Raw genomic sequence first — 123,731 nt, 5'->3', positions numbered from 1 at the left:
GCCCAGCCCTCAACGGGGGGTGTCTCGGCTAATCCTGAAGGGAAGAGCGACCACACCGGAGCCACAGCTTCCCAAGCGAGCAGACTGGTTTTGCTGCAGGCGATGCCTGCCTCCCGAGAGCTGCGGAGCGCCGGGCACCGGGCGCAGCGTCCCCCCCGGGCAGGGCTGGGAGCACCTCGGGAGAGCGCCGGGACGGCAGGAGCCGAGGCTGCCTGCAGGAACACGGGCTCCAGCCCTGAGCATCTTGCGGGGATGATGTCACCGGGATGTGCCTGTTTCCAATCTCCAGCTGCTGGTAGGAGGCCCCATTACCAACCGTCTGAGCATTTCAGGCTGTTGGACTCGAGCAGGGCCAGCACCGTGAGTCTGGACAGAGCAGCATTGCAAGCAGGCCTTCAAAATAACTGAAAAACTGGTAATTGTGTCAATACCTGTGTTAAACGCATCAGGCAAGAAGAGCCTGTCAGGGCAGCCAAAGGTTTGTAAACAGCAACCGGCAGGTTGCCATAAAATGCCTCAGGAATGAAAAGTTGTATCTCAAAATAGGCCCTTCTGAAGTGGGACAGGCAGCAGCAGGGCTAAAAGCACAAACCGACCATCAGAGGAGCCTTGTGCTGAGACACACCACCACAGTATCCCACCACTGGGTCCAAGACAGAGGCCATCATTTCTCCTGTGGGAGATTTTGTCTCCTGCTGCCATCGCCTGAGGAACCCAGCACTGGTAGATGCTGAGCAAAGCACACACTGCTTTCTTACCGCAGTAGGCTCTGCTGGGAGGGCTACTTTGTAGCTACAAAAATTGTATTTTAGGCTTCCTTGAGTGAGTAGAAACTTACTAAATCACAGAGTTTAATTTGCTTCAGCTGCACTTCACCACTGTTCACAATTCTAAGACAGAGCATTTATGGAAAAGATTGTTAACATGAGGATAATGAATTTGTTACTGCCCTGAGAAGAATGCTGACATAAAATTTAAAAAGTGTGGTTCTTGTCTGTATTTGGTAACTCTGTTACTTCTTTTCAAAAGGATCAGTGAAGGATCCAAACAGAGGAGGAAGAGAAGGCAGGGATGAAGAAGCATTTGGAAACTTTTCTTCTATGAAACGTTTTGCTGAGAGTTGGCTTGCACCCATGAGCACCCCCAGGGACCTGTCTTTGCAGAACTAGACAGTGTTGCTATAGATGATGGTTTCAAGGTACTCAGACAAACTCTTGAACTGTAGCTTGACATTACATTCTGAGCACTTTTAGTGCTCCCTGTGGCAGAGCAAAACCACAGCAAACTGAGGATTTAAACCACTGATCTGACCTAAAAGCCTTGCACCCGCTCCTATCTGACAAAACTGGCGGGGTTTTGCTTGCAGAGTATGTGCTGGGTTACATCATGGCTGCTTGTGCTGCTGCTCTGAAACCTCAACACCCAACTCCTCCAGGAGCTTTTCTGTGAGTTTCTCAACATGCAGCCCCATGACAGCCAGGGCTGCAGAAGCTGCCTCTGCTCCAGGGCCTGCCTCATACCGGGAGGCCTGGCCACACTGCTTGAGACAGTGATTTTTCCCTGCAGCACATGGGTCTCTGCCATGTTTAAGGGCAGATTGCTTCAGCCTTTTGCTCAGATGAAGGATGGCATCAGTGTGGTGAAAGCCTCAGGCTCTCTGGTTGGTGCAACACAAGCCAGTGACCCGCTGGGGGGAGGTCAGATGGACAAAGGCTGACACAGACACCACTGCCCCCTTCACTACGATGGCAGCTCTCCCCCTGCAGCCCACATGGACCTCCAGGCTCCTTGCTCATCCCCCTCTCTCCTCCAGACTCCAGGCTGGCAGCCCACACTGCCAAAGCCACCCAAAGAGCATCTTTTATGGTCTAACCACAACTCGTGTATAGCAACAGTAATTTATTTAGCTCTGAGGCCTTCAGAGCAGTGAAGCCACACACCACCTGCCTCCTGTCCCCAGCCAGCCACTGCTCAGGAAAACGCACGTAACATGAAATGGGCTTGAAAACCAAACTACAGCTCCAGGTAGTGAGGTAGCACCTACCAAGTGATTTCCAGACAGCTTTTCCACTGGCCCTCTCTTGGCTGGTTCTCTCCTAGGAGAATGACACTGGGGGATCTGTGAGCAGGAAACAGCCACATGTCACTGGGGCTTATGTTACCTCTACCAGGATGTCAACGTAAGAAATGGTTCTGAACTTACCAATCAAATCAAAGGCATGATATGCAAAACTGGCTGCATGGCATCTGGAGCAGATTCTATCCTACCTGACAGATTCAGAAAGTTAACAATCAAGTTGCAATTTCAGGGAGGAAAACCTGGTACATCTGAAAGCCATCTACTCATGAGACATAGAACACCGTCGTACTACATTAAAACAAGTGTGGTGAGATTTCCCTCAGTACAAAAAGTAAATGAAGGCACACAAAGAACGAAGATGAAAAATTGGAAATAGTTTATTTGCTGCATAAGGAAACTTCTTGTAAATTACATATAAAGAAACTTGCTATGCTGTAGTATATAATTTTCAATATTCCACAAAGATAATTGTAATAAATATACAAACCAAAACAAAGTAGAAGACTAAATCCATCAGGCAACCTACAAAACGATTAATCAAGTTTTACACTTGGCAGCATTAGCATGCTAAAACCTTGTTCATTTTGAAGTGCTGCAGCAAAATTCTTTTCACATTTCTTTGGAGCATTTTCAAAACCATCTAACTGAAAAATACTGTTCAAAATTAGCAGGCATAAGTTAAACCACCCCAAAAAAGCAAAGGTGTGATTTTTCTTTATGCTTTTAAAATACATTTTAGTTTTACCAGGGTTAGGAATTATCTAAGTGCACTATGAGTTCAATCAGCCTGAGGCACTGCTGACTCTTGTCATATTACGAATTGATATAAACTTCATAGATTATATAGCTCTGCAAGATTTCTCTATTAGAGACATATCCACTAACAGGAATAAAACAAATACCATAGTGAAGCTGCAAGCTAGTTAGAACGGTTGCATCCTCAAGTGCAGTGTGTGCTTAGAAGCATTTTTCCATCTTTCATACTACACCACAGCAGACATTTTAATTTTACTTGAAATTCAAAAAGTGCTGATAAAGGCTTTACTGATTCCCCTAGCCTCCAGAAACAACATGCAGCAATTTCAACACCTCTTGCGGTTCCCTAGCTCTAATTTCTACATTTTCTTAAAACAGCAGGCTGAATTGCCTTGTATACCTCACTGCTCTGGACCACACTGACACAGACAGCTCTACTATTCCACACAGATCTTTCACAAACTCAAAACACTTCACTATGCTTCACTATTACTGAATACTTGGGGGTATAAAAAGAAACCCTCTAAAACACGATTACCTAAAAATATTTGTTAATAAGCTTAATGCAAACATTATGTAGAAAAAATGGTTTAGTTAGAAAAAATTCATTTAGAGGGCCAATAAAAATATACTGAAGAGAAGATCTTTACAAAAGTGAGGTTAGGAAGTATGAGGCATTGACATCACTGTAAACATCCTGTGTTCACTAGAATCCCTTGTCTAAAGTGTATGTTCTGGTTTTGTTCCTGAGCTTCATGGCCAACTCTTGCATAGATAGCTAAACCTTCCATAAAGGGTTGTTTGTACAGACCTTTCTGTTCTGCTTTGTACAGAACTTCAAAAAACTAAGGATTTTACCTTTTGAAATAGTTTCATTCCACTACCAGGCAGCTGAAGGAAACTATGAAACTTGGCATGATTTTTGTGTACTCAGTGCATTGGATTGGTTGGGACAGCTACCTTACGGTATATTAAACTTAAATAATATTACACTAACTCATGTAGGTATTTGATGTTCTGGTTTAGCATAAATATCTATTTCTGCTCACTGCTGCAAGGCTCACTTCTGGTCTGCCAAAGACTGCATGTGGCAAAATGTCACGTATCTGAGTGCTACAACATAAAACAACAAAGTTAATCCCCATATCAAGATGCAGCTTATAAACAGTACAGAAGACCTTATGGAGAATTTCCCATTCATCCAGGCAACATGAGTGCCTTCTAGATTAACCTCCCTCTGTTGGAGGAAGCTAGAAAGTACTTTCTGGGTAAACATGACACAGAGTGGTCTAAGTAAAAAGTCTAAAGAACATATTTGCATTTTGGATATGAAAAGCAGGCATCTGTTTACTTACTGCACACGCAAACGCACATACAAAGTGGTAGAGACAGACAAACAAATCCACCTCACAGCACAATAACATAAAAGCAGCAAATTGCCAATTTAAAATCTTATGTTAAGGCAAATAAGATACACACCCATAAAAGGATTAATAGAAATTAGCAGTTTTTCTTGGTTTTTTTTGTTTACTTCTTCTGTGATTGGCTTTTGCACATTGATAAAATTTGCTTCAGCACTTTCTGGACATCTTCATCCATTTGACCCTGGACAAGGGGAAAAAGATGAAAAGATGATTGAATCCAAGCATCCCTCTGCTCTTTAAGAGCATTTACAAACTATTTGTGAAGTATAGTGATTAGATCAGTTTCCCAAAGGGAAGCAGTGTTAAATTTGTGCTTAAGCAGTCATATCTTTTGGGTAGGATGACTTCAGATAAAACATCTAAAGATGTTTTGGGTAAAACATCTAAAGTTCTTACTAGATCTGCAGAAGAAACAGCTTTCATTAAAATATCAGCACTGTGTATCTGATAACATGCAACCATACCTGCACAGCATAGAGAAGATGCATCCTGTAAACTGAGACAATTTCTTGATGTTGTTTCTTTGTTTCCTAGAAATAGTTAAACAGAAAGTCACAGAGCATTCAGAACTATTGAATTCAGAGCTCCCCAACTAGATTTAGAGAGCTCCAGGGAATTACAGACCACAACCTTATGCACACATGTGAAACTAGCTCACACAGCACTGCGCTACCAACCATCCGAACCATCCGAAACATAATTTGCTCAGAAGTGTGGTCCACAGAAACACCGTAACTCTACCCACCCCAGTAAAAAGCTGGTGAGGTGACATCAGCTCTAAGAAGCACTGAGCTGCAAAGAAGTGGAATGAGCACATACTCTACTTCTGAGCTTATCAGCAACCAGAAGTGACGACAGTCAACAGTGTTCTGACAAATCAACTGTTAAGTGCAAATAAGCTCTTCCCTGAAGTCAGTGACCCATTTGCCAGCTAATGTCATCCCAGGGAAAAGGAGGTGCTTACAAAGGTTTTAAATCTTGAAAATCTTCACTTGCTTACTATGCATGTGAGCAAGGAAAGCCAGCCACCCTTTTCATGATCACGGGCTGCCACATCCCAGAAGCCATCCTTCCAAAGCTAGCCTACAAAAAGGAAAGAATGCTTCTGTTCTCTTTAAAACCTGCCCACTTTCCTAATGTCTTGCTCATCTTTGCACCTTACACTACCTTTTGCTAGTACTTAAGCAATGGGAGATGTCCTTTTGGATTTGGTGGACTGGGTTAAGAAACAGTCTGTGCCTTTACACTGGCAGGATGCAGATTCCAGCTCTCTGCCTACTCATTTTTCCCCACTGCAAGGGAATTTTCCTGGCCCATATGCTTATTGACTCTTCCTTCTGTCTGCTGGGGAAGGCAGGAAAGCAGACACCAGGTAAGCCACTTAGCACGTCAGGATAGGAATTCTCCTTTTCACCTTCAGCAATGAATTAAGTGTTATCTTGGACAGGCAAGCTCTTGGAAATAGTAATTTTGACTCAACATGCACAAATACAATTAAAAAAATTATATCTTTAAGCGGTTCAGAATTTGAGAGAATTGACTGTGCTCCCTATAAACAGATGAAATTGCTTGATTTGAAACTTCATGCCTTCAGTGACTACTTTCTTTGAGGAAGTCAAACTTATTTTAGTGTAAAAAACCAAAAGGACTTCAGCTGATTGATGTTCTTGAGAAAACACACAAATCCACTGCACACTAGACTTATTTTCAGAAATCAGGGTCTCAGCAGCAGGTCTGGTCACTACACTCCACTACAAGTACAGGAACTTTGCTCCACTATTGATCTGAGTAAAAAAGCTTTCTTTAATTAGACTGTTTCTAAAGACCAATTAGTGAGTTGCAGATTCCTAAACATTTCAAAGAAACAAGAGATATCATAGAATTTCTGGATGAAAGTTCCTTTGCTTGTACTCACTGATTGTGCTTCACATTAAATAAGGCACAGAGGAGAATGGCATGCATAGCTTCAAGGAACTGGAAGTGATGGTGGGTTCACAAACTATCACACTTACAGTCAGTTGGTTTTGCAACTGCTTCACTTGCTGTTGTAAGGCCTCCAGCTGCTGGCTTTGTCTTTTGGGGGCACTGGTCGAGTAGGAAAGCTGAGAAAGGCTGTTCAATGCCTCTTTTAATTTGCTAACTTCCTTGGACATTTCATTGATCTGGGGAGGCAAAAAATAGGTTTTCATGAAAAGCTGCAAGATACACTGTATTCTTATGGGTCTTATCTTGGAGTTATTTGTGACTTAAATTTAAGAAGTGGGGACAAACAAGATGCAAATAAACTCAACGGATAGAGACAGCATGTAAGTGAAAGGCTGCAATGCTCCTCTATCCTACCTCCTAGCCCAGTCAATTCAAAATGCATTCCTTGTTCTGAAAGCCAGTAGTTTTTAGCAATCAAAGATTGCATTTACCACCTTTAAAACACTTCTGCTGAACACAAAGACAGAAACATACCAAACACAGGCCAACTATTCACAGCTAGCAAAATACATAGCTTTTTAGAAACAAATTTGTAGTGGCAGACATGGTTGCTGCAGAGGAAAAATATTCAAGTTATGCTAAGGTTGGATCATACAGTAAAATCAGAACACTGTATTTTTTATTATTTCTGATCTTTTGTTTTCTTGTCTCCTCTGGAATCTCTTCCTGCTATAAATCCCAATTCAACTTCAGTTGCCTGAATAGTGCAAACCCAACATAAGCAGAACTTAAAAGAGGTAAAATGGAAGATGATGTGTATTTCCACAGGGAAGGGAAAACAACTGCAAGGTTAACCATACTGAAAACATCTTTGAGTTTGGTATCTGAATTTTCAGATGGGCAAATGCATTCAGAAGTTATTCCACTCTGTGACAGCCGACACAATATTGTCTATTAGCTCTCCCACAGGCCATCCAACATGCTTTGCAGTCTGAACTCATGCACTACCCCTCCACTGTAATGAATCACCAACCTTTTTATCTTTATCCTCTTCGAGTTTTGATGAGCTTTCAGAAGATCTTTTCATTTCAAGAAGATCTTCTTGAGCTTGATGGTACTTCTGATGAAGACCAGTCACCTCCCGTTCCTTTGCTTCAAGCAGGGTGTGCATGCCCTCTTTCTCTTCTTTCAAGTGCAAAACTTCATTTCTCAGTTGCATTGCATCTAAGGACACATTTTCCTTCTCTTGGATTACATCTCTCAGTTTGGATGACAGAACACTGACTTCACCCTCTAGTGATGACTGGAGCTTTTCATATGTAGCCTTGGGTACCATTGCTTCATTAATTGCAGCTTTTTCTTCCAGTAATTCCTTCTGTAAGTTTCTTACTTCACTTTCCTTGTTGGTAAGCAGTCCTTTGAGCTCATTTATTTCTTCCTCCATTTCCTTGACAGTATTTCTGAGTGCATTCATCACCTGATGGTGTTCAGTAATTGGCAAAGAGTTTTGTTTCTGAGCATCCAACAGTTGCTTTAGCTCTTCAGCTTCATCTAATACTTTTGTGTACTGGGATTTCATTTCTGATAACTCATTCTCTGCTTGGTATTTCAAAGAATTTGTTTCCTGCATCAGTTTCTCATGTTCGTCTCTAGGGATGTAGTCCAAAGCTATATCATCTAGAGTTTTTCTCTTCCTATAGTCTTCAAGCTCTGCTTGTGCTTCTCGGTACAACTGAGACAACTCACTAAGTTGACTGTTGAGCTCATCTATCATTTTGTGCATCGCATCTTTCATTTCTCCAGCTTCAGCACTAGATTCCAGCTGTGCCTGATGTGTCAGCTTGTCCTGTAGCCTTTTAATTTCCTCTTGCCCTTCTTTGTACCTCTCAATCAACAATGCCTTCTCTTGATTAATATTATCAATAAGTGAACAATATGAATTCTTCATTTCCTCACACTCTTCTGCAGACAATTTGCTTGCCACATTTTGCTCTCTTTCCTCAAACTTTTTCTGTAGCTCTCTCACTTTATCTTTTTGTCTTTCACTTTCCTCCAATGCTCTCTTCAGCTCTTGCTTAAGCATTTCAACTTCTCCACATGTAACTTTCAACCTACTCAGATCAGAACTGGTTTCTTCACTTTCAGAGGAAACAATACCCAATTTCATTTGCCTTTGTACATTCAAAACCTCTTTCACAGCTTCCTCATACCTGTTTTGAGTTTCTTGGAAACTCAGGTTAAGATCAGAACCATTTTCTGAAATGTCTGTGTTATTTAAATTATCTGTTTCTGGAACTCTAGACTGGACCTGAGCTTCTGTGTGCTTTCTTTTGGCTTCACAATTCTCTGATTTCCCCTGCACATCCATTAAGCCTCCCTGGAGGTACTTCATTTTTACTTCACTGGGGCTTGTCAGCTTTTCTTGAATGTGAGTGGCATGTAATGTAGACTTCAGGTCCTGAGCTGAGAACTCTTTTTGTCTATCTGCTGTTTGCTCAAACTCTGTTTGGGTCAAATCCACTTCTCTTGGTGTTCTTTCCTGTGGCAAAAAGAAACCCAAACAATTGCACAGTAAACCCAAGTACATAATTACCTTTTTTTTAGGACAGAGGAAATCTTGCCGCATCCTACAGAGACAGACAATTAAAGCACCATGGAAAAAAGTTTTAGAAAAATTCAAAACCCTGCTGCTCCCACTTATCCATATATAGCAAGTGAAGGCAGGAAGTGCCGAGATCCTCTGAAAGCCTATGGGCTAATCTCCATAAGCTAATAATCAAAGTTATGCAAACTAAAATTCTGCTAACACAACTGTTAACAACATCTTTTAGAATGTGGTTATCGTAACAAACAAAGTTATTCAGTAATTTATGGGAAAAGTGAGATCAAAACACTGATTTAATCCTTTGGAGCAGAGTGTTTTCATGATCTTAACAGCACCAAGCTTGCTAAACTATCTGCATAGTACATCTCTTTAAAATGGTAAGCAGCTCTTTGTTCTGCTAGCAGACTGAAAGAGCACTAGAACAGCACAAAAATAAGCCACCTGTAATTTGTCCTGCAGCTCCTTATTGTGCAATGTCAAAGAAGCAATTTTTGCTTGCATCAACAGAAGTAGGTCTTGCTGGTCAGCTTCAGAACTCATATCCAATAAACTATCAGCACCTTTGGAGGAAAAAAAAAATTCAAAAGCTTTCAAAAAGCTGAACTGCTAACTAATTTGTCATCCTAACCTTTCAAATTTAACAGTTTGTTCCCATGACTGCTAAGGGTAGTGAGCAAGCAAACTGTTCCCAGAAACTCTTTCCCAAAAATGTGTTAGATCACCCAATAGAAGCAGGTTTTGGTGGGCAGCTGGTAGAGAAATTACAAAACATCACTCCCAATACTTATCATGTATTACGTTAGAAATGGAAAGGCACAGAGGATTTCTGGCGAGTTTCCAACATTTCACATTACCTAAAACACCCAACGAAATATGAAAATTAGGATTAAACATTCTAGTATACCTCCTGTGCTGTCACTCAGTCTCTCTTTATTACCCCGAGGCAAGGAGCTGAATTCCTCCTGCTGAGACACCAAAATAAAATGTTTTCATAGAATACAGATACAAAGGTTCACCAAAGAGAAGTACGGACAAGAGAGATCTTGCTGGATAAAACCTGGCAAAGTGGGTTTCTTTTATTTCTGGTGTCTTTTTTGCATGTAGCCAATTGTAGCAAGTGGCCAGTATTTCAAAATTTGCTAGAGCCATTTAATTCCCATTGCTGAATTCTCATTAAGTATTAATGAAATACGGGCAACTAACTCCTAGAGATTTTGGAAGGCTGCAGCCTCTGCAATAAATAATAGCAATATATTGTCATGTATTAAAAAAAAACACTATAACATCATAAGATAAAGATCAAGATAAAGAACCAATTCCCTGATGTCTTTTGGTGAAAGGGTCTCTCTGCTTTTTGCATTGCGCAATGTCATGTACTTTGCTGGTAATGAGCTTTAACAACATTATTACTTACTTTCATAACTATATTCTTAATTGCTATCTAATTTATTACTAATTCTATTTATATACTGAGTAAATATTAGCATATTCCACACTGCCTTTATAAATTACATTGACACAGATTTAGGTTCCTTTTTGTTTCTAAAATTCAGTTAATTAATTCACAGGAGACTCTGCAAAGTAGTTTATTAAGCAAAGTAGATTTTTAAGATACTGTACTTTCCTTCCTTAAGATTCATACAAACAGAAAACTGATACCTTGCATGCTTGATCAGCAAAGAAAGCCTGCCCTTTTCCAGTCACAGGAGTTGAAGTTGATGAGTGTGGAGAGGACAAATCACTAAGCTGTAAAAAATATTTCATAAAGATGTATATGTATGTGTACATATAACCACCTAAGATGTGTACATACATGTATATATGAACACATACATATAAGCACTTTTCCCTGCACAAGTCAGAATTCTAAGTTAGTTTCAAAGGGCAGACCTACTCATTCAGTGCTCTTCTCAGTCAGAATTACATATGCATGTAGCTGTTATACAGGTAACATTCCTGTCTAATATAAAACCTGTTAAATTGAATTTTGAAATAATAAAAACCTATTTACATATTTTACTTTCATATGTATATATACATGTAAGAATATACTTAAAATACACATAATTATTTACTTATGAAAGTTGGAAAAACCAGGAAACCTTCAACTTTAGACAGAAGAAATTGTAAAGTTCATACAGTTGTACCTTAAGACCATGCTGTAATTCAAGCAAGTTTGCTTAGTTAACCTAACCAATATGTGCTTTCATGGTGTCATCCTAATGTCAGGAAAAGCACTCATGGTAAGACAGGCATATAAAGTAACACCCACATCATTCACAAAATGCTCAAAACACTTTTCATCCCCTGAAAGCATCTCAAAATTGGTCTTTTCTTTACCTGAATAGGACTGATAGGAGGAGGTGGGGCTTTGCGTTTTTTTGGAGTTCCACTTCTTTCTGAACTTAATTTAGAGCCTTGATCATGCTGAAAGTTTCACCAGCCAGAAAAGGTAGGTTTGTTAGTTTGGTTAGTAAAGTCTGAGCAAGTTGTTTAATTATAAAAAACCAATCAAACAAAAAACCAAACAAACACCAACATAACAGACAAAACCCCACATTAATATCAACTTTAGCAGCTCATGCAGTGCCTTATTTTTTTTTCTATGTAAAGACTACATCTCTACTAACACAAAGATATTAAACATGCCTGACAATAAGGTTCTGCCCCCTTGTAATCCATGCTTCAGTGAAAACAAACAAGATTTAGTGAAAAAGCAAAAGCTGACAATAGGTTTAGCACTAGTGATCTTAAATAATTCCATTCATACAGTCCAGTCATGCCATTCTTAATAGCTGCCATCTTTCCTCTCCATGAACTTCTGCCTAAGTTCCCTAAAAAACCCATCTCTCCACTCATACAAGGAATGAACAAGTGCATGGCACCCTTATCCACTTTCCAGACACCAGCAGGTCTGTTAAGGTCTACATGCACTCTAAGTTATGATACTGAATAAAAAAATGTAATCAACTCGGTAAATCTGTTTGGATTCTCACAGGTCGGGATCTCCAGTAAAACATAACCAGGGATAACCTTCAATTATAAGTTATGGCAACTAGGAAGTTTTCTAGATCATCTTTGCTACAGTTTGAAGAGACAGGGAGTCCAAAAGCCAAGCTTCTGTGTTACACCTGAGAAAAGTGGGGCGGGCATCTTCCCAGCACGTGTGCATATACACACTCACCCTCCCTTCCCTTTTCTCACTGATGGTGCTGGCTGCTGCTGAAGAGAGAAGCTAAGTCTAAAAGACATGTTCCTGAAACAGATTTTTTAAATAAGCAACAAGAACCTTTCACATTACAGAGTAGCCAATGGCAGCTGCATCTCACAGTGACATTAACTGCTGCTTCTAGTCACATCAATTACTGTTTTTTCTTAAGTTACAAGTCTACACAGCTTGAGTATTTTTAAAACCAAACAGACAAATACCTGCTTTGCTTTTGTCGGTGACTTTGTATCTGTGAAGCAGAAAAGAAGTGGAATTAAGTTATCTGCCACTCCTAGCCCTCTTCTCAACTCTACTTCCCACACCATAAATACTTGATTTAGTTCCTGAATTCCTGTCTGAAATCAGAGAAATATACTTTAACTTCCAATTCCACCTGAACCATATCCTTTCTCTGCTACTTTTTGAGTTTCATTTTGAAACAAAAGTAAAAGGATTGTGACAGTCCTTATTGTGCTGCAGTCTTGCACTATTTTTGAACATTAGCTTCCTACTTGAGAAATCTTAGTTTGACCATAAAAACCCTCCCTCTACTGAGGAGCTACATGTTCCACTTACTCTTTCACATAATAAAAAAGGATCTAGTCCACATGTTATGCAAACCTTAATGATGCTGCTACATCAGCTTACCTTTTCTTTCTCCAAAACACCTCTTTTTGCCCTGCTCAGTGCTTTATCCCATAATAAATATTACTGCCTACGGCAGAGACCACATTTTCCTGCTTTTGGGAAGCTTCAGCCAGACCATCCTGAAGATGGCTTTAAAAACTTTTCAGGCTACCTTATGAAGTAAATTTGCTCACTGCTAAACATACATACACATGGTCAGTTCACGAACTGACTAACTGCAGAGTGGCAGCTCTTACATACCCACATCCTGAGATAACTTTGATGATAGGAGGTTCTGGATCCCTGTATTCTCAGAAAGCTTGGAGTAATGCATAGCGTTCTGTCCAAAGACATCTACTAAGCTGACATCTGCACCTTTCCTAAGGAAGGCTTCCACCATGTTAAGGTTACCAGCTTCACAAGCCATCATCAAAGCAGTTCTGAACAAAACAAACAAAACACACAGAGTAAGTGTCAAGAGTGTTCACTTCAAGCAGCAGCTCATTTTTTTTTCAGGCAAAAAAGTGTGACAGTTATTGTGCAATAAAGTCCAAGATTTTATCAATGTGTATTGACACATCCATGTAACTGCCGTTTCTTCTTACAAATGCCTGCCCCTCCTCCTCTCCCCTGTACTCCTCAGCTGGACCTTCTGCGGAGACTTGGCATGCTTCGCACAGGTCTCCAAACATTTCTAAAAACTGATTTCTGAGGCTAAGAGGAGAAGCCATAGATGGAAATGGCTGCAGGATAAAGTCAAACTATCAAATCTTACTGCCACACTCCAATTACAGCACTGCAAGTGGTGGTACAACATGAAAGCATTTATTCCATTGCTGCTCTCCTTCACATGTTGCTTTTAAGACAAAATAGACAGATTTAAATTGAAAAGACAAACTTCGAAGCCCTTCAGTGAGACCAAGAGATGGGTTTGACCTCAAATCCTGATCTACTCTCACTTTAAAAAACGATAACAACAGCACAGAGCAGCTCAACAGTTCCAGATCTTACAGAATGGCAGCATACAGAAGGAGTGTCTTCCTAACACAGTTTATCTGTTTTCCTCAATTACTTGAAGGGGCCATATGAAATGTACAGAGTAGTTACAAATACACAGAAAATCTCCCCCTTTCAAGCATGCTTTAATATCGCTCTCCTGCTTGGGTATGATTCTGCCTTCTCAACATCAAAAAATGCCAAATAGGTTGGCCAAGTTCACTGGCAAACACATTGCTCAGTGCAGACATGAAACTGAAAAGTTACTAGTGATAATATTTGCTGGGTATTAAGACAATCATTTTACTGCTGAATTAAACACAAGCCCTGTAATGGGTGAGTCCTGGAGAAGTGATGGCTGCTGAAGTGCTGTGCTAAAAAGTAGTGCTGAGTGGCAACATGGAACACACCTCAAGAGTCACAGAGATGATTTTAGGTTTCCAAAATTACTCCCTTACTCTGGACAAGATAGGAAATTGGAGATGCAGTTTTCATCTCCCAATAAGGCTTCTCCTTTTTTCAGTAAAGAAACTTAACCACTTTTGTGAATACAAGATATAAGAGCAGTCACTTTCCTTACCTGAGGGGAACTGAGAAGTAAAATGGTATATTCCATGTGATACTATTTTCTTGCTTTTACACACAACACTAACTTAGAAAAGAAAATACAAAAGTGCAAGTCTGTCCTATTTATGACAGAAATGCTTTCATCCAATTAAACTAGGAATCCTAAACTTTGTTGATTCAGTAGTAAGACAGCAAGGGGAAGTCAGAGGTTCCAGACTGGGCAACAGCTCAGGTTCAAAGCACCGATGAGGCCATTCAAACCAACCAAGATGTCAAAGGGGTTTTCTTTAAACAACTTAAACAAAGAGTGCGCTAATAAACTTTGGACTGATAAAAAACAAGTTAGAGCCCAGTCTTATCCTCCCAGGTGCTGCTAAAGAACAATATGAGCATTGTACAATCAGCAAGACTGCAATCAGGTGTAAGTGCCAAGACTTCTCAAGCACCCTGCTTCACCTTCACCGTTTAACCGACCCTCTGTAAAACAGCCCATAATTTTCAAAGACTCTTGACCTTCATCAGTACCATCAAAACAAGTGCACTTTCCACCACATGGATGTTGCTTTTTAAAGTTTTCTGACACACATTCTTATCTATTAATGCAACAAATCTCTAAATGGCATCTTCTAAGATAACAGCATCTCCACTTTATAACTGTACCGTATTTTTCTCTTGCTTCTGGGGCTGCATTATGTAGAAAAAAGAACCCTCTACAGATGTCACTCCCAGGTAACACCTTCAGGACTTAAACTGGAGAAACTAACTCATGCCGAGAAGAAAGCAGCATTTAAAACTGGGACATGTACAAAGTGATGTGTGGGTAAGTGCTATGAATCAGATTCTTGCAGGAATTATTTAAAAATGGGATTTACTGCTCCTGTAGCCCAAGGGAAATCTTAAAGATCCATCTAGTTTTATAGCTGTGTAGTTCCTGTTTCACTTTTTCCTTCAGGCAGAATTCCATAAGCCTTCTCAACAACAAGGATATGTTGTCTAGTACAGAATGCATTATTTCACCTAACAACAACTATTTTGGGAAGGATTTGAGATGAAAGCTTAATCTGACAGTCAGCCTTGGAGAAGAACGAACATGTTACCTTCCATTTTTATCCCTTGTGTTGACATCTGCTCCATGATCCAGAAGGTACTTGCAGACCTCTGTATGACCATTTTGTATGGCAAGCAGCAGAGGTATGTTCCCATCCTAGGAATGCATTTAAAGAAACTGTGAACAATAATCCATCCACTTAAAAATATCACTCTGAGATTTCAAGGTCAGCTATGAACTTTACTTCTATACAGCACAAACAAAGGACCATGAGTACGTATTTCCTGTGTACCATCATGTAATCAGGTTTACTTTAACACCCTTCTTGACTGTGGGGGATGCAAACTGTTAGGAGTAGGAATGCTTTTTGCTGTTTGTAGCCCTTTTGCTGTTTGTTTAATGCTAGAACATTATGATTTTGGAATCACACAATATTTCTAAGTAGCTGCACAACAAAAATGGTAATTTTAACTAAGAACAAGGCAAAATTACAATGCTTCATATAAACACAGAATAACTTAGCTGGAAGACACCTTTAGAGATCATCCAGGGTTTCTCCCCATTTGCCCTCAGTACAAAGCTAGGCAAACTTCAAGCCACAGTACATTGCTCAGAGTCTTGTGCAGTCAGGTTTTAAGTATCACCAAAGCCAGAGACACCAGGACATCTCTGGGTGCCAGTTCCAGTGTCTGACCATGTTCATAGAGAGATTATTTTTCATTTTTAGTATCTAACTGGAATTTCCCCAGTTAGTTCCACTGCCCAAATTCTGACCATTCCTTGTCCTCATTTTATCATGCACCTTTGAGGCTGATCTGCCTTCCTCTTCCCTATGATGTATCTGAGGGCATTTTTAAGATACTCCTACAGTTTTCTCTTAAGACTAAACAAACCTTTTCTGGCTTTAAAATGCATCCACTGAAACAGAGGTCTAACCTCTGTGATAGGTTTTTATATTAAAAAGACCATATTACGAAGGAGATAGATCCAAGCCAAAAAGGAATAAGTTTAAATATATTTTTCCTTTTGTTTTTTTAAAATTTATTTTTTGTGTGCCTCATTTCTGTCAAGTGCCTTCCTTCATCATCAGAGGGTTTTCTATCAAGCAGTTGCATCATTCTCAGTAACAGACCTCATTATTCATAGACATTTCATAACAGTGAATGTAGTGTCCCTGGAACTTCAGACTACATCAGTACCTTTTTTTTTTTTCCCTTCAGGCTTATCATACTCTGGTTGGGCTTTGTGAGCATTTCATAGCACTTGGTCACATAATGGCCTTTTCCAAAGCCTCCTGGAGTCAGTGGGAAGACTTTTAATCATGTTTTGAATAGATGAGAATTTATTCTAGCTACTTGTACCAATGCCTCCATTTAACAAGCAGCAAATCCTACCACTACAGTATTGGACTGTGAAGTACTTCCTGAGCAAGCTGCAAAAGGAACTTCCTCCCCCAGGGAAATGCAAGAAGAAATATAAGCATAGTACTGCTTTGAACTGCTGAGATTGGCTGGAGTGGAGGGTGGTAAAAGCTCTGAAGTATCTGAAGTACACAGTGGCAGAAGAGGTACGTACCAAATCTTTGATGTTAATTGGACATTTGTGCTCACACAGAAGTTGCACTGCCTGAAGACAACCACATGCAGCTGAGAAAAAAAAAGACAAGTATGAATGTCCATTAAACCCCATTTTCAAAATTCATGTTCCATGCTTTCACTGCAGCATTACAGTGGAGTCCAAGTAAAACAGATGCAACTGTATTTCTCTGGTTTAAGAAGAAAGGAGAGAAAGGGTAAAAGGATTAACAGCAAGTTGTATTCAGAAATACAACCAATATTCACGGTCCAAATTAACATTAAAGACCAAAACATAAAATCAACGTAATCTTAAATATTACAATAGCTCTGCATGTGCAAGTGCAAGTGTGCATTTTAAGCTTGTGAACTCTAATCAACTGATATTCAGTATTCACAGTGTTTTCTAAAAACTACCTGAAATTTGTAAACCATCTGGAGGAGTCACTAGACTATCTAATCAGAACCTAAAAAGCTCTACCAGGCCAAAGAGCAAGGACTATCAAGCACAAGGAAATAGACAGCACAAGCTTTCAACAAAGAAGTTACCTGCATAATGTAAAGCTGTTTTCCCAGAATTGTCAGTGCTGTCTGCTGGACACTTACTCTGCAGAGTTCAATAAGAAGGGGAAAAAAACAATTAGAAAACCACTATGAAAACAGAATGTATGTTTGATGTTAAGGCCAAAGTAGTAAACATCTTGAGAGAAGTTTTATGAACTACTCTAGAAAAGAACTACTGAAGAAAGGCATAGCTTTCCCCTCTATTAGTCTGGTCACTCCTTTCTTTTTATCAGCTTATACTGAAGCCATAGGAAGTACTCACAGAACAGTAATATCTCTAAAAAAGCTATGATTTTGGAACAACTTAAATCAGGAAATGAAAAAGGAAGGAAATACTCTCCCTTGCCTCAGAAAAGGTTCTTCATTGTTGTGCTTTTTCTTTTTTTTAATTACAGTAAGAGGCACTTAGTCTTGCATTATTTCTGTCAAAGGCAATAAGGCTCCATTTGCATTTGTAGAAACAAATCCACTTTTATTTTGCGGTATTATAAGCCACCAGCTACTACTGATCCATCCAGACTTTGAAGTCTGGATAAATACTTTCATTCAAATTTCAAATATTTATCAAGACTTGTTTTGGTGCAGATGTCAGAAGAAAGAGAATCACAGAATCACGGACATCCAAGATCATCAAGTCCAACCATAAACCTAACACTGCCAAGTCCACCACTAAACCATGTCCTCACAGCTACAAGTCCTTTAAATCCCTCCAGGGATGGTGACTCCACCCCTTCTGTGGGCAGCCAGTTCCAGTGCCTGACAACCCTTTCAGGAAGAAATTCTTCCTCATATCCAATCTAAACCTCCCTGGGACAACTCAAGGCCATTTCTTCTTGTTCTATCACCTGTTACTTGGGAGAAGAGACCAACCCCCACCTCACAGGTACTTTTCCCCTCAACTCCTTTTCTCCAGACTAATCAACTCCAGTTCCCTCAGACACTCCTCATGAAACTTGTTCTCTAGATCCTTCCTCTTTTTCTTTGGACACAGTAAGATATAACCCTAAAACACCAGGCTTCTAATGAGCAAACATTAGAGTTCTTTATTTTCAAATGTAGCACTACCTCCAACACTTCTGTGATTTCCTAGGAAAACAGGATCACACAGATGACCATATTCTCTTAACAAAAATGTCAAAATTCTGCCTGTGTAAAATAATTATTTAGACTGTTTTAATTCAACTCCAGCTTGTCAAGATTGGACATTCCTCTCACACACAGTTTATATCACAAAGCTGGTTCACAGAATCAAGAAAGCAAACCAAAGAGCATGAATTATTGGTGAATATTACCAATGGCTTTACACTTACAAATGTAACAAACCTGCATGCTGTCATAAAATCAGTAAAGTATCAACAAAAGTATCAACCAAGTCTGTAGTTGTAGCTGGTACGTGAATGGGCAGCAGATACTTGGTACTAAACATGTACCTAGCTGCCGAGTTGCTCATGCTGCTGCGTGCGATACTGTCAGTGACAGCTTGATGTCACTGTTTATGTTGTAACTGAGTTCGCGTTGGAGGTATTTGCAATGAAATCTTGAAGAGGGGAAGCCTCAATGTTTAATGCTAATAACCCTTTCAAGGTGTAGAGGAACAGGGAAGTCAGCTTGCAATGAGTGTGGAGGGGGGAATCAGTGAAACTGAATACAGTATCGTCAGAGACATGGACAGCGCTCTGAGGTAACCAGGGAAAAGCAATTTCTAAGTTGGGATATGGGATCCAGTCTCTTTCTGTACCACTGCACTTGAACAGGGTTATTCTTGTTTCACCTGCAGTCTGAGACACAGTCTTACTGCTAACTCCAAACTCCTAAAAATCTGATCCTCTAATCACCTCCACAAAACTCATCTGGATGGCCAATGTCTCTCCTTACTTACCAATGCACATCTTCAGTCTCAACACCACAAGAATCTTCTCTTCATCTTCACTTTTGTTTTTCATATTATCTTTCCCCAGACTTTCAACTCCCTTTCTAACTTTCTAACCTGCCACTATCCTTAGCCTCATTTCATTGAGGATTCAATTATTTTCATATTTTAGCATCTAAATTACTTTGGTTTCTTCTCCCTTTGACTTTAAACTTGACAGACATTTTTATGGTCAACAACAGACAGAAGACATTCCAGAGGAACAATATAAAAATCTCCCTACAAATGAATAATCCTTTTCCCCCAGACCACTTAACCCATTTACTTCCTAAGCCACTCAACCACATAGACAAAACACAGGAAGTCAGACAGAGCTGCAACCTGCTTGAAACCCAACTCTACTGTGTCAGATGAGCTGCACATGGCAAACTACTTGTGGACCACTCAGGGAAGATACCACACTGTTTTCTGTCATCCATTCACATTGCCTAAAAGGTCTTTAAACACAAGCTACTCTCTTGATGGCACAGAGATAGGACAACAACAGGCTTGTAATGCAAATTATTAGCAGGAAACGCGTCAGTATCTACTGGAAACAACCTAGAAGAACAAGAGGTAAGCATCAAAAATTAAAACTAATTTAATTTTTACTTTACCTGAAGTAATCTCTTAATGCAGTCAGAGTGGCTGTTCTTTGCTGCCAGATGTAAAGCACTGTGCCCTAAATGAGTAAAAGCAAAGTAAATTAATTAATTCAATCACCCCAGAGCACAGGATTAAACTCTTTCATGACAAGTGCAAAATTCTGAACCATCCATCTTGTTCCTATCCTGACATATGAAAAGGATAGGGAAAATAAAATTAAAACCTACATCAAGCAGAATGCATTAATTACAGACTATGGTTCAGGCAGGTAGACATCTTAATGTCTACCTTTGTATAAAGGAATGACACAACGTGTCAGACTATACCTTGGCAGAAGTCTAGGATTAAGCAGTTATGTTTTGTTTCTTAAAAAGCAATTTTCCTGTAGTACTCAGCCTCCCCTGCAGAGACATTCCTGACAAGTGTCTTCATGACTTAATCAATTTGGCAAGGAAAAAGGGACCCAGTATCAAGAGCAAAACCAGCCAAGCTAACCAGTTACCACAACAACGAATTTGTATCATTCATGAAGTGCACAGAGGACTCGGAACACATGCCTACTTTGGTTTGCATCTCATAGGTTCCCTTCTGTTAATTTAACACCTGCAAGCTCATATCTAGCTATACAATACAGTGATTTACTGACTACGGATTTACGACTAAAGACTGCAGTGTCTCCTCTAGTTTCACCTTACAGAGCACCTGAAAAATTAAAGAGGTCAAGACAGCAAAAGAATAAATTATCCTTGTATCTAAGAAAAAAAGCAGCCAAGACGTAGTACTCAATACAGACAGAGCCACTTGTGACAGTAGAATCTCACTTTAAATAATATGACCATTACAGACAAGGCTTTCTTTAACAAACTCTCAGGTGAGAGCAGGCAACCTCTTATTACCAAACTAATAAATCCTGAGACAAGAGGAGGTATGAATTCTGAATAACAGTCTGTATCAGGTACATATATTATCTTATTATGTATAATCTGAATGCTTCTTGCAATATCACAGACACTTCCTTATAGAGGCAAATAATTTCCAGGTATGACACTCCCTCAGGCTGCCATCGGTGGCCAAGACAGAACCCATGAGCCCAACATTTACAGATCATTGCCAGAGAGACAGAATGGTGACAGCTCACTCAGGTGACTTGCCTGGCCAGAGAAAATGCTGGGCACAGTTTCCACAAATATGTCAACTCAAATCTATTAATAAGAGTTTGCCAGATCCAAATTCAGCTCCCATCATGCTTCTCGTGGAGTCCTAACTAAGGCATAGGCCCTTCTTGAGAGCTGAAACACCATAGGCAATAGCTCTCAGATCTGTTTCAGCCTGTATCAGCTCTTCTCACCATGGCATAATTCTGAGGAAATGCCTTACTGCAACTGTACAATTAATGGGGTTAATAGCTTGAATACATACAAAAGCAACAGCAAAGATCTTGATTTTACCTATAAAAAGCCTCAAATGAAGTTAACAAAAGGATGTGGGGGAGAGTTTTGTGTTTTGGCTTTTTAAAAATTTAAATATAAATAAAATTAAAATTGAGCAACAATTCTGCATCTGGAGTCCACAGTAAATGCTGACATTTACAGTATTAGGGCAAAAGTTCAAAGGCTTTAGAATCTGAATTCACTGTGCAGAAAAGCAAGTAGACCTAAACTTGCAAGTATTACAACTGCTTTTCCTACACAGTACGTGGGGAAAAGCAGTGTTGTCAGATCTGCAGTTGCACATCAAGAACTACATAGGCAAACTGTATCATGCTACATGTGTAGGTTCACACAGACATACCTGCACCATCTTGGGTTGTCACATCTGCACCATGTGTCACCATGATCCTAAGGCACTCTGCATGCCCTTTTGTGGCTGCCAGGTGAAAGCTGGAAGAGAGAATTTTCATGTCACTTTTTCTTTATTAAGACCTCTTTTCTCTTTTGTTCACAAACGGAGTGTTGGCAAGTTCTCTCCCCCCGTCCTTAGATTTTTTGGCATACTTCCACCACCTCCCAAGAAGATAATAGCTCTGAAAGTGAGAAGGCATGAAAAAAAGTTTTTGTAGTCATACATCTACACAAGCTGCTGTATCATTAACCCATGTATTGCACCTTATGTGCATTTAATCTCACACGATTTCTAAACAACCCTAGGATAATAATATATTCCCACAGAATGCCTGGGCTTGAGGAATTAATGAAGAAAACATTCACAATGACTTGACTTTGTTCTAGTCATTCTAGTCAGTCCTGATTTCCCCCTTTCAATGGACAAAATTTAGCTCCTTGAAGGTAATTCAGCTCCCAAATTAAACTAAATCAAGTTGTGCTTTTGCACTGTTCTTTACAGAGCGTATCTTTCTTCCATGTAGGCATGGAAAAAATACCCTCAGTGTTTGTGAATATCACCTGGAGAAATCAAAGCTACGGGATATTCATGAAAGTATACTAGAGATTTAATTTTTAAACTTTCAGGTTTCCTTTTCACCTTCAGCACCTGCTTGTTTGATCACTGGGAAATTGCAAAGGTTACCAACCACATCACGGCAGTACGCTCGTAACAGCATCAATTACCAAAGATAAAATTACAGAACAAAACAAAGAAGTTATACTGAATTCAAGCCTTTCTACAACTGAAGGTTCACGCTTGACATCCTTGGCACCTCATGATTCACAGAAGTAGTCCCATGCAAATGTTGTTGACTTAATTTTGCTGGGAAGCAAAAACAAAGGAAAAACTTTTTAAAAGAGAAGTTTATATCTTCCTGACACATATTGTGCCAACACTGGCAAGTCTCAAGACATGTACAGGCAGTACAGGCAGGACATACTGCTTCTCTGTGGGTCCTGCTAATATTAGCTTGACAAACAGAGCTGTATTTCAGTGGGACTATTGTAAAAGAAAAAAAAAAAAAAATCCAAGAGAAAACACTTCCAATTACTATTAAATAGTGTGTGAAAAGTTGGGACCTTAATCAGCATGGCCCAAAGTGAAAATGCCAGTAGTCACAGGACTTGTTCTTGTATCTTTTAAAGGAGGCATTCATTTTTAACATCATGCATCCCTGCAGTAAGGGGATTTCCCCCTGGAATCTACAGGGAATGCCACAAATCATGTAGCCACACCAGCTACCATATTTAGGAGTTTATATTTTGAACTACTTCCTTTAAATGTTAAAAGGAACACTGAAAAGTTCAGCCTGCTAACCAGAGAAAGTGGGAGAAACAGCCAGGAATGACACAGGGGTACTTCCAGCACATAGTTACCTGAACTGCAACATTTGTTTAAGCAGTAGACTTCTTTGAGGCCTTCTTGAAAACTCGGCAGAAAAAAAGAGCTACCAACAGGATTTGGAAAGGGCAGAGAATTACTCAACATAGGAGAGCTTCTGGAAGAGTGCTTTTTAAAGTATAGCAACTACCTCACCTCCTACAAGGAGTCCTTCCACACCAACTGCTGCTCATTGCAAATGGCAGACAAGGCAGCGCCTAAGCTCTGAAACATTCTCTACTATAAAAATAACCTGTGTGGTCATTCTCTTGCTTACTAGTGCCATGCACAAACTGAAGAGTTAACACTTCCAAGAGCATAAAAGGCACTGCTGCTGGCTGTTCTCTAGTAATTCAAAATCAAAACTTCACGTACTTGGTGACCAATGCAAAGTTGTGTAAACATGCTTCTTTAGGAGAAGAGGTTTCTCAGGCTCTGGGAAAACGGCTGGGGGAGGGACATCTGGGAGTTTGTCAAATTCCAACACCTCTAATTTAGCCAGCACAACATACCAGCAAATATCAAAACACGTTCAGATACATCTGTGTAGACACACGCTATAATCAAATTCACTTAAACATTAGGAAGGCTGTGAAGCATGCACTTGGCTCCCTTACATTTGACAATATTCATAAGAATAAATACCTGAATAATAACTCGGATAATCTGGGAGACTGAGGTTTTAGGGCAAAACTGTGTAGGATGGTGCCAAATGCAACATGAATACGCAAATGCAAAAGTTGTTTTTAGCAAATTCAGACTGCAAGGAAAGTATCAACAAGCAAAGAAAATCTTAACCCCTTTCAGGCTATGGAGCTATGAAGAAATCAGTCCCACCAATGCCAACAATTTCCACGGTTGCTCTCAACAAGTTGTCACACAGACAGATGGCTTTGTTTGATATGTCCAAAAATATTTTAAATTAAGAAAAGCCTGATTAAAAATATTGCTTCTCCCAGAATGACGGGATGAAAGAAACATCATCTATAAGCAGTACACGTGGTGTGAAAGATGAGAGAACGTGTATGAAGGATGTAAAGATGAGAAGCTAAATGTGGAGAGTCCAGTGAAAAGACAGAATAAGGTTTGACTCAGTCATTTATACAGTGACCTAAGCCAAACAGCATTGGGCTACTACAGCTCCCTCTCAATTGCTTGCTATGTTAATCCTCCCTACATCCTTCTATACTATCTCTCACATAACCCTGTAGGGAGACCTTTTTTCTTAATAATCTACAAGAATTGGGTGGGGATGGGGGACATGGCTAGTTAGCTTCTGGTTTAGTGAACTGAACTGGCTTGCCAGGAAACCAGCCCTGCCCAAGAGAGAGAAGAGAACGACAGGACCTACTACAGCCATATTTAAGCCCGACTACATACAGGCCTGGAGGAAAAACTTCCCCTTCAGGAGTAATTCTAACTGACTTTAAAGTTGATAGCCCTTGCTTTTAAAAACAAAAACAAAAACATGACTTTAGTCCCAGACACTAAGGGCTCCAGTATAGCAAGGAAGACTCCTGAAACAAATAAGCCTGCGGACACTCATTTCAGTAGAATAACTCTTCGCAAGCTACATAAACTTTCCTGAAGTATTTGAGGCAAGATCTGCAGGTTTCCAAACACTGAAGTTTGCACCATCTGGAAGCCTTAAGCACTGGTGCATTTTAACTTGCATCTTTCATGAATAAACTTCCCTTGATATGAAAGCAAACAACTTTTCCTCCCACTTCCTGGCTGTGCAATGACTTAGGCAAACAAAAACAAACATGTAAGGCTTGATTTGGAGCAAGGGCCACACTGACGGTCAGATTCTCATTCAGCCTAAAATCCCATTACAACACAGTTAATTTTCTCTTCACAATAGATAAGCCTGTTATTGCCACTTAAAACCACATCTTTATACCCTATTCTAACTGATTCAAGACAGATTGCTTCTATTGCTGTAAAATATTTCTGTTCTTCCTGTGGGGTGGAATGGTCTTTTAGTACTGTCTCCAGCACTTTCAGGGCAGCACAAGACCTGCTACCCTTCCCAGTGGTTTTCTCACTGTATCCAAAAATGAAGCAAGTGAGCATCTGAGACCAGAGACCCAGCTGCTAAGGTCAATTGGTTGACAAGGCTTTTTCCTGCTGGGAATGTACAGGTCTCACAACTAACTACTCAGTTCTTTAACAAGACAAAGTAAACAAATGTGTGCTTTGGGAGGAACACAAAGCCCAGTTGCAGTAAACAGGCTTTGAAAGTAAGAGCAAACACACAGCAAGATTTTGTCAGATTCAGGGTCAACTGGAGAACAGCTACAAGACTATCACCTCAGAGTCCTGTCAGGACCTCAAATTTCCTGTCCAGAAATGTTACTGAAATAACATTTTCAAATGCACTGACAGATGCTTTTTATGAATGCTTGGTGATTGAACAGAGCAGACAGCTGTGTATGGCATCCCTAAACTAGTTTTAAACAGCAGATTTCTTACAGATAACTGGTGAAGCACTTACAAATGTCCTGAACAAGCCCATCCTTTATTCAGGACAATGGACCTTTTCCACATTTTTGTTATAAAGTAATGCTAGCAAGGGAAGGGAGACTTCTTTAATCAGTGTAGGACAGAGCACAAGAGTTCAAATAAAGCTGGTCTTTGCTAATATGCTGAAAATTAGTCCTTCCAGAAATTATTTAAATGCCAGACAGTCTAACTCAAACAGAGAAGGGCTGTAATTTTTACTAATTAGCTGAAATAAAACATTTATTTACAAATTGTTTCACCACAAGTAGAAAAACAGAATTAATCCACATTTAGAGGTCAGACTTCTAAAACTGGGCTAACTGAGCTTGTTAAGGTGATGTTAGTAATCAGACATGGGGTCTGCCACATCCAGGTTCTCTGCTTAACCATTTGCACAGCTACATTCTGCAAAAGTAAGCACAATCCTCTTAAGGTTATTTTGACAGCTAGCTTAAAACAACTGGGTGGTGCATGTATCTAGGGAAAATGTCACAAAAGTAAGTAGAATGTGATAAAATAAGAAAAAAAAAAGTTTAATTAAAGACAGTAACCTGCTAACTAGGAAATTTTCCTCTGTGAAAAGAAAAACAGAAAAAAAAAAAAAAAAAGCTGAAAAACTACACCAAATCAGAGGACTCCATCTCTGTTTGGCAAGGTCACACTCCAGAGCTTTTTTAGGAGCGGAATTAGCATTTTCTGTAACACAGATTTTCTCCAGGGCCTGAAAGTAGTCTGACACATTACAAAATGTAAAGCAAAAAGAAAACCATGGTTGAATTATGGATGGTAAGTGACTATTGTATTTTATATTTTCTATTATTACAAACATGGAACAATGTCAAACTTATATGCAAGCATGTAACACTATTGTTCTCAGCCATCTTAATCTGAGTGCAAGAATGTTTGAAATACACTATAAACTCACATATATTCATTGTCAAGATTTATTCTGAGTAAAGACATCCCTCCCCAAGGCAGATAATTTTTCTTCATTTTCTAATGTACGTCAGCTCTTTGTTGACTTTTTAGAAGTCTGACTTGTCTGCCAAGAGTTTGATGATTTATAGTTTCCCCATAGACCCATACCTTCAAACAAACAAACAAGATTGATAAAATAAAGATACAGAGCTGCCTGGAGTCTTTGTACTGCTAACTAAAAAAAGACAGAAATGGAAGATATTCAACCTTTGCTGCTACCAGATCAGACAGGCAAGCAACTCGCCAGCTATCACAGTCAGAAAGACCCACCGATAATCTGGCCTGTTTTTCTACAAGGACTTGAGCTTTTGCACATTTTAGAGGCAGCTTTTAGATTACAGTGTCTATTATCCCTCAAAGCCTCAATTCCCACTGCAGCAACAACAACAAAAATGTATTTATATTAGATTATACCTGGCTTTTGATTGCTTTCCACAGCAGGCTGAGTGGCAGAAGTGATAGACTGCCCAAGGATAATGGGCCATAAGTACCACTACAGCAGCATGTTAGTATAGATGCACTTGAGCTGGGCTAGTGATCCAGTTGAAAGAACAGTTGAAAACCAAGGCTTCTTTCCACTGCTTCATCACATGATCACAGGTGCATGCATCTTGCCGGTGCAGAAGAGGAAATGGGATGTAGAACTGTACCCTAAACCTAAAAACTAAGATTAGACCATGAATGTTTTCCTGTGAATCTTTATCTTTCCCTGACGGCATAATCAAGAGACAGTCATTCATATGAGAACATACGTGTCTTAAGAACAGCCAGTCTTTTAATTATGGAGGAACCATACAGATGTTTAGCAAATCAGACTGTCTTAAAGGAAAATCAGACATCTGCTGGTACCGCTGTAATGCATACTTGTTCTTCAGCGGTTTTGTTGTGTTTTTTTGTTGTTGTTTTGGTTTGGTTTTGTTTCTTTTAAATAAAAGCAATAGCTTTGCACTGCACCCATTCCATCTCCTCCAAGAAGTAAATGTAATAAACGTGGTTTTTCATCAAATGCTGGCAGTCCGTGTCATGACTCTGTCACACAAATGTATGCAGCCACACAAGTGCAAAAATCAGCTTAGGAAAAACAGTTACAGGAAATACATTTTGTTTTGAAGCCAGAGCTGGCACTATTACAGGCTAAGAAAACAAAGTCTTCTGAGTTTTAAGACATTCAATCAATGAGTTTCTACTAAAATCTTCTGGAATGCCTGCAGGTCAAAAATTTTAAAAGTTTATATAGGCAGGCATGGGTTTACTATGAGCTGTGAGAGAATTTTTACCTCTCTCCTCCTTAGCAGCAGCCACTGCAAAGTGAAGCAATGCACACAGTCTGTGATTTCTATCTCCAATTGAAACACGAGATGGGATCTGCCCTCCCTCAGTATATGCAACTTCTATGTTAGCATATTTTCTGGAACAGCTTTCAAAAAAAAAAAAAAGTCAGACAGAAACATCAATGCAGTTTTTATATAAAGTTTCCAGTTTTGCCTCACAGCTTAAAAAGTCTTGTTTCAATCATACACACCTCAAGGTACAGGGCATTAATAAAAGGCAAGCCTGCTGAACGACTGCTTTTTAATAGGGAAGAAGCAATTGCATCATCCAACACAGGAGCTGGCAAGCTACAGACTCCTGATTTTAGCCTTCAAACCCAGCAAAAATATCCACCTAGCTGCTCTTCGGAGAGATTCCTGCGATCCCCACAAGCTTTGTATTTTTCATTCTCAGGTTGTTTTCCAGCAGTTCCATTTTCATACAGTTTTCTTTGGCAAACTATATTACCGCATTACCACAAACTCCAACTTCAAGTCTGAAATGTATAGACTTTTCTCCCATGTACCATTAATTGTAAATTTAAGTGCTCACAATACAGATTTATCGTATGAAGTTTCCTGCAGAGTGTCCATTTTTCAAGTCCCTCAATAATTAATGTCAGCAAATTGCAACACAGATTCTGCCAAGAGCAAGCTTCAGGGCACTGCTAGGTGTTGATGGAAAGTCTAAGCTTAGAAATAGGAACTTTTGGTTTTGGTGTCATAGGGTAGGAAAATGGATAAAGTATAAGAAACAATGACGTCTCAAAGAGCCTAGAAATGAGTGCAGTGTTGCCTGTGCCTCTAAAGCAAAGTTGAGAGAAGCAGGGAAGATTCCTCCTAATAGTTTCTTTAAAAACACACCTCACACCTAAAGTCCAAAGGTGTGCACAGTTAGCTTCTCAACACACACATCTTCTAGCAAAACATCTTTTCAGCATAAGGTAAAATCCCTCAGGATGCCACGGATGTGTCCAGACAAAAGGAACTTCCTTCCCAAGTAAAACCAATTAGCCATCCTCTGTGCTTTCTTGCAAGGCCAAAATAGAGTGCAAAGTTAAAATTAAGCTCAATAATGAGAGCCATGAGTAGTGTCTCCCTTGACCTTCATCCTTGCATACAACCTGCTTGGTTATTGCTGCCTATGGGCCAGCAAATGCAAAATGGAAAGGCATGAAATTAGAGCAAGGAAATCCCAAACCATGTTAGCATAACAAGAGGCCAGGAAAAGGCTGGTAAGGCTGAGAACAACTGAGTAAAAGTTAATCTAACAAAATATTTTTATTGCATGAAAATCCAGCAAGGCTGAAGAACTGCATATAGTGCTCTAAGAACCAAAGAGTGTGGATCTCCTTAGGCAATATTAGGAACACTGACAAAGGACAGCTCAGAGTTAAGTACTGTGTTTGGAGTTTCTGTGTCTTTTACACTTGTAACTTCAGAGTTTTTCAGATTTGAAGCAACTGAACTATTTGGATTATTTTCTGTTTGACTGAACTGTATAGTGAACTTCTTGCACTTCATAAGGGATTACAAATCAATTGAACTAATAAGTACTTTTAGTAATCAATCCATTAGTTACACATTCTTCAGAGACCACCGGCTAATACTGCCTCCTAACATTTGTTTTTATAAAGTCTCCAAAATTTATGGTAATATATTTTTATTTTGCATTCCAGAATAATTATACTAGTAAAGGTTTTAAGATTCCACATTTCTGAAGAGAAGTAGGGACTAAAACACAGACTCATGCAAGAAAAAAACCAGTTTCAGAGTTTTTCCAGTTAGTACTTTCCTATCACTGAATGCACCTGTAAAGCAGGTAGTAGAAAATACATATATGCCAAAGAAATAAGCAGCCATGACCATAGGCTACTGCCCAAGACCTCATTTGAAGGTAAAAAAAATGAAATAAATCCAATATGTGCAGTGCTTTGTTTTGGCCTGTGCCCTTTAGCTTCCTGGATTAGAGAACATTTTTTAGCCAGTAGCAGCCAGTTGTGTAATTAAAATCTATACATGCAGCTCTCTTGGTTGCATAAGTCTTTGAAAAACATGTAAAACCACTGCAGCCCATTACACAGATATAAATCTGAAAAACAACTGCAGCCTTAGCCCTTTCCCCTCCAGCCTTATAGAGCCTGGCTCTGGCCCGATCCCTGAGAACGCTTCCCTCACGCTCCCCTGCCAGCTCAGATAAGACCAGTGCAAGGAGCAGCCACGGCTTTCCTCACGTGGAAGTGGGGCACTGGGTTCTGCCTCCACGTGAGCCAAGCAGCAGCTGTTTCAAGCCAGGCATATAAAAACCTCCAACCATCTAGGCTATGCTCTGATCCAAGCAACTGACAAACATCTTGATACCCAGCCAGGTCTGGTAAAATCTGGGTATTTGGCAACTCTGCAAATGGAGCTGCTTTACAGGGAATTCCAGTGGCTGCCTGATGCTGCATTACAGATTTGGCTGATCGTACCCTTGAGCAGGAGTGGAATGGGCAGCTCAGAGGACACCCAAACGTGTACAGGAGCCCTTCAGAAGATGACTTGCTTTCTCCTGATGAGATGATAGCTGTACTAATAGATACTTAAATGCAATAGTTTAAGAGTAGCCATCCTATCAGCCTGTGTGAAAAAGCGATTATAAAACAGAAGACTCAAGTTGGCTCCTAGAAGAAATTACAGACTGTTTCCCCTTTGAACTACAGCTATCCTCTGAGGGAAGTCCTGTGCATGTAAGATGCAAAACCTGTTGGGCTGTTTCTTAACGATCAAAGAACTTTACATGAAATAGGGAGTTTCTTCAAGTGGAATTTATTTATTTTACAATACAGGAAATTACGGAAGACAGAAAAAAATGATTAAATATTATAAAATAAAAGTTAAATATTGCTCCTGTGTTATGGAGATAAGAGTATTTCCTCTCAATATACATTAACAATTAGCTCATATTGAATGTAATAGAAAGCTAATTAGCCCAATTTAGTATCCTGGCAGAGTATGGCTTCACCCAACTATGCCCACATGTTTCATTTACGTTTCTAAGTGTTATCTAAAGCAGAAACTAATTTTTCAGGAAACTGAATATCAACACCTTAACTGAATCATGTTCATAACAATGCTGCAGGGAGGAGGGGGAACAAAAGGAAACATTCAGGATTTGAACCTGAAAAGAACTTCTGAATGGCTTTGGAGAGACAAGAAACTTTTACACTCTCATCTCCCATGGAAATAAACTTTACAAGAAATTTTTGAATAAGAACCATATTTCAGCCATCTGCTGGCTAGAGATAAAATAGAGGTGGAGATTATTGTGGTCTTCCTTATTATTGTGACCATCTGGACCATCATAAATTAAATACTGTGATAAAAGTAAATGAAAAAATATTTTCTGGCAAGGATCATACCAGGTCACTGGAAAATCAATGCACTCCCTTCCTGAAGAGGTAACAGTCCTCAGGCACTAGACCTTTCTTGCAGCTCCTACCTTGGTACAATTTTCAACTGACAGTATGTTAGTACACTTTTCTACTTAAGTGTTTAGGCAATTTTAAGAGATGACACAGAGTCTGCACATAAAAAACACCTTCTAGAGCACAGTGTTAAGACTGACAACACCCAGCAGGTGCACAAGAAAATAATGTAGACTGCCTGAATTTCAAAGGCCTCCCAGAGGACCTGCAGCAAGTTGTAATCAAGAGAGGGAGACTAATACAATTCTTCTTCCATTTCACAGACAGTAGTATAACCTGACTTCTCCAGTTTTGAAAATCAGCTGCTTAACCCAATTTCTATGGTTTTCTTTCAATCTAGAACTATATGACAACTGTAGTAACACCATATTCTTCCAATACCTTCCTTTAAGAATAATACTATTACACACAAGAAAAGGTGATTATGTACTTTCTCAAAGGTAATTAAAATGTGCTTTATTTTTTTGAACAGTAATGTGCTTCATGCTACTTGCCCCACCTCCTTATACAATAAGACCCGAAAGAAAGTAAAGAAAAATTAATACTATGTACATCATAAAGGCCTTGGGGTTGGAATACACTCTAAAATTTATTTTTGGTTCAGCCTCCAAGGCATGAACATTCTGGTTCAAATGACAGTGAGATGGACTGAGAAGTGGCTACACAACAGAGCCCAGACAGTAGTGATTCACAGTCCAGCTGGAGATCTGTAACTAGTGGAGTTCCCCAGGGGCCGGTGGTGGGTCCAGTCTTGTTCAACATCTTCATCAGCAACCTGGATGAGGGAACAGAGTGTATCCTCAGCAAGTTTGTTGATGATATGAAGCTGGGAGGACTGGCTGATACACCTAAAGACTGCAACCACTGAGCAAGATTTGGACAGGCTGGAGAGCTGGGCAAAAAGGAATCTAATGAGGTTCAACAAGAGTAAGTGTAGAGTCCTGCACCTGTGGAATAACACCATGCATCCGTATATACTGGGAGCTGACCTGCTAGAAAGCAGCTCCATGGCGTCCTGGTGGCCCAAAAGTTATCCACGGGACAGCAGTGCTCTGTGGCCAAGGCGGCAAATGGTATCCTGGGTTGCATTAAGAATAGTGTGGCCAGCAGGTCAAGGGAGGTTCTTCTTCCCATCTACTCTGCCCTAGTGAGACCACATCTGGAGCATTGTGTCCAGTTCTGGGCTCCTCAGTTCAACAGGGACAGGGATTTATTTGAGAGAGTCCAATGAAGAGCTACAAGGATGATTAAGCACTGGAACATCTGTCTTGTGAGGAAAGGCTGAAAGACCTGGGGATGTTTAGTCTAGACAGGAGATTGAGAGGGGATCTTATTAATGTCTGTAAATATCTGAAGGGTGGGTGTCAAGAAGGAGGGCCAAGTCTCTTTTCAGTTGTGCCCTATGATAGGACAAGGGGCAATGGACACAAAGTGGAACACAGGAAGTTCCACCTCAACATGAGGAAAAACTTCTTTACTGTGAGGGTGACAAGAGCACTGGAACAGGCTGCCCAGAGAGATTGTGGAGTCTCCTTCTCTGGAGACTTTCACTACCCATCTGGATGTATTTCTTTGTAACCTGCCCTAAGTGGTCCTGCTTTGGCAGGGGGATCAGACTCGATCTTTCAAGGTCCCTTCTAACCCCTACCATGCTGTGATTGTGATTCTACTGACTTCTATAGACAATAGTTTTGTGAAGGAGTACTTCAAGAGTGCATTTGTGGAGGCTTCTAAAACTTTTTTGTACCATTTTCAGACTCAGTAAACAACAGCTGATTAAATTGCCTTTAAAAAAAATACAGAGACTATTGTTTCATTTAATAGCCATAAGCATTTAATTCTAGTTCAGTACCCTGCAGAAACATGCAAACATAGCAGTGAGGGCCTGGCACACAGACAAAATAACTTCAGGACAAGGAGTGGCTGTCATTTATACATTGTGAATCCTTTCCAAAATTTCATCTCCAACCCCCATCACACAGCCCCCTCTCCTCCCCGCCACCCCATCCCACCCCCAATCCCCTTCAATAATTGCAGTCCATTTGACCACTTTCTGTTGTGGAAAGTTCAGTACATGAATTAATCCTATCACCTCCTGGAAAAAGCTCTCTTTGAAAACCCTTTTCTTGTTAGTTTAAGTGGGATTTAAATGATCAAATTCCAAACTGGAAAGCACTGTTTTGTTGTTTAAGGAAGCTGGACAAAAAAAACCCTATCTGGCAGAATAAGACCACAACTGGCAGAGTCAGATTTCCAGATAGGCTCCATTACAAGTGTGCTTGGCAATAGTCTGTGCTGTGTAAGTGGGAGCAACAATGAGGTTGTGTCAACTTATGCCAAAGGTGGATTTGCTCCATGGCTTTAAAATTGATTTATTGTTTATAGAAAAGACTGAGGCAGAGGCAGAATGGTAGTGTGGAAAGTCAGGCAGGTCTTAAAAAAATTATTACTCTGATGATATTTTTAAATACTTTTAAAAAGAGGTACTGCTGGAGACTAGAACCTGTTGATGAAAAATTGTAAATACTACCTCATAAGAAATGTACTGGTACCTGGATTTAATTAAAGCATCTCTATTTTATTGAATGTGGGCAAAGAACAGGACCTACAAGACAAAGTCACAAGAGGATATAGGTGAAATTTAGGTGGCTATATCCAAAACTGAGCCAGAGCACATTGCATAAGGACTTGGTGGAATGATGCAAACAGTATCCAACAGGACAAATACAAAAAATCCTGGATTCTGGTCTCTGATCACTCAGTTCAACCATTTTATATTAAGAAGCCATTTAATTATACAACAGAAACTTGGAAAAAACCCTTTATGCATGGAAAATTAGAGTCCTCTCCACCACCTGTTTAAAATAATGTACTATATTACTATACTTCAAATAAAGATCTGGGCAGTATAGAGAAATCTTTCTGTAGGGCTGTTAACGAAAAAACATTAAAAAGAAAAGATCTTAAAAGAAATGTCACACCTTAAGGGAACAGACAATGACTGACCTAACAAACCTGTACTGCAACATGTAATTGTTTCTTCTTTTTCGCTTTAAAGCACATTCCAAAGTCTTTAATCACATTATGCACATTGTTATATAATTGAATCCATCATGTTCTTCGGGTTAGTCACCTCCACCCTAATTATGTAAACAAATGCATCAATATATACTCACAGGGATCAATACAGCTCTTAAAGACCTCCCTTTCTACATGATTCTACAAATCACTTCCTGAAATGTAACCAGTGAAATCTGAGCACTATGGTGACCAGCTATCCCAAAAAGACCTCTCCCAGACAGTGTTTTTCCAGGGTGTGCATCTCCCATGATACAAGTGAGGCAGCTGACAAACTAGTACCATGCTTCTCCAGGACACTAACAGACCTCAGTGCTGGGCTGCAGCAGTTTATGCCTCTAAGCAAGGTTTCTGAGAAGGGCAAAACAGCTAATTTAGGCACCCAGAACCACTGTGCAAGAAAGAAACCATATTATTACACTGCAAACATAGGAGAAACAAGCCTACTTACACAGAAATAATGGCTGTACTTCACTTGGTACACACTAAAAAAAAACTCTGAAGAGGGAGAAACGCAATCAGAACACTGCCTGTTATTATTAAGCCATACTGGACAAAATTTCGGGGTCATGATACTCTCTTGTAGCTATGGCTCTCCAGATCAGTGTCATTGTTCCTACACCTGTCAGTCTTCATCTTTCAAAACAAAGAAAGAAATAACCTGAAGAGGTATGCTAAATTTCCCAGTGCACTGGGAACAGGATTGGAGTTGACACACACTATTTCTGTATCACAACCACACACTATTTTCTTTGTTCTCTCTCAAGCTTTCCTTTAAACCAGTACACAGAAATACCTAAAAATGCAAATGACAATTAAATGAGCTTACAAAACAAGCAAAATAATTATTTATAGTATTAATTCACATTTCTTTCACAACCCTGTAAAGCTGAAAATTAATGCACAAGATCCCGAGATTTACAATAATCCTACTTCTTAGTGTTAAGGGGCTTGTGTGTACTCACTGATAATTTCAGTCTTCATTGGTTCACTTGCAACATAGGTGTTACACAGCTTAAGGATCTAGCTCTGAAGTTATGTTGACTGTAAAAACGTGAGATGCTAGACATAGCTGTAATTCAGAGGATTTGATGGAAGTCATGCTTTGAATATTATGTTCAAACAAAGACAACACACATATGCAACTTCTTAAAATTAAAAACATATTCAAGTGTGCAGAAAGACACTTGAAGTAATTATAGAACTTGGACTTATGCAGTAAGAAGTGGCAGGTCATTATGAATCATGGCCATCACTCAGGTTTCCTCAGATGCAGAACAGTATTAGAGCAGATGTAGGAAATGAAACAGACCAAGCAAGAAGCAGAGCGTGACGCAGTAAATGCAGTCCAGAAGTAATATATTAGAACTTACTCCTTGGTATAAACTGTCTTGCCCTGGCTCTACCATGATTAGAAACTGTTTTCCTTTCTCTCCATCTATCCAGAAGTTAATGAAGGCTTTAGCTCTGTCATGGGATGCCCATCTCTCATTTATCCATTTAATCATCTTTCTATGCCATAAGAAAGTTTAAGGATAGCAATCTCTTGGCTGTAATTTTCTTACTGGAATCTTTACTTTTTCACAATTCAGAATGGTCACAGAACAATAAGAGGAAGAACAGAAGAAAATGCTATCTATAAAATACATTGAAACTGCAAAGGAAGTCTCACTCACGCAAAACTTTCATTGCCAAACTTGAACCAAAACAAGGAAGAGTTGCATGAATCATTAGCATCTGCAAGATTTTAAAACCCTATCATCGCAGTTCCATGTCAAACTAACCCATTAGTAAGAAAAACTTACCCTCATTTCTATGTCATTAAACTAATACTCCTGGGGAAAAAAACAGCCCCAAAGATGAATGCCTTTTGGAGTGTTCAAACTGCAGTGTGCCATGAAATTCCTCAGTCCCAAAATACCCTGTCCTAAAATGGCCTAAATGTACCCAGCAATCCAGCTTCAAGTTACCTCAATGGGTTTTCTGATTCTGCAATGGAATTTTAGCTGCTGAATTATTAACACAGGCTACTAGAAAGAAGCTTTGCAAAATGTATCGTCCTTCAGATGAAAAAGAAAAATTAATGTTCTGGATGGTCTCCGGTTCTTAGTTTCTGTAAGTAGAACACTCATCCAAGGCTGGTTTTTTTCCCCTCTCAGCACTTAAATGACAAGTTTAACTTACGCAGTTTTGCCCTCACTATCTTGTTTGGTGGCACTGGCTCCCTTTTTACCCAGCAATGAAGCCACTTTCTCAGGATCGCCATTCTCCACCGCCTGCAGCAGCCGATCATCATTCTTATTCCACTCGTTCGTCTGCAGTAAAGAAAAAAAAGGGAGAAATATTAATAGTGCCAGCACTGTGCCCAGGCTCTCCTGAATGGTCCAGCACACATTTATCACCACTGAAAGCTGAAAACAAGGCCAACCTGAAGAAATGGCACAAAGAAAGCCAAACAGAAGTAAGTTGCAAGCTGTGTAGCATGTTTTCTCAACGGCTCAGTAGCTCTAGCCAGGGTCTAAGCAATTGCTGGAGAGGCCCTCTAACATGAAAAACTCTGCAGAAGAGCAGTGCAGGAAAAAATCCTTTTGTTCTCACTACTCTTTAAAACATTTTCCTTCATTTGTCTAGTCCTGGGTTTCTATTCTGGAGTTGCACTGGCCCCACGGGACCTTCATCGTGGATAAGCAATGAGGTGCCTCAGCTGATCCATACACCACCCTAAAAATACAGGCCTGCCAAAACTTTCCATATTTACTGCTCTTCCCAGCTCACACTTTGTAGACAACAAAAGGTTAAGAGACTGATCTGTGTAGACTCTCATGAGTTTTACTGAGTTTTTATCCCTTAAATTTGTCTTTAAAATAAAGCAATCAACCACTCAGATGGCACATCCCTACTGCTGCTGAAAGAAAAGATCACCACCCTGTATTTAAATCTTTCCAAACTTTATCCACTAAGCTCTTTTGCTCCTTCTCATCAGCTCAATTTGTGAAAGGACACTACTTCCTAAAGTGAGGCTTCCTCCAGCCCCTCTGAATTCTCAGGACATGGCCTCTTTCTTCTACAAGACCTCCAAGCCAGATCCAGGAAGACACTAAGAACAGAGAGGACAGTTAACCTTCTGCATTCTATGCGATTACAGCAATACAACCTCTGGAAAAGGAGTCAAACTTGCATCCATGCCTTCTAGTCCAGACTGATAACAGGGTTCAGCCTTCATGAGGTGCAATCTGGTGCAATGGAAAGCTGCATTTGGATTAGTGTTGGCACCCCACTATGCTGAGGAGAGTTATCTTCAACAGATTATTGCTTGCTCCGACATCAGTCAGCTTACATCCAAGGCGGACTGCCTATTCATTAGCACTCAATTTCTACACAACTTTCACACTGACAAAATTCATACTGAAACACTACTTGAGAAATACTCAACTTAAATAAATCAATCAATCAATCAATCACTTTGTCCTGATGCTTAAAACAGACTTTTTTGCCCCTAGCTGGACAAAAAAAATTGGTGTTTCTCTGTCAGGGTTTATGAGGAGTGTACAAGGTACACACTGATACAAACTAACTGCACAAGCTGTGCATATCCTGAAAATAAGAAAAGGGAAAAAGCATTCCAGGTTACCAGTTATTTAAAAACCAAATTAAAAAATCACTTGGGAGAGCACAGTCTGGGCAGGAGAGCAGACAAGAGTTGAAGGACCATCACCTGGAAATAAGAGTATGAAAGGCAACTCTGTTAAAGGAAGTGGCATGCTGAAGACAAAGAGCAACTGCAGTCTATTACGGCAGTGGTATGGTTGGTGGACAAATGCATACCAAGTAGATTATAGTCTTTTATTCTTATAGCACTGGAAAAAAACTTTTGAAAACCCTAGAGCACTAATTACATCATTCAAAAAAACTGTTTCCCCTAGCAATGTTTAGTTAGACTCCATGACAATAAGTGGTCAGCCAAGTAGCAGGCTCCACCTAAAATGAAACGTGTTGCATATTCTTCATTTGGGGAATTTCACGCTTTAAAGTGAGCCCATTATTAAAAGCAGATGTTAAAAAAATGTATCATACTTGTAAATAAAATCCTTTAAAGTTAATACTGTTTGACAGCATATTATGCCTTTTGTTTTGGAGTTTGACCTGTTTCTGTGGGTTTTATCATTCAGTCATATAAGATATTTAAACGTAGGACATTTTACGAATACCCATAAATCACCAAGTCTGGTAGCACAGAAGTACTGCATTTTATTTATTTTGGGTTTTTTTTAATATCTTGCACAAGAAAGAAGAAGATGGCTGGTAACATGATAATATACACACCTCCTCCCCCTGCCCCATCTAATCCGACACCAATCTGTAGTTTGAAAAAGAAATAGAACACCTAAATTGAGTTTTTCTCATGACCTGAAATAACCAGTTTACTCCTGAAACATGAAACAGAATAAGCTAGAGGAAAACGTTAAGAGTAAGGCTTGCTGAAAATTCTTGGTGGAATAGCATTCTGAAGAGCATTCAGCATTTTAGTAAAACAATGGCAACATCTTCAAGCAGATTCAGGAACATTTCTTCAGTGTTCAGCTATTAAACCAAAACATTATTGACATATAACCCAATCTCCAGTATTCTCATATAAGCAACCACGTACATTCATGCCAACCCCCAAATTTAAGAAAGAACAGAAATCAAGAGTCCATTTCCCCTTTGAGAAGTTGCTGTGGTAACTACATCCCTAACTATAACTACACTACCATTAACATCCCAGACCTATAATACAGCTGGGTCCCAAATTACACCTCAGTATCTAATGTGGAAACTGCACCTAGGAGATACGTAGATAATGAATGAGGAAGCCTGATGTTGCAGAATGATGCCACGTTCATGCTAACAGTAAAACATTTTATGACATATGGTATGAATCTCTTAGAAGAACAGATACTTTAAACTTTACTATAGTTTTCAACCACACCCTTTATGGTAAGAAAAAATATACACAAACACAATTTTAAGAGATTTAAGGATTACAACTTCATTACATACTAACTTGGGTATTTGTAACACAGAGTAGCAGTCAGGCTTTCAGTAAAATCTCTTTTATAGCACCAGAGCAACAGAAACTTCAGACTTCAGCAGCTAAGCAGGTACTTTTCATCAGCTATAAAGTCAGGGGGGTTGTTTTTTTGCTTCTTTTGTGTTAAGAGCGTTGCAAATACCAAAGTCAGCAAACTGAGTAATAAGCATGAGATGTGGTGGTATACATGTGGCATGCAAAGTAAAAAAACTGAGCAGCTGAGTGTAAAGGTAAACACATGCATGTAAGGAATTTGGAAAAATCTGATCTTGAAAAAGATGGCACATGGGGGGTTTCTTGATGTCCACCTACCCCACCCTCCTTCTGTAGGCCACATGCCAAACAGTTATCAACTGCCTTCTTTCAAACAATTAACATTCTGCAATAACAGCGGTTTATGAACACATGCAGAACTCAGCTGATGAAACATTTCAGCTTCATAGAACAGAATCAGTACTGCACTCAGAAGTTCTTCAGGTTGGGGCAATTTTTTTGTGGCAGGGTGAGAGTTGGTTAGTTGTTTGGGTTTTCTTAAAACATGCATATACGTTTTAGGTAGCAACAACGGGCAAGTAAAACTGATCAAAGCTCAAAAGTGCAAATTTTTGGATACACCAAGAAATTTTCAGTTATGCCTAATATCAGTCATTTCCTATGAACAGTAATATCCTTATGCAGGGGATCAGATAATCTGTCCTCCCTAATAAACCCTAACTGTAACAATCACCTACCATGCTGAAGAAAGGAAACATGAATACAACACAGTGACAGCTGAAAGGATGGTAAAGCCAAAATCCATACATCAGATGGCTTAGCAGAGGTGGGTTGAAATTTCTGGCTGAAATTTAACATCCCTATCAAGCATGCTCTTTAGTCTTAATTTTCATTTTTCAGATAGGTTAACTGTGCTTAATGGCCTCAGTCAGAAGACCCTCTCTTGTAAGAGTTAAATATTTTCCATATTTAAACACTTAAGAACTTGAGAAAGAAGCTGGCAGGAAGAGCTAGCCATGCTTCGGATGGAAAGCTACTCCTGCACAGGGCTCTGTCTGGTCAAGTTTAATGGAGGGAGGCAGAGGACAGGAGAAAACTGATTTACTTGATTTACACCTTGCACCTGATTAGTCATCAAAAATACCAAAATGCTCAAGCCAAATTCAGAGTGCTCAAAACACCTTCAATGATCACCACCAAGACAGGCTGAACTCTCAAAACTGCAGGTCCAGAATTGCCACAGACACACACTTCAGCAGTGGTTACTGACAGTAATGGTACTCACAGTGCTTGACCCTGAGTCTCCTCTAAAATTCCTCTATGCACAGGTTATTTCTTCTGCAAGCCTAGAGATAATTCTGTGATTGCAAAATACTAATAAAGCAGTTACTATACTCTTGGGGCTGATACTACTCACTAAAACATCCTTCATCATTTTGGATCACACACAGCATGTTGACAAATTGACAGACTGTTTCGAGTTCAAAGAGAAACCTTTATTTCAAAGCCTATTTTTTATAGTTAAAGCTTACGCTACCCATTTTGCACACTGTATTCTGTCTGCAAATGTACTTCATTCTAGAAGAGAAGGTTGAGAATTCAAAATAAGTTTAAAAAAGTTATGCGCTTTTTTCCCCCCCATCACCACCACATCAGAATAGTAAGCCTCAGCTGCCTTTTGAGATTAATAGTAAATGTCAAGCAACAAACAGCAATCTATAACGAGAGGTGATAGTTCTAATTAGCAGTTGTACACAGTGTTTTCCATGCACAAAGACCTGTGCAAACATTAACTGGACAACCACTTTGTTTCTTTATCTTTGGCATGCAGCCTACAGGAGATGATTTAAGTGACCTTGCATTGTTGCAAACCTACTGGAGACAGAGTTATGTTATCTCCACTGAAATCAGAACTGCAGAGAAGCTGAGTAGAAAATTGAAATTCCTGATAATTTCAAACTCAGCAACTCACTGTCTGAAAAGGAAAGGCATACTTAAAGACTGGCGTCACAAACATGGCAAAGACACTGCACACTACTGCATCACAAGGTCACCTACGACGGTCTGCATGTACTCGACTTCCCAAGAGAGCCTTAAAAACAAGAACGATCCTATTGTAGGGAATACATTCACTAGACAAAACATCCCTCAAAGCTAAAACAACAGAACATGGCTTTGCTCAGAAGAATGGCTTATCTAAAAACATTATTACCTAGGAATCAGTCATAAGTGAGGAAGTAGCTTACACCTTTCCTGCCCTCCATGCCCAATTTAGAGAAGGTATTTACCAGCAGCACACTTGAGTGGTGGGAGTGGAAAAATCTCCTTTGCAGATGGGCAAGATGTTGCTGAAGTTACCAGCAACAGCTTATCCAAATCTATGGCAGCAGTTTCCAGAACATTCAGTGCTTAGCAGGCACCAGAAACTGATGCCTCCCAGGTCTCTCTCAGTCGCTGTGGCTCTCTTTCCTGTACTTTTCAAAGTCTGCCCATAGCGCATTTGTAGCACCAGCGGCATTGCAAGCTGACCTCTTGCACTGCACTCCATTGAGGCAGCACCTTGAAGGCCATGGCCAAAAGATGCAATGCTCATTAACTTCACAAGTAATGCCTTGACCTCTTAAGTTTTAAAAAAATCAAAGCATGACAATGCCTTTTAAAGTAATTCAGTGATATTATCTAAATGTCACTAACTGTTACAACAGAAGCATTCTTCTCTAGCTTCACTTGGCCATCCATTTTCCCTATTTTAAGTGACTGACAGCTAAAAATATTAATTATATTTACATAAAAGAGATAAAACATTTGCAGCTCACGAACCTCATATGTGCGTTTCTTTAAAGGTGGAAACAGCAGCTGCAAAGCAAGTACCCTGTGAACATTCTACAAGCAGAAGTGTTAATCCATTGTTCTCCTTTTGCTTCTTGAGCTACTGTGCCTGGCTGGGGTAACCAGCCGCCCAAAGTGCACAAGGCTTGTTTGACACTGGAGACTGTATTTGTGTCACACCATGAATATCACTTGAACCGGACATAAAAAGCACCATGGGGAAGACAGGAAGCAGTTGGAGTGAATGAACAAAGAATGGTAACAAAAGACTAATGGTAGATTGTCAGTAAACCTTGATAATAACCTATTCATTGGGTAGCTTCTGTAGATAAAGAAGTGATTATTATCCAAGCAAACCATTTTTTCATGCTGAACCCCAGAATAACACAACTGAATAGCAAGTCACTCAGCAGGATGCTTCTATCAGCCAGTCAGGCTGCCCGGAAACTTTCCTGGCAAAAGGGGACTACAAGCTGTGAAATGAAAGGGTCTTTCACCAGCAGAGAAGGGTAAAGATGACCTGACTGAAACAGTCATCTCAGACTGCAAGTTTGGAGTGGGGGTGGGGAAATTGCAGAAAAAAAGTTAAGTGTGGTCCTTGCTTAAATAATGACTGGAATTTGCAGCAGGCTGTGCACTGTGGTCCAAGAACACTCAAGTGGGAAATGAAAATGGAAATAAATGCATTTAACAGTTTGCTGTTTGTGTTTCTTGTTAGTAACTTTCTTGGGCTGTTTGGGTTTCTTTGGTTGTTTTACAAACCTGTGTGTGTTCTCACAATTTCTGTCAGGTTTTAAATGCAGAGTAGCCATCAGATCAGCACAGGGAATCTGCACAGTAAATTAAGTATAGATAAGCAGTCTCTTCATAACTCATCTATGGGAGTAGGAAAGTGAAGAGGCTGAACCCAGAAATTTGTAAGGGTCCAAGAGAGCATGACACAATTCTAATCAGACCAAGGAATACAGCTGGCCCACATCTAGTGATCTTACAGGTATATGGTTGAGTTCTGTGTAACACACAGCACACCCATGTTCCTTATTGCATTCCCAAGTAAAAGCCATGATGGTTTTTTTTCTTCAGATACTATTTTAAAGCCTTTTAACAAAATAAAATAAATCAACCTTTGCATTTGAAGCACAGTGAGATTTCCTACTACCATGACATCTAGGTACATCAGGGCTTCTATTTTCTTTTAAGCAATTGTTGATATTTTCAAGCAACCAGTTTCACCCCAGTGGAGGCATAAAGTGATGAGCAAAAAGCTCACAACATGCAAAGCATTAGAACAAACTAACCAAAACTACACCTAAATCATTAGTAACATACAGCCAAGAGTCCAGCTACTGCCGATGGTTTATCACCTCACACATGACTAATACAGCAACTGGAGTTTTAGCTTTGCTTTCAGACAGCAAAGGATGTAGCTGTGACACCACACACAACTATTCTCAATGAGACAGAAGTAAAGCCAATAACTAATTGTGTATATTTGTATAAATGAGACAATGCTTATTTTAACACAGGAAAAAAACACAAGAGACATTTTAAAAACAAAAAGTGAAAACAATCCTCTTTGAAGTGACCATCTCCCATTGCTCTGCCTTTTATCATAGTTTTAAAGATCTGAGCTACAATGAACTCAGATGACTGTTCTCATCTTGAAATTACTCAGTAAATTTAAGTAATACTAAAGTACACCTAATGGACTACTGTTTACCACTGGACATGTGGGAGCTACTTCCTTCAAAACAGTCCATGGGCTGTCAGACAGACTTAAAAAACAACCCCACACTTCTCAAATGGATAGTCAAGGACACCCAAGAATTTTCAGATCTATCATAGGCTTAAAAATAAAAACATATAAATTAGAAAGTGCTCCTCAGCATGAGATGTATGGGAAGGACTGCTTTCTAACAATATTTTAAGACTGTAGAGCTGCTGAATCAACACATTTTAACTGTGTATCAAGGTCAAATTACAGTTCATATAAGGTCTTTCAAGGTCTCAAGATATCTGCTGTACAACCACTTCATGGTCAGTTGAGGAAAAGAGAGATCATCCGATTTAAAGTGGTATTGGCTGGACAATCTAATGTCACCTTTTATGGGGTAAGTATATTTCAGTGGTAAGCAGGCTGTAAGGTACAGGGACAATGCCAACTATGCAAGCAAAGTTTGTTTATTCAGCTATTTTGTTGACTATCCTGCATTCCTCATCATTGTGTTAAGACATAATGGTCTGTGAGGATCAGAGTGCGCCTAATGACCAGGGCATACATCTGACCTCTACAGCTACAGACAGTGACAGGAACAGCTTGTTGGCTCTCAGCATTCAATGCCATACACATACCACTTCCTTAATGGATTGCTGTTTCTTGGTATGAGTATCCAATTTGACTACATCTACCTAGATTTTTAGCAACACCCTCCAGTCTCATTTGATGAGTAAATTTAGTCAGAGAACACAGGTACTTGACAGATCTTCTTGCTTCCAGATGGACAAATGGGACATCCATCCTGCTGGAACCCAACCAACTGTAACATTACCTCACTTACTATGACTGGCACTTGGCAGACCCATGGCTCCACCTTTCCTCCTGTCTACTGCTATACCTCTTCACACACTGCTTCTCTAGCCATTTCTGCATAGTGAGCTGGTCTTCATTAAGTTTAGAACTGCTGCTCTTTTTTTCTCCCTCTTATTCTGCAAAGTAGAACCCAGACATAAAGGTTAATTATGAAGTCTGCAGAGAAGAAAAGAATTCAACATCAAGCTGAACTGCAGACAGTCCAAAATTACATTAACTGATCAGTGTTACTACAGCAGTAAGATGAATTCTTAAGGTACTAGCCACCATGGCATCTTATTTTTGTATTACAAATGTCTACGTGGTGTCACAGCTCACAATGAAAGTGGTTTCCTTTTTTTTTTTCCTCTACTAGAAAGTTAAAATAGATTACTTGGCAAAGCTCCACTCTCTTAATATTCTCCACAAGTGCCAGAAAACATCTTAAATGGTTGTTCTTAACACCACTTTGTGCTACATTTTTACCTACTAGAATGCCATTGTAGGAAGCAATACAATTGCAAAATTCATAACTAAGTATGTATTAAAATCTCGGAACTATTCAGAGTAGAAAAACAGTCTATTAATAGTTGAATTTCTCATTCTTGTAAAGGACAGATCCACTGGTACTGGGTTATAGCCTTCTATTCTAAAACCCATGACAAAGCCAAACAAAACACAGTGCATGCATGGAGAAAAATCCCTATTCCAAGAAATTCTTTTGCTTGGAGTCTTCAAAGGCTCAACTCAATCTCCAAAAGTACTTCATGACTACAAATGAAGGCAAAAAAATTTCACTATCTATTTGACGTTCTTGACGCCACTGACAGAAACGTATGTTTGTACCATGTATTGACCTCCTTGATCTACTATTTGTTAGTCTCCCAAATCAAGTATTAAAACAGCAAGTTAAGCTTAGCTGCTTTTATTTTCATGGATGCAATGAAGGATAATCCAAGAGTCATAGGGAAATTATACCTAAAATACATTTCCAGTTGGACTTAAAATTAGGAAAGCAAGCCAATTATTTTGCATGAAAAGAAAATCCACTTCAGCAGCCAGAGAAGAGCATGTGAGATTTCATACCACCACATCTTCCCACATTGTTTATCCTCCACATCACATGCACTGAGAATCAGACAAGTCTTTTGTGAGTCAGACTCTCTGTATGCGGAACATCAACTGCCCACATGTGGCAGGCATTAAGTAAAAGGAGAGAAAGAACAAGCAAGCGCTCACCCTGGGTCCTTCCCTTAAGCCTCATTTGCAGAAGGAGCTCTCTACAGGGCTGTAATTTCTCTGAGGGGATAAATAATAACATACATAGCCCTTACACAGGTTTTCTGTTTAGAAGGCACGGATGGCCTCAATTGTCATCTGATCAGTACCACAGCTGGCACACTATCCTCCAGGCAGCCTATGGAAACTCAGCAGCCCCAAGATACTGCTAGGGTTTAACTCTTGACTGTTCGAACAGTGATGGAGCTATCTGCTGCCTGAAACAACCATGGACCAGTCTACACATGAATGTAGACCTCCCAGTCTCAATTGAACATTCTTATCCATGTGTGATCTACTGGACAGCTAAGTGCTATTGCTACAGCGATTCCACTAGTGTGGATACCCTGCACTTCACCATATGTGCTAGGCTTATTCATACAAAATGAGAGAAGTCACAAACAGACTTTTAAAAATTAAAAATATTCACTTGGCTCCTGTTAATTAGTTCTGGGCTGGATTATATTTGCACGCCACAATCTTCATGTCACTCTTGTAAGAGGTACATGCTGCCATCAGTTTATCTGTTGTTGTCTTGATCCCACTCTGTGAGGAATACTGTTGCTGATGCATGGAGAAACCCTGCTTCAGGTTACCTAGAGCTTATCCTTCAACTTCTTCAGAACATCCATGCACATCTTCTATAATAGAGTTCGGCAAGTCAACAACCTCGAGATTTTCGCCTTCCCAGTGCAAAGCCACTGCAATTTTAAAATCTCCAATGAAAAGAAGCACAAAGCATAAAATCCTGAAGGGCAGTACCATGTTGAGAGTCTCTCTAGAGACATGGCACAGAACCCCATGCAAACAAAGTGGGCCTGCAGTGCTACCAGACATCATCTATCTTTCCCATCATCAGAAACAGCCATAACCTCTTTGTGAGGTTCCATGGAGGAGACATGAGAGGGAAGTGTCTAGCAATAATACGAATCTCATAAAATGTCTCCCTAAAGCCACCCTACTCCTTTGATGCTTACAAGTAGAGTGACCTGACAATTATCCCTAGATATTCACACTCTCTATCATGTTCAGTTTATACTATGTACATTTCAAAAGACTGAGACTGTACACCAAGGCTAGGATGGGTTCTATGAAACAACAACTATGAATGAATAACTGCTGACTTTAGACTGTTTACAGGAGCAAAGAACCACTCAGCATGAGGTGATTCCTTTTCAAAACTTGCTTTTCAGCAATTCATATGAAAAGGAGTGAGAGAGGAGAGCAAGGATTTGCAACACGTTCTAAGTCTTCAAGAAAGAAGAGATAACTAAGAGCTTTGTGAGTCACCACAAAAATGGAAACAATGTGGGTTTGCTGTTTTTTCGTTACTTTTAGGAATCCACATCCCATATTTTTGGGGTTTCCTTCCATCTCACAAGACAGTAAACCCAAAATAACATACAAGCACATTTTTTCATCCTGTAGCAGCATTTTTAACAGATTCAGTTAATAACTACAAAATATATATATAAATAATAAGCAGAAAATAGGGTAGCTTTCATTGCCAGAGACAGCAGAAGGTTTCCAAATTTTGTAGGTTAAAAAAGCCAATAAATTTAACAGTCTTTTGAAGATGCTAGTTTAATCCTTCCAAAACTGAAAAGAACAGATGACTCAACCATATGGCTAAGTTCCACTAAAATTCTGTCTTGTAATCATAAAATATGATGTAATGTAGTTTGGTCTCAGGAGAAGGAAAGGCGTTAGACATATGTGACATGCACAAGCATTCCCTGGATGCATATGGGTAGCTATTTTTAAAAAAGTATTACACAAATAAGCAGGGTTTCTTATAAGTCTCCAAAATAAATAATCTTAAGCCCTCTCTTGGAAAAGAAGTAGGTATTGGTCTTAAAATTTACAATAATGCATCAAACATTACTTCTACAGACAATGCCCAGCTAAAGAGGGGTAAAGAACTACTTACTTGTTACTCCTTTCTGCAGCTACGCAGGTTTAAAAAATTTTGTCTTCATAAATTTTGAAAACAATCTGTGGTTTATTACTACTTCACACTTAATTAACATTAAAAGGCTAGAAAACGAAGTTTAAAGCACTGTTTGCAAATCAAAATAAGTTATACCCTTTCAAAAATATCTAAAGAGAAAAGAACACACATAACTAAGAACATATATTAAGCGCCAAAGAATATTTTTTTCTGCATTATGTAAAGGGTGAATAAAAAACCTGCTGAGAGAGAAATTGGAGCCCCTCAACCATGACAGTTAAAATACTTTTCAATTCATTAATTACACAAATATGCACAACATAGAGAAGCAGCAAAAACCAAAAAGCAAAGTGACTACAGAAGTGAGGCATCCACGTTTCCTGATTCCTAGTCCAAACCCTACAAAATCTGAGTGTTAGCAATTGTCAGGTAAGGCATAAGGAAGAAAACAAAATAACTATGGACTGTACACCAACTGCAGTTTCCAGGTGTTCACCAATGTGCAGTATTGGTCTCTTTCTCTGAAATGGCGTTACAGCTGGAGAAGTTTCAGAAATGCAGAACGATCCAACCCAGCATCTGTGTGAAGAACAAATAGGCTAAGAGTGCCTCAGCCTCAAAAGAAAGGCAAGTTAAAGAATAGTCAATAATAACATGGGCAGGGTGGATGGGGATCAACTGTTCAGTGTCTTTTGTAGCACAGTGAGGGACTACCACATGAAAGTGGGCCTAGGTCAAAACCAAAAGAAAGTCAATAGTAGACTTCTAGTAGTCCTACTTATAGTAGAACTCTAAAAGGATGTTGCAGACAACAGTAAGTTTACATGGGTTCAAGGAGGGAATGATCATGCATTAGGTAGAAAGATTCTCTACAGATTTGGAAAAGAGACTCATTAAAACTACAAGCAATGAATTTTCACGTTCAGAAAACTGCTTGAGCTGAAAATAGTCAGTAGCATAGGAAAGCATTACAGAGAAGTGTCATACATATTTGCTCAGTGCTTGCTCCTCCCCAGACAGGCACTGACAGGCACTACTGGAAACAGAAGTCCAAGGACTCTCAATCTGAAAAGTAATTACTGCTCTCTTATAAGAAATCTGCTCAGTCCCACTGCTTTTTGCACCACAACTCCTATTCGCTCTCCTGCTCTGCAGAACAAAAATTAACAACATAATGGTGTCTGTACAGCCTGGTTGGCAGCAGGACCAGGTCACACTAAAAACACTGCCCTAAAGAACCAGCTAACTGCAACACTGCTTTTCTTCAGAAGTCAGATGGAAAGCAGAGAGAAGAAAACAGTATTGCTACCCCTCATCTGTGTGTCACCTCACCAACAAGCCTATTTCTAAGGAAGGAAACCCTGTGCTCGAGTGACCTGTATGCTATAGGTTCCCAGTGATCTCTTGGCTCCTCAAATATCCAAAGATATATAAGAAAGGCAAGGCAGTAATATTGAACTGAGCAGGCCAGCTCTTTAACATTAGCTCAACATTTTTTAGAGGACTGTAGAACAAAAATGTTTTAACGCCACCAGATTTGCCTATGCTGCTGTAACCACTCAAGCAGAAAGCTGGAATTCTTTTTGTATGGTTTGTATGATCTTCCCATGTCCCAGCCACTGATTCCTATAAACTTATGGCAAGAGCTTTTAATGATAACTTCAATCAAGAGTTGAAGTCTAAACTGAGGAGAGACTACACCCACACTTTAATTCAGGGTTTTAATAAAAATCTAAGTATGGATAAAACAGTAATTCAGACAGAGGCTGAGGACACCTCTTTACTCTGAAAGGATATGTCAGTGGACTATTGTCTCTTACATTAAGTGTATTTTATGCCATGCACATCCCACTATAGAATATTGAACTATTAGTTCAACCAACCATTTTAAAAGCTTAGTATCTTATTTAAGTACCTAAATACAGGTTTGAAAAGGAAGCTCTCAAGAACTTGTCCTGCATTTTAGGAAAAAAATGTGTTTAAACTGTTGGAGTATCAATCACCATATATCAGTTTTGGTTTATACATCTAAAAAACTTAACTGCATTAAAAACAAAATTTCAGATCTTATATTTGCAAAACTCCACATAGTATTTCACAACTACTCTGCCATTACTGCTGAGAAATGAAATTTTAAAGATTTTGGCCTAGTATCCTGTTTGAATGGGAAAAGACTGACAAAGTTAAGACACTTTTACAGAAAACGTTACAGTGAAGATACTGCTATTAGCAAAATATGGGAGTAACATTACTGTAGTGACTACAGAAATTACAATGAAGTATGAACAGACAAGTCCTCGATAATCTCACCACACAACACTGCTATATCCACTTGAGAAAAAAACCCAAAATGCTCTTCAGCATCTCCAAAGAACTGAAGGCTGAGTTATTATGCACTGGTAAATGTTTCCTTAGGAGTGAGGAAAGTTTTGGCACAAGCCCTGCTATGTCACTATAAATTAAAGCTCTGTGCTGCAGCTGTCCAAGGCTTTGTACTCAGTCCCTGACACAAGATGCTGCCTCAGGCTGCTTCCTTGTGCCTTCCCAGCCACTGAACTGATTTTATTATGCTCCCCTTTGTACAACTGGGCTGTTATGCTCCTACCAGCTGGCCACCTCCAATGTCACTTTCTTTTAGCACAAATGCTGTTGATGAACCAAGGCATCAAACACTGGGACAAGGTTTCACAGTTGCTGGAAGGTTACCTGCAGCCTCCACGGTGCAGGTAACTCCTTTTGTTAAAAACAGCTGGGAGGCCTATATGCACTAGCTTTTCACACTGGAAATTAAAACAAAGAATCAACAACTCCCAGTGTAAACGAGAGAGAAATCCACCATTCCAGTTCAGTTTTGGTTTGGAGAAATTTTTGGTTTGGGGTGGGGTTTTTTAATTTTGTGGGATTTTTTTTTTCTTTTTTTTAATGAAGGCAACGAACATTTATTTCAGCAAATGAAAAAAAAATTGAGATGATGACATTATTTGGAAATAAGTTAGAAGTTTTAGACTAATATTGAACTTCATGGGTAGGCAGCCACTTCCTTAGCTTTGTTTTATTTTAGAATGCGTCATTCTTTTATTTCTATGCCTATGCAAAAAATTTTCCAAACATTTAAACAGGAAAACTGAAGTGGAAAGTGGATGACAGCCAGACTAAATGAGCTTTATCAACACACTCCATACATCCTGACGCACTATACATGCTCTGAGTTACTGCAAGAACTATAACTAGTCATGCCACTGCTATTTTAAGAGACATCGTATTTTGCAAACAGAAATGACAGAACTTCAGTGCAAAATCCAAAATAAGAGACCATGTTGTTTATCATCCATATATTATTTGCATGAGACTGGAACACACAATAAATGGGCAACAGAAAAATCCATGCATGTCAGCAGACCTAGAAAGATTAGGTGCTGTAACACAACATTTTCATTATTTTTAAGGCACCAAAAATTATAATGCTTAAGAATTATTCATTCAGTCTGACAAAATAAAACAAATAAAAACAAAAACCCCAACAAACCACAAACTAACAAGCGGAAAAAACCAACAACAACAACACCCCACACCAAAACAAAACAACCCCCAAAAACCCATAAAGGAGCACGTAAAACTTCAGGTTTCAGTATATATCTCGCTGGTACTGGTTTTAGTTGGTTGAAGGAGAAATCACTGGGGAGACAAGTACAAAAACATGCATTTTCAACCACAAGAGCTGAACATGCTTCAACACATGGTCTCTGACTACGGAAGCTCAGGCCTGAACTCTGAACCCTTTCAGGGAGGTGACAGAGCCTGTCATACATGGATGATCTCTAAGTAAAACAGTAGTCCATAAGCAGAGAGCTAATCACTCATGCCTCTTAAAACAAGGTACATTCCTTGCTATTGCACCAAGGCAGCCACTACCAGTACTTATTTTAGACAGAGATATTGAGCTATGCCAGGCAAAGCTGGTTGCCTTGGAGACCACTCCCAGACAACTCTGGCATAACTCACAAGATGTTTCTTACCAAAATTTATCTCTCTGTTGGATACACTCAGTCAACTTCTATACGTTTGAGCAGAACATAAGGACACAAAAGAAAACAACCATCAAAGGAGTTAGTACTTAAACTACTCTCCCAGCATAGCTGGAATTTCAACATAAATAAAAAGGAGAAAATAATTGTGACCAGATCCTAGGATATATGTAAGTATTAACACCACACTGTGATAAGAGCCTGCTATACAGCAAGGCTTTTTTTTTTTTTTTTCTTCTGGTAGAGACTGTACAGATAACAAGTATATATTATACTGAAAACATTAATCTCAGTAGGCTTTCCCCCACTAAATGCAGAAAATACACCAACTATTTCATTAGTTTAATACAATTTCTGGGACAGAGATCGGGTTTGTATTTAGGAACACAAGCTAGAACAAATACCTATGTTTATTTCTAAAAAAGAAGAGTACAGCAGCCTCAACTTGAAATTGATTCTTCTAAACTGAGCCAGAAAAAATCTGTATCTAGTAAATAGACTATGAAGTCCTAGAGCAAACAGTTACATGAGAACTGGAAAGAACTATGAAAAAGGGGCTCAGCAAGTCTATGATGATTCACAGTATTCCAGAATACATTTCTTGCACCAACAGCTGAAAAAAAGGAAGAGAATAATTTAAAGGAGTACAATTATAAATTTATTTTCATGGTTAAAGCTTTCCAGTTTCCTTGACCGTTACATGGGAGGATGGAGTACCCTGTTCTACAATCAGCTAGACCTACCCGTATTATCTACATTTACCTGTATTCCTCAAGCAGCTGGGTCAGACACTGGTAGACCTCAGAAAGATAAAAAGATTAACTTTTTTCAAAACATTCACTTCACAGTCACTCTGTAAGCACAGACAGGAGAAGGGAAAAAATTTATAACCACTCAGTTAAACAGTAAAAATGAAAAGCACACACGTCCACATATATATTTTGAAATTGCCACAGGGAGACTGAGGACAAATTTCATCCAGTATTAAGATACATGCATCTCTGTACATCTCAGCCATGATCAATAAGCCAGAGTAACAAGGTCAACAAAAGCTACAGGCTGGTCAAGACAAGGAAAGCATCACCTGTTTACGATTAATTGAATTGATTTTACAATTTCCTCCTATTTCAGCATTTCAGCTGAACCAACACAAACACTGATCCAGCTTTACTTTTCTGTCTTTTCTTACTGCATCTGTGCACCTCACCTACTCACAAATCAAAACATGAGATACTTCCACTTTTTTTATATATATATATAAAAAGGAAAGGAATCTTTACCACCAAATTCTGTCAGAAGTGAATTCTTGCATAAATCAGGCCCTACGAAAACAGACAGTTCCACTGCCTCAGCTTAATTCTATATATAGTCCTGTCAAACAGGACTTCTAGATCCTTTCAACAGAGATGTGTTTTTTGTTACATTGTTATACACAACACCCTCCTGCTTCAAAAGACAGCCTGAAGATGTACAAGAAGGAAAACACGTCATCTCTATTGCTCTAATGACACATGGCATTATTCCAGTAACATGTGTATCAAGGTGGATATGCTTTTGCAAAAAAATGGATGCTCCTCTTTCTCAGGGAAGTCAAGTAGAGATTTCTAGTACTCTAAAACAGCCAATCCATCACCACAATTTAAGTTCTTTAGCTACTCACACCTGACTTCACCCTCAAACTCTCCACCTTTAAGATTTTCAGAAGCACAACACAATTTCTACCTTTCTTATTCCAGCAACTACCTCTTAGGCTGCTCAGTCCCTGACCTGCAGGAAGCTGCAGCCAGAAGGCACCAGCAAAAAATTCACAACCCATTAGGCAAACAGCTCAGCTTCTGCTTGGAACAGAGCCAGAAGAGTAGGGAGCAACAGATACAGCAGGAGCCAAAATTAACTAGCTCAACAACATGCACACAACTTGCAGACAACATGCTTTACAAGGCGTGAAGAATTTCAGTGTTTTCAATGAAAAGCCCTGATTGCAGAAGGCTCCCCTTACTCTAGACCAAAATGGCAAGGCTAAGCAAGACAGTCAGTTATCTTTGCCTTTATACATAATTACAGACCTATTTTTAGCCCTCAGACAAAGGTGTATTTCCCCCCCCCATCTAAATACTGTTAAGTTGTACAAAAACAAAAGATGGCTTCTAATTCACGACCTTCATTCTAAAACCTCACATAGGCATCAAGTTCTTCTCAAGATAAAAATAATTTAAACTCTTTTCTGGTTTTAATTTCTTTTAGTGAGAATGCTCTAAAGAACAGAGGGCTGGGAAAAGAGCATATTTGTGTCCATGTTTTCTGAGTTAGCCTTCCCCCCTCCCTGTCCGAACTTTCACCCCCTTGCAGAAGTTCATGCCTGTTGAAAATTAAAATGTCTGCATTGCAGAATGGGCCATTATAATTTAACACATGCTGCTTTGGTAGAGAAAAACCATGTTTTTGGAACAGCTCTGTTACGGGTCAGGAATGTAAAGCAGAGTTCATATTTCAGATGAAAATGGGAACCAGGGCTTTTTCTTGCAAACCCAACTCAGCTTTCCACTAAAGAAGGAAAAATAAGTCTGTGCAGTAGGTCTTTGTAGTGTCCTCCATCTAGCATTTAAGTTCACAAATGAAGAGGCCACTGACTGCTTTTGTTTTACCAACAGCAGCAATGCAAAGTCCTGTTTTGACCACTGAACGCAAGTTTACAACATTTAGAACACACTTTCCTTTGCACCACCACAGATGACTCAATGGGCAATCACATGCTCTCTATCATTCCAGAGAGCATCCCAGACTCACAAAACAACTGAGCTATTGAAATACCACAAGTAGAAACAGTACAGCTGAAATGAGATGGTATCGCAACTATGTATTCTATTCTTCAGAGCTACGCAGGCAGTGGAGTTTGACGCATTTTGCTACAAGTCCCAACATCTCCCCACAAAAGTGTAAAATCTCTCTGCACTTAGTCCCGCAACTATTTTGGTTTGTCTATCCCACACAATCCTTTTTTTGCACTTAGATTCATGTGCGTGCTTAAGAGAGAAAGATTATGAAAGTCACTACATCTGTACCAATATTGTGTTAGTGGAGCATCTTGCTTGCTGGTCTTCCTCAGAAGATGCATGGGAAGCCAAGAGAAAGGAAACAAGATCAAGAAGAGTTCAGTGTCACAGAAAGAGCATTTCCCAAGCTCTTCAACAGAACGTGTGTTGCAAAAGTCCATCCTTACCTGTATTTGCCTAAGATGCAGGAATTGGTCCAATAGACTTGCTAATAGCACATCTTGACTATTAACTAGATTACAGCATCTTGTTCAGGTAACAGGCTTATGGGAAAAGCTCCTGAGGAACCTAACAAGAATACTATACATATCTCCTATACAGAACATGCCCATTTTACCTGTAACGTATTTAATCACTGCCTGTTTTCAGGCAATGTCTCCAGAGACAAGGCACCTCAATACATTTTTCCCCTAAAACCTCTGCTGCTCTGACAGGTTGGAGGAGGCAGCAACCCAGACAGAGAAGACACCAGGCAGACAGCATTCCTGAAAGCCACCCAGAATGATGAATATGTGAGATACTTGAATCTCAAGACATTAAGAGTTTACTAATCTTCATCTTTGAAGGGTGAAGCACAAAAATTTGTATCACACAACAAAACAGGATAATGGTAAGTACAAAATATCCTATTCTAATACCCTCTTTCATTTCTTGTCTGCATCAACAGTGTAAAAGTTGCAAGAAACAGGATGCAAGGTATACAATTTAAGTTCTCAAAACAAAAACAGTGATAGAATATGACTGTACCCTTTGGGCAGAGATTACACCCATCAACAGAACATGCATGACATCAGGTAGAAAAGAAATATTGCAACGTAGCAAAAGACTGGTATTGAATTTATTTTACAAGAAACTGTGCAGTTAAATGCACATGGTCACAGTTCAAATTATTCTAACATTTCAGGGCCCCAGTCACGGCTGGAAGTGCCACTGCACAGATCACTAGAGAAAACAATCTACCATTCTCAAAAGTGAAAGTTGTAGCCAAATGCTTGCCAAAACAAAAACAGTCTCCAGAACAGCCATGTTAAGTAGCTTTATTTAAAAATTTTAATGTGACACGACTTTTAGAGTTCCATCTATTTTACTGAGTAGAATCATATATCTTTAACAGATTTATTTGGGATAGGCAGAAACCACATCTCTATTCTTGAATACGAACTGTCAGCTTTAAAAACTGGTTCCAGGTGGAAGCTTTCTGTTAGCGCTGCTGCTGCTCGAAGCCAAGCATCAGAGAAACCTACACCCTTTGGTAAGACTATTTTTGCCAAACTCAGCAATACAAGTTTAAGGGTCCTGTTCTTGCTCCAGAATAATTTCTTTGGAATACCTTTTTATTGTGTCAACTCCTCTACAACACCACCACCCCACCAAGAGGTTTATGCAATCATTCTATGGCAATACACCTACCCCAAGATTACTGAAAGCTACAAAGCAGCCTCCAAGATAAATGGGCTCATACGAGTTTCATTAAGAACAGCAACTACATTGACAAGAATAATGCAACGCTTCCACCAAAGGCTGCAGCTTAGCCATTTTGTTTGATCTGTCAAATGCCAAACATGTAACTGCACTACCTGCTTCAGAAATTTGGAGCAGCCTCAGCAGACACTGCCTGAAGCCCAGCAAGCACATGGGGGACACAGGAGAGCTGCCTCTATGTGTCTGGCAGAGAAAGCGCAGAACGGGCAGACCTGGAAGGCCAAAGTGGGAAAACCACAGGTACTGTGATGAGGTGTAAAAGGAATACAAAACAACTATGCAGGAAGACCAGGCCCCACTAGTTCTGCTGCTAATAAAGGATCTTGTGAAATCTAAGAAATCTAGGACTTACCCTGTCCAATCTCAAGAAATCTAGGACTTACCCTGTCCAATCTCAAGAAATATTACAAAATGCTCAGACTATGTTTCTTAAGGGGGTGACTTGTTTTCTTACAACTCCAACAGAATATGTAGTAATATTTACAACGCAAACCAGGTAGATTTCTTATTAGGAAAGCAGACTTAAATTGGAGGATCAAGGAAGAAGGTAAGGGAGATCTCAAAAGGAATGTGTTTGAGACTTTTCATACCAAGAGCAGCAACTCCACCCCATCATCTTGCACACAGAAAATTGATTAATTCCCTCTCTCTATTAATAGTCACTGAAAATGGAGAACTGCATGAACACTGCAAAGTTAACCACACTACTTTCCACTACTAGAAATAAGATTCTTGCCTTGTCATTCTCATCAGCTGAAATTATGTTCTCCCCAGCAACTGCAGTGCATGGCAGGTCTAGCAAGAGTACATACTAAAAGACTGAGACAGTTAAGCATTAAGTAAGAGAACACAAATTAACGTCAACTGCTGATTTTCCCCACCACTAGGTTTTCTTGTAACAAAGACTAAGAACATTGTAATTAACTTTGCTCATGAAATGCTGTGTTCTAAAGTTGGGCCTAATTAGATGCAATACAATTCTTGCCAGAAACAGATAATGTGTGTCTTTCATCAACTTGGGTGACTGGAATTTATTAATGTTCTGCAAGTCTGCATAGCAAAAATTACGTTTACCCGCTGCTCCATAAACAAGCACGATGCCTCTTTTAGGTATGATCAACTGTATTTAGTATTTTACGAGAGAGAAATGTGGTTTTCATTTTAGAATGAAACTTTATAAGAGAAGAACTCCTCAAACTGCAAGGGCAAGAACAGGAAACAAAAATAACATCACTAAGCATGGTAAGATCCTAGGCCACTACTAACTTTCTGTGGTACAGATACATAATAAGTTTGCAGGGAACAGCAAAGGAATACGGGAAGCAGGAAGAAGGCACAGCTTAGCAGTGATGCTTTTCATTATAACATTAAAAACAACTAAGACCTATTGGTAAGCATAATGCCTCAAGGGCAGTGTCAAAAAGCCACATGAAGAAATGCCAAAAACATCCTCAAAGCTGGAGTAGGACAATGGAGGCCCAGGCTGCTGGTAACTCTCCCAAGTTAGTTCCTTCTGAACTTAGTTTAGCTTGAAATACTTCAGAATTCCACCCACCATCAGCTAAAGAGAAAACAAGGAACAGAACATGGATGATGATTCATGTCAGTGCAAGCTCCTATTTTTCTATTTCAAATAAAACTCAGGCTTCATGACAATAGACTTTTTTTTTTCCCCCCCTTTTGTTTGTTTTGCTTCCAACCAAGAACTATTTGCCAGGGCTCAGCAGTGGTAGTCAATCTCAAAAGTGCCAACCCTTTTTCCAGGAAGAAAGACCCAAGTGACCTCCCCACCTCTGTATGAAGGCAACCAGTGTTAAACATCCAGCTAAGGTCCCAAGCAGATTTTGCCAGAGTATTCCTAAACTAGAAATAAAAAAGGAACAGCATATTCTCTCTATGTCTTCCCTTATCAAAACAGCCCAGGAATAATCAGAAGATTGAACAAAAATGGAGGGGGAGGGAGAGATGAAAAATCAGAAGTTCTGTCATTTTTGAGTTTGCCCATACAACCCAAAGCTGCAAATTTCACATTTGATAAGGAATAATTGCATGGGAAACCAACTGGGACTAGAATTACAAGTGTCAGAAAGACTGGAGAAGACCCTCTAATTTCATTATAAGGTCCTGCCCACATGCTTAATGAATTGCAGTCTTCATCAGCCAAGGTTTTGATGTCATGTAGCAGGCATTCAGACCTAATTGTAGATTCTTAACATATTACATGCCTTCCACCCAACCATTCAGTGTTAATTATTAGTATAGGTGTTGGATTTCATAATCAGAGCTCCTAGTCCTCTTTAATAATTACTATTGTGCAAACATTTCTGACTTCTGTAAACACTGTTATAAGAGATCATCTAAGCCAGGCAGTCAGCAAAGCTGCTGAACTCTGGAAAGCCAAATCGTGTTGAAAAGCTACAGAAGAAGTTACAACTGTGTATTCTGAGTAAAACAGGAGCCAAACATGAGTACGTTTAAACTCCTGAATGTGTACCAACACTACCAATCAGCTTATCCAGCTTTGTCATACTTCAGACATCTTGGGTTGATATGCAAGTTTGAAAGAACACAGGATAATGTGTAATGCGACTATTTAAGGATATTTCAAGATAAGCAGTAGGTTAGTTCTGGAACTTCCACATAAGTGTGTGTTTGAAATGACTCATGAAGAGGAAAGACTATTAAAAATTCACAGCACACACACTCTGTGAAGGAATTCAGTACATTTCTGGTTTAGCTTTGCATGTTCAGTGTGACAGCACTCTGGCAAACATGGCAAGTATTTGTAAGGTTTGCCCTATTAACCAGCCAGTGGGTACAACCATCACATACACCACTAGTAACAGCCACAGCGGGCATGAAAAGATTTAAGAGCTTTTAGCCTAGAAGCCAGGTGTTAAGACAGCATTCATTACATCTGTTCAAAGCCCCAGAGAGAGGTGACTTGCTCTAGCAAGCGACTTTCCCCCATAGGGGAAGGGACTTGCCTCACATACGAGTATCAGAAAGCCCAAGATGGTGCTGCAACTCCAGAAAGCAAGGTATTCGCAAGAATACCTACTTCCGGTTTCTCTTTTCTACAAGGGGATGTTATTTTATGTTTCTTAACTGGATATTAAAGGCGACAAGGAAAACCAGAAAGGAGGTATAAGCATAGTCTTAAGTATTTCCATGAGTGTACTGCACAGAAACACTGCAAAGAAATCCAGGTTTGTTTCTTTTGTTAATTTTTATTTAATAGTTTGTAAGAGCATGGATTTGGCATTATTTGTTTGGGTCTTTTTTTTTTCCATTTTTCTAGACTTACTTCCTATGGCAATAGGAGATGAAGAAATAAAGTTGTTCTGAAGAAAAACCTAGCTAGAAAAAAATCCATTAGAATTCACAGAATAAAGTGAATAAATGGGGATTGTACTGCATAAATTCAAACTGCAAATTCCTGAAAACAGCTATGATGATTGGAACTTGCAATTAGTATTATTGCCACATTAAAGTATCACCATTTCTAGTGTTCATAAGACAGCACTCCCACCACTTCTAACAGAGCAGAGATGCATTAGGCAAAACATCAGTTTCCCCACACCTGGTCCCTATATAGTTTATTTAAAATCCAGTCCGTTTTCTTTAAACTGTAGGCAAAGGAACTTGGATGATGTAACTTAAGAACACACTGAAACCTTCCCCTATTCTCAACCCAGAAATGCTTACAGCAGCTGAAGCATGCAATTTGAAATAAAGCTGGTTAAAAGAAGACAGGGGAATTGGTTAGGGAATAGGGGCTTCTTGGCATTGCTCTAAACCATTTCCTGTTCACCCTTGTGGAGTGTAATACAGCCCTAAGAAAATACATCTGACCTCACTCTTTCTAGCTGCATTAAAAAAAGGTCTAGAGCAATTTAAATATCAGATTGCACATTCATAAACTGAAAAAAAAAAAGTTATACATATTAATGCCTTTGTCTTTCACTAAGAGAAGTTGGTTTGGAGTTTTGGGGTTTTTGTTGGTTTTGGGTTTTTTTTAATTTAATGAGAGCTTTGATTCTCCTTCGGAGACAAGGTCAACAGACTAGGGCACTTCCTGTCTGCAGGAATGCTGTGTGCTTATGCAGACATGAGTCTTCTGACAAATGATTTATTTTGAAAAAGGGGTCATTACAATAATGGCATATAGCAAGAACACATTCTTTCCTACTTATTTTGCTTAATCACTATGGATTACTCAAACATACTTGAAAAGAAGATGCAATTCAACTGCGTGTGAAAAACTGACAATTCATCCAAAATCCCATGCACAGTGAAAACAGAGGAGGAGGCGGCACGTTCTAGAACAGACTGTGACCATGCATTGACAAAAATCCTACCAAAAACAAGTGAGCTATTAAATTGTAAAAGATTTGGTCCTAGAAGGTCCTGAGCACCTCGTCACCAAGAACATAGGCCTCTACTGTTCAGAAAAGATCATTAAAGGAGACCAGCATCAGTGCCCATTTATGGCCTCCACATAGAAAATCATCCTTCTGAATCTTACTAATGGAAGTGCCCATGCAAACATCCTGCAATCCTATTACATGTATCTGGGACAACCTCAAGTTCCCTGCAGGGAAGGTCAGATCTGCAGCAGCATGTAACAGCAGCACCTCAGCTAACTAACCACAGATTTTAAACAGCAGGTAACTCAAGAGACAGGCGTTTACAATGACAGCCAGCAGACATACCAAGGTCAGAACAGTCTGAGGAATCTCAAACTTTGTAGAGCTGAGAAAGAAGTTACCATGGGCGTGGTAGCAGCTTGTTGTGTCTCCTTAAGAGACAACACAGCCCCTGTGTTTCCACAGTAGTCAAGCACTGCAGAAAAATACTTCCCTATCCACCACAACTACCCATATAATATTCTTACACATCTCTACCTACTTCTAGATAGTGGGCTTTTCCTGTTAGCTTATAGACAGACAAAACCTGAGTCACCATTGGAGGAAATAGGCAACTGAGCATTTCAAGAACAAATTATGAAGTGACTTGACCTTAATCTAAAAGCATCAGGACACCTGGAGGGGTGGGAGAGAGAGGAAGGGAAATACAGATTTTAAATCTAAATTCCAGGCCTAGAAGCTCCCCTGTAGGGATTGGGAAAAATACAGTATGGCAGAACAATTACATTCTTATGCTACCAGAAGAAAAACACTAAAAATTGCCAAGTACATTTCAGCTACATGTTAACTTACTAAACTGGCCCTCCTGGTCCCTGAAGAACACTTATGTAAAGTTCTTCCATTTCACATCAGAAAATCTGAGCTTAGACTTGGTTCCTTCTCTTCACCAGTACTGCACAGCTAAACAATGTAGATATTTTACAGGCTCAAACAGCAGCCACAGTTGCTTATTTGCCCAAAACTCTGAAATGAGTTAGTCAACATGAGGAGCATGGAAAGAACCTTCTACTGACGGAGGATAATATCATGTTCCCCTAGCCAGCCTAAACTAAAAGAAAAAAAAAAAATAAAGCAAGTTTGGTGGTTACCACCTAACGTGTAATGACTAAGCAAGCATTTACATTTAAAAATAAAAAAACATACCATACCATTATCCCAAAGTCCTAGCTAATGTAACAGAAACTGATGGTCACCCTTTAAAAGGCCCAAAGTTACTTACCTGTAATCATTCTCCCCACACACTGCTCATGTTTGCCATGTTCCATTCACGATATCACAGTTCAGCAAGCAATATATAAATTACTTTCTACATCACATGATACTCTAAGGAAAGCAATGTTACTCATAAACAAAAAATTCCAGCCTTCATCAGACTTTGGGCATCTTACCATCATCTGAGTAAAAAAATACAGCTGAAGTGCACCACAGCAGAAAACTTTCCAGAATTTTTTTGCTGTGACATTAATCTGAGTTGATGGTCCTCACAAACACACGGATAACACAACCTTCCTCTTCAGAGCAAACATGCTAAATAAGTAGCACAGTAATCCAGCTGAAGAGAGACCTGGCTTGCAAACAAGGAACCTATACTAACAGTAACAAAACCAAAACACCCTGAGCAACTTCAAGTTTACAAGCAAACAACATATGCATTAAGAAGTGGTACTCACTGCAAGAAAAAAAATGCTGCCCAACACTAAGCCTGGGGCAGCTTCTTGCCACACAGCACTTCACACACATAGCCCTGTTTGTAACACCTATTCCAACACAACTGCTAGGATGCACACCAGCTGCTTATAGCACTTGCACACTTTGACACATGATGGGAGACAGTTGTGAGATAAATCCAACTAAAGTAGAGAGCAACAAGCTTTTTGTACCTAGAGAAGTGGGAGAGGAACATAACTGGGTGGACAAAAAGAAAACTGTGAAGATAACATCCGTAAGTACACCATTATTGCGCTAGTAAAGGCAGTTAACACACTGCAAAACAGCTGGAACTTGCAGTCCCTCTTGAACAACTATTATAAGGCATAAGCACATGATCACAGAATTATCAGAGGTGAAAGGCACCTCTAGAGATCACCTAGTCCAACTCCCTAGCTAAAGCAGGATCACCTAGAGCACGGGACTGCATCCAGGCAGGTTCAGGTGTTTAATGCCTTCAGAGAAAGGCAGTGCTTGCAATATGCTAGTTCAGGTTCCCTTAGCCACAGCTAGAAAAATTAAGGAAAAGTATCAGGTTTCCTCCCCTGATAAACACACAAAAATAACACAGTCAACACACAAAAATAACATAGTCAATACACAACCCCCTGCAAAATCCTTCTCTCCAAACTGGAGAGATACGGATCTGATGGATGGGACTGTTTGATGGATAAGGAATTGGCTGTATAGTTAGATCCAGAGGATAGCAGCCAGTTGATAAAACCTCCAGATCAAGTACACATTTACAGATTAGATGTCTTCTATGTTTGTATTCAGAAATCACTGTCTTCAATCAGTTAAGACAATCCCTTCTTAATCTCCCATTAAAAGGCTTGAATTCTGAACAGGTTCAGAATTTCAAATCTGATGGTATTACTACACAAAGTCTTTCTGCATTTTGTGCGTGTTAGAAGCAACAAAGGCAAAAACACTGAAGACATGAATCTGACAGTGCACTAGCTTCTCCTCACTAACCTACCATACAGCTTTTCTTACTGATTAGTAAGGTGCTGGTGCATGATGCAGCTTCATCTACTTTGAAAATACAGCAATGTCTGCAATTAGGGCATGCAATAAAACTGTTCACATCTCAAATGCTGCATTTCATTTTAGACTTCCTGTACATCTATAAATCATACATCTGAAAGGAAAGATCACCAAGATGTTGCCATTGTTCCTACAAAACAGAATCACACGCTATCATAAGCAATCAAACTCCCCTCCCCCTACCCCCTCCCCCCAAACAAAACAAAACAAAACAACCCCACATGCTCTAGACCCTAAAAAGAAGTCAATGATGGATAACCTGCCAACCTGAGCATCCTTAATAGCCATGTCTATTTCTGTGCTGGATTCAGGGGAAGGAAATCCAAGCCTCACTGAAACGCCACTGGCTTCCATGGAGCCAGTTATCTTGGTTTTGTTTCCTGATTCAAAGCTCAGTCAGGCAGACTGAAGTCTTTCTTCTAACTTCAAGGGCACTGTTTCAGTCTGCATAAGCAGACAGGTTACCCAAATTTACAAGATTCCTAAGAGGTTTCCACCACACACAGCAAAGAAGCAAAGATGAAAGAAAAGCAGCACACACCTCTGAACAGAGCAAAATAGGCATGTCAGACACACACATATGCATTGGTTACCACTTTATTTGCAAAGTTATTAAAGCAGCTTTGCTTCTATCATTTTCATCATCAAGTCAATGCAAGTATTCTGGACACTTAAGTGTATGTTTCATCTGAGATATGAATATGTAGCACTACCTGGGGAATGAAACTCCTCAGACAGCTGTAGAGCTGTAAATATAGCATGAGTTTCAGATTATTTTTTGCTAGTTATATCACCTCTCAAGATCCAGATAGTATGAAGTAACACTAGTGTTAGGCATTACACCAGAACAGCACTCAAAGAGGCTCTTACCTCAGCGTACTTGAAGTATGAAGTCCATGTAACAAGCCAAACACAGCAAGAGTGATGAGAATACACATGGATACAAGCTGCAAGTCTAAGGATTGAGCTGTCGTTAAAAGATATTCAACCACAATGGCTTTTGCCAGCAGCAGTATTCTTAAAAGCCTAAGGCTGCAGCTACTTCTATATAGTTTTAAGCCTAGGAGGAGGAAAAATAGCTCTTTGGATAGCTTTTCACATGTCAGAATAGCTACACAAGTCCAGGCAGCTATACTACTAACATACAGGCAAGGATACCATAGCTCTTCCTGGGGCTAAGCCTCAATGTTTTTCAGGCAGCTAAGAGCCTGGAATAAAGTATCTCTAATGTTTTAAGAGTGGTTTGTATCTTTCAGCATGATTGCAAGCTTCCGACATGAAGTGTTTCAAGATTTTATACAGAATTGCAGAATGGTCAAGTCTGGAGGACAGTCTAGTCCATTTCCCTTGCTCCAATGAGGGTCAACTACAGAAGGCTGCTCAGAGCCTCGCCCAGCCAAATTTTGATTGTTTACACAACCAAATTACAGTCAAATATGAATGGCTATAAATCAAATATGAATGGCTTTGAATCAATTCAAAATAAAGTAATACATTTTAAAGTCTGTAATATTTCAAGAGCTCATTAGAATAGGATCATCTGTTAACAAACCTGAGCAGTTGTTCATAAAACACTAGTACCACTGAGATATAACACACATACAAATGGTCTTAACAGCAAAACAGATACTGTGGTATTATATAGCTTGTTCTTAATAGTAAAAAAATGTTAGCTTTCAGCCTTCTATTCATCCCACCTTTGTGTTTTTCTCTACACAGATCCACAGTTCTTAAACACTCTCTTAAGCACTGTAGTTAACACATAGTGGTCAGGCCCAGACATTACCAATCAGCCTCACCTTACCCAACAAACCTGCTCTCAGCCAAAAGAAAGCACTTTCTCACAGCTGTGTTGATAAGAAGAGAGCAGCTCTCCTGTTCAATATATTCATCAATGAGCTGGACAAAAGGAAAAGATTGGGAGGAGTGGCTGACACACCCAGAAGGCTGTGCTGCCATCCATCATGACCTAGACAGGCTGGAGAGCTGGGCAGGGAGAAATCTAATGAACTTCAATAAGGGCAAGTGTAGAGTACTGCATCTGGGGAAGAACAACACCATACACCAGTACAGGTTAGGAAAGCAGCTCTGGGAGTTCTGGTGTACAACAGTAAGCCAACAATGTACCCTTGCAGCTAAGAGGGCCAGTTCCATCCTGGGGTGCATTAAGAAGAATGTGGCCGGCAGGTCAAAGGAAGTTCTCTTTCTCCTCTACTCTGCCCTGTTGAGGCCTCACCTGGAGTACTGTGTGCAGTTCTGGGCTCCCCAGTTCAATAAGGACAAGGAACTACTGGAAAGAGTCCAGCACAGGGCATCTAGGATGGTTAAGGGATTGGAGCATCTAACATATGAGGAAAGGCTGAGAGAGCTGGGTCTGTTTAGCTCAGAGAAAAGAGGCCAAGAGAGGATCTCATTAGTGTTTATATTTATCTAAACTGCGGGTGCCAGGAGATATGGTCAGACTCTTCTCAGTGGTGCCCAGTAAGTGAACAAGAGGTAATGGTCACAAACTGGTACAAAGGAGATTTAACCTGAATATGAGAAAATACTTCTTTACTCCGAAGGTAACAGAACACTGGAACAAGCTGCCCAGGGAGGTTGTGGAGTCTCCATCCCCACAGACATTAAAAACCCACCTGGGCATATTCCTGTGTATTGTGGTTTAGGGGATCCTGCTCTAGCAGAAGGGTTGGACTAGAATATCTCCAGAGGTCCCTTCCAACCCCTACCATTCTGTGATTCTGTGTAATACAGAAAAGCCTCTTCATCCTCATTCCTTCCACCTGCCTGCCCCATGCAGTGCTTCAATAACTTGACCTTCGAACAAAGTACCTCCAATGAATTTCTCCAAGTTCAACTGTCACAACTCTCCCTAAAGACCACACAGTATCTCCTGGAAAGAATGGCCACTGACCTTATCCTCCTCTATGCACAAGCTTCACAGAAACAGGCATGGCATGAACCTCAAGGAGATGCAAGTATGTGGCAAGGCAAGGAGCAGAAAAGCACTTAACATGTCACTAATGCTGGGCACTTGCCTGGACTACCCACAATCAGATCAGCTTTTTTGAAGAACAGAACTAGAAAATATTGCTGGAATACAGCAACTTGAAACATAGACTCGCAAAATGTAAGCGTAGGATGACATGGCTCAAATCTCCAATAAAGTAAATTGTATGGGTGTTATATTCTTTCGATAATAATGTAGCACCTATGCACAGGGAACTGGTTTTTGTTCTTAGTAAAGATGAGAGTCTTCAAACACAAGACTGGACCACTAATTAAATCATCTTCTTTACATGTGTTTTAACTGACAATTTTGACAGCTGGAGAGAACTTTTTTAATATCAGATTAGGCATGAGTAGTATCAAAAAGGAAGAGAGAGTAAATAGTGTACTACAGTAGGAATACACAGACTGCTCATTTATCCTATTTTACTCTACATTTAAATCTTACTAAAGATAAATAAATACATTTTTAAATTACAATTGTTTTTTCCCGTTTCTTCTAAACTCAATCTTTTGAACTTCTGTTATCCAATTAAAGGGACTCAAAGACCATGTCTCTACACAAAGATTCCCTTCTTGTTACCAATATATTTTAAAATATTAACTTTGTAAGGTTGTGTATGGCAATTGAACATGCCAACTTGCCTTTCTTCTTCCTAGTCACCCATACTTCATCATGCTGTTTAATTTTGGTATTTGATTTAGTAGTGAACTGTCAAGTAACTGACTAGCTTTACATTGTGGATCTTCTGCATTTTGAGTATTACTGCCCGTAACACTACAGGTTTTAACTTCATTTAGAACAATTTTTTAATGGGAGGCCTCCCCTTCATCTTTGCAAATGTTTTACATAGATACCTTTTAATGAGGGATCACACAAGGATGGCCGAACAAGCCATCCTGGCATGATCAGAACACAAGTGCAAGGCATTCAGCCTGCCAGGCACTGCTTAGGCTGGCAGCGCAGCACAGCCTTTGTGGCCAACCAGTGACTAATCCAAGTTTCCTTTCACACAGCCTCCAAACCCAGAAGGGTAAGCAATCAAGAAGCCTGTGATAACAAAGTTGACAGGCCTGTGCAAGCAGCACCTGGAAAAGAGACATCTTTCCCCTTCCCTAACCTATATTTACAGAAGAGTAATTAGCCCCATGTCATTTAATACAAGTAAGAATATGACTGTAGGGTCAATAATAACATGAGAAATTATTCCTCACCTCAGATGGGACACTAGCATGGTGGCAGTGGAAGCTAAAAGGAAAGCAGTACAGGAGCTGCATGTCATTGACATGTCATGTCCATAACAAAGGAATCATTAATTTAAAATCAACAATGACATTTTATTACAGGCTGACAACAGCTGTCTGGGAACCTAACCAAGATGCTCTCTGCAATACTACAGATTGTAATTCTGTTTTAAGAAATAACTATGTGTTTATTCAAAGTAAGCCAACTCCAACCCAGGTTCTTCTACTATAATTCCAAACACCACAGCACGGTTTTCATTTAACCTCTTCCCTTTTCTTCCTGCCCCAACCATCTGAAGATGCTGTAGGTTGTTTCTAGACTATCTGCAAGTTACCTATCTTCAAACACTCTGACGAAGCTATGTACTTTCAGTTTCAGAGATAGCCAATCAGCAGGCATCACAGTTATTCCTTTTCACAAAACAGCTACAAAAATAGTAACTCTGACCCTACCATTTCAGCCATCCCACCTCTCCTCACCTTTTCTTTTTCCCTTGTTTTCCCCTGCCCTTATCTATTGGTCTTTACTTGCCTTCTCCATTACATTTTACTTTCATCATTAGAAGAGAAGCTACGTAACATGCAGGCTGATACTAGCCCTTCGCAGAGGGCTCAGGTGCACCAGAATTACAGTTCAAATGAATAAAGTAATTTTAGAAGTACTCTGAGCACGTGTCTGTTATGATTTGGGAGACCCTGGCATACTGTAGGACCCTGAAAGACTGGGTCAGTATTGCCGCCCACTTCCTGTCACAATTTAGAAAAGCCAGGAGAGCTGGAAGCCAGGCCCTTCTCCCTTCCTGCTCTTTTCTCCCTGATGGGGCTGCTGCTGCTTCCTTCAGCTTCCCATGTGTCCACTCCAGAATACAACTGCATTGGGTGCTGTGAGGAGCCATGGGCGTCTCCCCTGAAGCAGCCCAGGTTTTTCCCATTTCCCTGCAATCGTCGAGATCAGTTTTGTATATAAATACTTGTCTATTCTTCCCCCACATTTTACCCTTTTACCTCATGTTATATCAAATTTATTTCTAGTTTCAATTTCCAAAGTTTAAGTCTCTCTTCCTTATTCCCCTTCTATCTTCCCTTGGGAGGGTGGAGTGGGGGGTAATAGACAGCAATTCTGTCCTCTAGTTTTTGGGATTCAGCTTTAATAGTTAAACCAGGACAGAATATTGGTGCCCAACGTGGGGATTGGAATTTAGTTTTTATTTTGAAAGATTGTAAGTTTGGAAATTGAAACTGGAGGGGAAAAAAAAAGAAAATTTTGAAATGGCAATTCTCATGTGGATTCTGAAAAATGTGATTTTTCACATAGGCGTGGCTTTCATTGTGACAGAGATTCACGGTTTTGTGATGTATGTTCCTGGTTTTTTGTTTTCTTACTGTGGTCAAGCATTACTTGCTGCTTGGAGGAGTTGGGCTGCAGATGGGCTTAAGGCATTCAGGAACCATTTTACCATTTGTGCTGTCATGCAAAATTTCTCCGTTCATTTTTCAAGTGCCTCAGAAAATTACTCTGCTCCTTTCTCTGGCAATTTCACCGTGCTACAGTTTGGAGGCTTCGGGAATGTCTGGTGTTACTTCTTCTTGGTAATACTGCTGTGCCTGCATGTGTACCAGGGGTGGGGTACAGTAAAAAACTGGTAGTGGAAACTGGCTGCGAGCGGCGGCTGCCTCGTGCTGGCAGCGTGGGAACCCAGTGCCCTCGCGGCTCCTCCCGCCGCCGCAGCCCCTGAGCACTTGCCTACTGCTAATAATGAAGAGAAGACACTACTTGGTGCCAAGAGGCTCACATTGAACTGACTGCAACAGGCAGCAGGTGAGATCTACATACTACTTTATATACTGTAGGACTCGGAACATGTCTAATTCATTTTCTGCACAAAGCATTTAAGCTTTGTCTGGGAGAGCAAGCTGAGTAGAGCAGCACCTTATGCTGTCCAGAACTAGAGGCATGAAACCAAACAGCTCCAGAACAGAAAATGGGGAGAAAGGTAGGACCCTTGACTCCTGACAGAGAAAGGGAAAAGCAGGAACCACAGCACTTGTTTCAAGAAAGAGAGAAGGTTAAATTCTCGTTTCCAAAGAATAGATGGTTGAGGACAATCTATACACTCCAGAGATCATCTCTTCCTTTCACACTGTATAGTGGAATCCAAAATTATTACTGAAGAACACAGTAAACTGAAAGCTATGGTTGTGTGTTTTAAGGCTTATTTAATTAAATACCTGATAGAAAAAGAACACCTAAATAAAAATAAAATTTCAGTAGTTCATCTTCTAAATAATGGAATAAAGTGGCCAGACAACACCACTATTTCACTTTTTAGCCAGAGTGAACTCTGTATGCTTTTTTTTTTTTTTTGTCACAATCACCCTGAAAGAAAGGAGGATATCTACAGAGTGGATAGCACAATTTTCAGAAATCTCATACTGCTTTTCAGGGTAATTATAGCTTTCCATGAATAAAAAAATTTAAGGGCTGTTTAAACGAAAACCTGCTTTATCATTTTTAAGTTGCCCCACCCAAGTTTTGTTCTCCCACACATTCAGTCCAGGGCACATGAGAACACAGTGATTCCAATGGAATGTATCCCAGCAATCTTTCAGTTCCGGACCCCCACACAGCATTTTATACTTTAAAAACTGTTGAATGGGAGCCTACTGCTTAAAACATCAGGCATTAAAAAGAAGTGCCAAGTCTTAATTAGCACAGCGTCCAGATTAAGACTGAGATTTTATACTACAACATACCTAACTGTCTCATCATTTTGAGATTTATGGAACAGTAACTATATCACAGGCCAAAAAGCAGCAACATTCGTAAGAACAGCAAACTTTTGAACCCCCACATGATAGTACAATGAATAGGCATTTCCAGAAATACCAGAAATTAGAGCTGGCAATGAGCGTTGGGAAATCCCAGCCTGCCTTGGCTTTGCTTCTAACAATAGCTCATTTTCCTGCTGAACTGCACAGTCAATTTTCAGTTTAAAAAGACACTATTATTTTAATATTGAGGATACTTTAGTATTGAAGATATTTAGAAACAAATCCCAATTCTAATCTTCCTCTTGTCCAGTAAACAATCCAGAAATTAAAAGAACATGGTCATTGTCAAATTACAAGATGTTTTTCAGCTGATCTTCAATACTCACAGAAAATGGTTCTAAAACTTTTCAGAAATTTGGCCACAAATACAAGTCAGGGAGTAAAAAAAATCCAGCGCATCATTACCTTCACACAATATGCCTTTTCTAGAGCAATCAAGAACACAGTTAAAAACAAATTTCCCTAAACAGATCACCTATGTTTCTACAACATCTAAGCACCAAATAGGTGGGTATTTAAATGTGTGTAGGTGACTAAAAATGTTGATGAGCATTTTATCACATTTAAGAAGCAAACAAAACATGTTTAGACAGGCTAAATATCTTTGCATATTTGAAAATCCTCTTGGCCCTCATGTGCCTGTTTAAGATTCTAGATGCTTTTGAAGTCAGGCCACAAACTAGTTACTACAGAAAACACTTCAATCTCAAATATTAATAAGAGGCCTAATAAGGCATCAGTGGCACTGCTTTTGCTTTAATTGGGTTATTTCAAACTCTGATTTTCCAAGCAGATACATGAAGAGGTTCTGTATTACTAGGCAGAGATATTAATTCTCTTGTGTGAATGAACTACAGACAGTCTATCAACAAATTCAAGCTTTGAAGTGGTATGATAGTTCCTGATATTACCACACCAACTTTTTCAAGTGTTACATGTAATAGTCTCTTGCAACAATTAATTTGAATCTTTTTAAGCTGTCAGATGTTAGGTGCTACTGAGAGTAGGTTTTGAGTTTGATGAGGAGGCAAAGAGATGAGGAAAGAGTGAAAAAATATAAAGTTCTCAGACAGAAGAGACTTTGTCCAGACATAAGTGGAATTTCCATTGTTTTGCCTACAGACTCTTGAAGGGTGCACATTTACTACTTGGCTTCCAGCCCCAGCAATTGCTCCCACCTAGGCATCCTGTTCACAGATTTCTAGACTGCAAGTATCCTCCTGTAACTACACATCTAATTTTGACAATACTTATTTGAGACAGAGCAATAAATCTAATTTCTCCACTCCAAATATACATGTTCACATGGCAACAGTCATGCATGAGAAGCATTTCACAGCAATGAAGTCTATAAAGGAAAAGTGATTCTCCAGTTAATGGAGCTGCTTACACACACAGTGAGTGAATCAGGTGAGGTACAGGACAGCTGAGCAGCAAAAGTATGAAGTGAGATGTCACTCTCCCATCTAAGAAGAGTCAAACTCCCATCTCTCAGCTGTGGACTAAATAAATTACGCTAAATATCAGAACTAGAAGCCTTACTTGTGTTTTCCCACAACCCCCTTGCTGGAATGCCCACCCCTGTGCTTTTCAGGCCAATAACCTCAGGGTGTGATTTGATAACGCAGCTAAGCCAAGTGACAGCTGCAGAAAAGGATGTCCTGCTGCTCCTCCTACTTCCACCATTCCACTCAGGGCTGACCCTAAGGTGAGACAGAGCAGAGTCAATCAGTTAAAACATACCCCACAAAGTAATTTTTCAGCACTTTATGTCCTGAACTGACTCACTGCAGGGTTCAACACCCTGAAAACTAGAAAGGCAGAGATAAAATAAGAAGGAACAGGGTCATGTCATCTCTTTTGGAAGCTGCAAGACTGGTTTAGCTCCAGCACCAGAGCAAAGCCCTGCAAGCAGGCACACAGAAACATATGCATGACTATCAGCAGTTGTGCCCACTTTCAATTCAGCCACTCTAACAACCTAGAAAGCTTTCCACATCAGTGAAGACTCCTATTGGTCTGCATTCCAGCATAATGTTTTACATTATCAGCCTTACTGCAGGAGAAGTGTATCTGTAATTCCTGTTTCTCACACACACCTTAAAGACTTATTATCATTCCTCCCCCTCTCCTTATTTCTTTATGCTAATGGTGAGACTAAAGAGAAGGGTATTATTCCTTCCCCCAAGACACCTTCAGTTCTACATAATAGATTAAAAATTTCCCCAGAAGGAAGGTGGTGGGATTTGGGATGAGAAAGGGTCTCTCTATTCCTTTTGACTTTACTCTTATACCCAATCCAATAACAGCTACCACATTGTATAAATTGAGATACAAATAAGACCAATTCCAATGAAAACCACCTCTTCCTCCTCCTCACAAACTATACCTAAGGGCAGCTTCCAAAAACTAAAGAGAAGAATAATTTTCCTTGCTTATCTTGCACAAAATATAGAGCAGCTCCTGTTGACTGTTCTGAATTATGCCCTTAAGGTTTGGCTTCAAAACAAAGGAAACCAGACTGTCACGGATTTAGACTGCTGTGCTCTTCAAGCTGCATATCTAAATTTTAGGTATCTGAAAAACCCTTTGTGGTCAACTTTGTCTCCAGCCAGTAGACAGCAGAAGTATCAAAACAGCAACTACTTTCAGACTCCTTCAGACTCCACTTGGTTTTGAGGAGAGGCACGAGTGAGTTATCAAGGACAGATAAGTAAGGAATAAGTGAACCAGTGCAATTTGTAACAGTGGGTGGACTACCTACAGCAGGATCTAGTTGCATCAGGCATGTCATGCAGCCTTTGCTCTAGAGCAGCACCCCGGCCAGCTAGCATATAAGTGTGAATCAAGTCATCCCAACACACAGACACACCTAACTTCAATAATACCATGTGTGTCCATATCTTAGCCAAAGGATTGTTCTCATTACTCATGCAGATGGCTATAAGATGTTTTACTGGTATTGGTGAAATCAAAATAGCAATTGCTGTTACTCCTTGCAACAGCAGCAACAATAAGCACAAAATTCTAACAGTACTAAATTGAATGACAGTCTTTTAGATTAAAAACTGTAGAGACTTGTGACATTTTTATTTGTTGTGACATGGCACAAAACATTGCGCCACTAGCTGATTCAGTCTGGTGACTAGCAAAAGCTGAACACTGCTAAAGTAGTCAGAAGTGTTTCCCTCTGCTCCCAAAAGTTGTTTGACATACTTCGTTTATAGCAGCAGACTATTTAAAAAGAGCTCTTGCTAAGATGAAGGGGTGGAGCATCCACCAGTGCTGCTGGTAGGAAGCCAATACAGCAGCTCCATCAAATGCTAACCTGTCGCTCGAAAGACTTTTAAAGCAGCAACCAGCACATCTCCAGTCTACATCAAAACAGCATCTCTACTTTCTTCCCAGCTACTGAAGTGCATTACAAGCTGGTTAAAGACACAAGTCTAATGGTGTGCCAGATGACCATTTTTATACCAAAGCACAGCCGCTGCTACTCCTGATTGCAGTGTGTAATTTTATTCCTGACTACCAAAACTTCTGACGAAGCTCCATTTTCAAACCTAATACATCTTAACCAAACAAGGCTGCTCTAAGACCCCATAGAATCTGGCCCTGACAAACAATACTTCACTTCTTTCAAAGCAACACACAAATTTAGGATGAAGGATGGAACGTGACATTCTTCATAGATCATAGGGATTTGCTACAAATTCCACACAGAACCTGGAAAGTCAATTAAGTACAAAGTAACCTTTTTCACTGATGAGCTCACTGCAGTATCAAACAAGCATTAACATTACTGCATGACAAAAAGCTGGAAGGAGTAACAGCAGGAAAGGGCAAGAACCGGACAAGACTAATGCAGTTCCACTGCTCCAAGGGAAGTGTGCTTACTAGGCAAATTAAAGCTCCAGTGGTACTACCACTACCAGCAAGAGGCAATATAAGATGTGCAGCCTAATGTCTCTCTAGATGCAGTTCTGAAGAATCTCCTGTAGGACCTCCACATTTGTCATGCTTGCTGCTCAAGCCTCACATTCACCCCTCCTGTTGAGCTAGAACTGATAAACCACAGCTGCTCTGATTGCACAGCTGGTTCCCATATTCTTGCTGACAAAGAAACCCTGCCACAGACTGAGGAGACCTTTCGTTAAGTGCTCAAACACCACACTGATAAGAACTGTATTATGATTAGGCAGAAATACAATTGGGTAGTAAAGTCCTTAACTAGGCTTAATCCTCTACCTGGAACAAAGTTTCAATCTGGGCATCAGCACAGTCTAACAGAAGTTCTACAGACCCCACTCATGTGCATGATTCAGTTACAAGGAGCCAGGCAGTGAAATACTATTAATTTGCATGACAGAGAATTGCACTCCAAATAGAAACAGCCTACTCCATACCATAATCAGCTGTTGCCTTTGTGCTTGGAAAAGGTTTTTCTTCTCTGTAATTCATTAACCTACAACCTTATCAAGGTGGTAGTGAAGAACTTGTTTCCAGCATGGAAACAAGCAGCCAAACTGAGCAGAAATACTTACGTCACTCTTCCTGAACTTTGCTTTTAAGCTCTTCATGCTGATCACATTCAACCTTCCAAACCCTTGAGGAGTTTTTTATTCTTCTTCAATATCTAAACAGAAAAGGAGAGAAAAATAAGATTCCAACTTGATGCCATTCAGTTCATTGGCAGCCAAGTGTGAATTGAATTTGCATACCTATATCGCCCTTTGAGGATTTAGCCCTCAAGCTCTAAAAAAAGATTAACAGCCAGCTATGGGAAACTTTATGTTTCTTCAAACTTAAAAGCAAGCCTAAGTCTCACCACAGAAGAAGAGAGTAAATCATTACCAAAAAGTCAAGTGTGTATCATGTTATGCTAGCTACCTCTTAATATAACAAGTACCGACACGTTCATACATGAAGCAGATTTCTCTGCCCACTGCCTATTTTAACATTATCATCAGGACAGCCATCTGTAAAGTGGCAAAAGCAGAAATAAGTATGCAAAGTAATTCATTAAAACTTCACTATCCTATAACCATGGGTCTACACTGGGCAGCAGATGTACCACCACTATTGTATGAACAAGTCAAACCACTAACCAAATTAAACGATGAATGACAAATACTAGGACAGCCCAACACAACACAGCAGACAGAACCACCTGAGCAAGAACAGAGATTATCACTGGAAGAATTGTTTTATGCTCTTCCCCATAAGAAACTGTATTCGTATTCTTAAAACACATAGCTGTTTTCAATCCGACAGAGCACTGTCACAACTAACATTACAGACAAGCTGCAAACTCTCACAAGGGAACAGGGAGCCAATGCTTAAGACAGTTTCCTACAGAAAGCTTCAATATACCACATACTATCAAGACAAACGTGACAACAAACAGCATGCTGAAGAAGCATCGCCATGTGGCTTTTTTTCTACAGCAGATCAGAAAAACAATGAAAGAGCAACATAGATCGGGTACTGGGCAAAGTAATCTATGCAAAAATGTTGCAAATTTCTAGTTTGACAGTACGCTCACTGGAACAGCCAGCCCCTCTCATCTACAAGTTCTAGCTCTTACACAAATTCCTTCTGAAGGAACAGTTTAAAGTAAAGGATGTTCAGCTGTATAAACTTCCTTCCTCCACCCTAGAAAAAAAAGGAGAAAAAATATTACGGGTCTAGCCAGATAAATAAATAGCTGAAATGGGGACTGGAGCATAAATTCAAATAGGTCATGCAGGGTCAGTAATGTTTCACTTCACTCTTCAGGAACAGTAGATTACAGTTTGATAAGCAAAGTGAGATTCAATCATTTCATAAAAGAAAATCTCCTAGTATTATGAAGCAAGTTGCTATGTTCTACATGATCACTCTACTCTTGAGTTTTAAAATGGAACTACACAGTATACTCTTGGTAGAATACATGTAAATGCTTCCACAAAATACAACACTAAGTACCACTCAGGAAAAGCTATTAGTGCTAAGTAAATACAGAATTTAGTTTAACCCCGTATTTATCTGACAGACATTTAAGACAAACATAAGTACAGCTCTTCAAAAAGCCCAAAACAAACAAAAAATCTCATATGCCACATACACACAAATACATTTACCACAGAATGCATACCTCCAGTAGGTAATCCTGCTGGGGTAATTCTGTAGGCTGTTAAAATATCATTAAATCTAACTAAATGACCTTAAGTCTAATTAAACAGTCATCCTGAAAACGTATCAGATTCCCGACTTCTTTCAGGTATGTGAGTGAGGGGTTTCATTCAAAGTTCTTGTTTTGTATCTCAAGGAAAATGGGCTTGTGTTATTTTGTTTAACTCTTTAGCATGCAATAAGAAATGAAAGAAGACAAGTGCAGAAGCTTTTCTCTCTCTGGCTTAAGTGACAGTTGTTACTTGCTTAAGTGAAAATTTCTTCACTTTTTCCTGGGCTGAATAATGTATCTGTAAAATCGTAACAAAAAAGATACTTTTTTTTTAAAGCAAGTTTTGAACAATCAGAAAGAATAAATTATTTTAGGTTGCCCTGAGAGAAGCACACCATTTTATTTCTGTTACATCTACTTAAACCTTGAATGAAGTGTTTAAATTGCACAGCTGTCAGAACCTGCATTGAAAAGGAGCCTGAATCTCAGCAAGACCCCAGTAATTGCCTAAATCATTCTCTTAACACCACCAAAGATGATGAGCATCGCAAAGATCAGAAATGCCAGGGTATAGACAAGACAAATTCTATTACAGATAATAATAAAAAAAAGAAACAAAGAAAATTAAGGACAAAAAAACAAACTATTTTTAAAACTTTTGGGAAAAACAAAACAAAACCACAACTTTAAGGAACTTCAAAAGCTGAGAAGCATCCTACAATACCCCACAAAACTCAACAAAACTTGGTTTTAAAAGTTAAATATATTTGGCTAAGAAGGTAAACAGTTTAATTAGACCAGTTGAAATGAAATATAAAGAAGTATTGTGCATGGGGAATTGAAAACAAGAAGTCTTTCCTCCCATGCAGATTGCCAAAGAATTGTCTGCTATAGGCTGTCTTTCCCCTTCCCACTCCCTCAGCTTTTTTGGCTCCCATGAACGAAATATTTGTTACAGATCCCATGGAAGATAAAGTACTCAACTACACAGCTATGGGGGAGATGACAGCTCCTTGTAGGCATATGCACAGAACAGCTGCAAAGCTAGACTCTTTTTTATGAGGAACCTGTAAGTCTAATTAGTAAGTTTTGCAAGCACTCTTAATATGCTACTTTTCCCTGTCTTGAGGAAGGAGGAAGGGAGGTGAGTTGTGTTTCTATTAGAAGCCAACTTATTTTTCCCACAGGATATTTCACCTCTTGCGCAAGTGCATTTTATACACTGAATGTGAAACTAGTCTTCAGCATAATTAAAAAAGCATGCACAAGCACACAAAAACGGCATTCTCAAATTTAACGTGTCACATATCTGCTTTTTCCATAAGGCACAGTTAAACACAAACACTAAGATTACAGGTTGTGCATTACAATGCCCATAATCCTTAAGCTGTAGAGATAAAAAACCGTGAAGCAGTAAGGGCTGCCTTTTCTTGGCACTGTTCAAAGGGGGAAGTCACCTCTCAGAGGGTGTAATTATTGGAATTGGTGCAAAAATTGGTCAGCCTCCTGATTCCACAGAGCTTTATGACAACTGTTCATCTGCCAGAGGTGGGATAAAGGAAGCACCATTAACACACTCCTGTTTTACAAGATAGGAAACAACTACCAGAAATTCACTAGGGAGCATCAAGTCACTTCAAAGCAGTATTTCTGCAACGAATCACAGGTATTAATAAGCAGCAATCTCTACTAGTAGTGGCACTTCCCCAGTTTCAGAACAAATGTGGCAATAAATACTGAACGCTGTAATTCTGCAGGTGTAGCAAGTTGCAAGTTAGCAGTAAAGAACTGCTTAACTCCAGTTATTATCAACAGCTAATGCTGATCACATGCTTTTAACCATTATCTCCAAAACTAAACATCTAGTCCTCTATCTCGCCTTTCTTCATCTTAATGTTGAGAAACAGCTTTCAGGAGTATAAGCCACAAAAAACATGTTTAGATTGGTGGTAAACCTATCTAGTTAAAACAAGAGACATTGAAGTGGTTGTAATCTTTGCCCTCAGTAATTTCATTGAAACTGCGTTTTAATACACAATACAATCTTTGGGTTTAAATGTAGGAAACAGATTAGGATAATCTTCCCCACTCATTTACAGCGAGATTCATGAAAGCTATAGTAAACAATACTGACTTTTTATTTCCCTTTCATTAAATTACATTAAAATCAGAGCAAAGCCTTTCAAACAATGTTACAATTACCTCCTTGAATGGCCAAAGAGCCAGTGATGCAACAGGGGAAACAGCCTTAGTTTTATTAAGTAAAACTACAAGTTTACAGCAAAACCATACACTGTGCACACAGTTCATGCCAATGACAGTTACCCTTTACTGATATGGGGCTGAAGTAAATTAATTTAGGTGTTAAAAATCTAGCACCTCTTTCAGAACACTCTAAGAAGCCTCCATCTCAGACAGTGCTCTTCCGCAGCAAAGCACAATTCATGTCATCAAACTGATTTCCACTCCCCAAAATACTTGAAAATGTTTTTTTCTAACCTTGTGAGGTTACAGGAAAAAAACAGAGACTCCACGCATGACCTAGCAGCATGGAGGCGAAAGGAAAAAAAAAAAAAAAAAAAAAAAAAAAAAAAATCCTGGAAGAATACCAGTGTCATGATACACTTACGCCTCTGTACGAATACACCTGTGCTAACAGGAAAATGCAAGGCCCCAGAAGCATCTTCCCCCAAAGCACAACATGAGTGTTTATTCTCTGGATGATCGCTTTCTAACTCACAGTCCTGCTGTGATCCAGAAGCGTAAGCCTTTGTGGCAATCAGCACTACAGAGCAGACAAAGAGGCATCTTCAAAGCAGCCAGAGGAATCCACACTACTAGCATCTCTTCTGCTCCCCACCTTCAGCACTCAACTTTTCAAACGGTTCGCATGCCCAAGCTCACCTGACCTAGTACTCAATACCAAGTGCATGCCTAAACCCAAGCTTCTCCTTAGTACTGCCAAAACCACAGGATCACCTGGAGGCATTAAACCATTACCCAGCCTCTTTGTACACACATAAATGCATATTCTTCTCTCTATTTCTCAGGCAGAAGCAGAGAAGCACATATGATGTGAACAAAAGCAATGGGAACATTTCTCCACTATTTATGAGCACAGCTCAGTTTTTCCATATTGAGTAACCCATCCTCCTGTCATAGCAAGTCATATGGAACAGAATTTTTTTAAACTTAATGTCACCTATAAAGACAAATAATTCTTGGCTTGGTTAATCTACTATTACTTACTAAAGAAAACACACTGAAAAATGCACTGAGAAGCCCAAGGACTACACACAAGTGGGAGTGATTTATGTACAGTTAATCCCATTCTAAACAGAATCAGACATCAGAGATATCAAGGGCCTTGGGTAACTTAGTACAATCCCCCTCTCTGTTCACAAATCACTGGCAAGGATGTGCTGAACTGTACAAATTTAAGCATTTGAGCCCCAAAGTTAAAGCTCCCCAGATACTGCATCAGTAACAAATCTACAGCTATTGCTCCTCCCTCCATAGCGCTTTGCATGAACTCCTTACTCTTAAGACTTCCTTTTCATATTCAGAATTTGGAAATGTTAAACTTTTAATGGATTCAGCTGAACCAGTACCAATCTTTGCGGATGTTACACAACCAATACAAACCCAGGCAAGCCTGTCAATGAGGGGGATCTGTGCAGTTTGTTAAACGTCCTTTTCAAAAGCAGTTCTAGACAGCTAGAAGAAAGCCTTCATCAACAAAGCCTTGGACACAGGGAGTTACAGAAGAAGATTAGAGAAAAATCAAGATGTAACATTGCCCTGATCTGTTTACTTGGCATATTAGCCGGCACTCCAGGCAAAATCCAAGATCAAGCGAAGTCCGGGCAAATTTGTCATTCACTCAATCAATATAACTTCGCTCTGTTCTTACTCCAGTTCTTCTGTCTGGAAGTGTTTGTCAACACACATCCAGCCCGCTGGAGAGAGCACAGTAAAAGAGGCAAGACTTGCCACATGTTCTGGGACATACTGCTGTCTTTTTCTGCTTTCAATTTCCTTGTCGCTAAAACAGAAAGGCCTCCCCCTAGGTGTCCCTCAAATTTGAGAACACATTCTCTGGTTTGTTATGTCGCAATCCTGAAGACTTTTCCATGTTCCACACTTAGTCCAACCAGGCCAGATTGGAACTGAAGCACCCAGCTACAACCAGAAATAGAGAAAAATTACACACAGTCCCATTTGTGAAATGCCAGCTCTTAAATGAGAAATACACATGGATAAAAACAGCTACTACTTGCTCATATTTAACTCCCTTCCTAATACAGCATATCAACCATTCGACTAAATGTGTTCCCAAATGAACAAACACGACAATCTGTACAGACACAACACGTAATCTGTGAAAAGACATAACCTTGACTATATGGATGAATATTCTGAAATAGCCTAAGGCAGAACAGTCACCTATTAGGGCAGGAGTCAGGCAGCCAACAATATCAATTTAATTCATCCAAGACACTTGGCAAGCCCCAGTCCCATAAACTCTGCCCTTATACATTTTTAAAGGTCTTGGAAGGGTATTCTACTGAAAACCTCAGAGACTGTGCTGATACCACAACTCCCCTCTTCAGCTTCTATGCTCTTGGTTGGGGAAAAGTAGTTGGTGAATATGCAGTAACTTTTAAAATATTACCCAGAACTGAAAAAACAGTTGTGTGTGCTTCTACCCCTCAAAAAAAGTACAGGAATTCAGATGCAGTTACAAAAAAAGAAGTGGAGCATCCTCAGCTACTGAAGTTAGTCATACACAGACCAGCACACAAATTCTTCTTCTGTTGTAATGACTGAAGAAATTTGGCTCCTTGGCTCTCCACTTCAGCCATACCCACTACAGATTCAGGTGAAAAAACCCACATACCTTGTTTTATAGTATTTTGAATACCAACAATGGCTTCTAGGCACAAAACCAAAATGCCTTCTTTCACTCTCCTGTACTTCCTTCCACTCCAGCAGTTATCAGCAAGTACCTAGACTGGTAGCTAGTCCTAAGCGCCAGTGGAGATCTTCAGTTGCTTCCACACTTCGCCAGACTCATACTTCTGTCAGTATGAGAGTGCTAATTTAATTGCTTGAAGTACAGTTATTTGCTCTACTTCCTTTGCACTCTAGAAGTGCATCATTAGATGACCCTCAAAATGTCAAGAGCAGCCAGGACTAACCACTCTGACAACAAGCTCCTAGCTACCTCAAATGCACAGCTATGACCTATGTGCATTCACAAGCACCCAGACAGCAACTCCAAGGAATGCAGGCAAGAGATCAGGCTTCAGGAAGTATGGACATATGCAGGAAGTATGGACACAGCAGGAGAGCCAGTTATTTGAATCTATAACCTCAGACGTTACAGATTGCTATACTCCTGCCTTGGGATTTTCAGTAGTCTACTATCTCTGCCATTAAGCAAAACACTAAAGCTTTAAATTTACTTGTTCTAGTTTTGCTTGTTTTTCCTCTAGTTATTTCAAGCATTATCCCTGTGCAAAACAAACAAGCCCACAATAAGCTCTCAAGAGGAATGTGAGCAGGGTATTGTTGCAGTAGGACTTACAAATTGTCAACATCTCACACAAGAACATAGCTTTCATGTTTCTCCAGGCACTGCTTCTCCCTCAAGAGAGGCACAACCTCCTCATTAAAGAGTGTGAGAAGAAAAGCAACATAGTGCAGAAGATACAGAAAGAATAAGAAAGAAGAGATGAGGCAAGTGAACTTTCTTGTGAAATGCTTACATCACTTCACGAGACCAGCAGCCTCCCACCTAGTCTCTTCTCCACACTCAATGCTATCCATGTCTTGGTTCAGGGAAGGAAAAAGGAGGAGGAAGCATTTTACTGCTTTGCTAGCAGATGTACTCTTGGAAACGGGAAGAGAGTAACACTGGGCCAATACTTGAAGGGACTCGGATGGACGTCTGCTACTTCACAGCGACTGACACTGAGCTTGGCTTCAACTCAAGACAACCCTGGGCTCACATCAAGCTTCTCTCTACTCAAATGCCATTTCTCTCTGGTTCGTACGGCTGTTACGTAATTCTCCTATTAGTAAATACAATCTCATTGACAGCCTTCCAGCAACATCCCAAGACAAGAGCCAAGCAGGTCACTGACAGATATTTACTAAATTCATTTACTCCTAGTTACACCAGAAGGCCCTTCTAAAATGATGTGTAGTTTCTGGCATTTATTTATTTTTAATTACACACACCAATCTGCTAGTCGCTGGGATAAAGTAAAAAAAAAAGAAAAGAAAAAGAAATGAGACTACACCTTATACCAAAGTAGCGCTCACACCTCTAGACAAGTATTTTCTATCAGTTCTGTAACAGGCATGCTCACAGTCACTATAGAAACAAACAGGAGAATTTGTTAAGACCCTGCACTGCTGATAAAGCAGAATTTAACCAGTCTTTTCACAGGGAAGAAACTTAAGTCTTGTCACAAGTGGCAGCAGCAGCAGCAGCCTGCAGGTTTGTGCTGCCAACCACTGTGCAAGGGAAAGAACCTTTCTCCTGCTGATGGAAGTTAGAAGCACAGGTTCCCGGTTCAACTCGATTCGATTCCTAACGCAGCCTACTTCATTTTTTTTTGTTTTCCCTCCAAGAGCTACCAAAAAAGCCCTCCCAAGCCCCCTCCCTGCCAGAGGAGGGCACAGCCCCGGCGCGGGGGCACCCGGCGGAGCCAGGCCCGGCTGCCGCCCCCCCGGGGGCCCGGTCGGCAGCCCCGTCCCCCCTTCCCGAGCTCCCCCTGAAGGCTCGGGGAGACGCGGCCCCGCACCAGCGCCCGGACCGCACCACACACGAGGCCACCTTTTTTTACCGGAGAGAGGCAACCGGACGGCGTCCCCTGGAGAGGCCAGTCTGGCTCCTGCCGGGGCTGCCCGGGGGGAGCAGGGGGCGAGGAGGGGCCCGAGCCCGGCCGGGGCTGCCAGGGACCGGGAGGGCCCCGCAGCTCCGCTCCAGGCGGAGGGACGCGCCGAGATCCACGGGCCGACGGCGGCGGGGGAGCGAACCGGCGCCCCGGTGACGCTGCTGCTGGCGGCGGCAGACAGCTGTCACCCCCCGTCCCGCACCGAGGGCAGCGGGAAAACCGACGGAACTAGCGCTAGAGGGAAGACACGGGAAAGCGGCAGCGACTGACGGGCTGCCCAGTGCTCTCCGCTCCCCCGCACCGGGAAAACGGGGCCAGCGCCGGGCGAAGCGAAGGGAGTTTTCCCGCTGCCACTCCGCGGGGCCGGTTCCTCCCCTCGGGCTCCGCCGGGGAAGCGCCGTCCCAAAGCGGCGGCGGCAGCAGCAGCAGCAAAGCCCCCGCGGTGGGGGGAGGTGGGCACCGCATACAAAGACCCCTCTCCGCAGCAGCCCGCCTCGTGCCTCCCGCCGCCTCCCGCCGCGCCGCGCCGCGCCTCGCTCACCTCACGGACGAGCCGCGTCCCGCCACGATCGCTCTTGGGCTGCCGCGCCGAGCCGAGCCGGTCGCCGGAGGGGCGGAGCGCGCGCAGCGGGACACGGGGCCGCCCCGCGCGGGTAGGGCGGGAAGAGGGAGCGGGGGGTGGGGGGCGTGAGATCACTCCGCGGCCACGTGACCGCGGGGGCTCCGGCCCCCCGCGGAGCACCGGGGGGAGGGGGAGGGGAGGGGGGGGGCGCCCCGGCCCCGCCCCCTCTCTTTCCCCGCGCGCGCCAGGGGCGGGGCCGGAGCCCCGCGCTCGCCACGGGTTGGGGAGGTGGGGGGGGGGGGGGGTGTCACGCGGCGGCGCGCGGGGCCGCCCGTCCGTTGGGCGGTTGGGGGGGGGGGGAAGGGGCGGGGAGCGGGAGGGGCCGCGGGAGCCCCCCCGTGCACCCCCCGCCCCCCCCCGGTGCAACCCCCTCCTCCCGGTGCAGCCCCCGCCCCCCGTGCAGCCCCCGCCCCCCGTGCAGCCCCCGCGGCAGGGGATGTGAGGGAGGTGGGCGTCAAGTGCCTCCCGCATCTGGCCGCCATCTGGCCTCCTCGAGAGACAAGGTGAGAGGGGGGAGGGATGGGGGGGAGGGGCAGAAAGTGACGTCAGGTTCTTCAAAAGAGCACAAGCGCTTCAGCACGTGGAGAGGAGCTGTAGAACCCTAAAGGTGGTTTGGGTTGGAAGGGACCTTAAAGGTTAGTTCCACCCCTCCCTTGTATGGGCAGGGACAGGTGCCACTAGACCGGGTTGCTCCAAGCCCCATCCAGCCTGGCCGTGAACACTTCCAGGGATGTCCAGGGGCAGCCACAGCTTCCCTGGATAACCTGTTCCAGTGTCTCACCACCCTCATACTGAAGAATTTGCTCTTAATGTCTAACCTCCCCTCTTCCAGTTCAAAGCCATTAGCCTTGTCCTGTCACTCCATGGCCTTCTAAGAGTCCCTCCCCAGCTTTCCTGTAGCCCCTTCAGGCACTGGAAGGCCACTATAGTCTCCCCAGAGCCTTCTCTTCTCCAGGCAGAACAACCCCCAGCTCTCAGCCTGTGTTCATCAGAGAGGTGCTCCAGGCCTTGGATCACCTTCGTAGCCCTCCTCTGGACTCACTCCAAGTCCTGTGCTTCAGTTCTCTCCAAAGCTGCTGTATATTGCTACTGTCCTTTCTCAGACACCCTAGGAAGGAAGGACTGCTTCAGAAGAAAGAGAAAAGTGGGGGACTTCTTGTTTAAATCTCCAAATAAATAGCCAGTGTAGTGTTTGGTTACACAGGAACTTAGGGGTTAGAAAACCACAAGTGGGTTTTACAGTTCTGCCAAGGTACTCCTTTACTGGATGTGCTCCAGAAGCCTCTTTTCTGTGTAGGCCAAACTTCTGTACTTGAACATCCAGAGCGTCCTTTCTTGAGTCTTCTGGCAAACAGATGGCAAACCACCTCATTATCTCACCAAAAAGATCACAGCGACCTTCAACTATGCAAGGAACTGTAAACCATTTGTCTACAAATTGTCCTGTTAAGTGAGTTGGTAAGCCTCTGCCTACCCTACCACCAGGTGAGACCTGCCAGAGTTGTTAGCCATCTTCCCACCGTGTTGTGTTCATCTTCTGTCCTGCTCACCACAACAGTCCCCATCTGAGAAAGACTTCGATATCTGTGATTGCTCTTATCTTCTCTGTTCTCAACCATGTCCACACCTTCTGAAGTGGCAAACAGAACAAGGAGGAAATGGACACTTCAAAACTTTAGGTCATTATTGTAATAGTGGCAAGTGTTGTTATTAAACAAATACACTTGATTATCTCCAGTAGCATACTTTATTCTGTTAAACTGTGGTCCTTGTCTTGGCCACTTTCTTTTGCATGTGTTTTACCTTTGAGAACAGCAATCGTGCCAGCATTGTTTCCTCTCTTTTTTCTTACAAAAAACACACACACCAATGTTAATGTAATGTAGTTAATGCTGAGAATTTAACTTGCACAAAACCAATAAAACCAGGAAAATTAAACTACCCCAGCAATGCTAGCTCAGCAGCTACAAAACATGTTGCAATTATTATGCAATCATTTTTAATTCCAGTTATTTTTAAAAGCCAAATACATGTGTACAATGTGGTTAGAAGGTCTCCTGCCTGCTTCTTCCAATGCTGGCAAAATTCCATGTAATCATGTGTGACTAACATGAAAATTATTTAATATGTGGGTTCAGTTTCTTACACTTTGACTAACTTGACTATGTTGAGTTTTTATTTACATTAGCAATGCTAGTATATCCTAAAGAGGTATGGGCATGTTTGCATGGAATAGTCACATATAATGACACATTAATAATAAGTAGTACATTTTGGCTGTGGTATTATAGAATATTCACTTATTAAGTACTGGGAAATACGGTATTTACTGGTTCCTAGAGAAGTATTGTTCTTCATCTCGTACGCTGTGGCCCAGGATAAACGCTTTGGGTTTATAGTGGCAGCTACCTTAAATTCATTAATCCAAACTGATCTGTCTGACAGAATCTGACTGCCCTCTAGGTTAGCCTCCTTGCATGAGAGACACTGCTTTCACCTCTTCTCTGAGCTGTCTTTGGGGCCCTTTCCAAGGGCAGGGCATTTCCTCTTATTCAAATCACTCCAATGTAATTTTGTGGCTGAAGCCTCTGCAGGCAGGGCACACAATCAGGAGACAGATCTCAGCTCTATTCCTAATTTTGCCCTCAGTGTGCTGTAGGTCTCTGCACAGGACTCTACCTGTGCTTCTACTGTCTATCTACAGGGTGAGAAGAACCCTTTGCGAGTTTTACTAAATGCTTAGCATGAAGAGAGAATCTAAACTGCAAGCAGCTTCTCTCAGAATTTATGTACTGGCACGTTGACAGTGTGATGCTTTTCCCATGTCCCTCCATTCCTTTGTACAAGAGGCATGAGGTGAGGATGGGAGAGGAAGAGGACATTCTCTTCAGTTCACTGTCCTGGAAAAGCTGGGAGGGTGTGCAGCCAGTTTTGACTTTGAGTGGCTGCCCATAGTGAGAATCTGATGAAACCACCCAGGCATTACTAGCTGCTTCTCCAGAAGGGAGAGTCCTGGAAATGGCTGAACAATGTCTTTAATTATACGTTATCACACTCTTGCATGGTCTTGATAGCATCTGCTAATTAGCTACTTGGCATTGTTAAATTTTTTTCTGTGGCTTCTAGCTAGTTGTTAGATATTTTTTTTTGCTACTTCTGGCTACTGCCTTATGCAGAGCACAACACACTGGTCACAGCTCCAGTTGGAAATTGTTTGCAAATGAAATCCCACTCCTGAGCTGGCTGATCACTCCCCTCCTATCCTTCATGCAGCTTAAACCCATTCTATGAGCTGTGAATGCTGCAGGTTCTCTTTCCTCGTTGGACTTGTTCTGTTCTGGTTATTTCCAGCCTGAATAGAGTTTGTTTTGCATTAGCTGTTGTGGGTTTGTTTGTTGTTTGCTTTGGGGTTTTTTTGTTTTTGTTTTTTTTTCTGGAGGATTATTTAAAGAAAGTTTGAGTTTAGGTTTTGAGATATGATTTTGTTCCAGGGCTGTTCATGCTTGTAGTGACAGATAGTGACAGATGTCCCCCATAACTGCAGGAATCTCTGTGGTAACAAGTGAGAGTAAAAAAGTGTGGTTTATATCTGTTCCTACCCAAGCACTTTCTTTTTTTAATAACTTGTTAGCATAGACAGGAGGTATTTGATGTCTCTTCACAAGATGGTAAGTTTCAGAAAACTTGGTTAGGAATGTTTCTCTTTCACTGTTTCTATTTCTCTGCTGTTCATGTAGCACTAGCAACGGACCTGAGAGGTCAGCACAGGGAAACACTAAAGGTAGGAGAAAGCCACAACTGGAGCTGCTCAGACAGGGCTCTTAATTGAGACAAATCTTGAGAGAGGGGAAAGCCTATCTAGTGACTTCTTTTCCTTTGAAGTGATCTTTCCAAGGCTGAAGGAAAAAATCCAGAAATAGTTGCATGGAATTGTCTAGAATATTTAAACTTGGCCTTGGTAGACGGATATTTCTACTGCTTTCACTAACTTTACATCTTTCTCCTGGTTTTCACATCTACACTCTATTCTTTTTACCTTTCTGCATGGAGTCACAGTCTATGACTTTTGTTTGACCTCTTCACAGTCCCAGGTGACATTTCTAGGAAAGCTCCAGCTAAATTCACTTGTTTTGCCCTTGAGAATCTTCCTGCACCTCAGGGCCCTGCTTTGCGATAGCCACAATAGGCACCGCCAGGTTGGGCAGCCCTCCACTTGGCCCCTTAAATCTGAATATTCATGCTTTGCCATAGGAGCAGATATCAGAAGCAGACAGAGGCCAGGCTGTCTGTGTCTCTGTTGCTAAATCCTTCAGGGGCTTTGCACCAGAGATCAGCTGGACCTTGGGAAGCCTGCCTTAAACTGCAGCCTTAGCTAGGTGGGACTGTATGAATCACTTCCAGCTAGATAAGAGAACAGTCCTCTAGAAATGTAGCTTACTCTTCTCTCCCTGTGAGAAGGAGGACATTAGCTGCCTAAGGATACATTTTTCATTTTAGTTTGTAGCCACTGGGATATACAAAATTAATTTATTCAATCCTTCTTAACTATAAAGAGTAAAAATCCTCTTCTGTTTTTCTTTCACTTTGTCACATTATTAGGGAAATCTGTGCTTGCATGTTAGTGTCTTTCATATGAATGTGCTTTCTGTAGGTTTAACTAGGAGAAAAATAGTTTTTTGGCCTTTTCAGTAACATCCAATATCAAATAAGTTGATCTTTTACATCTTCACTGTGGGAACCGCAGCTTGGAGCTGCAAGGCAATGGGTTTAATGATCTAATGCAGCTTTCCCACAGAGACTCATCCTCAGAATTATTCCATAACATGTTTTATTCTCAAATTATTTTAAGATCACTAGTCCACGGAGAGAACAAAAGAGGATTACACACTCTGTACACAGATTGTGCCTGAAATGGCAGTGCATCTATGTGAATAGTTTAAAAAGGAAGAAGTGTTTCATTTCTTCTTGTAGAAAAGCTCAGCAAGCAGAAAAGGCAGCTCTCCAAATCAGCCACAAGACCTTTGGAGGTAAAGAACAAAGCTTTGTCAAAAAACTATCCCAGAATTTACAAGGTGTATTTCAGATCTCTAAAGCATGAAGAAACAATTTTTGCGCAGCATCCTCTGCTTTGTTTTTTCTAACAGGATTGCTTCATTCTCACCTGGCCAGCCACTCCTGCAGCTGTGGGAATTCTGTGTGTTTCAGCTTGCTCAGCTTTTCTGTTTTTCTGCAAGCAAGAGGAAGATACTCTCTTTGCTCAGCCCCATGACTAGAGCTAGGGGCCAAGATCGCTCATAAGAAGATCCCTTTCTTCCCAGCCCATGCACAACCTTGAAGCTTTCCTGCAAACTTGAGGGTTGACACTTCTCTAAAGCCTCATGGTTCTGTCTGGGTGAAGACTACCAGACTACCAGAGAACAGGCAGAGCACACCTTGTGCACAGCAGGCTTCAACCGCTTCACAAATACGAAGGGCTCTTTGAAGGCACACCATGGAAAGTTCTGAAAGGCCTGTTGACCAAAGCAACCAAGAAGGTCATACTAGAGGATCAACAAAGAGTAAAATCCCTCATGTTCAACTACACCGGAGGGCACCTTGATGATATAATAGCACAGAAGTCAAAGCAGTTCCCACAGGAAGAGGCAGTTTTCATGCCGTATTTACATCACGCAGGGAGCTGCTTTGTCTCTAGTCTTGCTCTAAGGTTTCTATTTAATTAAGAATTTGTGAATCAATTTCCTCTTCCCATTCACACCGAATAAATGCACATTCCTGCATATTTATCTGAGTATTTGCATTACAGCAAAACCTAGCACCTTGCAAATGGCATTTAAAAGCAATTATTTTTTTTTGTCTTGGCTCCTGACAAGATTTCTTAATGTACTTGGCATCTGCAAGTTGAATTTTCAGTTCTGTCCCATGCTGTATTCTCATGACACAATTTCTGCTGCTGATTTTGTTGTGGAGGTGCAGAATCCCATATGTGTTCTATCTTTGTTGTCACTCTCCCAGTTTTTGAATAAAATAAGTTTTCTTACATCTCCAGAAGGACCAGATCTCATCGTGCCAGTCATCTGTTTTGTTTTTTAAAATGCTTCCTCTGATACAGAGACTTTCAGACCATATTTTTTAAATGTGTCTTTGTTTATTTTGAGGCTTTAGGACTTTATTTTTTATGTATAAATTGAATCTTATTTTAAAAAAATTAAAAATACAAGACTTCTTTACTCTGTATCACTATGATTACTAACAATTTGTTTGGGTCTGGTTCATATTTGCATGCAAAAACCCCGGCCTTCTCCACTGGCGTTGTTGTAAATGTACCCTTGCTTATTGCTTCTCAGAGATAGCTATAGCGTTTATCCAGGACCACAAGAGAAAAATACCAAAGGTTTGGAAAGTGGGATGGGATCCAAGGTTACGACTCTGTGATTTAATGTGGAGACCTTGGAGATTTCTACACTTTACACAAGGACAGATAGGAATTTTATGTAATCCTGCTCCAGAAGAGAGGCTTTGCATAAGGACTTCTACAAATGAAGCACATAATTACCGCCAAATCTGTAGCAAACAAAGGAGTGAGAGTAAATCTTTGATATGCTGTACCAGTTCTTAGAGATCATGACAAACCAAAATATCACAGAGGAATGCAATTGTACAAAGAAGATTCTACAGACACCCAGAGTTTCATGAAGAGATGAGATCTGGCATTATCAAGGTTAAAAAACCCAAAGCCACATTCTCCAGAGGGGTGAACCAACACAGATTCACTGCACTCAACAGAAATAATTTATACCTTTCTGGAGTGATTTCTTTTAAGTGATTTTTTATTTGTCTAGTAGAATTTCTCCCGCAGGAATATTGTCTATCTGTACACTGCCATAGCTGAAATGTCCTCCACTCTCACAGTATTACACTCTGCACTTGCTTTTTTGTAGGAATATTCAGTGTCAGACATGTTGTTGCCATTGACCAAAGTAGCCTCAATCTATCTGTTTAGCAGGTTCCTCTGGCCTTGAGGGAAGAAATAATTTTGCTGCTGCAGAACGACTCACAGGATCACGTCATGTATTAGGGTTGTGTCAAAAGGTCACTGGTCAGCAGCAGAGTGATCCCCCCTTCTCCTGCCCACACATTCATCCTTCATGACCAGTCAGGGATTTGTGTGTCCATGACTAGGGCAAATCTCACCCAGTAAGAGAAGCACATGCAACTGAAGTCGCAACATGGTCTCACCACAAACCCATCTGCTGCTTTCCAGTTACATCAAGCATACCATGAGCATTTAGTTTCTAGGAACCGCTAGGACTTGCTTCTCTGCTTCTCCTCCCAGATGAAGAGATGGATTAGACAGGTATGTCCTGCTATCACCAACAGTGTCCCACCAAATAAACTGTCTGGTAAGGAGAGTTTTGTCTCCCAGGACATGGTATGTGAACTGCTTTTATTCTCTTACTTAAGGAGTTGGCACTTGGGAGCGAATACTCTCAAATAGTAATCATTTTCTTCACAGTTGGTGAGAATTTGGGAGCTGAACAATGCAAGAAAATGAATGGTCGTGACTGTAGGAGGGGGCCAGTGGGCCACGACATGCTTGGAGCCTTTTTAGAGTGCATTAGCCACACAAGTGCTAAGTGGAATACAAGCAATACACTGCATGTGCAAATCAGTGTAAACACTATGTGCTGGCTGTGCCAATCTTATGCCAGGTTAGATGTGCTAAGATTTAAGGCAGATTATGTTTATACTGAGAGGTGCGTAGCCATGCACAAATCCACTAGTACCTGAAATTCTGGGCTGCTATAACTGATGGTATGCAGAGTTCCTAGTATTAAACCTCTTATCTCCAACTTCTATTTGGGATCAGCAACAACTTGGGAGTATCTTAATGTTGTCTTTCAATAAACAGAAAATACAGATTTCAATTAGCTTGTACCAGTTGTTTCAGTTTCAAACTGTTCCTGAGTTAGAACTGCTGTCCAAGACTTAAGAACAGGGCACTTTTTTTGCAAGACTGCCAGTTTATGCAGAAAGGTCTGATCTTACAAAGCAATCTGGTGATACTGACCTGTGAGGAAACATGGAGCCTGACTCTGGATCCTGTTAGCTTTTGCCCAGGGCGTAGGAGTCTGTTCTTGCAGACCATGACTGAGAGCCGAGCTGACAGTCTGGTGCTGCTTCCATTTCCTTTAGCTTTCAGATTTAATAAACATCATTAAATATTAAAAAAATAACATTCGTTCCTAGTCAGTTGCTAGTTATTTCCTTCTGTTGCCCTACTGAGCGGTATTTTAAAATCAACTTTTAAGTGCATTTAAAAATAAAAGCCAAGAAAACATAGCCTCAGGTTGAAATTATTACTGGAAGAAATGGAATAATTTACCATAAAGTGTACTAATACAGCACAGAAAGGAATGAAGATAGACTTGTTTACTTGGGTACTTGCTTGCCATTTTATTTTGCTCTGTAATTTTAAAACACAAAACTGTTTTGTAAATAAACAATGCCTGCATATTAGCAGTAAAGATGTTGTCAATTCAATTTTTAAGTGGTTGAATAACAGAACTACAGCTGCAATTGGATACTGAAGAGTGGAGACAGATGGATACTGCAAACATTTTTTCTTTGAACATTAGAATGTTCTTGTTGGAATGAGGAAAATAAAAAGTACCTTAAAATACTTTTTATTGCTTTTTTCAGCATTTATTTCTGCCATCATTTTTAAAACCAAGAGGTTTTTGTTTAAAAAATTCAAAGAAAGAAGGGTCTTGAGAACATTTCTGCATATGAAAGCTCACATAATGTCTTGTAAACCATAATTTTCTGTCAATTTCTCAAAAAGAGTTAAGTCACCTTCCCCCTTTAATCCAATGAGCCAATTTTTCCTTTCAAACTTCATAACAATGTAATTTTCCCTATGGAGCTATCCCTTAGAATAGCCCAGATTGCTGAACAGTATATAAAATTTATTAATTGTAAATATTTTAAATGAAGATGCTAAAATCTTTGCATTTGTACATATTTGTATATATTTGTATTTTTTATCACTAGTTGGGCCTATATGTTCTCTATCTAGAATTTAATTCCTACTTAGAAAAAGTCTTAGCCACTTGCTATTCTGAATTTTGGAACAACTTTCATATACCTACTTTTGTCTCATTAAATCTCCAACAAGTTTCAATTCAGCTCAAAACACATTGCTTATAATTTCATTAAACCACTCTTAAATTCAGCCTTGTTTTTTAATTATAGAACCCTGCATGTGTTTTTCTTTGCTCTTACTCATACTTGCACTATGTGCAGCTGGGAGTTTTTCCTTTAGACAATATTCAGTCTTGTCTCCTGGGTGAAGTGTCCCCAGCACAGATGGTTCAAAAATATCCAAAGTGCCAATCACTTATTTAGATCCATATATCCCTTTGCCCCCCAAGATGATTAAGCACGTTTAATGGGCAGCTGGGATGGAACTACTTCTCAATCTAATTCCTATGCACCAAAGCTGCTCTGCAAGTTAAACCAACATGATGAGAGATTAATTCTCAAACCACACCAAACCAAAATGTTAATGTAGACACAGTCAAAGCTTTCTGACTTACTTTAAATTTGTTTCCTTTAACTTACTTTAACTTGTCCCTTTATTGAGCTACGCACTGGCAAATGCCTGTCCAAATCCCCTCTCTGGTTGTGAAGAGGTAGGATTACGTGGTAGGTACCAGTGTATGAAAGCTGTATAAAATTAAATTGAATTCATGCCATGCCAATAGGCCTTTAGGCCTCCGTTCAATTCATGATGGAGTGAGATTGCCATCAGTATTTAGCAGAATTTAATCTACGAAGTAACATGTATTGCCTTATACAACTGGTGTCCAAAAAATTTTTGTCCATTGGGAATGGCTTCATGCTTCACTAGCACAAAAGGTTGGGAAAAATGTGATGTTCATCACAAAAGGAGTAATTGAGCTAATAGTTTCATTTGTTGAAAAAAAGTCCTTAACTATGTTGCAATTAATACCTAAATCAGTAAGAAAATTATATGATATATTACTCTTTATGCTTTTTGGTTTTGTTTTTTTTTTTTTCCACTCCTGGATGGTTAGAGAACAGCCTTTTACCTTCAGTTAGTTGTGGATTTGTGCTCAGTCCGGTGTAAGAACATTAACAGAGTTCTGCTTTGCGGGCTTCATGCTGTATGTGGGAACTGCTTTTATTCATATCAATTTCTTTTTCTTTAAAAAGGATGTTTATTACTTGAGAACTGAGTGAAAAATGACAAATCTTAATTCTATGCCAGTTTAATCTAATACCATAGTCTTCTCTTTTACAGTTATAAGGCAAATTTTTGTTGTTTATTGCATGTGAAGTTCCTTTGAAGTGGATCCAATTACATTTTCACTCTTTTACTGGCCTTAGTGTAAATAAGAACCTATCCATATGCTCTGTTCTTTCCTTCAGCTAATATAAAGTAGGATTCTATTCCTGGAGCCAGATCTGCTTTCATTTACATGGTTACAGCTCCCAGTAATATTAAACCAGTATCAAGATTGGGTCCCTAGGTATTATCTCATTATTAAAACTAATTATGCAAGAGTTAAGAATAGCTTAGTAAGTGCTGAGTCATGAGTTCAAGACTGTATCCTTTATCAGCATTCCAGCCATACCAGTATAGATGGCAGATTGGACTGCTACTTTTCATTGGTTGCGAGCTTTTAATTCTCCTTACTTACCAACTACAAAATACAGACTTGGAATTTACAGTCGCTAAAACAAAGTAGAAGCAAATCGAAAACCTATTAATCCAAAATCAGGATGTACCATTAACAGAGAGCTACTTATCTGATTATGTACTTGCCCACCGGGTTCAGTTGCATCACAAAGGACTGGCTCAAAACTGGTTAAGGACACAGCTAAGGCAGCCAGTCTTTGTACAGTAATGTTATAATACTTGTTAGCAAAAGGGAATTATAAATTGTACTGTCAAAAAGAATTATTTTTACAACATATTCCATCAAATAATAATTGTTGGACTGTTCAGTCTGGAGCTGCAGAAGAGGTTTGTTGCTACTTCCTGGTTCTTGAAATTCTCAAAGGGCAAGCATTCATTTATGGAATTAAAGTGAAAAAACACAGATGGCCAGTGTTGATAACCATTCTAAAAGCAGTTAGGGGCCAATGCTGGAAACATTTGCTTACTCAGATAGCTTCTTCTCACGCAAATAGTTCTATTAAAGTAAAACAGATTACAGATAAAAGAAAGAGATTAAATACATACATGTCAGAAAAAAATATCCAAAAACTGTAGCATTATGTGTATGATGTCTAGTTGAAAGCATTCCAACACACAGTCATATTTTTCAATCTTTTCATTTCATGAAAAAGTGTCAATCTAAGATTTTCCTTTCTCTGCTATGAAAATGATTGGAAGATGTATAAATGAGAGCAAGTGTCTCTCATCAAATATCCAGGTAGTGGCAAGCTGAGACTCTATAGATCGGCTAATCAGTAAGATCAATTGATGTTTAATTTAAACTTTAATCAGTGAGAGCATATACTAAGATTTTATTGCTCTGAGATGAGATGAAATCCATAAATACATATATAAATATAAAGAATGTGAAATGCTTCTGTGGAATATTGTCTATTATGTGTCTATTAAACTGGAAATTCAGCATATAGAATTCTTTCAGAGACTGGTTCCTTGGGGCTGTAAATCTAGTGTGCTGGGAAATCCTTCCTAGTGTCAAGACAATCCATTAAACATCATTTACACTGTCAGTTCCCTTCACTGATGAAAGGGCAATTTGGATTTCATAGCTATGCATGTAAAGAAATGCTCTGCATTCAAAACCTTCTTATGGTACATGTGTAAATTTTTCAGAGGACCCTGCAGTCATCAGACTTTTTAAAATATTTCCATTAGAAATTACAGTAATGGATGAAATAGGCTCCTTAGGTTCCTTCTCTCTCCTTGCCCTCCCCCACACCTTCTGTCTCTCAGTCTCCGACCCATTTGCTGTCTCTTTGTCTGGATTTTTTTCCTTTACTACTCCCCTTCATCCTGTTGCCCTCTTCCATGACCTGTGTTTTCTTTTCCCTGTGTGGTTTACTCCCCTTTGTTTGCCTTTTTTTCTCCCACTCTTGTTTTAGCATTCCTGTGTCTCCCCCATTCTCTCTCTCTTCTTCCTTTCTTCTCTCTCCTTTCTTCCCAGGTACTGTGTCAGAGAGGGCAACCTTAGTGATGAGATTCAGTTTTTCCAAGGCTGCTTATCATGGATTCATCTTTTAAAAAAATATTTTTAATTAATATATCTAGATTTTTACCCAAGCCTAAGTACATCTACCACAGAAATCATTATTACTGTAGAGCAGACAACCAGAAAATAGAAAGCTTCAGTCTATCAATTAATCTGACTAATTATCCAAACTATGACTGCTCAAAATGTACTAGCTTCCCAGAGCCCAAATCTCCTCACTTTTCTCCATTAATTACATAGGAAAGTGGAGAGAAACTTGAGCATGCCCTGAAGGTAAAACGAATGTGAACAAAATCATAAATTCCCACTATCTGTTAGGCCAAAGCGGGCACAGTTTTCAGGAGCTGTGATGAGATAAACGCTCACATGGTGACTTATAATCCAAAAAACTCATCCATCTTTCCCTTTTTTTTTTTTTCTGTAAATATTTTTTTGTTTGTTTGTTTCCCAAAAAACTCTAAAAGATGCAGCATTTTTGCAAGAGTAGGAGAATAAAGATACAGTGATGTTCTTTGCATGGTTTGTGTGTTAATTTTCAACAGAATTCATCTGGAAAGTCATTAACAAGATTTTTAATAGGAGGAAAAAAATGTGTGATGTCAATCTAAGCATGGTAGCCTTGTTTTGTATTTATAAATTCTTTCAACTCTTCCAAAGCAGATTTTGAACAGAAACTTCATGTTCATGCTCAGGTCACTGATAAAAATCATTGCTATTCAGCTAGTCTGGTTAACTTAGTTCTGTGAATTACAACTCCTTGTCCTTTCCATTCAGCTGAGATATGGCTCTGTCCCTCCACCCCAGCCTCCTCTTTCTCTGAGGAGTCACAATCTGGGAGATAGAAATACTTGATAACTGTTTGATTATGGCCTGAAAGCTCTATAAATGTTTTTAAAAGCAGTAATAAAAATGTGCGAGTAACAACAGATAACCCTGGAAAACCTCTCTCACTGCTATAAAGACATCACTCAAATGTGGTTTCTTTTTCTGTGAACAAAAATAAGTTCCTTAGGAACTTAGGTCTAGACTGGGGTTTCCTAAAGTTTTTGTCCTCTGTAGATAGCAGAATGGGTACAATACTAGCTAGCGGTTGCATCAGAAAATTCTCCTGCTTGGCTTAAAATATAAGATCCCCCTGTGGCTGTTACGAAGTTTTGCACACTACTAGTGGCTCAAGAGGAGGAGAAGGGATGGGGAGAGCATGTTCAGAAAATCTTAAACTGATGATAACCATGATAACCATTTCTAATCAGTTAAAAAAACCGCAAGTGTCATACTCCAGTACAACTTCCACTTTGGACTGAAAAAGCCTTCTGTCTTTGAAAAATGAGGAGATTGTTTCCATAAATACTCAAAAAATGTGTGCATTGTGGCCTCCCAAGCAATCATATCAGGTCGGCTGGTGAAGTGGTGAGCTATGAGCCCCTGTCCCAGGGTGGAGTGTGTAGTGGGGACTCTTTATGTTGACTTCACCACCAAGGAATAATAGGAAAGGTGTGTGACTAAAAATCGAGCTCTTTGTGTCTTTTTGAGCTGTGTGGATGTTTGGTTTATGACACAGCACTATCAACCTGAATTTGACAAGAGAACTTTTCAGGTTGGCCCTTTCAAAATGTTCTTCTTTTTCTCCCTAATCATGTTTCATGGCTTTTTGGTTTACCTCCTTGTCTCTTCTTTGTGCGTTTTTCTTACATACTTTCAGTTTCCTCCTTTTTCTCCACTGATTTCTCTCATTCCCTCTTGCTGAGTGTTCTTCTTAAAATAATAATACCACTACAGTATAAATGTTAGTCAGATCCACATAACTATGCATTCCTATAGTTTTTACACATCCTTCACTTTCTTCCATCCCTTTGGGCTTTACAGAGCACCCTATAGTCACTGCATGTGTATCAGTGAGCTGTGCCTGAAAAAAACTCATGGTCAGGGTGTCCATTAGGGGTGGTGGCTGGTCAGTGCTGAGACCTGCATAAGGGTGAGCACGGTCTGGCACAGACCTTTGTTAACACAGGTGGAAGCCATGCAAACACTGAAGCACAATGAAAGATTTTGGTCCGGTGCCCAGGTGTGTGCTTCAGCCACGCTTAGTTTACTGATTCAAATATCCCACCTTGCAGGAGCCCAGAGGGAGTTGTTTTCAAGGTGTGGTTAATGACCATTGCTGTTTTCCCTTATACCCAAAGTGGATGCAAAGTGAGGGCAAGAGATTTTCCCAGAAGTTAGACTGTAAAGGGACATCTCCATCTTCCGGATGGAAATCTGCAGCTGATGCAGCCTCACTCATTGTAGATTTTCACACCAGCTTAGTTTCTGCCCTGAATTTATTTGTTCTTTTCTTAAACATACTCTTGCAATGTGTACCTCAAAAGATCAAAAGATTGTAGTGGCTTTTTATCCACAGATGTTTCTTGCTGTTCAATAATTGCTTGAGTAAAAAGCCTTGGTCAGCAACTGTACAGAGTCCCATATTAACTAGGAAGCTGGAGCTGCTCCATTACCTCTAGTCAGAATTAAGACAAAAGGGGCGTAGACATGAGAAGTGTGCAGAGTTGACAAATCGAAAAGAGAAAGTGGATTTTAAAGACTGCATAAAACAGTAGACGTGGCACTTCTACTGAACACAGTGCCATGAAAAGGGAAAGTATTATGCAACAAAAGCATGAGAAAGAAGGGAAGGTTGTTCTTCTGTGTTCTGTGGGTGTTGATGCGCATCCCTGGCACCAGCTGAGAAGCAGTTCTCACAGGCTGGCTTCTAGAGCTTGCCTATGCGTGGTTTGCAAGAGACTGAAGATAAATTCATATATTCTCATTGTGCATATTTGTTTTTAAAAGTCCTCCTATAATGTTCAATTTAAAATAGACTCCTTGTTCGTTTAAGGCAATCACAGTCTCCATAGACAGAAAGTCCTGACGCATTGAAATTAATCTGCCTGTGACACTCCTCCCCCACCACAAACAGTGCAGTAAATCCTGATTTGGTTGCAGAGACCTGCTGTGGAGAGCTGATTTTAGAGTCCTTACAAGTTCCAGTGTCCTTTTGTTATGAGAATTGTAAAAGGCGGTAACACCAGGAGTCTGCACCTCCTATAGGGATACAGGGCAGAGGTGGGTGAAAAGGTAGTTCCCTGTCTGTAGTTTCTAGCAAAATCAGGTATTTATGTGTCTGTCAGGAGGGAATTGCTGACCTTAATCTACAGACCTTGCCCTTTGCTGTTCACATTTCCTTTTCCTATAGGCCTTGGGTCTCAGAAACTTGTCATGCCTACCCAGAAGGTGATCAGTAATGTATTGATCAATTATATTGATTCAGTTCAGCCTCATTACAGCTTACAGCAGCACTTATCAAGGAGGACACTGCTTTGAGAGCAGAATAATTGTTTTCAGCCCATCACCCTCAGCTGGGAAAAACACATGTTTTTAGATTTATGAAAGCCTGGACCCTGCTGCTAGTGGGTATTTAAAATCTGTGTATCTTGATACTTGGGAGGAAAACCAGAAAGAAGCTAAATGACACGGACCATTTTCTGATCACTTAAAATCAAGAGTGCTTGACTTGTGAAAATCATAAAACTTTTGCTTCACCTTTACTCTGGACAGACAAGCACACACAACCCATAAACAGTGTGCTGGAAAACTCTCAAATTCTTAAGACAATAGGCAAGTTGGTCTCAAGCAATATTAGATTAACTCATCACAAATAAAATACAAATAAAAGCCACAGAGCTTGATGGTATTTTCAAAGGGGGTTTTAGCTGCCAGACATCTAATTATGTTTACATATTTCTTTGCCCAAAATGCAAGTCACGGTACACTGGTGAAACAGGAAACTTTCACATTCCACAGCATCCAGACATCACAGAAACAACTGTGAAAAGTTCACACGGCAGGTCACCTCATCCAGCATTGCTTCAGTCAGGCACCATGCATTTGTGAACTGGGAAACATCCACAGTGTAGCCCTGGAAGGACTTCAGTCATGACAGAAGGCGTGCCAAAGCACCGCTTAGGGCTGTGTGGGTGTGCAAGAGAGTTGCTGTTTAAAGCCTTTAGCTGTCTAACATGACGATACTCACTATTAACTGAGAATATTACGGTCAGATAATCCCTGCTGAAGCTGATTTTCAGTTGTCAGATATCCTTTATTAGAGATACAGTACAGTTCTTGGGTTGTCCCACTTACTTGACATCATAGTACTAAAAAATGATAGGAAGTCTAAATTCCTGGTATGATGGATATAAATTCTTCACAGTGAAAAAAAAATAAATTATTTTTCTTTCTAGGCATGACCACAGGCCCATTTAGCCTCCAGAGTTTGTTATTTTGAGTAAATTCATCAAATAGAGGGTTTAAATGAGAGAGGAGCAAGAATCAGAAACCTGGAACCTCCCAAACAGCCTGACCTCTGGCATGTTTCAGTTCTATTGAAAGCATTTCAGGTGGGCCACTTTCTATTAAAAAGACCAGACCTAAACCCTTGATCTGGGCATGCTTAAACTGCAAAGGGATTCAGTTTCAGGTCTAAACAACGTCAATTAAGCTGAAGCCAAGTTTGTAATTACAAAAAAAATTTACTCTGGGTGACTACATTTTGCGGTGTTGGATACGAGACAAAATGAAAGATCTTGATTTTTTTTTTTTTTTTTTTTTTTATGTGGGTGCTTGAAACATTTTGAACATCCAGTTACTTTAGAGAGATTTATACATCCCACTTCTGACACCAGATTTAAAATATGTTGTGATCTGTGACTTGCTTATCTCCCTTTCTGGAGAGATTTTAATTAATTGGGATCTGCCGAGAGGTCCGCACGCGGCGCTCGCCTCTCACAGAGGAGCAGTGAGCTTTGGCACTGACATTTTGGGTGAGACACTTGACTGATAGTCATTAATGCTTCTAAGAAAAGCAGCCGACTCCCAATTGGAATTTATTAATCTACAGTTTATTAATAGGATAAATAAAACAATTTGGGGCAGGAGGTTCAAAGAGGGTAACCAGGAAACAATAATAGCAGTAATAATAATGGTAAGGAAGGATGGAAAACAACAATACTATGCCAAGGTAACTTCAGTTAGTGACAACAGCAACAACACCCCGTTGATTTAAGCAATAGCAGTAAGGAGAAAGGAAAGGAATGGGAAAGGAGGAGGTGGATGATTAAAGGGATCGTGGAGGGAATAAGGATGGGAGCCGGGTAGATGGGCGAAGAAGGATTAAGGGCAAGTAAATATTTTTCTTTACCCAAGTCCCAAGATGGTCAGTTGTTTTGTAGGTTTTCACTGTCTTCCTGCCTCAGTGGCAGACAGGTTTAACCACGCTATGAGGGCAGGACAAGCAGTGACAGTAGAGTCCTTTTGATGGTCCGCGATCCAGGCAGACAGCCACTCGTCATCCTCCTCACAGGCAGGCAGCGTTCCCCAGGAGCTCACAGGAACTGGCAGGCCTTCTCTAGCTCTCCCAGGAACAGCAGGATTCTGCTCCTTTAGGCTGACTGGCCGTATCTCCCTTGGTCTCTCCAGAGAGAGCCAGCAGACTTCTCTGCCCACTGGCCGGCAGCAACTCCTCTGCCCTCCCAGAGAGCCAGCAGGACCCTGCTGCTGCAGTCCTGTTTGTAAGATGTTAAAGTGTTGTTCCCCGTGCTGGATCGGGCTTCCCCTCTTCCCGGGGCTACACTCCAGTCACTGCCGGGTTGGCAGCAGTCTCTGGGCAGCGCTTCACAACACTGTTTCCAGTTGATTCCCGCCACAGGATTCTCTATCTCCACCATGGAGTCCGGTCTGCAGTTTGTGGCGGGGAGGAGAGGGGAGACAAAGTCCCCGTACAGTTCATTGTGCTCACTCACTGCCCTGTGAGCCATGTAGTTTTTAGGAGAGGGACACCATCTCCTAGAATCACATCACTTAACCACTGTGTAAATTCTTCTCTCTCCATATATCTATTTAATGGTGGCTATGACTGATTCTGGAATGAATTGTTTCACAGATAACAAATACATTTAATAAAAGAAGAATAGTGATTCTATATATGTTAACTCATCAAGCACACTTCAAAGTATTTATAAATCTAATTCAATGCATACAATATTATACTTCACTTTACAGCTTTGCCAGCAATACAATCCGTATCATTCACTCAGAGATGTCCACTGAGGTTTTACACTTCAGTATGTACTAAGTAAATCCTCTAAGCTGGTAGCTGCCCCCACATTTTGGCAGCAAAAATAGTTATATCCTGACCCTCTGGCTTGTAATCCAAAGGTTGTCCTGGAAAATACAGGCCATCTACCATTTTAGGTAAGATGTTCCTCTAACCCACAACAGCATTTGTCAGGCTGGGTGAGGTGAAGTTAATGTCCCTCTTCAGAGCTTGCTGGTCGAATGGTATCATAACAGTTAAGTGTGGCCAAAGACAAATTTTGTTTTGATTTATGCCTTCTGAGTTACAACAGTGATGACAAGGAAATTACCCCCATATAAGTGGCAACAGAACCCAAGCCTAAAGTGAAGTCTATCTTAAAGTTAAACTAGTTTTAGTACTTATTTAATATTGATTATGCTATTATATTTCAAGCTAAATGTCTTGTCCATAAGACTATTACAGTCTTTCAGCAGAGCAGTCTAGACTTGCTTCCATCTGTCCTTAAAATAGCACTGCACCAAGACTTTTGCTGTAACAGTCTTGCTGTTTACTAGCCCTTTTCTGTTAATGGCTGTGCTTTTTATATGAACACAAAACATACGCTTTTAATTTCCTTTGAATACTAAGAAATCTTTTTACAGAAACTGCTGCCTAAGCAAATTACAAGTCTATAATATTTCCATTAAGAGATTTTGCTTTCCCAATGTGGAGTGCTTTTGGTGGTGTGTTATGAAGTCCAGAAACAGGGAGTGGAAATTGTTCTTGTGACCACAGAGCCTTTTAGATTTTTCCGGTGAGGCCCATATCCAGGTCATTTTAATATATGCTTATTTTATGCTTCCTTTTTCCCTTAATAAGTTATAGGGGTCTAGAAGAGATAGATATTTGGTTCTGAAGAACGTTTTCTTAATGAGAGCAGAATAACTTTCACAGGAGTTCTGTTACACTCTGCCTTACTGGAGAGAAATAGACACCTGTGGATGGTAGCTGCATTAGCAGTCCACAACTACCTCCATGTCTTTATGGGGAGCATTGCTGGCCAGTACAGCTTAAGCCATCGTTGGCTTCTGAGGTCCAGGTGGTGTAAGAGATGGGGGAAATGAAGAGAGATGCAAACCCTCTTCACCAAAGTGATTAATCTCACTTTTGCTTGACAGAAAGCTCCTTCCTTCAGGAATTAAATAACTCCGTTGGGCCAAACATAGTGGAGAAAAGTGTCAAAAGTTTAAGCTGTCTATAGTGAAACTTGTATTACAGACTAAAATGCATGGCCTGAGAGCCTGATTTACTTACGTGTGCATGTTAGGGAGTTGTTGGCTTTTTCATTAACATGTTGAAGATCTATATGAAACTGAACCTCACATTTACAAGTCAGGTTTTCAGTAACTACAGGAGCAATTTCACAGAGTCATGTAATCATGGAACAAATTCTGCAGGTACTGCACTTTTGTGTCTGTGCCCTAGCAACTTTGCAGCCTATCTGGTTGTGTGTTTGTGGGCTGAAAAGGACCACATCCCAATGTATGAGGCCTCTGACAGAGTCTTTGTGTATATAGTCACAGTTCTAACTTGTTTGCCACAATGTCTACTTCCCATTTCACTCAGCTTGAAAGAGTCAAGGGAGAGTCCTTGTATTTTACGCAGCTAAACAGATGTCATAGTGCAAACATCCAAGACAGGGATGGTACACAGCACTTTATTTACATTAGTTATCTCAAAAAAAGGCACCAAATCCAAGACTCCCACTTGGGTCACCTCCAGCAGCAGAGGAATGTAAGGATAAAGACAGAGTAAGAGCTTACTCCAGAGACAGGACCCGTCTGTGCATTACAAGGCTGGAAACAAGGTTGTGACAAGTAAACAAAAGAGAAAATTGCCTTCTTCCCTGTTTCACTGGCCTGACCCTTACCTGTAATTCCTCTGGCCTGCTCTGTACTGCAGATGCTGGGGCACGCATGCCTGGGAACCCTGCCTCAGAACCAGATGATCTTAGGAGACCCAGGTTTCCCTTGTGGACCCCCAGTTACAGCTCTCTAGCTGTACCAATGCTTTCCTGCCCATGAAAAAGATGCATGGCTTAGTCGAGACTGTGATATACAAGTCCTGTAGGGATACTGGCTCCTGTCTTTCCTGGTTAGAAAAGCCACTGTCACAGGTTTCTCCAACTCCTCCTTCTCCAGGCAGCACAATATAAATGGGACAATCCTGCTCAGCTCTGCTGTGTTCACACTGTGCTATGTATTCATTGTAAAACAGTTCTGTTTCATTTAGAGGTTTTGGTTTGCTACTCAGAATCTTTTACCCTTAAGGCAGGTCATGACACTGGGAGCACTGGCTAAGCAGCCTCTGAGCCAACTTGCTGTGAGCTGCAGGACTTCCCTGCCTCACAGGTGAAGCCGGCCCTGCAAAGGACTCAGGTTTAAAGTGGTTGAGTTCATTACCCAGTTAGCACTGTGTCTCTAAGGAGAAAATAGGGAAGGGCTGAGGCGGGAGCTGTGTGATTAGACTTGGAGGAGGAAATTTCTGCACTAAAGTCTGGATGGGCAGGGTGAGTAATGGTGGAGCTGGGAAATTCAAGCTCTCAGACTGGACTGAAATTGACACTAGTTGTGAAGGGAAGGGGGAAGTCAGATTGAGCTGATTAGGCAGAGGTGGGACTCATCCTGAGGGACTGCAAAGGGTTATGGCTGATGATAGTGGGGACAGGCAGGGTGGCTGTATGCTGACACTGCAGCAGGGCTCACATGAATCTCAGGAGAGTCTGAAGATAGTGTTTCAGTTGTCAGGAGTTGATGAATTGGGCTGTGGTTCAGAGGTGGTGCTGAGCTAGGGGAAGTGAGTAACTCAGCTGTGTTTTAGTCTGACTCTGCATATGTGGCTTGCAAATCCTTTTGTTTAACCTTTTTGCTTGCCACGAGTCAGTAGCCAGCTAATCAGCCAGATTTCCTTTATCTCTTGGTCTTCTGCCTGGCTGTGATTGCCTCTGTACCCAGACATCAAGTCAAAGGAAAAGATGGGATTGGAGAGGAAGGGGGAAGGTGGAAATATTGTGCATAGGAAGCAGGGGTGCAAGGAGTTTTTACTTTAGCATCCATAGAGATTTTGAGCCTGTATTGTATTTTTTGCCAGTGCATTACTTCAAGTGAGTTAGGCACAACTGCTCAGTTTATTTAACTGTCTTACAGGTCTAGTCCTTGAAAATGCTTGAATCATGCTGTGATAGCAAACAACCTTTAATTTGGTAGGCTGAATAAAAGTAATTGTGATGAACAAATCTATCGCTTCTGCCTCAGAAGCAGAATACATAACATTACATAAAAATCAAGTGCACAAGTCCATGGGACCTGATGGGATTTATCCATGGCTCCTGAAGGAAATGGCCAACGAAGTTGCAAAGCCTCTGTCCATCATATTTGAAAAGTCTTGGCAGTCTGGAGAAATTCCCACTGACTGGAATCACTGAATCACCAAGGCTGAAAAAGACCTTTAAGATCATCAAGTCCAGCCTATGACCTAACACCACAACATCAGCTAGACCATGGCACTAAGTGCCACAGCCAGCTTTTCCTTAAACACTTCCAGGGATGGCGCCTCCACCACTTCCCTGGGCAGCCCATTCCAACGTCTCATCACCCTCTCTGCGAGGAAGTGCTTCTAATATCCAACCTAAACCTCCCCTGGTGCAGCTTGAGGCCATGCCCTCTCATCCTGTCACTAGATGCCTGGAAAAAGAGCCCAGCCCTCACCTGACTACAGCCTCCCTTCAGGTAGTTGAAACAAGTGATAAGGCTCCCCCTGAGTCTCCTCTTCTCCAGGCTAAACAGCCCCAGCTCCCTCAGCCTATCCCTATAAGACTTTCCCTCTATTCCTTTCACCAGCCTTGTCGCTCTCCTCTGGACCTGCTCCAACACCTCAATATCCTTCTTGAAGTGAGGGGCCTACAACTGGACACAATACTCAAGTTGAGGACTCACCAGTGCTGAGTACAGAGGGAGAATGACATCCCTGCTCCTGCTGGCCACACGTCCAAGCCATGGGATACCAGCTTCTCCAGGAGGATGCTGTGGGAGACTGTGTCAAAGGCCTTGCTGAAGTCAAGGTAGACTTGAGGCACAACCACAGCCTTCCCCTCATCCACTAGGCAGGTCACCCAGTCATAGGAGGAGATCATATTGGTCAGGCAGGACCTTCCTTTCCTAAACACATGTTGGCTGGACTCGATCCACTGGTTTCTTGTACATGCCACTTGATAGCACTCAGAATGATCTGCTCCATAACCTTGCCAGGCACTGAGGTCAGGCTGACAGGCCTAGAGTTAGGAAAAGGCAAAACAAATCCTATTTTTAAAAAACAGAAAAAAGGAAGACCCAGGGAACTATAGACCAGTCAGTCTCATCTCTGTGCCTCGCAAGATCATGAAGCAGATCCTCCTGAAGGCTCTGCTAAGGCACATGGAAAGCAAAGGGGTGACTGGTGACAGCCAACACAGCTTCACCAAGGGCAAATCATGCCTGAATAATTTGGTGGCCTTTTACAATGGGGTCACGGTATTGGTGAACAAAGGAAGAGCAACCAATGTCATATACCTGTACCTGTGCAAAGCTTTTGACACTATCTTGTACAACATTCTGGTATCGAAACTGGAGCAGTACTGATTCCATGGATGGACCACTTGCTGGGTAAGGATCTGTCTGGATACTTGCACTCAAACAGTGGTGATCAACAGCTCGACGTCCAGTGACAAGTGATGTTCCCCAAGGGTTGTTACTGGGAATGGTGCTGTTTTAACATCTTTTTTGGCAACATGGACAGTGGAACTGAATGCACCCTCAGCAAGTTTTCTGATGACACCAAAGCATGTGGTGAGGTAGACATGCTGGAAGGAAGGGAGGCCATCCAGAGGGACCTTGACAGACTTGAGAGGTGGCTCGTGCAAACCAGAGGAAGTTCAACAAGACCAAATGCAAGGTTCTGCACCTGGGCCAGGGCAATCCCGAGCACAGGTTAAGGCTGGGTGGAGAACAGATTGAAAACAGTCCAGAGGAGAAGGATTTGGGGGTGATGGTGGATGAGAAGCTCAACGCGAGCTTCAATGTGCACCTGCAGCCCAGAAAGCCAACTGTGTCCTGGCCTGCATCAAAGGAAGCGTGGCCAGCAGGTCAAGGGAGGGGATTCTCCCCTTTTACTCAGCTCTTGTGAGACCCCACCTGGAGTACTGTGTCCAGTTCTGGAGCCCCCAACATAAGAAGCACATGGAGCTCGTGGAGGAAGTCCAGAGAAGGGCCATGAAGATGATCAGAGGGCTGGAGCACCTCTCCTACAAGGACAGGCTGAGAGAGCTGGGGCTGTTCAACCTGGAGAAGAGAAGGCTCTGGGGAGACCTCGTAGTGGCCTTCCAGTACCTGAAGGGGCTGCAGGAAAGCTGGGGAGGGGCTTTTTACAAGGTTCAGTGAGAGGACAAGGGGGAATGGATTTAAACTGGAAGAGGGAAGATTTAGGTTAGACATTAGGAGGAAATTCTTCAGTGTGAGGGTGGTGAGACACTGGAACAGACTGCCCAGGAAGTTGTGAAAGCCCCATCCCTGGCAGTGCTGAAGGCCTGGATGGATGGGGCTTGGAGCAGCCTGGTCTAGTGGGAAGTCTCCCTGCCTGTGCAGGGTGTTGGAACTGGATGGATGATCTTTGGGGCCCCTTCCAACTCAGACCATTCTGTGATTCTGTGAAATTTGTTTCTTCCAGAACTGATATGCTCTCAATCTGGCTTCTGCCCCTCCCTCTCTGCTTATCAGACACACTCCTCAAAATGCTCTTCTCCCTGAGTTTCCCTGCTCCATCCTTTCCTGGTGTTCCTCAGACCTCCACTCTTGATTTTCCACTCTTGTATGTGTGTTCCTGCCTTTGCCCTGTCCACTGTATCAGGCTGGTTTCATATTATTACCTCTTCTGTCTTTCCCCCACTTACCTGCAGATCAGCCTCTCAGTTTCTGAGCCAAATTTTGTAGATACTTTTCCCAACAGCTGCACCTGCCTAACCAGTTTCTACCCACACTCTTGGTTGTATCATCTTCACGCCTCCCTGTTACTCATGCTAAAACAACTGTTTGTGGTGCCACATGTGATGTTACATGTTGGAGCAGGTCAAAGAACTTCTCTATGCTAAAAGCTTACTTGGAGAAGGAGAACAGGCCCATTGCAATGTGCTCCAGAGCTCCCTAGGTTGCTGTGTGGGAATAACCTGTGGGTGGTGATGGGAGAGGAACAAGTCCTGGGAGTGCTTGAAAACCATGGGCTTAACTTGGCTTCCTTCAGACAAGCCTGTTGCTTTGGGCATCTCTCTGTGTGGTTCCTGGTGAATAGAAGCACTCTCACCTTGCCTGTGCTCAGGGCTGCCTGGAAGCTGTGTGACTCCTTTTGTATGGCCCAGAGTCCAAACTAATAAGCTCTGTTAAAGACAGGTTACACTGAACCGGCCTCAAACCACCCTCCCCTGCTCTTCCTCTGTTCTTCTCACCACTGACGTGGACAGAAGTGAATTCCTCTCTCTCCAGCCCTCTTCCTTGTACAGTGCACAGCACCACAGGGGCTCCAAATCAACTGTGTCCGGCACATTTTCCCGTGATTTTGTGTGCATTCTTTGGATGTCAGCCTCATGGACTTGGACCAGTTTGTGTGTGCTGATGCCTACATCAGTACTACCTAGCAGATCCTGCTAGCTGCTTCACTTCTGCTTCAATGGAAAAGTGTTTAGCATTTAATAGGGATAAAAATAATTGTGTTATATAGAAATAAAGTTGGAAATGTCTGGGATATACCCAACAAATGAAAATTCAATACCGACTGAGATCCTTATAGGTGAACTTTTAGCCCCACCTAAGGAATTTAATAGAAAATTCTATCCATGTAAAATGCTAGAGACCGGTTTAAATATTTTGTATGAAAGCACTAACCTTCTGTGAAGTTCACTTGGCCGTTTCCATAATGTTTCTCAGCCACATCTGTTTAATATTCTTAGTCTGATGGACAGAATTTTCTGAAGATGCTTATTCTATATTACGCATTCTGTCCCCTGGTCTAATGACAAAATTAAACAGAAATCTTAAAAACATCAACTGATTGGCATATTGGTGAGAAAACATCCAGAGTCAAAGGCTAAAATGTTGCTTTTCTATGAGGACTGGAATTCTTTGGCATGCCAACAAAGTTGCCAGCTGGCTATAATAGAAGAAAAATGAGCAGAGCATCTGCAAGATATTTACAGTAAGGGTAGAGGGAGGAGGGGAGCAGCCTTCAGAGTTTATCAGTGGTATGCAGAGGTCAACGTGTTTATCAAACCAATTTGATGTGAAAAACCCTAAGAGAAAGGGATTTTGAATATTCTGAGCAAGTCCCAGGCTGATGAGTTGCATCTTCCTAAGTGCACTTCGGTTCCCTTGGGAACCGGATGGAGGGGAAGTGCAGCAGGAGGAAGGGGGGAGCGGCTGAAGGAAGCTGATTCCTGCATGTGAGGGTGTAGGGCAATGATGAGGGACTGCTGGGCTGTTGCCTCTCAACTGCCAAGGCCTTGGCTTGGGTCCCCTGTGCTGCCTTACCCACCAGCCCTCTTCCCCCTGCCCTGAATGGATTTCATTATCCCTGTGTGGAATGCAGAAGACATTTCTTCCAAACAGTAATATACATATATAAACAAAGTGAAAAGGCAGAGGAAGCAGATGCTGGTGTGTGTTCCCCCCCCGCCCCCAGTCTCAGCTGACCCCTGGTAACTCCTGCTCCACATGGGAGGCTGGCGGAGGAAGGAAAAATCCCCTCAGTCATCCTCATTTTCCTGGATTATTCCCTGCTGAAAAAAAACACCACAAAACAAACAGCCTCCTCTCTTCCACCCTCTCCTACTGTCCTTCACCATCCTGTAGCTCCCACTCCCATTGTTTTGCACCATGTGCTGCTCTGCCCCGCTGACTGAGATGTTTTCTGCAGCCCCTACCCAGCTCTGCAGCCCAGTTGGGCTTTCCAGGTGTCTAACACTGGTCATTTCTGGATCACCTCCCCAGTCCAGGGCTGTTGGAGCTGCCAGGGGATTTCCAGGAATGGGGAAGTTACGCAGCCTTTGCTGTCACTGCTGGAGCACAAGGGGCTTTCCAACAGGCAGACTCCGATTTCCTACACTGACTCAGAAGGAAGGCTTAAAAGAGGTGGGTGTTTTAGCCTGGCTCTCCCCTCAAGAAGTGAAATGCAGCCTTTAGATTACCAGTTTTAGATGGTTTAAGGTCCTCAGGTATGAAGAGTATTAAAGATGATACGAAGCAAGTTCTGTCTTCCCACTTTTCTGCTCTCGTTTCTCATACATTGAAGCAGGTCGGTTCAGGGTCTCAGCACTCCCCACCATGGAAAGTGTGCAGCTCCTGATAGCCACTTCTTCCACAGGACAGAGAGAGTTAGGGTTCTCCTGGAGAGGAAAATTCAAATTTAATTGCTAGGGGAGTTCACCCCATCATTTTCCCTGTTGCCTCTCTGACCACTCTTCATCCAGCATCTCAGTGATACTAAAGAGTTCAGCCAAGGGTAAGGTGCTCAGGATGGCAAGAATGGATGGGAAGGATCAGTGTGAGAAACGGTGATGTTTTCAGTTTCTGAGCAGTACAAAGAAGTGTGCTTATTGTGGAGCTCCTCAGCGCCTTGTTCAGACCACCACAGGGCTAGCTGCAAGGCAGCAGGACTGTACAGCAGCCATCTCCCACCACAGCCATTCCTGGGGGATTAGTCACTGACTTCCCATGAAACAGGATGCAGTCCTGAGGGTCTAAAACTTTGTTCTCTGGTTTGTTCAGGATGGTTGGGGTGACTCCTCTGAAGCAAAAGCAAGCACAGAACTGGTTTAAGCAAGAGCCTTTGGCTTTTTTCCTCCCCGCCCTGCCTGAGGGCATTTCTTGGCTGCTGGTGATGGTTATTCAGAGGGAGATGAGTGAAAGCACCCCCCTGACATTAGCCATGAGCCATGGCAACTATTTTCAGGCATGTGGCGATCAACAAGTAGTGGCAACTCCTTGTTCCTCATGCTGTGCCTACACTGCTTGCAGCTGCAGTGTTTTCTGCACTGTTTTCTGGCTGCTCTAAATGAAGTTAATTAATCCTAAGAGACCAAAACCACAGCAGGACAAGACTGTGTACAGTCTTGTTTCTCTGCTCTCTCTGCCCTCATTTGCTTGACAAACTGCCCAACACTGAGGTTGATATGATGCTCAGGTAAATGAGACTCCTTTGACCCCCCCTGCCTGCAGCTCTTTGAAAACATGTATAGTAAACCTGTAGTAAATTGCTTGAGTTAAATGCATATGATCAAATTGCTCAAACTTAGTAGGCCACATACCTGACCACCAGTAAAAATTACATGAGCTGTGACAACACAGTATGTTCCTGGCAGTTTCAGTCCTGCAAAACAAAAATGAAATAGAGGTTGTGAGGTGGTTGCTTCCGTTAAAAAGCTATCAGCTGCTCAGCATGTGGCAAGCCTGGGTAAGAGACAGGAGGAGAAGGGCAGAACAAGATCCTTCCTTGCTCCTTGAGCACCCCACAATAAGCTTTCTCAGCATTTGCAAGACCCTGTATTGCCCACGTAATACTCCAAGATATGTGTTTCAGGAGAGGAGGGACTGTGGAGTTTTGGAGTGGGCAGCTGCAGCTGGTCTGTACAAGGTATTATGATGCCTTGAGGACTGGTATGCTGGACACTTGTAGCCCCTTTTCTCCACCTCTGGTGGAGGATGTTTTGATGTGGAATTTAGTCTGAGAAAAAAGTGACAAATGACTGGTCTGTAGAGAAGGGATTAGGAAGAAGGGGAGAGGAAAGAAAAGAGAAGATAATAGGGAAAGAATGTTGTTGTTGGAAGAACATTTTAAAGAGGAAGCAGATCATGTAACAGCTACAGGCAATACCACTTGCATCTTTCATAAAAACAAGGGAAAATAGAGCTATGATTCACCTTATAGCATGAAACCACCAATCTTGGACAGAGAGGCAGTGAGGGTCAGGTCTGGCTGTCCATCTGTGCCTCCTGGATCATCACAAGCCTTTTGCCTCTCTTGTGATTTCATTTACCTAGGAAATGAAGTAACATCCCCTGGACAATTGCTCTACAGCACAGTTTACGACATAAGATGGCTTTTTTCCTACATCCCTCTTGAAAACAGACCATAAATCCACAGAATGCTGGCAGCCCTGCTCTGCTCTAGGTCTTCACAGGGGAGAGGAATGGGTGCTGCCAGCCCAGGGTCCAAACTTGACTCTGAGGCCGCAGCCGTGCGACAAGGCGGTGCAGAAAATGACTGTCAGACCATATAATGCCACAGCATGGTGCACAAAGCTGGTATTCCTGGGTTTCATTGCATTTGGAATTGCAGTTAGAGCACCATTCTATGTTGTTCCTGCATCTGGGACTCCTGCCTGCGTTCATAACTTTTTTAACCACTCCTAATTACCTCCAAAAGCACTGAGCAGTTCAGCGCCTTCTCCCATGCCTCTTCTCATACCTATTGTTGTGTTGCCATTGATCTACAAAAACTTTGTGTGTCCAACAAAAGGAGCCTCAGCTCTGGTCTGCAGCAGGCATGCAGGAGCCACGCAAACCTTTCCACTTCCTCCGAGGTCAGTGAGTCCTGCTCTGCTCCGTGACTCCTCAGGGCACACTGTTGCTTCAAAGTACAAATTCCATCTGGAAGGGATCTGACAGCTCGTTGTCTGGCAAGAGTGATTTCCTTTAGGTAAAATGCCTTTTTTTACACTTGGCAGGGACGACAGTTTCCGAAATAACTCTCTGCACGGAGTGTTAACACTGAGTGTTTTTCTGTTGCTTTGCCTCTGGAATCTGGCTGGGAGAGGTACAGGGAGACTGTTCAAAGAGAGACCTCTCAACAGCAAGCATGGTCTGCTGTGAGCAGCTCCACAGGGTGTGACTGTGCCAGGCTCTTTGGTGCCTCCACACAAAGCAGCCAAGTCTGTGCCACTGCGCTTGTCCTTATGCTGTGAGAAAAAATACTGACAAATATAAATAGGAAGGCACACCCAGCACTGAAAAGGGAGTTCTAAGAGCTATTAACTCACTCATTTCATTATTCTGCTGTTTTGTTTGGGTTTTTGGTGGTGTTTTGTGTGTGTGTGTGTGGTTTTGGGTTTTTTTAATGAAGTTTTTCTGTGACCTGTATTCTCGGCATACCACAGACTCCAGAAAAGGAAACGACAGAATAACCTGGCGTAGACAAGGCTGTCTCACTTTGATGTGGGCTCATGGGGAAAATCACATCCCAGGGTGGCCACAAGGGGAGCAGACAGTGTGAACAACCACTGCCAGACTTGAGCAAGAAGCACCGGGCAGCCTGGCCACGCTGGTGTCCACCCCAGCCCCCAAAGGGTGGCCTGAATCTCTCCCACATACCACAGCCTGCTTTTCCTTCAAGACAACCACAGAAAGATTTATTTGTCTAAAGAAAGAGGAAGCAAGAATTTTAACTCCTTACCGGTGCAACTGGTCAGTGGATTGCTCCCTTATGTAGCTACTTACTAGGTGGTCTAAGCCCCACAAGACAGGGAGATCTGGGAACCTGGGATGCTGTTATTTTACTCTTCATTTTCTCAGGAGTGATGGAGACCTCCCTCATCACAGGAGGTAACACCTTAAATCACTACAGATGTTCCAGAAATTGTCAGATCCTGGCAGCTGTTAGAGATTTTAGCTATATGATCTCCCCAGTTTTAGTACAGCTGTGCTGGAATAGCTTTGCTTCAGTTTGTGCTCCAGACACTCCCTTGTTTCTTGGGGTCTACGTCTATACCCACACTGTGTGCCTTGCAGCACTAATCACAGGCCTTTTGCTTACTCTGGAATGTTTCAGTTTCCATCGTGGGCTCCAGAGAAACTGCCACTGTCTGCAGGCTTTATCCTTCCACAACTCTGCCACGTTGGCATATGTCATATTGAAATGCTACCAAGGCAAATACTGATGCTGCAGCAAAAGTACTTGGTGAGGCAAAGACATCGTTCTGCTCTCTGCCTGGGTCCAGGAGCTCTGCTCTCCCCCTTCATCCACACCACCCCTGTCTCTTCTGAGCTGCGACATTTTGTCTTTGTCCTAAGGTCCTTCTCCAAATCTTACCCAGCAAAGCTGACTTCACTTGTTTTTACCAGCTTTTGCCCTGAGCTGTGCAGTAGGTTGTTAATTAATATTCTGTAAAACATGTTGAAACTTTAAGAAGGTTTATGGCTACATTTCTACTCTGCTGAAGCTCCTCTTCTCTGTCAAGAGGTCAGAGATTTCTTAACGTATACACTGTTTACAGCTGGAGAGGAGAGGATGAGGCTGGAGTGCAGACCCTACATGAAATGTCTGTAGAGGAAAGCCTGGTTTGAGGCATATTCTCATTTTCAAGCACTTCATTTATGTTACCTGTTCAGTGTCTGCAGAAAGTGTCTCATGGTTGGTTTGTTTTAACTACGACAGCAAATGGTGCTGGGGGACTACAAAATGCATTTTTCTAATAATAATAAACATTGCCCATTTTGTTAAGTGATTTATGGAGCACACATAAATTAGCCTGGATTTTCTTTGGGTCCAGCTGCCTGGAGCCCTATTTATCCTCCTTTGGAATTTCTGCTAATTGTGCTGAGACCTCTGGACTATGTTTTTGCAAATACACAAGAACACTCAATATCATTTTATCAAGAGTGAAAAGTGGAAAAACATCCATCTCTTAGCAAAATCATTGGGCCAGGAAATCTAAAGATCTTTGGGATTACAGAGTGGAATACCACCCATTTAACTTTAGCCATCTAAAAGCCATGGTGTCTCACCTCAGCTATTTGTCTGGTCTCTCTCTATAATCAGTGGAAGGAGATAAGCTTGTCTGGGGATGACTCATTCCAGCTATTTTAGGGTGGGGTGAATCAGCCCTTTGCAGCTGCCTTTCTCTGTCTGTTGACTACAGAAGGAATAAAAACTAATCCTTTGGACCAGAGATACCTAATCTGTAGTAGCTAGAGTTACAGCTAGATTCACCCACTGTAGGTAATGCTGGTAAGCACAGTGGAAGAACCCTTTCTGCTGCCTGTATGTTGTCCCATGTGGTGAAAGGATTGCATGATGAGAAAAATAAAAGTGATGCATCTTCATCTCATTTCCACATGCTGCTATGAAGGACCCAACTCTTCCTTTTAACCTACTGCATTTTCACCCTCTGTATCTTCCTTGGGTGCCCAGAGGCATTTTTTAGCAGTTAAATAGGTTGACTGAGTGCAGCAATGTCCAGCTGCCAGCCCATGTCCTGCATACTCCCACAGGGATACAGAGGGCCCCACAAGCCATCCAGGGGGCAGGTGGAGGAACTTAAGGCCATTTCCTGAGCAACTTGTTCCAAGACTGCTGGCTAACTGCAGGAACAGGAAGAACACAATTTATGATATAACGTATAGCATAGCTATGAACCCCATTAAGCGTCACAGTGCCTTTCCTATGACTTTGACCTAGAGCTGCCTCTGTTCTGTATTCCCTTTTGTGCACAAGAGCTCACTTTGACATCACTCACAGCACCTGTGTGTTCCCACCTTAAATACTTGTGAGATGTGAATCAGGCACAGCTCCTCATACTGTTGCTGCTTCCTCCTGCTTCAGTAAGAGCTGCCATTGAGTAAAACACCTTGCCTGGTCCAGCTTTCACTATGGCTGGCTGACTGCACCTGCAGGTGAGAAGGTCTGCAAAGGGGCATTGGATGTGTGTTGGGGGACCAGCAGATGCCTGTTGTGGGCATGTGGCCTGGATGGACTCTGTGGGAATGTCATATAAAATTGAAGTTGTGTGGTGTACAGCAAATGGAAAAAATGAAACAAAAACAGCTTGGAGGGGGAGAGAGGCAAGACTTTGTTTTGTTTGGGTTTTGGTTTTGTTTGTTTGCTTGTTTGGTGGTTATTTATTTTATTTTTTTTTAATCAGGTGTGTAACATCACTCGGTAATTGCTGTCTCTATGTCTGTGTAGGGGCTTTTGTGGTCTTACTTTTGTGGTACTTCCATCACTAGCTAAAATTGTTTGAGCAGTCTGTAGATTACAATTAGAAAGTATACACGTTAGCTTGTCCTAGGGGTTGGTTTTGTTACTCAGAAATGCCTGGTCCCAGGCCAAGGTCTTTTCCACAGGATACCAATGTGCTACGTGGCAAGAGCTTCTGTTTTGGAGTTTTCCATCAGGGCTTTTCAGTCCTAGGCATTTGCCAAGCTGCCCACCAGGCCAGTTAAGATATCACTCAGGGTAGCAGCCCAGAGTCAGTTAAACTTTTTTCCTACAGTTGCGTAAGGACAGTGTAGAATAACAGCTAGGGAGGAAAATATAAGCTTGTCTTTAAAAGGCGAAGTGAATTTTCCCCATCTCACCTGCTATATCTGACCTCACCCTCCTCTCTTGTACCGCCAGCTCACTGTCACTCGATAGCTGTTTTCATCTTCTGTGCTAGTGCTGTTGTGGAAACCTCTTGCAAGAGCTCACTCCCTGGCCAAGAATATTTGCTTATTGAGTATTTCTTTATCAGTCCTGGCTGATTTGCAGTCTTGCGGTTTTCAGCTTCTTCTGTGGCTTCTTTTCCAGTACATCCAAACTGGAGGCATCTCTTGCACTGTGTCTGCACTGTGTCTCATCCCTCCTCAGATCCCTTCCCCAGGCTGCAGCTGCACAGTCGCCTGCAGCACAGCACAGCTTGAGGTCCCATTTCAGCAAGCCAAGGCCAATTCAAATTATCTCTGGCCATTTGTTCTAATATTGCTTTTGAAAGAGAGATGATGTGAGCTCTGGGATACCCAGGCAAATTCCAGCTGGAAAGTCTTGCTTAAAAGAGCTTCCTTTAGTAGTGACTGTAGGAAATACTATTCTTCTCTCTCTGTACAAAAATGGGTGCGATCTCACTGCTGTCATTCCATCCTTGGCTGAACTTCAGAAGGAGGCTGCAAATATGGTAAATACGGCTTCACAACAGATTTACAGGAAAGTGTCCTTAAAGAGTTAATTTCCTTAGATCAATCTAGGGAAAAATTGTTATTAACAATTCACATGTGGGCGTTAGGTGTCAGCCCCCAAAAACGGCTTCCATGAGTCACCTTAGCATACCCCAGTGCCTTGATACAATGAAAAAGTGTATCTGCAAAAGAGTTGTCATGGAAACATAAAAATAGCTCTGGAAGGGATGTTGAAGGATCAGCTAGTCCCTTCCTCTGTTAAAAGGTAAGACCAAATATAATTTAACCATTTCCGACAGATATTTTTTAATGTATTCTTAGAAGCCTTCCCAGCTTCCCAAGGTAACTTGCTCCATTATTTCAATTTTTCTGGAAAGAGCAGTTTCTAGACAGCTTATCATTCCTGTTGACATTCTTACTCCTCTTGGTCTACATCTTTTCTGGAGAATGTTTCCCCAAAACAGACTCAGATTCTACAGATAAAGCTTTACTAGTGTCAATTTGAGGTGAATTATTGCTTCCTGCATCTTATTTATTACATGCCCATGTAGTTAGTGTTCACATTTATACATCAATTTGGCAATGCTGGCACATGGCCGGACTGTAACATGCCAGAGCTCCCAGAAAAGAGATTCCTTCTCCAAAAGAGAGTGAATGAACTGTGAATACTTTGCATAGTCCTTATAGCCCAGTACTAAGGGGGCCTTCTTTTCCACAGCTTTGAAAACCATGGCTTTCCCTTTCCACAGCTTTGAAAACCTTATGTAGCAGACTAATTTGGGTAGCAGGATTCACAGTGAAATTTAGGTGCCCCTCTTTGAACTGAAATGGTTCTATCAGGGACAAAGAACAGCAGTTCTGTATCGTGCTATGGATGAGTCCAGAGTTCACTGCCTGAAGCCCCAGATGTGTGCAGAGGAACAGGTCCATGGTGGTTGGTCCTATGCAGAGTTAACCCCTTCCCTCCAAGAAGCCAGTGTTTGTGTCATGTTTTTACCAGGGTTATTGGCAAGGTTTACATGCAGGATTATCAATTAGGTTGTGCTAGGAAAGCTGAACCACTCAGTCTGCAGATTGTTTTGTTTCCCGTTGAGAACGAGTCTGCTGGCGGTTGGCGTGGCTTCTCATGCTGTGTTAAGCAATTTTTACTGCTTAGTATTATTTGAAACAAAATAATTTGATAAAACTAGTTGAATTGTTTTCTTTAACCTGTTTTAGCGTTGAAAAATGTATGTTTTCACTGCATGCATTTTCTGGAAGAAACACAAAACGTTTTAAAAATTTGTTTCTTTAATTCATACACTGAAATTATTTAGTTTGGATATTGCATTCAAGTCTTCTTGGAAAAGGTACAATTTGGTTTCTTTACACCTCTGTACTTCTCTGTACTCAGGCTTCTCAGCTGAACTCTATCACCTGTGATGTGATTCCTACAACATAGCTGTCTCCTTTTATCATGATGGATGATGGTGGTATTTACAGTTTGATAGGCTCCTATTTAGGAAACACCTGAATTCCAACTTGTGGGGTTTAAGGCAAGTATGTCAAGTTTCAACTTCTCTGCCAGTGAAAAGCTACCCTCTTCCTCCAGATAAAATTAAATTATACTGTTCTGCTGAAAAAAAAAAAAAAAAAAAAAAAAGAAGAAGAAAAGAAAGAGAAGAAAAAAAAAGTGGTGCCTTGCGCAGCTCTGGGTCTTGCTGTGGGCTTGAGAAATGTTTCTTTGCAACAGGGTGGGTGGGATGCCTTGTGGCAGGTGGGATGTCTTTTGGCAGGTAGGTTGCCTTGTGGCAGTGGCATTTGTCTCTTATCAAGGAAACCCTCTTAAATGTGCCACTTGAAGACATCCCCAGGCATCCCTCCTTGGAGACACCCTCCCTTCACAGGGGATGGAGGCCTTTGGACCTACATCTGGATGTGGGAATGATTTGGTGTCCAGGAAAGAGCAAAACCCCCTGTGTCCTCTACCATGTCTTGCTGCTGACCTGGAACCAGTGCCTGGAGCACAGCAGCACCATGTCACTCCCCCATCCCCTTGGTAGCTGCTTTCTCCCTGCAGGTGCCTGCTGGGCTCACAGTTGTGCTGTAATTAATTGGCATCATCAAGGTCAAAGGGCTGCACTGATTTCTTATGACAGAGGAGCAAGAGGCAAGCTTGCTGCCAGCCTTCATTAAACACAAGCAAAGAGTTAAATATCCTTTTGGCCTTTGTGTGGCAGTAATTTCAGAGTACTTGCTAACAGGTAAATGAAAACTCTGTTGGGACATTGTTGGTTTAGTGCTTGAACAGGCATTTGACATCTGGTGAAGTGGTGGGTGAATATTGCTAGGGTGGAGACCTGGGTATCATTGAATGCAAAATGTGTCTGGCAGGGAAGGAAAATAAATCTGTTGTAAAAGCAGCTCACAGTGACTTGAGACTGTCCATTCACACCATGGCCAAGGGTATGGAGGGTGACCACAAGCAGACCCTGGCCAATTTGCTGCTCGCCTTAGGGCAGGAGAGGGCTTTGTTCAGGGGGTTTGCACATTCAGGACACATCTGCCTGTGCCAAATAGAAGGGCCAGGGGCCTTAACAGCCTTTCTCTGCTGTTTAATCATCAGCTCACACCTCACACTGTCAAGGGCAACTGCAGGGTCAGTGGGTAGCATGAACCAGGGGTAGTTTTTACTAGGCCAAGGATGTGGTCATCCTTTATTTGAGTGACAGTAACTGAACATGAGCTTTTGTGTGCTTATTGCTCTCAGGACACCAACATTTCCTCCCTGAGTAAAATGGGGTCTAATGAAAGTGTGGGATTCATAAGACACAGTAGCCAACCTCTGAGCTACAATGGGCCCCACAGCCTCTGTAGGAGGTGTTTGAGGGACGTGCACCATGATCTCTCCTGCAGCATGTCATCAGATGTGCTCCAGAGAAGGAACAGCTCATTTATGACCAGAGACTGTTGCATGTCCCCTTGGACAGCTGGATGTGTGTCCATCACATCCAGTCAGGGTAACAGGGCTGAGTGTCAAAATCAACAGCACTGATTTGATCAGTGATCAGAGGAGAAGAACTTGTATCCTTGGCCACATGGTTGTACATCTGGGGGACTCAGTAGCTGGTGCAGCAGGAAGTGGGCTGCCAGCACAGCTCAAGTGGCACCTGAGGAAGGATGGTAGAAGACCTGGCACAGGTGACAAGCTTTTCTGGGACTTACATTTGAGGCAGCCGAAGGAGGGCACTCTTGCTGCTTGTGTCAGCCTCTCCTTCCTTGTGTCTCCCCTGAGATGCCATTCTAGTCTGTCTTTGCACCAGTTCTCCCATGCCAGCACATTTCCATGGTAATCCTTTCTACTTTCCGCTAGTCAAAAATGCAGCAGTGAAAATGTTTTTCCCATTTCTAAAGAAAAGACAATTATGAGGATAAACTTGATCTCTTTTCCATTTGCTAGTAAAGACTAACTTTTGCATTAAAAAGTTCCAAATACCCAAATGAAAGTAGGACAGTATGCACAAGATTAGGGGCAAAATTTCTTAAACTAGTAATATGACTCAGTTATTTGAATACCTGTAACTTTACACAATATAAAGGAACAATGGTCATCACCTTCCTACCTAAAGCTGGTACCGCCAGACTTTCGAAATTATGTGCCTGAAGCTGTGTCCTCTAGCCCACTGTTCAGCCATCTGAATAAGCTGTCTGATTTTCAGACATTCTGATCCTTTTACAATTCCCACGTGATTCTGCTAACAGAAAATCTTGGCCTCCAAGCCTTGCTGTTAAATTAAGCAGGGTCAGGTCTGGCTGTGATTACTAGAGCTGAGAAAAACCTCCATTTGTGTTTCACCACATGCCAGGCAGAGCTGGCCAGTGTCCCAAGCAGACCTGTGCTAGGTTGCCTTTTCAAGCAGATTTCCACAGCTGTGCTCAAAATAACCTCCCCAAAATGTGGCCTCACATATAAAAATACTGTGATAGGACTCCTGTAACTCCAGTATTGATGTAAAGCAGCTCTGAAACTGGTGTAGGTACCAACAGTGGAAGTTGTGAAACACGCAGCAGTGGAAAAGGCTGCTGGGTTATGCCCATCTGAAGGAATCTGGGTTGTCCTTAGAAGTGGAGCTGAATTTGCTGAAGTTTCAACTCATGAGACAGAAGAAAATGTCCTGTTTCAACATATGTTTCTAGTTTGTATAATAAACTGCTTTCACTTCAATGTTTTTGAATATTCAGACATTTTTAACCTGTGTGTTGTGTGATAAAATGCAAAATACAAACACTCCCATTTTGTCATATGAAATCTTCATAGGCTTGAGAGAATGTTTATCTTCATAACATAAATTCAGAAGGTTTGTTCCAGCTTCAAATGAATCAACCAGAAAAATCTTTAAATCTTCCACAGAACATAATTTTCTTCCTCCAGACATATGTCAGCAGCTGCTGCAGCTGGTGTGTCTGCCTGGATCAAAGGGATTGGGAAGGAGTGGTGAGACTGCACAGCATTTATCCAGCATATGATAGTGAGCACAAGGGTTAGTGCCTGGAATCATGATGTCATCGTATGAATTATAGAAAATCATTGGAGTCAAGGGAGACTTTTGTGTTCCTTTCTTGGCTTGGAAAATATTTAATTTGCAAACTGGCTGTGGAGATATTTAAGTACAGGTTATGGTCATTCAAACTGTTCTATTTCAATGGGAGTTTTATATTTACTAGGAATAAAAGGCTTAAAAGTTAGACTGGCATGTCTGTGGATCTGCTTTACTTGTATAGAGACTTGAATATTTGAGTCACTAAATGTGATACTTGGCAACAACAGTGGCTTTTAGTACAATACTGTTCTTCTTGTGTTCTGCTTTTGAAGGAATATTGTGCTGTCAAGGTTAATTTGAAGTCGTGCAGAACTGCCCACCTTCAGATGGCTTAGCTTGAACATGGGCAGTGAGTTCATGAGACTTTGAACTCGTGTTGCTCTCCTCCCTCAGCTTTAGTTCTTTAATGATGTCATTTTGTTGATTCATTGCCTGTGAGTGCAGAGATAACCTCTCCTTTTCCTTGTAGCTCACATCGTCCGTGAGCATAATACAGCCTGTACTATTCAGCTCTCTGATTATCAGAGGTCCCTGAGTTTGGAAATGAAGCTTTCCATGTGCATCAAGCTCCAGATAATCAATGGGAGAAGCAGTTCACAAAATACAGCCCTGGTGCATGACATAAAATCAGAATTGGTGCTGGTTTACCATAATATGCCATATTGTTTATGTCCAGAAAGAACAGGGTGACATTTAGCTATGCCTGAAGCTGGAGTGGGAACCTCCAAAGAAGGGTGGGAAAAAGGGGGCAGGCAGTCAGGTCAGCTCTCCCAGACTTGTTATAAGCCCTTTGGTGAGTCAGAACCCTCACCCCAGCTGAAGTCATTAAAGTTTTCCTGTGTCTCTGGCAATCAGACATATAATGCAAATGTGGGTGTCAACCGCTGGCCTTGCAAACCGCACTTCCTCAAAGAGGTGAAGGGAACCACATGGGGGAACCGCAGGCACTGATTTCTGTGAAGCATCTTATAAAGCTTTGCTTTGGGACCCATGTGCTGGCTGGGTTTATGTATGTTGCTGCCCGATGCTTTGCAAAATGTCATTTTTTGGAAAAATATAATTTTAACCAA

At 41.2% G+C, this 123,731-nt stretch overlaps 1 protein-coding gene across 4 annotated transcripts; it reads right to left on the bottom strand.

Annotated features, from left to right (window-relative positions):
• Positions 1 to 2,439: 2,439 nt before the first annotated feature.
• RAI14 (retinoic acid induced 14) lies at positions 2,440 to 84,720 on the bottom strand. 4 transcript variants are annotated; one of them, XM_051643189.1, is made up of 18 exons: positions 84,630 to 84,720; positions 75,559 to 75,650; positions 36,677 to 36,807; positions 21,682 to 21,770; positions 19,902 to 19,966; positions 17,361 to 17,418; positions 16,813 to 16,883; positions 15,287 to 15,393; positions 12,888 to 13,066; positions 12,221 to 12,249; positions 11,132 to 11,218; positions 10,451 to 10,537; positions 9,696 to 9,756; positions 9,233 to 9,351; positions 7,220 to 8,725; positions 6,273 to 6,422; positions 4,725 to 4,790; positions 2,440 to 4,441 (listed from the first exon to the last, which is right to left on the bottom strand). In XM_051643189.1, exons 2-18 carry the CDS (start codon positions 75,592 to 75,594, stop codon positions 4,364 to 4,366), a joined length of 2,919 nt encoding a protein of 972 aa, XP_051499149.1. In that variant the 5' UTR covers positions 75,595 to 75,650; positions 84,630 to 84,720; the 3' UTR covers positions 2,440 to 4,363. The 4 variants fall into 4 exon arrangements, with proteins under 4 accessions (XP_051499149.1, XP_051499150.1, XP_051499151.1 ...); XM_051643190.1 differs by having other exon boundaries at positions 9,696 to 9,753; XM_051643191.1 differs by lacking the exon at positions 11,132 to 11,218.
• Between the last annotated feature and the right edge of the window lie 39,011 nt (positions 84,721 to 123,731).

The sequence above is a fragment of the Apus apus genome, chromosome Z (genome assembly GCF_020740795.1).
Source record: "Apus apus isolate bApuApu2 chromosome Z, bApuApu2.pri.cur, whole genome shotgun sequence".
Lineage (NCBI taxonomy): Eukaryota > Metazoa > Chordata > Aves > Apodiformes > Apodidae > Apus > Apus apus.
The sequence above is the reverse complement of the archived record's forward strand: the minus strand, read 5'-3'. Positions and strand labels throughout refer to the sequence as shown.

Excerpts from the sequence above, each read along its gene's own strand:
- RAI14 (XM_051643189.1), bottom strand. The coding sequence starts at position 75,594 with ATGAAGAGCTTAAAAGCAAAGTTCAGGAAGAGTGAC. Across the intron at positions 36,808-75,558 it reads CAAAGTTCAGGAAGAGTGAC|ACGAACGAGTGGAATAAGAA; the intron begins GTAAGTATTTCT and ends TCTTTACTGCAG. Across the intron at positions 16,884-17,360 it reads AACAGCTTTACATTATGCAG|CTGCATGTGGTTGTCTTCAG; the intron begins GTAACTTCTTTG and ends TTTTTTTCTCAG.